At 47.9% G+C, this 114,567-nt stretch overlaps 5 protein-coding genes, 1 long non-coding RNA gene and 2 other non-coding genes across 11 annotated transcripts; 5 read left to right on the forward strand and 3 right to left on the reverse strand.

The window, feature by feature from the left end:
* Window positions 1–997: 997 nt before the first annotated feature.
* CCT6A (chaperonin containing TCP1 subunit 6A) lies at window positions 998–12,850 on the forward strand. Its single transcript, XM_004599405.4, has 14 exons — window positions 998–1,273; window positions 1,596–1,659; window positions 2,585–2,719; window positions 4,752–4,925; window positions 5,362–5,465; window positions 6,278–6,388; window positions 6,645–6,804; window positions 6,885–6,967; window positions 7,453–7,549; window positions 8,594–8,741; window positions 9,100–9,233; window positions 11,054–11,156; window positions 12,167–12,239; window positions 12,481–12,850. Exons 1-14 carry the CDS (start codon window positions 1,137–1,139, stop codon window positions 12,551–12,553), a joined length of 1,596 nt encoding a protein of 531 aa, XP_004599462.1. The 5' UTR covers window positions 998–1,136; the 3' UTR covers window positions 12,554–12,850.
* Window positions 4,510–4,641, forward strand: LOC118757830 (small nucleolar RNA SNORA22). The gene has a single exon (XR_004995391.2). It is a non-coding gene; the product is annotated as a small nucleolar RNA SNORA22 (small nucleolar RNA).
* Window positions 8,786–8,921, forward strand: LOC118757828 (small nucleolar RNA SNORA15). Its single transcript, XR_004995389.1, has one exon. It is a non-coding gene; the product is annotated as a small nucleolar RNA SNORA15 (small nucleolar RNA).
* A 663-nt stretch (window positions 12,851–13,513) lies between the features above and the next one.
* SUMF2 (sulfatase modifying factor 2) lies at window positions 13,514–30,434 on the forward strand. Its single transcript, XM_012931040.2, has 9 exons — window positions 13,514–13,571; window positions 16,007–16,163; window positions 21,881–21,995; window positions 22,351–22,395; window positions 23,321–23,471; window positions 25,677–25,732; window positions 28,746–28,830; window positions 28,975–29,119; window positions 30,273–30,434. The coding sequence occupies exons 1-9, from the start codon at window positions 13,514–13,516 to the stop codon at window positions 30,355–30,357; spliced, it is 897 nt and encodes a 298-aa protein (XP_012786494.1). The 3' UTR covers window positions 30,358–30,434.
* A 792-nt stretch (window positions 30,435–31,226) lies between these two features.
* On the reverse strand, window positions 31,227–38,811 carry PHKG1 (phosphorylase kinase catalytic subunit gamma 1). Of its 3 annotated transcripts, none has more exons than XM_058681013.1 (10): window positions 38,728–38,811; window positions 36,777–36,878; window positions 35,777–35,955; window positions 35,376–35,430; window positions 33,140–33,205; window positions 32,816–32,979; window positions 32,404–32,494; window positions 32,119–32,272; window positions 31,844–31,969; window positions 31,227–31,613 (listed from the first exon to the last, which is right to left on the reverse strand). In XM_058681013.1, exons 2-10 carry the CDS (start codon window positions 36,857–36,859, stop codon window positions 31,368–31,370), a joined length of 1,164 nt encoding a protein of 387 aa, XP_058536996.1. In that variant the 5' UTR covers window positions 36,860–36,878; window positions 38,728–38,811; the 3' UTR covers window positions 31,227–31,367. The 3 variants fall into 3 exon arrangements, with proteins under 3 accessions (XP_058536996.1, XP_058536997.1, XP_036348746.2); XM_058681014.1 differs by lacking the exon at window positions 38,728–38,811 and adding an exon at window positions 37,685–37,746; XM_036492853.2 differs by lacking the exons at window positions 35,376–35,430; window positions 36,777–36,878; window positions 38,728–38,811 and having other exon boundaries at window positions 35,777–35,852.
* An 8,165-nt stretch (window positions 38,812–46,976) lies between these two features.
* CHCHD2 (coiled-coil-helix-coiled-coil-helix domain containing 2) lies at window positions 46,977–50,606 on the reverse strand. The gene is made up of 4 exons (XM_004599414.3): window positions 50,457–50,606; window positions 48,769–49,018; window positions 48,226–48,376; window positions 46,977–47,269 (listed from the first exon to the last, which is right to left on the reverse strand). Exons 1-4 carry the CDS (start codon window positions 50,504–50,506, stop codon window positions 47,259–47,261), a joined length of 462 nt encoding a protein of 153 aa, XP_004599471.2. The 5' UTR covers window positions 50,507–50,606; the 3' UTR covers window positions 46,977–47,258.
* Window positions 50,607–50,747: 141 nt separating this feature from the next.
* LOC131483254 (uncharacterized) lies at window positions 50,748–103,813 on the forward strand. 2 transcript variants are annotated; one of them, XR_009247601.1, is made up of 3 exons: window positions 50,748–50,871; window positions 97,282–97,389; window positions 103,599–103,813. It is a non-coding gene; the product is annotated as an uncharacterized LOC131483254 (long non-coding RNA). The 2 variants fall into 2 exon arrangements; XR_009247600.1 differs by having other exon boundaries at window positions 103,675–103,813.
* Window positions 57,104–57,497, reverse strand: NUPR2 (nuclear protein 2, transcriptional regulator). Its single transcript, XM_004599413.2, has one exon. The coding sequence runs from the start codon at window positions 57,490–57,492 to the stop codon at window positions 57,124–57,126; it is 369 nt and encodes a 122-aa protein (XP_004599470.2). The 5' UTR covers window positions 57,493–57,497; the 3' UTR covers window positions 57,104–57,123.
* Window positions 103,814–114,567: the final 10,754 nt, after the last annotated feature.

Raw genomic sequence — 114,567 nt, forward strand, 5'->3', positions numbered from 1 at the left:
CATAGATGATTTATTTGAAAATGCAATAACTGACACTAGAATTATGTGTTACTGGACATGCTTAACTAAAATATTCTTGTTCATGAATTTTTCCAAATTAATTCTAATTTTTAAAAAAGATCTATTTATTTAAAAGAGTTAGAGACATGTACATAGAGTTCTTTCATCTGATGGTTACAATAGCTGGCGCTGGGCCAGGAGCCACTTTGGGTCTCTCACGTGGACGGCAGGGGTCCAGGAAGCTGGGACATCTTCCATCCATGTCCCAGACCATGAGCAGCAATGCTGGATCAGTACAAAAGGGGTGCCAATGTCACAAGCAGCCCCCTAATTCTGCACTTAAAAGTCACTGCATTAAAATAGTACCGAATTTTTGCGTAGCCCCTCAAAACTTGGCACCTCCCCAAAGGGGAAGCTACCTGTAAAAGCAGTTGCCCGAAGTTTCCTGTAACTTCCCTTTTACCCTTGGTCTCCCGCACACGTTTAACTACAGTTCATCGTCTGGGACAGTGCTTACAGGCACGCGTGAGTTTAATAAATCCAGACAGCATCTGGGGACTTCAGCGCATCTCCAGAAGCCGTGCACGACAGAAGCAAAGTCACATGTCATCGCTGGCTCTCCACGGGCCTGGTCAGACTCAACCCTCGTCCCCAAAGCCCCCAGGACACCGTCACACCGGACACCAGAGGCAAGGCCAGGGAGCCGGCAGCAGACTCTGCGTGCAGGTCGGGGAGGAGGCCTCCAGGCTCACAGGGCCCACAGCGCGGGTCACCTCAGCCCGCACGCGGTCTCCGCGCCCGCCAGGGTCTCCGCCTGCCGGCTTCGCCCTCGAGAGCGCCACAAACGGCCCGGCCTGGCGGAGCACAGACTGCTGGGAGATTGGCTCCTCCCTTGCGTCTGGTCGCGCCGGAAGAGGCTCGAGAGGCGAGCTGGGCAGCCGCCGTAGGGGGAGCGACCCAATCAGCGGCCGCCTTCCGACCCTCCGCCCAATGGCGGCGGCGCGCGGGCACGCTGGGGGCGGGCCCGGCGCGCCCGACGCTTCCAGAAGGCCCGGACATCGCTCTGGCAGCCACGCTGAACCATTCTTGGTCACTGCTTTGGTTAATCTTCTTGGTTTTCCGTTGCGGGCTTAGCCATGGCCGCCGTGAAGACCCTGAACCCCAAGGCCGAGGTGGCCAGAGCCCAGGCGGCGCTGGCGGTCAACATCAGCGCAGCCCGGGGGCTACAGGACGTGCTGAGGACCAACTTGGGGCCTAAAGGCACCATGAAGATGTAAGGCCGGGCGAGCGGGCTAGGGCTTGGCCGGCCGCGGCGGGGCTGCAGGCCCCCTTTCTCGCCCCTCGCGGCCCTCGTCCGCGTCCTCCCGACGCATCCCCATGGTCGTAGCCGCGTTCTCTCGCCGCGGCCATTTCCTCCCGTGTCGGGGAACAAAGCTGCCCGCGTGCGCCGCTTCCCCCCGCCCCCTGGGATCTGGGGAGAGCCCGTTTCATTCCGCTGGTTTTTTTAAATTTATTTATTATTTTTAATGGGGTTCGTAATTACGTTTTGGCTTGAAAAACTCGCGCTCATGCATCGATTTCTATCCCTTCGACAGGCTTGTTTCTGGCGCTGGTGAAATCAAGCTTACCAAAGACGGCAATGTTCTGCTCCATGAAATGGTGAGAGGGTGCTGTGTCCCCGAGGCCTGGGTCTCCGCGGTTGGAGCTGTCTGTAGGAAAATTTTCCCATGTTTTGACACATGTAATACGGAGGCATATTGGCAAGACAGGAGTTCCCAGAGGCTCACAGACCTGTGCCTCACTTGCTGTAATTTAGAGATCTGAAAAGTTAAGGCGATTGGCACAGTCGGATGCGCGAAAAAGATGGAGTAGATTTTAAGGGGAAGCCTTTGTTTCATGGCTAAGTTTCCAAACTCTAGCAACCCGGAGAAAAGGAATGTGTTGTCTCTGAATTAATTCAGAATAAAATGTGAGTTTTGTTAGTGGTATAAGTATCTTGAGCAAGGATTAACCTAGAAAATACAGGCTTTTTAATTTTTTTTTTGTTATTGTTTTGAGGGCTTTAAATGGTGGCCCGTGCCAGAGACAGAGGTTAATTGGAACATCATTTAAGTGATGTCAGAAAAACTAGCTTGTTAGGGACACTGAGAAGGCTGTTGGACCACCTTTTGCAGTGTGGGAGGGTAGGGTGTATTGGTTTTTTTTGTGTGTGTTTGTTTGTTTAAGCTAGACGTGTTTCAGTCACCAAATTTTGGTAATGTGAAGTCAGAGGATGACCGGCTGAAAGTTTTAAAAACTATCAGTGTCCCCAAAGAGCGGAAGGGACCAAGAGTAAAGAGACGAAAAATCACACAAAATGGTGCAGGAGCTTTGATTAAATATTTGCCTGGTCCTCGATTGCACTATTGGTTGTTGGGCTTTATTTCATGGGGCACTTGGGGTATCCTCGGGAGACCATCCCACCTGTCATTGTATTAGCTTTTCTGACATCATGAGTACTGGGTTTGAAGTGTCCTTGTTAGGAAAGCAGTTTTACACTCTTAAATATAAATCACTTACCTGATTTTCTTTTTGCTACTCCAAGCAAATCCAGCACCCGACTGCCTCGTTAATAGCCAAAGTGGCGACGGCGCAGGATGACATAACTGGCGATGGTACGACTTCCAATGTGCTCATCATCGGGGAGCTGCTGAAGCAGGCGGATCTCTACATTTCTGAGGTGTGCTTGGGTCTCTGTTTCTGTGAGGAAATATGTGATATCTGTACAGCCTGCTGGGTACACTGTACTGCCGGAGTCCAGCTCCAGCCGAGGTTCGGAACTCGGGAAGGGTGCGTGGATGAGGCGTGAAGAGAGAAAGAAGGAGACGGACCACCAGATTCCTTGATCGTAGTGGACAAAACGAGAAAGCTGTCCGCTGTATTTATACAGAAGCAGTACAAAGTTTTTTCTTAGGGGCATATTGACACAGCTTCAGGGGGACACAATTTACAACTTCCTGAGAAATGATTGAGGAAGGATTCCACATTCCTTGCTTATCTTGGCTTGCCAGTCTTCATCTGCTCTCCTCAGGTCTGGGCTATAACCTAGGCGCCATCTGCATCAACCAGACCCCTATCTTGTATGAGTTAAAAGGACTGGGGCCTTGTTCTATGGGGATCAGGATTATTGACATTAGTTGGCCATAGGTCTGTAAGCTCACAGTTTGTTAACCAAACAAGTAAAGCAAGGGTAAAAACGGCGGAAAGAATTGCAGTTAGCAATGAGCTAAGTTACTCTATTTAAGTTTCAACTCTACAATGGATGAGCGAGTGTTTCCAAAGACAATTCTACAAATTGTTTCAGTATTAGGCAAGGCATTATCCATTCCAACGTTGCAACCAAGAGTTTTTCAGTAGACAACACATCTTATGCAGTAATACACTCCTAATACAATTCTTGTTCTACAACTTATCTATCACTAAATGGGAGAAATACATCAAAAGAGAAAAAACATGAAGATCTAAGACAAAAAGTTATAAACATTACATTCCTCCACAACTGCAGGCTTTACAACTTCATAAATGATCAAACAATAATCAAAAATATCTCTTTATGATGTTAGTGAAATCACCCTATATTTCCTCTAGCTAAAATTTTATGAAAACAACTAAAACAGCTACATTTTCTATATTCTAAAGAATTGCAAGGACAGGCTAACCTTTAAGACCACAGTAACTATATTTTTTGCCTTAGCAGGATAGGCTTCAGGGTTACAGTAGCTATATTCTTCGTCATAGCAGTATGGCCTTTAGGGTCATAGTAACTATATTCTTTGTCATAGCAGAATGACCTTTAGGGTCACAGTAACAGGATAACTTTTAGGGTTCCTCTTATCAAGCCATTCCCCGGAAAGCATGATAAATATCTGGGCCAGATTTTCTGGCAATGGGTAAACAGCACAGGCTTAATTATACTCCTGTGTGTAGTTAAAGGCCCACTCACCAGGACATCCTCAGTAACATTAACTCTTAAGCTCACATTGGTTGTAAAAGCCATCTCACAGGGGCAGACAATGCCTCAATAGATTACATAGTGGGGTGGTTGAGAGTCCATGCGAGGGGGAGTGAAAACTGCGTCAAGGTGGTCAGAGATGAATCCACTTAGCCCTGCTAAGCAGCTGGTAGCTCCCCGGGCCCTGCCAGTCAGGGAGCTGTTCTCTTCACACCTTCGTGTTATACACACCTACTGCATGGCCTCCATCACTGTACAGCTAGCTGTACACTGTATATGCCTCTGCAATGGAGTTTGACAGCTAGGATATTTGGGACTAGAGACTAAACAACAGCTCCACAACTGTTTCAGTCCTGGTAGCTCCAAGGTCATAACAAACCCCAGTGAAGCATGAATTCGCTCCTGGGAAGAGCAAGGAAGCCGACTTACAGTCTCCATAAATGATGTGGGTTGGGTTCAGGTTAACTGGGAGAGCACGGATGTTGTTCATACCTGCCGATCCCAGCGTCTCCAGTGGTTTGCACAGTGAACACCCAAGTGTGCTTGCTAGTTCCCTTGGCTTTGATTCTGTGCTACAGCAATGTCTGTCCTTTTCCTCTACATTGAAAGGCGCTTTGTCCTTTGAATGTATTCAGAAAGTCAGCACATTATATGATCTTGGCTGCATTTGAAGAATAGCCCGATTGAAAACTGCCTAAACTTTATCTGAGCATCTAATTGGATTTGTGTCGGTGGTGGGTTTGCCCTCTATCTGTTATAGGGTCTTCATCCCAGAATAATCACTGAAGGATTTGAAGCTGCAAAGGAAAAGGCCCTTCAGGTTTTGGAACGAATCAAAGTAAACAGAGAGATGGACAGAGAGACACTTATAGACGTGGCCAGGACATCTCTGCGCACAAAGGTTCATGCTGAGCTTGCAGATGTCTTAACAGAGGTGTGTTAGATTCATTTTGTGTCTGGGTACAGTACAATTGCCAGTAGTAGAAAACTCAGTATACTTAGCAATTCCGATTTTAATTGTATATCTTTGTGGGGTAAAATGTGATTATTTAGTGCATATAATCGGCATGGGATAAAAATCATTGTAATTAGCCTTTCCAGCTCTTTATAAAATGTAAGTTGCAATTTGTAGTGAGTAGTACTTAATAAAACAGGAGGAATGCCAGTGGTTCTCGAGAGAATTAGTAATTAAGACCTCAGCAATATAATTTTAGCACCTTACATAAGAGTATATAATATATTGTGTTTGGTCCTAGAAAAGAATCAGTTCACAGATTCTTGAAGTGCAAGCTATCTACTTTAAAAACAGGTGATTTGGGTGTTTGAACTCTGCAAGTTCAGATTATTTAATGATTATATTGTTGTCATAGGCTGTAGTGGACTCCATTTTGGCTATTAAAAAACAAGACGAACCTATTGACCTCTTCATGGTTGAGATCATGGAGATGAAACATAAATCTGAAACTGATACAAGGTATGTAGTGATAAAGACTCAGAAACGTGTATAGGTTTTTAGCAATTTCCCTGTTGGATTAGTACGTGTTTTTTCTATGGTTAAGTACTGTAATTACTTCTGGTAATATATTCTCCAGAAATTGGGTGAATGGCATGCTGTGTTTAAGGTCAGAGTATTTAAAGTCAGGTCTGAATAAGAACCTGCAGAGTAATGAGGTGTCTGTTTGATCACAAAGCATCGTGGGGGCCAGTGTCTTGGTATACTGTGTTTACATGCTGGCTAGGACAGTGGGCTGCCCCATTTCCTATCCAGCTCCCTGTGAATGTGCCTAGCAGAGCAACAGAAAATGGTCCCAGTGTGAAAACAAGATCTCCCATCTCTGTCTTCACTCTTCCAGTGCTTGCATGTACTGAGGGTGGAACCCAAGTATCTGAGCCATCACCTGCCGCTTTCTTAGGTGTACATGGGCAGGAAGCTGGAACCAGGGTTGGAACTGGGGCTGGGCCTGGGCGCTGTGATGTGGGAGATGGATGTCCCAGGTCATGTCTTTATAACTGCTAAGCCAAAATGCCCAGCCCTGAAAACATTGTTTTAAAAAGACTGCAGGAGTTCACAGTTTGATACAGCCTGCCAGTTGAGACACATACCCTACAGAATTTTCTCTGAGGGCTGTGGTTTTACTTGAATAGACCATTTGAGTTAGGAAGTACTGCTTTTTCATTTGACCTGGATTTCAGTCTTGTTCAGATAATTCAAGGAATAAAATGGCAGTTATCAGAGTTTTGATCCTGTCAGTGCTTGTTTTGACCATATTGTTTCTGTGTTCACAGCTTAATCAAAGGGCTTGTTTTGGACCACGGGGCGCGGCATCCTGATATGAAGAAAAGAGTCGAGGATGCATACATCCTCACATGCAATGTGTCCCTGGAATATGAGAAAACGTGAGTTCATGGCCTCTTCACATTAGCATGCAAAAAAGTATCTCACTTGGTATTTCAAAGTCACTTTTGTGAAATTTTCTGCACTTGGGAGGACAATAGTACGGGACAATAGTTTGGAACCTTTGATAGTGTCTGACGGGCAGAGTTAGTTGAATTAGAAGACTAGTACCATTTTCTATGATGTTCTCTTTTCAAAAACTAAATGTTGCCTGTTTTTGTAATTTTTTTTCCCCTCCTGTTTTTATAACTTTTTCAGAGAAGTGAGTTCTGGGTTTTTTTACAAGAGTGCAGAAGAGAGAGAAAAACTAGTAAAAGCTGAAAGAAAATTCATTGAAGACCGAGTTAAAAAGATAGTAGAACTGAAAAAGAAAGTCTGTGGCGATTCAGATAAAGGATTTGTTGTTATTAATCAAAAGGTGAGAATGAAAGTTGGATTTATAAGTTGTGTGTCTTTTAAGATGAAAGGTGCTAAAACCAATTTTTTTTTGTCTTCTAGGGAATCGACCCCCTTTCCTTAGATGCTCTTGCCAAAGAAGGCATAGTGGCTCTGCGCAGAGCCAAGAGGAGAAACATGGAGAGGTACGGGCAGCACCTCGGACAGTGGGGTTTTGCTTATTTTGCAAACCATTTTGGGTTTTCCCACTTCTCTTTTCCCTCCACTAGTTGTGTTCTTTATTTTGTCACAACATATAAATAACACTAAAGTTACTGTTTCAGTGTCCAGTTTAGTGATGTTGTAGATAATTGTTTTATTCTGAAACCATGGCATACACTGTGGTTTTGCTTGTCAAAGCACAGCCTTTAAGAAGTTTCAGAGAAACAATTTCTCCCAAAGAACTCCTCACTGAACTACTCCAACTTAAGATTTTGTATTGCGGGGTATTTTCTGCTAACCTGCAAAAGCTAGTTTTAAGTGTGGGGGCGGGTAGAGTTTTCAGTGGGTTGATAAGGGATAATTTAGGTTAAAACACATTTTACAGTATTTGTGATTTTAGTGTGTAGCTGTGAAAAGATAGCTGGTAACATTGCCTATGCACCTTTCTTAAAATACTTGACTATTTCAGGCTGACTCTTGCTTGCGGTGGAGTACCTCTGAATTCTTTAGATGACCTAAATCCTGACTGTTTGGGACATGCCGGACTTGTGTATGAGTATACATTGGTAAGTGTGTTTTTTATTGAAAGTGGTAGTACTTTTTAAAAATCTATTTATTGATGAGTTCTTTTGTAGAAAAATGTATTGAAGGAGCTAGCATTGTTGCATAGCAGGCAAAGTCGGCATGGGTGCCGGTTTGAGTCCCTGCTACTCCACGTCTGATCCATTATCCCTGCTAATAACCTGGAAAAGGCAACAGAAGGTGGCCCAAATGTTTAGGTCCCTGCCACCCATGTGGGAGACCTGGAAAAGAAGTTCCTGGCTTTGACGCGACCCAGCCCTGGCCATTATGACCAGTAAATGGAAGAGGTTCTTTCTCTTTCAGATAAATCTTAGAACAATTTTTCCAGAATTAGAATCAATTTTTTTATGCTGATTTTGGTGGTTTGTTTAAATGATACATTTATTACTGTTTTAAGTAAGTGTTTTTTAATATGTTTGATGTACCTGACAGTATTTTTCCAGGAAATGTATTGTTTTTACTTTAATCAGCATTACAGAGAGGTTTATCTCCGAGAGTGGTCTTCCATCCTCTGGCTCACTCCCCAGTGGTCACAGATGGGCTGCTCAGAGATTGAGAGCCAGGAGCTTCCTTCGGGTTTCCCACATGGTTGCAGGGGCCTGGGGAGTTCAGCTAACCTCTGCTGCTTTCCCAGGCCATCAGCAAGGAGCTGAAAAGGAAATAGAACAGCTAGGACTTGAACTGGCATCTGCTATGCCACCATGCTCGTCCCCTGATGACCAGTATATTACATCTTGGATTTAAGATTTATTTATTTGTAATAATTACAGAAAAGGGAGAACTAACAAAAATCTTCATCCATACTGATTCACTCTCCAAATGGCTGCAGTGGCTAAAGCTAGACCAATCTAGAGCCAGGAACTTCTGGTTTCCACATGGGAACCAGGGGCCCACCAACTTGGACCATCTTCCCAGGCACATTAGTAGGGACAGTGAATCAGGTAGAGTAGCTGGGATTCGAGCCAGCCCACATATGCTGGTTTAATATGTGAGTGTGTGTATATATATATATATTTTTTAACACACAGGGAGAAGAGAAGTTCACCTTTATTGAGAAATGTAACAACCCTCGATCTGTCACATTACTGATCAAAGGACCGAACAAGCACACACTAACTCAGATCAAAGATGCAGTAAGAGATGGCTTAAGGGCTGTCAAAAATGCTATTGATGATGGTAAGAGCTTTGCTGTATTGAAGTTCCCTTTGTACCTTTGAAAGGCATGGCTGAATACTGTGTTCCTTCATCAGTAGTCTACACAGCCAGACACCATGCAAAAGTAAAGTCTTCCTTTAGAAATTGTTTTGATATGCCGAGTTTTTCCTTAGCATATCATCATCGAAAGTGAATACACGTGAACTAATTCGAGGTAACTCAGGTGCTCGGTGACGTTTGATATGTTAATCGTTTGCACTGTAGCTTTCAAATGCAGTGCTGCATTGAAATTATCCTGGTGGATTACATTAGTGTCTTGTACATGTGAGTTCTAGTTCACGTTTTGTAATTGTATGGTGTGTGTTTTTCCTCCCACCAGGCTGTGTGGTTCCTGGTGGTGGTGCAGTGGAAGTGGCAATGGCCGAAGCACTGATAAAATACAAGTCTAGCGTAAAGGGCAGGGCCCAACTTGGAGTTCAGGCTTTTGCTGATGCCTTGCTCATTATTCCCAAGGTATGATCACTTTGTCTATGAGAGTTTAAACTTTATTTTTATTTGAAAAGCAGATTTACAGAGGAGAGACAGGTTTTCCTTCATTGGTTCACTCCAAAATGGCTGCAACAGGCAGAGCTGAGCCAATCTCAAGCCAGGAGCCGGGAGCTTTTTCTCAGTCTCCATGAGCAGGGAGTTAAATGGGAAATGGAACAACTGGGACTAGAACTGTTGCCCATATGGGATGTCGACACTCTAAGGTAGAAGATTAGCCTGTTGAGTTAGCCTGAGGTAGTGGTATCTTCATCCTGGGAGTTTTGGATGAGTAAGTTTGATTCGTTGTCTATAGAATAGCGATCTCGTACTTAAATATATTTAGTTCCTCTGAGAGACCTGAAAGGTCCAGGTGGCAAGTGTTAGCTGCTTTCTAAGACTAGGGGTTATGCTTGAGTATGTCTTGTTTTACTGTGAACTGGTGAATATCTGCCGGAGTCCAGCTCCAGCTGAGTTCGGAGCTCGAGAAGGGTGCGTGGAGTCGGCAATAAAGAAAGACACAGGCACTCTCACTTGGTGCCTTCTTGCTTTTTTTTCCCAAGAAGAAGCTGTCCTTTTTATTTACTTAGACACATTACAAGCCTCTGTACAAACGTTTGATTTTTTTTATCTTAACTTTAGAACTAAGACAGCATACACAGATGTTCAATTAATTTTTACTTCCTGGTCAACCAGGTGCTCTTAAAGATAATTCTGCAAGTTACTATAGTCAGTTTCTTTAAAGCAAGCCATTATTCATTCTTCAGAAGTAGCCATTAGGTGACAGCCAGAACTCCAAGGCCGAGGCACAGATGGTTACCTACTAATCAGTAAAACATTCCTACTACGTTATATTTTCACAACTTATCTATCACTTAATGGGAAAAATACATCAAAAGAGAAAAAACATAAGGATCTAATCAAAAAGTTTCAAACATTAAATCCCCCTGCAGCTGCAGGCCCTACAACCTCATAAACAATCAAACAATAATCAAAAGTATATCTCTGTGATGTTAATAGAATCGCCCTATATTTCCTCTAGTTAAAAAATTATGAAAGCGGCTGAAACAGCTACATTTTCTATGCTCTAAAAAGTTGCAAGGACAGGCTAAACTTTAAGGTCACAATAACTATATCTTTGCCATAGCAGTTTCCACTCATACTCCCATCAATTCCGTTAGTTTTTAAAATTCTTATTAAGCCATTTCCCAGAAGGCATGCTCTATGTCTGGGCCAGATTTCAGGACAATGGGTAGGTACACAATAAGGTGTCCAGAAATGGCATGGGTTTGATTGTACTCCTGTGCGCAGTTAAAGGCCCACTCACCAAGACATTATTAATAACATTAACTCTCAAGCTCACATTGCTTGCCAAAGCTATCTCACAGGGGCAAACAATGCCTCAATAGATTACAGAATTCTTAGCGGGGTGCTTGAGTGTCCTTGCAAAAAGGGCGTGAGACTGTGTCAAGGTGGTCAGAGAGAAATCCGCCTGGCCCTGCCAAACAGCTGGAAGCTCCCCTGGGCCCTGCCAAGCAGGGGAGCTGTTCTCTTCACACCTTTGTGCCATCCACACCTACTGCATGGACCCCAGCAAATATCATTTTCTATTGTTTGTTCGTTGAAGAGCATGGTTTGTCTTGTGCATTGTCAGATGTTGGGTGGGTTAGTAACTTATGTGGTTACTGTTTGAAGGGAACATGTATTTCAGTGTTAAGTGATGTTTTTAATCAGAAGTTTGGTTTATTGTAAACTTCAGCATCAATTCTTGGTTCCATCTTCTGAAGAAATGCGTTTGTTTACTCTAGGTTCTTGCTCAGAACTCTGGTTTTGACCTTCAGGAAACATTAGTTAAAGTTCGAGCAGAACATTCAGAATCAGGCCAGCTTGTGGGTGTGGACTTGAACACAGGTAAAGCGGGGAGAGCCAAGCACTGCGGTGAGGTGGGGCTGAGAGCGTGGGAAATGGGCACAAGAGAATCCTGAGTGCCCTTGCAGTTAGATGGCACCGCTGCTGGGGAGCTATGTTGGAATAAAATAGCAATGACCGGCTAGGTGAAATAGAGCAGGTATGCCAGAAGAGGGGACCACATCTGAAGAAACGATGTATCCCAGGTCTTCCTCAAGCACACATGGCAGTGCACACGGAAGGCACGTGCGCCTTATGTGTATAACCTATCGGCAACACTACCCATTTCGTAGGGAGGCTTCTGGAATGAGGAGAAGTGCACTTTTTTTTTTTTTTTTTTTAAGATTTTATTATTATTGGAAAGCTGGATATACAGAGAGGAGGAGAGACAGAGAGGAAGATCTTCCATCCGATGATTCACTCCCCAAGTGAGCCGCAACGGGCCGGTACGCGCCAATCCGATGCTGGGACCAGGAACCTCTTCCGGGTCTCCCACACGGGTGCAGGGTCCCAATGCATTGGGCCATCCTCGACTGCTTTCCCAGGCCACAAGCAGGGAGCTGGATGGGAAGTGGAGCGGCCGGGATTAGAACCGGCGCCCATATGGGATCCCGGTACTTTCAAGGCGAGGACTTTAGCCACTAGGCCACGCCGCCGGGCCTGAGAAGTGCACGTTTTAACCAGACTAATTCAAGTGCTGTTATGCAAAATGGATAAACAAGAATGTGTCTGTAAGAGCAGAGAGATGTTCAAACACTTGCTAATCACAGGGGCAGCCCTTCATAGGAGGTCTTGAAAAGTAATGCCCATCAAAGATAGTGGGGGCAGGAGTCGTTTGAGTGATTAGTTGTAAGTAAAATGTTGTGGACTTTTTCCTCCCCCATTTTTAAAAACTTTTATAAAGCTTTCAGATTTGTTTTAGATTCTGGAGTTAGGCAACACTGCTCATGAAATAGCTTGTTCTTGTTTTAGACATTAATACTTGATTTTGAGAAATGTTGGTTCCGTTACAGGTGAACCCATGATAGCAGCGGAAGTAGGCATATGGGATAACTACTGTGTCAAGAAACAGCTTCTTCACTCTTGGTAAGTTTGGGAAAAACAAAACTAAAACAACCTTTGGGCAGTTATTTTACTCTGTTCACTTAGAATGATCTGGGCGGTTTCTTGTGTTTGCTTTTCTGCTATAATTTGAGAAATTGAGGGCTTGGAAACTTAACTAGCCTTCTGTGTAGAAATAAGGGTAAGAGAAACTGAACTGGCCGTGATACGCAGATTTCCTTGCAGATGGCAAGTTGAATTACGGTGTTTCTGTTTCCTCTCCCAGCACTGTGATCGCCACCAACATTCTCTTGGTTGATGAGATCATGCGAGCTGGGATGTCTTCTCTGAAAGGTTGAATCGACACTTCTGAATCTGAATCTGGAAGACTCTAGAATGATCCTGAAAACCAAGCTTCAAATGCTTTTCAAAAGAATTTTCCTTTTCCCATCTGAAATGAGAGCGCACTGACACCTGTTCAAGTTACGATGTTCTGCAGTTATAATTACAGTATTTTAAAAGCTGCACTGAGCGTGTACACTATAAAGCAGATCCGCTTTGCCCAGTGGACAGGATGATTTGCTTGAGCTGTAGTGATTAAATGACATGTTAGACAAGTGTGTTATCTACTTATTAAATACCCCTTTGAAAAAAAATTTAATGGTTGAATAATTTCTTATGTATTTAAAATTATCCAGCAGTTTCCCTGTTGTAACACTTTTAAGTTAAATGTTTATGCTATTACAGCACATAATTTAAGATTTTGAAAGCATCCACTTCTTTAAATTTTTATGGGTAGAACTGCTGGATCAGCTGGATTTTCACACTTGAACAGATGTCCTAAAATGCCTAGTGTTGAAGCTCAAGTACAAAGTGACAGAGAAAGGTGAACGTGAAAAGAGCACGGAGGCATGGGTGTGACAGGAACCTCTGAACAGGCTGTGCTGACGGCAGGTGTAATCCATCCTAAGCCATCTTTTCCCTCCCTCAAATGTCCTGCTATGCTTCCATGGAATTGTGTTTGTACTTGAAATAATCTGTAGTCCTTGAAGGTGAAGTGTGAGTGTGCAATAAAGGTTACATTGAAAGCCCTTGGAGATTTTGCACTGGTGTGCCCTTAAAAAAAAAAAAAAAAAAAAGACGAGACGCGCACACAAAGCATTGCGGCCTGCGGTGATTGTGGGGGCTTCACGGGCGGGGTCGCCCACCCTGATCCCCAGTGTCGCATTGGCGAGGTGGAGCTGCGCATGCGCGGGCAGCCTCAGCAAGCAGGCGCATGCGCACTGGCACCGCCCTGCGTCCAGGTTGCCGGCGCCGGCATGGGTGTGTGGCCGCTGCTCCTCGTGGTGCTCCTGTCCAGCCCGGGGCTCAGGCTAGGTCAGTGCTCTCCTGGGTGTGCGCGGGAAGCCGCTAAGTGGGTGCAGGGGCCCACGCACGAGGGCCATTAGGGTGGGACATGGAGCCAGCGTCCCCGTGGGATTCTGGCGTCCCAGGTGGCAGCTTTATCCGCTGTGGCCCGTGTTCTTTTTACATTCCCTTTTGTAATCGAGGTGTCATCGAGTATTATCAGGGGAACTGAGAGTACTCGCACAGCCTTCCGTGGAGGCGCTGTGACGTGATGAATCAAGCCTGAAGTGTGGCCTTTATGAGACTGAATGTTAGCCTGTCTCCTGCTAACCAGCCTTTTAAGTTAGCTCTTTGGGGGGCTGCATTCAAACAGTCAGGCATACGTTGGTGAAATTGATGTCATTCTTCCATGTTCTGGAACACTCAGCATAATGGTAAGCAGGGCAGGTGTCACGGTGCAACAGGTGAAGTAGCTGCTTGGGGTGTGGGCATCCCATATCGGTGCTTGGGATCGGGTTCTGCCTCGGTTTCCAGTCCAGCTTGCTGCAGTTGCGTGTCCTGAAAGGCGGCAGACAATGGCCCTGGAGCTAGGGTCCTTGGTGCCCACACAGAGGACTCAGAGGGAGTTGGCATTTGAGGAGCGAACCGGCAGGTGGAGATTTCTCGCATGCTCTCTCGCTCTTTTTTTAAACAAAATAGACTTTTTTTAAAAAAGATTTATTTATTTTATTACAAAGTCAGATATACAGAGAGGAGGAGAGACAGAGAGGAAGATCTTCCATCCAATGATTGACTCCCCAAGTGATCGCATTGGCCTAAGCTGAGCCAGTGCGAAGCCAGGAGCCACGAGCTCTTCTGGGTCTCCCACACGGGTGCAGGGTCCCAAAGCTTTGGGCCGTCCTCAACTGCTTTCCCAGGCCACAAGCAGGGAGCTGGGTGGGAAGTGGAGCTGCCGGGATTAGAACCGGCGCCCATATGGGATCCCGGTGCTTTCAAGGCGAGGACTTTAGCCGCTAGGCCACGTTGCCGGGCCCGAAAATAGACTCTTTTTTTTTTTTTTAAAGGTTGTTTATTTGTTTGAAGAGCAGAGTTACAAAGAGAGACTGGAAGAGACAGAGAGATTGTCCATCCGCTGGTTCATTCCCCAAATGGCCGCCAAGGGCCAGAGCTGGGCTAATCCCAAAGCAAGGGCCAGGAGCTTCTGCTGGGCCTCCCACGGATGCAGGGTCCCAGGGCCGTGGGTACATTGTCAGGGAGCAAGATCAAAAGTAGAGCAGCTGGGACTCAGACCTTGTGGGCTGCTGGAAGCTACCTGCTATGACACCACCAGTCGTAAATACTTTTATTCTTTAAAAACAGTTGCAGAAATGAGAAGGTGCCTTTTAAATTTTTTTTTATTTTGAATTGAAAGTAGTTACAGAGAGAGGGCAAGACAAAAAAAAAAAAAGATAATTTCATCTGTTGATTTAGTCCCCAAAGGGCCGAAATGATCAGAGCTCAGCTGGTCCACAGCTAGGAGCCAGGAGCTTCTTGCTTTAGGGACCTGAGGACTTGGGCCAGTCTCTACTGCCTTTCCAGGCCATGAGCATGGAGCTTGCTTGGAAGTGGAGTAGCCAGGGTAAAAAAAAACCCTTAGGGGATGCTGGTGCTGGTGCTGCAGGCTGGGGAGTAACCTGCCACGCCACTGTGCCTGCCCCCTAACTAAGCTACTAAAAAAAAAAAAAAAAAATTGGTAAATATTTCAACAACTGGACAGGAGAGGTAAAGAAACAGCATAAGCATAATTATTAGATATATTTCAGGATACAGTTTTTGGATTTACCTACTTTGGAAAAAGGTACGTGAAAATCTGTTCAGTATTGTTCAACACATTATTTTAATTCATGAAGTATCACCGTAACATAGGTGTTATCCCCATTTGGTGGATGAACAGATCCCAGATTAACTAATTTGCCTAAAAGCAAATTTAATTAGCAGAACAAGGATTTTCTTTAGAGATTTTTTGTTTTTAATTGGAAAGGCAGATAAACAGACAGGAGGAGAGACAGAGAGGAAGATGTTCCATCTGATGATTCACTCCCCAAGCGACCACAATGGCCGGAGCTGAGCTGATCTGAAGCCAGGAGCCAGGAGCCTCTTCTAGGTCTCCCACGCAGATGCAGGGTCCCAAGGCTTTAGGCCATCCTCAACTGCTTTCCCAAGCCACAGGCAGGGAGGGAGCTGGCTGAGAAGTGGGGCCACTGGGATTAGAACTAACACCTATAAATGGGATTCCGGCACTCGCAAGGCAAGGTCTTTAGCCACTATGCTATTACGCCTGGCCCACAGAATAAGAATTTAAAGCCACATTTTTTAGCCTACTGTGTTATATTTTTTTGTACCGGTACGAGTATTGCATATGAGTGGACTGCTACCACTTATTTTCTCTATGAGCATGTATTCTTGACCAATGTCCTTCTTTTCAGGGAATGGCCAGCCTGCTGGCATGGTTCAGCTGCGAGGTGGGAGATTCCGGATGGGAACAAATGCTCGGGATCGCAGAGCTGGCGAGGGGCCTGTCCGGGAAGTGTCCGTGAGCCCTTTTGCCATCGACATAGTTCCTGTCACTAACAAAGATTTCAGGTAAAAAAATTGAACAATAAAAATAAATAGAAATTTTTTAAAAAAAAAATTCAAGTACTCAGAAATTTTCCCAGGAGGAGTAAAAGCTCTTTCAAAGACTGCTTCCTACTATCTGAAAGGGAACTAGCTTGTTAAGCCTCACATGCCCTCTTTGCAGTGTGTTCTGTGTCTTTCTGCCCAAGAATCTGAAATTCAAAGAACTCTGTCTGATCCTCTCAGTGTCACAGCTGGACTTGAATTCACAGGTGCCTCCTGCTGAGCCAGGGCTTTTCCCCTTACCCTGGACAAAGCAACGACACACAGGAGCAAGAGGAAAACATTCAGTTTGCTTAAAAAGATTTATTTATTCTTATTGGAAAGGCAGATTTACAGAGATAAGGAAAGACAGAAAGATCTTCCATCCACAAGTTCGCTCCCCAGGTGGCCGCAACAGTCAGAGCTGATCCAGTCCGGAGTCAGGAGCCAGGAGCTGCTTTCTGGTCTCCCACATGGGTACAGAATTGGCAAGGCGTTGGGCTTTCCCGGGCCGCAAGCAGGGACCTGGATGGGAAGTAGAGCAGCACATGTTAGCACATGCAAGGCGAGGATTTAGTCGCTAGGCTATCAAGCCAGGCCCAAGAGGGAAGCATTCATAAGAAACCTATAGTGTGGGTGGGCATGTGGCATAGTGAATTAAGCTGCTGCTCGAGACAGCAGCATTCCATGTCAGAGTGATGTTTCAAGTTCCAACCACTCTACTTCTGATCTAACTTCCTGCTGTTATGTCGTAGGAGGTAGCAAATGATGTTCAAGTACTTGAGTTCCTACAGCCCACATGGGAGACCCTAGTGGGGCTCCTGACTCCTGCTTTAGTCTAATCTAACCCTAGCTACTGTGGCTGTCTGTGGAGTGAACCAGTGGATGAAAGAGCTCTCTGTTATTCTGCTTTGCAAAGCTTTTAAAAAATAAATGGAAAGAAAGAGAAAAAAAAAAAAAAGAAGAAGATAGCCAGGCCGGTGTGGTGGCTCAACAGGCTAATCCTCTGCCTGTAGCACCAGCTGGTTCTGTTCTGGCTGCTCCACTTCCCATCCAACTCCCAGCTTATGGTCTGGGAAAACAGCAAAGGATGGCCCAAGTTCTTTGGTTCATAAATCCTTGTGGGAGACCTGGGAAAAGCTTCTGGCTTCCAGTTGCCGACCAGCTCAGTTCTGGCCATATAAGCCATTTGGGGGAGTGAACCAACAGATAGATGGAGGGCTTCCTGCTCTCTCTCCTTTCTCTGCAGAAATCTGCCTTTCCAATAAAAATAAGTATTTTTTAAGTGAAAGGAAGAGAGGAAAGAAGGAAGGAATGAAGGACCAATCCACTCAAGGAAGGAAGGAAGGACAGACCCACCCACTCCAGGGTTCCTAATCACACTGAGAGCGCCTTAAACTTCATTCCTGTTTGTTGAGGGAAACAGTGTTGCAGTGTTTAGGAGTCATGCTCTTGTGATGCACTCTCAGGTCTGAGAAAGCTTGGTGAGCTGCTTTAATCCTTAGTTGCCTAAGCGCAGATGTTGGGAAGGCTAAAGTAAAACTTGCCGGAAGAAACCTAGAACGCACCTTCAAGTGATGCAGGGTTTGAGTTGGAAATGTTTGTCTGTAGATACGTAAGGATACTTTTGAACATGAACATGGAATTTTTATTATTTATTTATTTGAAAGGCAGAGATTCAGTAAGAGGAGGAGACAGACAGAGTTTCCATCTGTTAGTTCACTCCCCAGTTGGCCATCATGGCCATGGTTGGGCCAGACCAAAGCCAGGAGCCAGGATCTTTAGGGTCTCCCATTGGGTGCAGAGGGCTACGTACCTGGGCCATCCTGCACTGATTTCCCAGGCCATTACCAGGGAGCTGGATCTGAAGTGGAGCCGAGATTTGAACTGATGCCCATAAGGGATGCCAGTATTGCAGGCGGACACTTAACTCACTGTACCACCATGCCAGCCCTCACATCATCGAGTAATTTTTAAAATTTTTTAAATTTTCTTTTTAATATTGTCTACATAATTGAGAGAGATGCAAGCCCGTGTGGGCCTCTGGTTAGGGTGGGGAGGGTCAAGTATGGAGGAAGGTGGGTAGGACAAATGCTTCAGTTTTTCTTTCCTCCTGTGTCTGCAGGGGAAGAGTGAGAGGGGTTACTCCTTGCTCTCAGACTACATCAGCACCTCAGGATGGTGAGGGGTGGAAATCCTTTGATGACACCTCAGAGACCCTCATGTGGGGAAGAGTGTTACGAGGCTTTGTTGCACATCATGGTTGAGAAAATATTTCCAAGGTCTATAGGTTGACCGAGTTCACTTTAGTGCATCCACAGACCCAGAAACAGACTACAGAGCTTGGCCAGGACAGTTGTCCAATCTGTTCTGCTTTTCAGCCTCTGATGGGGCAGCTGATGTCTCCTGCTGGCCCAGATGAGCTGACCGTCATGACTCTCATCCTGGCTTGGCATTTGTCAACTAGTGCAGCAGCCTAGGCCAGCTCCACAACCACCAGTGGAAGCAGTACCCAGCTTGGGAATCCCTGAAGTTCTGGCCTACTCTCAACCCTGCATCTTGTGCTGTGGCCCAGTCTGAGATGGCCTGTCCCGGTCTTGGCATTTGCCAGCAGGTGCTACAGCCTGACTCAGTCTGTCTCACCACCAGTTTCAGCCTGGCCCATCCCCAGCCCTCACATGAATTGGCGGGTGTTGCCATCCATTGTGGTGTTCACCGTCACCAGCAGGTGCTGGAGCCCAACCCCGTCTGGCCTCCCCTCAGGTCAGCCCACACACATGTTGATAGGTGTTGCAGCCTTACCCAACCTGGTCTTCCCACAACCCCAGTTCTTTGCACCAGGCTAGCCGGGCAGTCCCCAGAGTTTTCATAAGAAGCCCATTCCCAGCATCGGGCCTTGCACATGCTGTCAAGTGATTAGCCCCAGCCTGGCGTGACCTACCCGCAGTCTCAGCTCTCCTGGTGGGTATTGCAGCCTAGTCCAGCTGGGAGCAGCCCACATCTTGTCCTTAACTATCGTGCATCCCAGTGAGTGCTGAGGCTTGGCCCAGCCTGGCCTGTTCCTAGACCCTATCCAGACAAATGCTGAAGGGATACTTCGGTCTTGCCTTGCCTGGTCTGACCCGCCCCCAGCTCTGGCTCCTGCTCCCCAGTAGGAGCTGGGGTCTAGAAAGGGCGTTCCCCAAGTTGCCCTACCAGGGCTGCTCCCACCCCTGGATCTCGTGCATGCTGGTGGGTACAGTGGCCCTGCTTGGCATGGTCTGCCCTCAGTTCTGGCCTTTGCATGTGCCAGTGGGTGCTACAGCCTGGCCGTGCCCAGCCCCCTTCCAGCCCCAGCTACCATGCATGTTAAGTTGGTTTCTGTCAGGTAAGTTCTGTGGGCCAGCCTGGCTTGACCCATCACTGCCCCCAGCTCTCTGCATAAACCAGCAGTCCTACAGGGGCAAGCCCATCAGTCCATTAGAAACTCTGCCCCCAGATCCGGTTCTGTTACGGTTTGATTAGTGCTGCAACCCAGCCTGATGTGCCTGCCGCCTGCTCCAACACTCAAGTGTCCAGCCAGGCATGCTCTCCAGCTCGATGATTTTGCTTTTGTTGTTTCTTTTTATTTGTAAGATTTATTTACTTTTGTTGGAAAGGCACATTTTACAGAGAGAAGGAGAGACAGAGAGAAAGATCTTCCGTCTACTGGTTCACTCCCCAAGTGGCCACAACGGCCGGAGCTGAGCCAATCTGAAGCCAAGAACCAGGAGCCTCTTCCAGGTCTACTATGCAGGTACAGGATTGCAAGGTGGGGGCCATCCTCGACTGTTTTCCCAGGCCATGGGCAGGGAGCTGAATGAAAGTGGAGCAGCTGGGACATGAACTGTTGCCAAGCCCTGCCCGACAGGGCAGGTGATGCTGTTTAGCACCTCTGTCTTTGCACCCTTGTCTACGTGCGAGTGCAGTGGGTCAGTCCATGGAAGACCCCAGGAGCCTTCCTTCCCTGTCAAACATGCCCTCAGTCACTCCCACTCCAATATGCTTTCCCAGGCATATTAAAAGAGAGTTGCCTCAAAAAATGGGGCTCAAACTGGCACTTTTACGCAATACCTGAGTCCTAGGTGGCAGCTTCATCCGCTGCACCACATGTTGGTCCCTGAAGAGTCATCTTTTTCTTTTAAAGATTTATTTATTTGAAAGTTAGAGTTATAGAGCAAGGAGAGATAGAAATCTATCCACTGATGCATTCCCCAAATGGCTTCAGTGGCCAGAGCTGGGCGAAACCAAGGAACAAGAGACAGGAGCTTCACCCAGAATTCCCACATGCTGGCAGGGTTGCAGGGACTTGGGTCATCCTCTGCAGCTTTTCCGGGCGTATCAGCAGGGAGCTGGATTGGAAATGGAGCCACTGGGATTTAAATTATCACCCAGATAGAATGCTGGGGCTGCAGAAGATCAGCTTTAGTCACTGTATCACAATGCCCACCCCCATTTTAATATTTTAGCCTACTTGTGTTTATGCATTTTCTTTAATGCAGTGTGCATTTTTATATGTATGTACTTTTAAAAGTAGTTGAATCACTTCAAAAAGAAACTTATTAAAAGTGGGGGAGAAATCACTTCTGACCAAGCTGTATCATGCCAACCAACCGCTAAGGTGGTTGCACAGTATGCCTTTTACCCCAAGTTTTGCTCAGAACCCCATGATTTGACTCTGATTCTTTGGTGAAAGTTTTAAACTGCTCAGCTAATGCGAGAATCTCCCAATGCCTCCATCATTCTCAAAGCCCCTTTGATCAGCACGCAGTGTCTTCTCAGGTCAGGAACAGACATGGGGGAACAGTTGGCCCAGTAGGACAGTCATCTTCCCCCAGCAACTGGCCATACCAGAGCCAAGTATGTGGAAATCCATCCCAGCACCCCAGTGTGTCATTTATTTGACCGTCTTCCATCTGTCAGAGGCAGATTAGCAACAATACCTGTGCTGCAGCTTCCTGTGCTCGTAGTGAGACTGTGATGAAGACCTTTTAGAAGAGTCTCACTCCCTGCTCTTACACTTGCTCGGCTGTTTCGTTTTTGTTTTTGTAATCTCCGAAATCCGGAGAGAACTCACCTGATACTCAGCTGTTGAATGCATGAGCTTTATCCGTAAGCGTAAGCTTTATGCATAAGTGTAACCGTACAATGACATACTCATCGAAGAGAAGGCAGAGACCACTGAGAGTGATAACACAAATAAATCTAAAGCAGTTTACTAAGAGAGAGAAGCCGGGCCTAAAAAACCGTGTGCTGATTCCTGTTGTATGACTTTCTGGGGAGGAGCAAAGCTATGAAGACAAAAAAGCAAATCCACAGTTGCCAGGGCACAGGGAACGCTTCTTGGAGTGACAGAGGGAACCATCTTGTGTCTTGGTTGTTCATTACGATCTAGCTAGTGATTATTCACATGGTGATTAGGCATGCACTTTGCCAGAAACTCACAGAATTCTACATACATCAAAAAGTGTGACTTTCCCTATATGTGAATTCTGTACTAACTGGAAAGAGAGCTCCCTCCTGCTCAGGGTTGCAAGAGGATTCCTTGTAGATCATAGTGTCTCTGTGGTGTGTGACTTAGGGAACAGGGTATGTGAGGTTTCTGGAGCAGGGTGGTGGGGGGGAGGGGACAAAGAGGAGGCATGGAATCCTGGCCGCTGAACTAGTGAACTGTCTGATTGCAGGGAGTTTGTAAGGGGCACGAAGTACCGGACAGAAGCGGAGACATTTGGGTGGAGCTTTGTCTTTGAGGACTTGGTCTCCCAGGAGCTCAAAAACAAGACAACCAGGCGGTTAAAGGTGAGAGAGCCTAGTGGTCCAGCTGAAGGGGCGGGGGATGTGGGCCCTGGATGGAGGAATCGAGCATCCTAGAGGGGGCAGGGGGAGAGGGCAGGATCTCCTGGGCCACAATGCAGAGTCAGGCCTGAGAGCTGGGTCAGGGAGGCAGCCAGAGAAACCCACCCTGGCAGAGACAGACACACGTCGCTGGAGGTGGACCCTGAGCTGATTCTTGCCTAAGAGAGACATGGACAAATTACAGGATACTTCTGAAGCGGCAAGCAAGCTGCAGGAGGGGGAGGGCCCCACCTCAGCACCCAAGGCCTGCCTGCGTCTCTGTCCTGCCCTTGGGTCACTTGCGCCTTCTTTCTTGCAGAATCTTCTCTGGTGGCTTCCTGTGGAAAGGGCATTTTGGAGGCAGGTAAGAGCTGACTCCTCCCCTCATCTTCTGCTGCTGCCTGACACCTGAGCCTATGCCTCCTTGCATGGGTACCCACCAGGAATACGGTCGTTAATAATAAAACAGCAAGAACTTCTGGGAAGCTAAGCAAGCTTTTGTCCTCCTCTCTGATCTCCCTTTAATCTGATGTGTAGTTTTTTTCCCAAGATTTCTTTTTTCATTTGAAAGTCAGGTTTTTGCAGAGAATGGAGAGACAGAGCAGGAAGCCCTCCATCTATCTGTTGGTTTCACTCCCCCAAATGGCTTATATGGCCAGAACTGAGCTGGTCGGCAACTGGAAGCCAGAAGCTTCTCCCAGGTCTCCCACAAGGATTTATGAACCAAAGAACTTGGGCCATCCTTTGCTGTTTTCCCAGACCATAAGCTGGGAGTTGGATGGGAAGTGGAGCAGCCAGAACAGAACCAGCTGGTGCTACAGGCAGAGAATTAGCCAGTTGAGCTATCACTTAGCCACATAGTCTTTTTTTTTTTTTTTAAGATTGATTTTATTTTCTATTGGAAAGGCAGGTTTACAGAAAGAAGGAGAGACAGAAATATCTTCCGTCTGCTGGTTCACTCCCCAAAAAGCCACAAGGGCCAGTGCTGAGCTGATCCAAAGCCAGAAGCTTCTTCCAGGTCTCCCACATGGGTGCAGGGTCCCAAGGCTTTGGGCTGTCCTCCACTACCTTCCCAGGTAAGGTGCTGGATAGGAAGTGGAGCAGCTTGGATGTGAACCGGCACTTGTGTGGCATGCCTGTGGTTGCAAGTCTAGGATTTGATTCTGACTCTGGAAGATGCGCCCTCCCCCTCCTCACTAGGCCATCTCATCTCTGCCAATGTCCTTGCTCCATCTAGTGGTAGAAGCTGAACACTGGCAGCAGAAGCGTGTCTCCCTTCATCCTGTCAGCCTGCAGGTCCCGGCTCTGGCATCAGAGAGAAATTGGAGCTCCCTGTGCTTCACGTGAGCTGGAACGATGCTCGTGCCTACTGCGCTTGGCGAGGGAAGCGGCTGCCGACGGAGGAAGAGTGGGAGTTTGCTGCTCGAGGGGGCCTGAAGGGTATACAGCCACCAAGGCTTATGGCGCTTTGTCCTGCTCCCCGTCCTGCCCTGGTCCGGGACTTGAATGCAGGGTGGTGGGATGCGCATCTCCCTAGAGCAGTGCTTCTTAAATGTGCTCTGCTGAAAGACCAATTCTTCTTTACTATTGCTTATCCATATCAGAAGAGTACATTTGTAAACATTAATAACATTAATAACTGGGAAACCGAAATGGAAGGCAGACATAAAGTTTCCTATTTTCAGTGATTCCACAAGTATTACTTACAATTTTTAAAAGATTTCTTTATTTGAAAGGTAGAGTTACAGAGAGAAGCATCTTCCCACAACAAGTGGGACCAGGCCATGCTAAAACCAGGAGCCCAGAACCCAGATGGGCTCCCCACAGAGGAGGCAGGGACCCCAGTTCTTAAGTCATCCCTCGCTGCTCTCCTACATGGATGAGCAGGGAGCTGCCTTGGAGGTGGAGCAGCTGGGACTCAACAGGAGCTCATACATGCTACCAGTGTCACAGGCAACACTTTAACCAGTGGCACTCAGCCCCTCTAAGTTACACTTCAATAAAAATAACTAGGTAAACATAGTAAGGGAGAATTAATTGCCAGAACTATACATCTTTTCCATAGGGGCACTGTGATTGATGCAATGAATAACTAGTTACTCAAAGTTTGTCACTTTGTAATCTTTTAAAAATATTTCATTTTATTTATTTATTTGAAAAGGAGAGTTGCAGAGAGATGGAGATCTTCCATCCAAGGTTCACTCCCCAAATGGCTGCAGCAGTCAGAGATGGACTTAGGTGAAGCCAGGATCCTAAAGCTGCTTCCAGGTCTCCCACACGGGTGCAGAGAGCCCCCAAGCACTTCTTCACCTTCCACTATTTTCTCAGAAGCTTTAGCAAGGAGCTCGGTTGGAAGTGGAGCTGCCGGGACTTGAACTGGTGCCCATGTGGAATGCTGGTGCCACAGATGGCTGCTTTACCCACTCTGTCATAGAGCCAGCCCTCATTTAGCAGTCTTAACCTCAAGTAAGATGCCATGTGAGTGGAAAGCACTTGTCCGTGTTAAACCCCTCTGTACACTCTTGAATGAGCTCTTGACGTATCAAGTCAAAAAATGTAAAAGACATTTTGTTTAGTTTTATTTGAAAGGCAGATTTTTTCAGAGAGAGGACAGACAGAAAGACCTTCAGTCCCATGGTTCACTCCCCAAGTGGCCACGACAGCTGGAGCTGGGTCCGTCTGAAGTCAGAGCCTCTTCTAGGCCTCCCACATGATTACAGTGGCCCAAGCACTTGGACCATCCTCTGCTGCTTTCTCAGGCACGTTAGCAAGGACCTGGGTCAGAAAGGGAGCAGCCAGCACTCAACCTGGTGCCCCACATGGGCTGCTGCCACTGCAGGCAGCAGCTTAGTCTCCACACCAGGGTGCCAGCCCTTGTACGCAAAGCTTTTGATATGATTAATGAGGTTGTTTCTTGCTTGTTCACTAATGAAGTATGCAAGTTTTTTCTTTTAATTTTGCTTAGTGGACATGAGTTTCTTTTTAAAAAAAAATGTTGATTTCTTTTTTTAATCCACCTAAGTGGCAGAATGACAGAGTGATAGGTACACACACACACACACACACACACACACACACACACACGGGAGAGAAAGAGAGAGAGAGAGAGGTTCTGTTCACTCTTCAATGTGTGCCGTGGCCAGAACTGGGCCAGCTGGAAGCCAGGAACTAAGAAGTCCATTCGGGTTTCCCTTGCGGGGTAGCACCAAGCGCTTGGTCCAAGAGCTGCCACCATGCCAAAATGTATTAACAGGGAACTGGATAAGAAATAGAATTGCCAGAACTCCAACAGGCACTCTGAAATGAGATGCGGGTAATTTAACTGCTGTGCCTCCACACTCTGATGCCAAGGTTCTTCATTTTGAAGTCTCGATTTCTGAGCTTTTCTTGACATGAACTGGTCACAGCTAGTTCACAGAGTGGCACTGGTCTGAGAACCACACTTGGAGTTAACTGCACTGTCCTGGGCAGATAGAAGCCGAGGGCCCTAAGGCAGTACAGTCAGTGCAGGTGATGGGCATGCGAGCTAAGAGCACCCTGCCTCTGCTCTGCTGCGCACCTCCTAACTCCCTGAGGGTTCCCTCTTTTTTGCTTCTCCATCTTCTCACCTCTCACTCTTCCCCTGTCTCCTTGGTCTTCTGACAGGCCGGGTTTACCCATGGGGGAACAAATTCCAGCCCAACCGCACCAATCTGTGGCAGGTAAGAAACACCTGTGTCCCTCCTTGGCTCTGGCCCTGACGGAGACCTGCTCTAGGCCAGGCGCCGTGGGACTCCGAGCACCCTGTGTTCTTTTTTGTTATTTTTTTAAGGTTTAATTATTTTAATTGAACAGTCAGGTTAACAGAGAGAAGGAGAGACAGAGAGAAAGATCCTCCATCCGCTGGTTCACTCCCCAAGTGGCTGCAATGGCCAGAGCTGACCTGATCCAAAGCCAGGAGCTTCTTCCTTGTCTCCCACATGGGTGCAGGATCCCAAGGCTTTGAGCTGTCCTCGACTGCTTTCCCAGGCCACAAGCAGGGAGCTGGATGGGAAGTGGAGCAGCTTGGATATGAGCCAGCACCATATTGGATACTGAAACATGCAAAGGGCGAGGATTTAGCCACTAGGCTATGGTGCTGGGCCCAACCCTGTGTTTTTATTTATTTATTTATTTTTAAACTATTTTTTTTTATTACAAAATCAGATATACAGAGAGGGGGAGAAACAGAGAGGAAGATCCTCCATCCAACGATTCACTCCCCAAGTGAGCACAATGGCTGGTGCTGTGCCGATTCAAAGCCGGGAACCAGGAACCTCTTCCAGGTCTCCCACACAGGTGCAGGGTCCCAAGGCTTTGGGCCATGCTCGACTGCCTTCCCAGGCCACAAGCAGGGAGCTGGATGGGAACTGGAGCCGCCAGGATTAGAACCGGCACCTATATGGGATCCTGGCGCATTCAAGGCGAGGACTTTAGCCACTAGGCTTCCACGCCAGGCCCTAAACGCTGTGTTCTAATGGAACAGATAACTGATGACGTGATGAGGCCAAAGGAGTGATTCACTGCCTGGGGGTGCCAGGGGAGACTTCCTAGACGGGGTGTCTCTGAGCTGATTACATTGGAGGTTGCCAGTAGAGGGTGGAAAGACAGGCCATCCCAAGCACAGGTACCAGCACGCAAGCCTGGCGCTGTTTTAGGAAAGGGTGCTGGGTGTTCAGAGATGTGGTAGACTCAGTGGAGCCCCTGGAGAGGGCTGGCAATAGTGTAGAGAGTTAGGGAATTGGATGGAGGCAGACTAGGAAGGGTGCCCAACCAAGGTGGTGTAGAACCATCAGAGCTTTCCAAATGGGGACAGGAGCACCATTTTGTTGGAGGCGGGGATGCTGCTTTGCTCAGGACTGAATGTAGTAGAGCTGGATTGGGGTGAGGATCTTTACATTTGAGGCTATGGCAGTGGAAGCCAGAGAGGAAGCTGAACCCTGGGAGAGGGCTGGGTTGTCTGTGCAGATGGATAGTTGGTAATTAATCTAACTTAGAGCGAGCGGTAGAGCAGAGCGGTGGAGTCCAGGGTGAATCCAAGCTTTGGTAACAATGGTCATCATGCTGCCACTGTCCAGAAGACAGAGGACACTGGCTGGGGGTCAGTGAGCTAAGATTTCAACGGCATTCGGGTCAGAATAAAAAACAAAGGTCTGGGTCAGAACTAGTGCTTGGGGACAAGCAGTGAAAACACCCGAGGACTGGATGACCTCAGCTTGAAACCAGAGTGTCACAGAAAAGATCTTACTTGTTAACAATTTAGCCAGCTGCTTGAAACACAGTTGCCAGCTTTTTATCTATTTTATAAATATTTGTTTGAAAGGAGTGGGAGAAGAGAGAGGGAGAGAGAGAGAGAGAGAGAGAGAGAGAGAGAGAGAGAGAGAGAGAGATCCATCTTCCATTTGCTGGTTCACTTCCCAGACAGCCAGGTCTCGGTTAGGCTGTAGCCAGGAGCCTAGAACTCCATCTGTATTCTTGACATGAGTGATTGGGGCCAGGTACCTGGACCATCCTCTGCTGCCTCTCCAGGCACATTAGCAGGGAATAGATGAGAAGAGCAGCCAGGACATAAATGAGCACTCTGATATGGGAAGTGATAAGATGTGGTGATTTAACCATTGTGCCACAAGTTGCCAGTTTTTAAACAGAGGCAAAACCTATTTCAAACTATTGTCAAGATGAACTTAAAAGACAGATAATAGAAGCCCTAGCATGTGGTAGGGCTAAATAAATCAAAACCCTCACCTTATTTATCCTGTGTGTGTGTGAGAGAGAGAGAGAGAGCAACTTATCTATAGAGTAATGACAACTGAGCCCCAATTTTAAATAAATAAATTGAACAAACTGTATCAACAAGTATGGGTTGCTTCTTTAAGAATTTTGGTGGTAGGGCCCAGCGGCGTGGCCTAGCAGCTAAAGTCCTCACCTTGAACGCACCGGGATCCCATATGGGCACCAGTTCTAATCCCGGCAGCTCCACTTCCCATCCAGCTCCCTGCTTGTGGCCTGGGAAAGCAGTAGAGGACGGCCCAAAGCTTTGGGACCTTGCACCCGCGTGGGAGACCTGGAAGAGGTTCCTGGCTTTGGATCGGCGCGCACCGGCCGTTGCACTCACTTGGGGAGTGAATCATCGGATGGAAAATCTTCCTCTCTGTCTCTCCTCCTCTGTGTATATCTGGCTGTAATAAAATAAATAAATAAATAAATCTTAAAAAAAGAATTTTGGTGGTAAAATATGGAGGTTTTGGAAAGGTAAAGTCAGGGAAGTTGAAGAGGAGTTGAGGCTGTGGGAGACAGAGAGGAAGGGCATTATGAAAGGGCACAAGGGGCGTTGGTGGTGCCAGGGAGGGCAGTGGTGGTCTGGTCTCCGCTGCCCATGCAGAGGGCATGTGACCTGCAGGAAAGGAAGGGTGGCCCCTCTTCCCAAGGAAGCATGGTGAATGGGGTTCTAGACCAAGGGGGGGATGTTGCATAGAGTGGAAAGAGCAGGACTGGGGTGGGCATGCCAAGGACCACCCAAGCACGTGCCCTCCCTAAGCCAGGTTGGAGGTCGTGGTGGAGGACCAGAGGGAACTTGTTTGGGAGCTCAGGATAGGAACCTGAGGTCACTGCCCCAGGTAACACAGAAAGGTCACCTGGATTTTTCTCTGCCATGGGACAGACAGCAAATCCTTCAACCTTAACTTCTCCCACCAGGGAAAGTTCCCTACAGGTGACACAGCTGAGGACGGCTTCCACGGAGTCTCCCCTGTGAAGGCTTTCCCCCCACAGAATGACTACGGTATGGTCTCCCATGCCCACAAGTCGGTCAGAGCGTTCTCCTTGATGGATGGAGCAGAGAGAGAGGGACCCTGATGGGCAGGGGTTGGCGGGGGATCACTGTGGTGCCTCCCAACGTGGGACTGACCTGCCAACTGTGCTACAGGGCTCTACGACCTCGTGGGTAATGTGTGGGAGTGGACAGCATCCACATACCCGGCCGCTCACGAGGACATGCGTGTGCTCCGGGGGGCGTCCTGGATTGACACGGCCGATGGCTCCGCCAATCACCGGGCCCGGATCACCACCAGGTGAGAGGCTTGGTCCAAGGGAACACCTGTCTTGGGCGCTGAGCAGCTGGATCCTGGGATCCTAGAGCATACCCCTGCCTGCACTGGGAGTTGTGGGTATGGAACAGGCAGTGAGCCACTCATCATGAAAGCAGAAGGGCCTGGAACAGCTGGGCCCTTTTCCTGCCAGCTCTTGGCACCAAGGGAGGCCGTGTGCTCAGCATGCTCATCATGTGAGTTTCTCCTCTTGTCCTCATCACCCGGTGAGCAGAGGGAGGGAGAGGGAGTGGCCTCATCCCTGGGTCATCGTTCACGGTCATGGAATTACAGGCGCTTCAAACTGGTTCATCGTGATAGATCATTCTTCACATTCACTTGGTTTTATAATCAAGGACAGAAAACTCAGCTACATCCCAGGGCCTGCTTGTTTGACAAAGCAGGTGGCAACTGCAAGGTTGAGTTCTGGGCTGCCTAGTGGTCCTCCAGGACTTTCTGCCTCATTCATCTGCAGGTTCAGTTAGTTGATCTCTGCCTTTCACCGAGAGGGAGTCCACTCTGACCAGAGTCTAGGGACATGAGGGTTGCTTGGGTGACGCTTGGAAAGCCTTTTGTTTTCCTGCTCTCCCCTCTGAGGACAAAGTAATAAGAAAGTACCGGCCTGGGCACAGGGAGCAGGCTCAGCCATCCACCCTACTCCAGCCCCGAAGCAGTGTCTGATCTTGGGTTTCTGGATCTGTAAGGTAGCAAGCAGATCCTGCCTCCCAGAGAAGTTGGGAAACAACAAATGCAGAAATATTCACGAAAACTTCTAGAAAAATGTTACGAGCTGGCTAGTGCTAGGATGTTACCACTTCTTGCCACAGGGTTTTTTTCAGTCCAGTTATTCTCAATTATTAATAATAGGAGTTATTGCTTAGCCGTCTTTCCTGCCTTCTCAGGGCTACCATCACTTTCTCCCCTGTGTCCTAAGATGCCTTCTATCCTGTCCCTTAGGCACTGCACAAGTTCAGGAACTGTCTTTCCACTAGGTTTTATTTCCCCGACAAGGCACCCTGCATGTCTCTCTCACACACACATACACACAGACACACGTTGAGCAGGGCAGCTGGGTGAGGCCCATGGCCTGTTTCTCAGCCCCTGTCTACACTCTCTCCTCTTCTCTGACGAAATCTAGGATGGGCAACACTCCAGATTCATCCTCGGACAACCTCGGCTTCCGCTGTGCTGCCAATGCCGGCCGGCCCCCGGGAGAGCTGTGAGCAGCCATGCCAAGAACCGGAAGGAGGTCCCCCAGGATACCTGTGTCATTCATTCATTACACAGCCACACGCCAGGCCTTCTGACCTCCTCCCCTGTCCTGTGGCAGGCACCTCTCGCCAGGCCAGAGAGGAACTAACCCTCAGAGGAGGGCTGCTGCCTGCTATGGTCAATGAGAGAATGGACTCCACTTGGTGACTGTGGCTGGAAGCTGGGAGCTTCTCCCTAAAGCTTGGACTAAAAGATTGTGGTGGCCAAAGATTGGAACAGAGTGCCCTGAAAGACAGCTTGTTAGAGATTTCTAAATCCGCACCCCTTTCTTCCTGTCTGACATGGAGGTCTGCCATTTCTCTGCTTTCCCAGAAAATTACTGTGAGAGGAAAACGCTCATTCCTGGGCCTCATCCATAGTGTTTCATGCCCCTGACTTCCTCCACCTGTAAAACGCACCCCAGGGACTCTTTCATGGACAGTGATGGTCAGAGCCTGGAAGACCCAGACGACTGAGCGGGAGTCACAAAGTAAAATGACACTCCAGAGCGAGGCAGTGTTAGCAGCTTCCCCTTCTATTGTTAGTTAGGGAAGGGCTCCCCTGTGCGTCTCCAGTCCTGTCCCCAGAGAGTCCCGTGCAGCCCCTGGTGCCACCAGACATACACAAGGCAGTAAAGTCCCATTGTGCAACTGTGCCACTCTGTGTGTGTCATCCTCGCCCTGGGAACCTGAGGGAAGAGGTCTCTCATAAAGAGAAACCGACAGAGCGGGGTTGGCACAGCAGGGAAGCCTGGCACTGGAAGGACCCCAAGCCCCGTCTGGTCTCCACGCTCAGGGCGGCCTCCTGGATCTATTCATCGCTCGGTGAGGAGAAGCCCCTGCTCTTCCGTACAGTCCCCGGGAAGGAACGTCGTGGCTTCCCCAGCAAGCGCTCTTGCCCATGACCTCGCTCTTCCGACTCAGGAGTTCTGATGCTTCCTCTCCTCGCCCCGCCTTCCCACACAGGCCAGGCAACCAACCCCTCAGTAGTCATCCTCAGCCAGTGAGAAGAGCACGGCCTTGGGGGTGTTCTCGAAGAGGGCTGCCCGATTCTGCTGCTGCCCCTTCTTCACCCAGTGACCATAGATACGGAAAGCGTAGGCATCGATGAGTCGGCGCAGAGGTCGGAGGGCGTAGGGGTCCCGGATGACGATCTCCCTGGTCACAGGCTTCGCCCTGCGGTACTGATAGTAGATCCGCACCGCAGCCAGCACTGTTAGAGCAATCACCTGCCGAGGGAGGGCCAAAACGAAGCGGACCCTGAGTGGCCAGCGCAGCCCGGGGAGACCCTGGAGGCCGTGAAGCCCTTTGCTGGGCTTCCTGGTGTTCCCTCACCTCGGCTCTGTCATACGCAACCATCACCTGTGAGGACCTAGGCTGATGGAGGTGGTATGCTGGCATCTGCCTTAGGGCGGGAGGAGCTGTCAGGGGAGGGACAGGGACGTGGGCACCTTAGTACCTTGAGCTTCCCCCGAGGGCTGAAGTGGCGCACTTCCTCCACCACGTACTGCTGGAAGAAGGGGTGTGCCAAGGCCTCTTCCGCTGTGTAGCGCTTCTGCGGCTGGACCACCAAGAAGCGAGAAACCTGGGATGGCGGTGGGGCCGGAAATGGGGATTGGGAGGGAACGTTGAAGACGTCAAGGTGGGGTTCCCTTCCAGCATTTCAGAGGCCGCCGAGGTCTCTCCTGGTAGCCTCCTCTTCCCCTTGCCCTCCCCGCTGGCCTGGCCCCTCACCAAGTCCTTCACGGTGTCCGAGTAATCATCCCATTCAGGCGAGCCAAACTGGTAGTTGCCACTCATGATCATCCGAAGCATCAGCATCTGCTTCCGGTGCCAGAAGGGCGGCGAGCCAGCCAGCAGGGTGTACATGATGACCCCTGTGCTCCACCTGAGGATGGCCAGGGGCCACTTAGCACAGCCAGCCCTGACAGCTGGCAGAGGAGCAGGAGGGACCTGGTCGTAGCTCCCTTTGCTTGCCAGCCACGGGGGCCACCTCCTTGCCGTGTTCCCGCTACTCACATGTCCACCTCCTTCCCATAGCCCGGGTGGTCTTCATTCATGGAACATTCTATGATCTCAGGGGCCAGGTAACTGGGAGTCCCACAGACCTCTGCAGAAATAGTTGCCATCAGGATAGGGTGCAGGGGACAAACAATAAGATGGAACAGAAACGGATGCTTGCACTGGGACCCCACTGACACTGGTCATGGGCAGGGGCTCACAGGGCACCGAGCATGGGCCCGGTGGTTTCCTGGGTACTTGGAGCCATCCTTGCATAGAATGGAGGCTGGTTGAGCTCAGTCCTGGGACATATGAGCCTGGGATGGTGGGATGAGGGTGGGTAGGGAGTGGCCAAGGGATGCTAAGGGGAGAGACTCAGGCCATTTCTGTTCCTGGGAGAACTGGGGAGAGCCTTGGCTCCTGGCTGGACCTCGCAGCTTCTTTCCTGGGTCCAGCTGGCAGGAGAAGCCAAAGTCGGTGAGCTTGATGTTCATGTTGTCATCCAAGAGGATGTTCTCGGGTTTCAGGTCCCGGTGCACAATGTTGAGTTTGTGCAAAGCACAGATCACCTCCAGGAGGGCCCTCATGATCTTTCTATGGTAGAGAAGACTCGTGTGAATGAGGGAGGATGCTGGGCAGGCTCCACCTAGAGCCGAGGAGGGAGGGAGGCCTCCTGAGCCAGAGAGGCACACACTCCCACCCTGGGCCTTGGACCTGGGGAAGGGAGTAGAGGGAGGGACAGCTGGATGCTCACCGGGTTTCCTTCTCACTCAGGGTGACCTTCTCAGTGAGGTAGTCAAAGAGTTCCCCTTTCTTCATCCTGTAGGAATAGAGCGCTTGTAGCTGAGTTGGTCCAAGGACTACCCCCATCCTGCCCCTGTTCTGATATATCAGTTGGATGATGAGGGGCCAGGGGTACTCTGTTGGGGTATAAAGCAAGACTGCAGTTGAGAAAACAGGCCCTAAGGAAGTGTAAGAGGAGCCATTTGCCCACTGGAGGACCAAGAGTCACAGCTCTACCACACACTTCCGCTTCGTGGCGTGATCTAGAGAAAGGTCTGTGTTAGTCACACCCTCAGGGCTCCTCCGGGTAGCATTTTAAAAAAGAGCTTCCCCAAGCAGCTTCAAAGGTTAAAGACATTTGAGCTGCCTCAAGGGCTGCATGAGACAGTGCCACAGACCAGGGTTGGGACAGCTGCAGCTGGTGGGGTCAGAAGGGGTCCCTGGAAAGTCTCCCTTGGTTGCGTAGGAAGAGGTTCACCCTGTGTCCCCACTACCCACCCTCCCAGCCCTCCAGGGAAAACAGTGGGATTCCTTGGGCAAAGGTGGAGGAAGATGAAAGCAGGAACAAGACGTACGCAGCCAGCATTGCAGAGGAGGCAGGAAAACCCTTGGCTTTGGCAGACAGGGTGAGGGGGAACAGGGGCTGTAGGAGACAACCTTGCAGAGTTGAACCTTATTTCATCCAACATCTGTGTCCTGCTGCTACAGAGCAACGTGTGACCCCAGTTTCCATCACTTTCCCTCACTTGCAAGGTGCTAGAACTCCCAGCAGCAGCAGCAGCAACCAAGAAGTAGCAGGGAATTTTGAGCACCAGTCCTCAGACCCCTGCCTTCCCATAGCCACCAGGTCAGTTGTGTGTCAAAGTCAAGTGGCACTGCGCTTGTTCTGTATGGCTGCAGTGTGAAATGGGCCACCCCCGCAACAGTCACGTGGGTGACTGTCTTAGGTCAGTGCAATTCCCTGGACCGGCTTAGGTGTGATCAATCAAGACATCCCTACAACAGGACTTCGTGTCACACGGAAGAGACTGCCATCCCTGGGAACTTGTTCCTGTTAGGATGATGACAATTGGTCTCAGACACCCAGCTCACGAAGCGTTTTGTTCTGTTGGCATTTGACAAGGGCCTTGTCTGCCCTCCCCTGCTGGTGCAGAAGCCAGGAAATGATGATGGTGGCGGTGGTGGTGAGAATTCTGAACCTCACCCCATTGTCCCACTGCTGCCTCTCCCTGTGGTGCTGTGTGCTATCGCAGTCTCCCTGCCCTACTCTTGCCTTCCTACAAACAACACAGTTCTTCTCCAGTACCAGGTAGATCACATGAGCCAAACTCCTTGCCACAGATAACTTGCCTGTAGAATGTGTTCTCGGGACGGACCAGCCATGTTCTGCTCCACCCCCCCATACACATACACACAAGTTTACCCTACTAGGCACCCCGGCTCCCAGATAAGGCCTTTGCTCTGACACTTCCTTCAAATCATCCATGCCTCTCCATTCAGGTGAGGCCCTGGATGCCTTGGTTTAAGGAAACTCCCATCTCTATCCTTTTGTTCTGGTATTATTATTATTATTGAAATTCACCCTCATACATACTAGTGAAAGTCCAGGCAACATTTCAGTCCGTGCGTACAGTACAGTGTGTCCTGGTGCAATCAGGGCAAGCAACATTTCAGTCCGTGCGTACAGTACAGTGTGTCCTGGTGCAATCAGGGCAAGCAACATTTCCCCCTTGTCAGGCATTCCTTTGTCATTGGAGCCTTGGAGCGTGCCTCTCCTGGCTCATAAGTGCATACTAGGTTACTGTGGGCTGTGTGACTGCACGCAGCGCCAAGGGCGCCTCACATATGTGTGTCGGTGCATAGCTACAAGTCAGGGACTCTAGTCTTCTCTTCCTTTCCTATACCTAGATGCCTAGAATGATAACCGAGTGACCTGCCAACATGGTTGTCCATAATTGTTCACAATGACATCGTCGCAATCACCATGCTGTTTTTCTGTAATACCAGGGATGAATGTTGTGCAACCTGTAAGTGGAGAACTCTGGGTTCGAAACATGGCAGCCTGACCCCAGGGGCTGAACTGTCTAGAAATCCCATTTGTCCTCCAAGGGTAGCGAGCACTGCTGGTCTGCAGAGAGCTCTGGATGGGAGGACAACGGTAAGCAGATTGTCCCCAAATGTCACCGGCTGCAGGGCTAGGTACTTACAGGTCAAACACCAAGAAGAAGAAAGTGTTGGTCTCATAAGTGTCCTTCAGCTGTACTGAAATGGAAATGGCAGGCTCGTCTCAAGTAGCAGAGCAGCCTGGGCAGGGCAGCAGGGGTGACGGGCTTAAGGCTCCTGTGAGCTGATTTCAAATGCTAAGGATGGAGGGGTGTCAAGGACGGTGCACTCAGGAAGTCAGCCTGGGGTGTGTTGGGTCCCAAGGCTTTGAGCGCCCACTCCCCCCCACCTGTCCCAATCCCAGCCTGGAGCTGATGGGGTCTCAGGTAGCAGATGACACGATGGATAGTTCCAGCTGGCCACACCATGGGACCGTACTCCCTGACTGGGGCACCAGGGTGGAATCATGGCCAATGTCCAGCTGTGGCTTGGGGCCGTCACTCACTGATGTTGGGGTGTCCCGACACCTTGCGCAGGATGTCCACCTCCTTCAGCGTGGCTTCTCGCAACTCCTGCACCTCCTCGGCACTGAAGCTGCCCCCACCGGTCACATCGATGATCTTCACAGCGTACTCCTGGCTCGTGGGCTTGTGGATGCAGCGCCTGACCACACTGCTAACTCCCCTGCGGGTGCAACGGCCAGAGAGCTCAGGAACACCCCCACCACAGGGCAGGTCCCCCAATCCAAGCCACAGCAGGGATGTTCTCCCACATCTGGTGATGGACACTCCCCGCCCCCGACTGCCTATGAACTTTGGGGGGATAATGGGAATGGAGATCTAAGGACCCAGAGGGGTGATTTGTCCAGAGCTGAGGAGTAGCATGCCTCCTCTTGGGCCTGGTGACTCTTACTGAAAGAAGAGGTACACTCAGGGCCACACCCTTCCCTCTGATCTCTGACCCTGACCCAAAGCTACACTTTGATGTGCTTGTTCATGACACTTGTAATTTTCCAGAACAAATATTTATTTATTTAACTTGAAAGGCAGAGAGAGAGAGAGAATATGCACTTGGATGCTCTGGTTGACTCCCCAAATGCCAACATTAAGCTAGGCTGAAACAAGGAGCCCAGAACTCCATTCTGGTCTACCCCATCAGTGGCAGAGGCCCAGATAGCTAAGTTACCACCTGCTGTCTCCCAGGTGCATTAGCAGGAAGCTGGATCGGAAGCAGAGTAGCTGGGCCTGGAACAGGTGCGCTAATATGGGATAGGGTGGTCCCTAGCAGCAACTGAACCTGTTGTAGTGTCTGCTGCCCGAGCACTTGAAGCTTCTTGCAGGGAGAGGTCTCTGACCTCCTAGCCTTTCACCTGCCATGACATCATGAGGGGTGGGACATACTCTAAACTGGGGGCTTCAATGAAACTACAGAATGCTTAGGGGCAGCAGAGGCGGCTCCACCCTGCGGAGCCTGTAGGTACCTCCTGGGGAAAGCCCAGACCTTACCTGCCCAGGATCTCCTTGGGCTCATAGTTCTCATAGAAGCCCTGTGCAGAATGGGAATCCGGCAGAGCTTCATCCCGGGTCATACTGAATCCCTCAGGGGTCCTGAGAGGCAAGCAGAAAGAAGCTGTTCACCCCGCCTTACCCAGGGATGTGCATGGGTCAGAGATGTTTCTCACGCACCTTTGTATCTCCTGGCACAGCCCTGGTCCACAGCAAATGGAAAAGCTTCAACCAACCTTAGCTTCCTAGTCCTGCCTGAGCCCTGGAGCTGCCAGTCTTTCTTCTTCCTGACTTCTCCCCTTTTTCACTGCCTGGAGCTTCACGGAGACCTGGCTGGCTCCTTCCCACCAGCTGCATATGCTTGTGACCTCCCAGGGAAACCACATTAGCTTTCGATACTCCCAGGACAGGCAGTAGAATCAAGCAGGCACTGAGTTAGGCAGGGCTTCGTTCTGCTGTGTGCCCTTGGGAGAAGGCAAGAAGCATCACGGTTTCTTCTTCTCAATGTGCCACTCTGATGGGCACTACCTGCCCTGGCTCAGCCCAGCCTCCCCTCCCTGGGCTAGCCTCCTGTATGCTAACCTTCCACTCAGTCCTCACTCATTCTGTCCATAATCAGCTGTTTCCAAAGCCCTCACTCATTTATTTGCTCCATCTGACATTCTGCAGAGCTGGGTGGTGAATCCTGATCACAGCCTCCAAGATGCCCTGTCATCTGCCCCAGCAGAAAGTGGCCTTCCCTGGATGTCCCAACCCTCTCTACCCTCTCTGCTCTCCATGTCCATGCACACACGGAGCAGGTGCCGCTCCCTGGACATGAACCAGCCAAGGTCAGGCAGGTGTCCTGCTGGCCCCAGGGTCCTAGCCCAAGCGTCCAATGTCCCACGGGCAGGATTGGCCCATCCTACCTAATGAAGGCCGCTGAGCCGTGTGTGATGCTGCTGCTGCTGCTGCTGCAGGGAGGGCCTCCCAGGGCCGGGATGCTCAGGTCTGGACACAGATGAGCTGAGCTGGCCCGTTGTGTACCAGGATCACAAAGGCTCCTCCCAAGGAGCCTAGCTCGCTCTCTCAGACACAGACTTTGGAAAAGACAGTCAACTCCCAGCAGAAAGACAGGCAAATGGAAAAGAGACACAGGCTGCCTGTCTGCAGGGCCGAGGCTGCCCCTCACCCCACCTTCCGGCCCCGAAAAGTCCTGCCATCTCTCCTGGAGCCAATTTGCTGACACTGGCTGCCTCAGCCTCAGGCCGGCTGTTCCAGGAAGCCTGGTGTCCCCACGACTGGGTGCCTGGTTACCAGAGGAAGGCTGAGAATAACAACACTGTCCCCTGCCAGCTGCAGGCGCCTGGGCTGCATAGAGGCCTTCTTTGCTCTGTCAGCAACCAAGGGGTTTGTGTGTGGGCCTTGGCAAATGTTCTTAGGCTCTCAAGTTGGGAGCACCCCTTACCTCCCAAAGTTGAGCAGCATCAGCCCTTCATGGCTAGAGGGTCCACCTGAACCCGTGAATGCCAAGAAGCCAGTCTGGGTCCCGGGCAACACTTCCTGGTACAGCTGGGTTGGCCAAGCTATGGTGACATCCACCTTTCCCGTTGATGTGGGTGTGGGGTATACTGCCCCCTCCTCTTTATATGGGACCATCATTGTGTTTCTGTCTGCTGCCCCATCTGCCTTTCTCAAGACCCTCTCTGGAGAACCTCAGGACTCCAGTCCTGGTCCTTCTAGAACTCAGCATCACTCCCTCCACAAACCCAGAGTCCAAAACTCATTTGCCGAAGAACATTCTTCCCCGAGGGAGGCATGGGGGTTCAAAGGTCAATGCTGCCACACTCCCAGGTTTATCCACCTTTTTTTTTTTTTCTTTCCAGAAAGGCAGAAAAATTCATCTAATGGATTTGGGGGCTTCCCTCTTCTGTCACCCTGGCATTTGTCCACCCCTGGCCTGGCTACTCACCACTAGGTTCTTGCAGGCTCTGGAATGAGCTTGTTGAGAATCCCAAACGTCCCAGAGCCCCCTGGGTGAGGAGCCAGAGCCCCCAGAGTGAGAAGAGGACAGGAGAGAACGAAGCTGTGTCCCCAACAAGGGCTTGTGGCTCTTCTTCTTTTGGTTTTGCTACTTGATGACGGAAAACGGATCCGAAAATAAATCACACCTGCAAACCTGGGACACAGGCCAAAACCCAGCAGGGACGGGACACAGGGCCAAGTTTCAGCAAGAGGTGACCTCTGGTGGAGTGTGAGAGAAGCTCAGGCAACCAGGGACCAGGCGGGCAGCAGGAGGTGACTGGTCCTCCCCACTGAGGCTCACCTGCTGTCATGTGCAAAGGACACAAAGCCAGCATTGCAGGAAACGTAGTTGCTTCCAGCAATTTCCACGGATGTTGACAGCAGGGCCCTAGAGAACATGTCAGCACAGGATCTCTGCGGCTTTGGTTGTCACAGAGACCCCCACCATTGGGACTAACGTAATGCACACATGCTTCGAGCATAGGAGAGTATCCCCTTTAAGAATCTATTTCTGGGATCCCAGAGCCTATGAAACTGTCACATAATGCAAAATATTAATAATAAAAAAAGAATCTATTTCTGATCTGCTCTCCATCAGTTTGTCTAAGATGCAGTTTCTCTTGGAAGCTCATGTGACAGGAATAGCTACGGGCTGTGACCAGGTACAGCCTGAGGCCAACATCACACATTGGGATCCTGTAACCGTGTGGGACACCCAGAAGAATCTCTTGGCTCCTGGTTTCAGATTGGCTCAGCTCTGACTATGGCAGCCATATAGGGGAGTAAGCCAGTGGGTGGGACAGCTTTCTCTCTGTCTCTCCTCCCTTTACATATGATTTGCCTTGGGCCCGGCGGCGTGGCCTAGTGACTAAAGTCCTCGCCTTGAACGCGCTGGGATCCCATATGGGCACCAGTTCTAATCCTGGCAGCTCCACTTCCCATCCAGCTCCCAGCTTGTGGCCTGGGAAAGCAGTAGAGGACGGCCCAAAGCATTGGGACCCTGCACCCGCGTGAGAGACCTGGAAGAGGTTCCAGGTTCCCGGCTTCGGATCAGCATAGCACCAGCCGTTCCGCTCACTTGGGGAGTGAATCATTGAAAGGAAGATCTTCTCTGTTTCTTCTCCTCTCTGTATATCCGACTTTCCAATAAAAATAAATTAAATTTTTAAAGAAAAAGACCAATACACAGTATAAGCTCATTCTTATGTTCCCCCTCAATCTAATTTAAAATGTTACTTTCTTTCCATCAAGCCCCTAATTCTAGTGATACAAAGTTGGGAGAGACACTGAACGGGATTTGGCTCCAGATGCATGCACTTGAACTCCGAAGTCTGAAAGGTTACAGATTAACGGTTGGTGGATTGCAAGTTTACCTTGCAGGTCCCTGGGGAGGAGAGCAACTGAAAAGAAATTGGGGGCCAGTGCTCTCTTGGGCAACTGCCAAAGTTTATTTCCAGGGTTCTAGTTTATATACATTCAGCAAAGCAATATTTCAAACACAGTTCAGCTCAGTTCAAACGTGGGTTACAAGGATCAGGTTTGATATACAATTCGTATCTCTTGTGTGAGCAGCTAGTCCTAGGAGAGCTAGCAAGGCACCATTGGTGTGAGACATTGATAAGGAACACTACTTTGATCTAGGATAATTGGCTAGGTAAACACAAATGTTCACTGTGTACCAAGAGAGCACGAAAGCAGATCCAAGGACTCACTGGGGGCAAGAGTGCACTCTGGCTGACAGGCCCTCTGCTCCCTCTTTCCCAGAGCCTCTTCTCAACCAGATCCCAGAGATCTCTGCCACCCAGCTACCCTGTTGGATGTATTCTGACAGTAGATAAAGGGTGGCGCCTGAAGGTAGGGGCTTTGAGAAGTGACTGAATTGGATTGGGCTGCTAGAGTGAAACCCACAGTTGAATGAAGATGATTTAAGCCCACAAAGAACACAGAGGAAGCACTTGCTACCTTTGCTTCCTGGCCAATGTGACCATCCATCCTTGGACTGTGAACTTCCTGAACTGCTAAGCCAAAATAAACCTCTTCCCTTCTGAGGAACTCAGCTATTTTGGCTAGAAAAAAAGCTTTTTAGGTGCCGGCACAAGTGCCTTGCTTAGGCAGGTGTGGGCCTGGTGAGCTTGCAGAGGCCTGGGAGTGCGGGCTTCCAGGGGGCCCAGGGGCTGTGGATTGCCCAGCGAGGTGCACATGGACTGTGAAGGAGGGGAGATCACTGAGGGGAGATCACTGAGGGAGTTCTTTGCAGGTAAAGAATGAATTTGGGAACTTCCACCGACCAAGCCACTGTACTTGCAGGTAAGCAAAGGGGCTGAGACTGAGAGATTTTGAGGAGGGAAGTTGGAGGATCTTTCTGGGTCAGACCAGTGCACTCGTCCACACAGGAGACCTGAGCTGGGCTAATTAGCATCAACCACCATTGACCACCACCTACCAGTGCACAGGAAAGCTACAGCTGCGGCAGGAGGGGGGCTACCTGGCAGGGCTTGACCATAGTACCTGCTAATGAGTCTCAGAACAGGAGATGGGTCACATTAGGCTGGGCCATGACATTAACCGATACACAAGGGAACCACATCTGAGGGGCAGATCCTGTAGGGGACTGCTCCAATACCCATTGGTTTGCTGAAGACCTGGGGGTGGTAACGGGTGACACTAGGCATGATCATGGAAACTAGGGTTGAGAACAGGCTGAGCTGGTGCAGACTACAGAATCGGGTGTGGGGCAGGCTGGGCTGTGACATCCACCAGCATACACAAGGACTGACATTGAGGGGCTGAGTAAGGGCTTAACACCTGCTGGCATGTGTGAGATCTGGGTCTGGGAATGGGCCTGGTGGGGGACCTTGGAGACTCCCCTGGTTAGCTGTAACTCCCACTGGTGAGCACATTACTCAGGGCTGGGTATTGGTCAGGCTGGGCAAGGCTGTTCCACATGTCAGCAGGGTGTGGGTTGGCTCAGGGAAGAGAAGGTGTTAGGCATACCCAGGTCAAACTTTAGCACACTGGCATGAGCAGGAGCCAGGATGGGGTGCAGCCCATGCCCCGCTAGGCTATCACACCTACTGGTTTGCATGACCACTAGGAATTGGGGCAGACTGTACAGGGCTAGGTTGCAGCACCCACCCACGAGAGTCGGGACTGAGGGAAGGCTGGGTTAGGCCAGGCTGTAGCATCTGATGGCAAAGGCCAAGCCGAGGGATGGGTTATGCTGCACTGGGTAGGAGCATCCACCAACACGTGCAAGATCTGTGGCTGGGAGCAAGCTTACTCAGGGAGCTAAGGAGACACTCCTGAGGTGCTGTGGTTCCCACTAGTAAGTGTGAAAGCTGGAATAGGGACAGCAGCAAACTGGGCTGGCATCCTTCCACATGGGTGTGGACTGGGTCTGGGGTGTGCCAGACTGGGCTAGGCCCCAGCACCTGCTGGTGCTCATGAGAGCCGGAGTGTGTGTAGGATGGGCAGAACTAGGTCCTGGCACCCACTGAGCCATGTGAAAGCTGAGCTTAGTGGGGCCAGAAGGGGCTGGGCTGTAGCACCCACCAGTCAGAGCCAGAATGGATGTAGGCTGGTCAGGCAAGGTCATTGTACCTGCCAGGACAGGAAGTGGCCAAGTCAGACTGGGGAAAGAACCCACCCATGTGTGTGTGTGAGATCTGCAACTCGGGGTGGGGGGTGATATGACAGAAGAGTTTTGGGAACTCCTCTGTCAGTACACAGTTAAGTGCAAGTGCTGAGGCTGGGAACAGCCCAGGCCAGATTATAGTACCCAGCAGCATGTATATGGCTCATGTCTAGTGGCAGACCAGGCTGGGCCAGTTCATAGCACCTCTGGCAGATCTGAGAACCAGGTTGGGGTGCAGCACAGACTGACTTGGGCCACAACGCCAACCAGTCCACACTGGGGACTGGACTGGGGGCTCGTTGGGCTGGGCTAGCCTACAGCACCCACCAGCATGAGCTGGAACTTGGGGCAGGCTGGACTGAGCAAGGCTGTACCACCTTCCGGTGAATACCTAGCTGAGGCAGGCTATGCGAGATTGGGCAGTAGCATCCACCTGCACATGTAACACTTGCGGCTAAGCAATGCAAGCCTGTGGGGACAGCGGGGGCTCCCCTGCTGTGCCAGTACTGCTGCTGGTTAGTGTGAGAATGGGACTTGGTGCAGATCAGGCTGGGCAAGGTTACAAAGCTCGCTAACCTGTATGCCAGCTGGGTTGGGGGAGAGCAAAGCGACTGTATCCACCGCTGCGTGCATTGCCAGGCTGGGGGACTGGGGGCAAGTACTGGGACTGGAGGCAAGCCCTGTGTGGCTAGACTGCAGTACCACCTGGAAAGTGCAAGATCCAGGACTGGGAGTGGGCCTAGTAGAGAAATTCTGGGCACCCCTTTGATGGGCTGCAGCTCCCACTGGTGAGCATGAGAACCCGGGCTGGAGACAGGCTTGGCGAGACAGCTGATTGCTCCCACTGGCTTAAGCTCCCACTGGGGTTGGTTGGCTGAGCTGGGCTCCAATGTCCATTGATGTATATGAGAGCCAAATGGGATGCGGGACCTGTTGCTGCACATATTGGCATGTGCAGGAGCCAGGGTGGGGGGCAGGCCTGGTGGGGGTTATTGGGGTCCTCCAATTTGGCTGCAGTTCCCAGTAGTGTGCGTGAGGGCAGGATGTGTGGTGGGCAGGGTTGGACTGAGCTGCAGCATCTGTTGGTTTACATATAAGATGGGGCTGGGGACAGAACTGACCTAGCAACTGCAACTACCTGTGTGTGTAGTCTAATAAGGGTGACGGACTGAGCTGAACCCTGCACTGGCTCACACACACAGGCATCAGGTCTGTGATCACCTCTAATGGAGTTTTTATGGGGGAAAATCCCCCAACTGGATCACTGGACTCAAAACTCCAACCACAGGGAAAATCCCAGGATCTGTGTTCTGACTGTGCAGTGCATGTGTCAGAACTGGGCCTCACTGTTGCCCAGGAGGTGTTGGACAGGAGGTGAACTGAGTAGGGCTGGCTCATGTGCATACCCCTTGGTATGCACAAAATCTGGCACTGGGAGAGGTTCTGATGGAGGAGCCTGGGCAACCCCTCTGACAGGACACAGTCCCTTCAGGTAAGCGCAAGAAGCATGATAGGAAACAGCCAAGAACAAGCCATGGAAAGTTTCCCACTGGCATACATTTGACATGGGTCAGGGGCAGACCAGGCTGAACCAGTTCACGTCACCCACTGGCAAATCCGAGCACCGGAACAGAGTGTGGGTCAAGCCTGGTTCGGTTGAGACAAAAACCAGTGCACATTACGAAATGCCAAGGTGAGGTGACCCGTACCAGATGTGGCCACAGCACCCAACAGTGCACGTGAGAACCAGGGAGCGAGGGGGTGAAGCCAGCAGGGGGAATGTGGAGGGCTTCCCTGCTGGACAACCACTCCGACTGGAGAGCATGGGTTGGGATGGGGACACACCAAGCCTCTTGTGAACTAGATCAGGGAAAAGCCAGCTTGGGCTGACTACTCTGACTGGTACAAGCAAAAATTAGAGTAGGTAAGGGTTGGTTGGGCTTAGCCGCAGCATCAGCTGGCAGAGGCTAGCACTGGGGGCTAAATCTGTCAAGTTAAATTGCAGAACCACCTGGAGAGTGCATAATCTGGGAGTGGGAGTGGCCCAGTAGGGAAATAGTGGGCTCCTCCCTCTTGGGTTACCACTCCCACTGAAGAGCCCGAAAACCAGGACTGGGGCTGGGGTAGCTAGACAGCAAGGCACCCAGCAGCATGTGTGTGGGTTGGATGGTGGAGCTGGTTGGGCTGAGCTAGGTTTCGATGTCCATTGACATGTATGAGAACCTAATGGGATGTGGGACAGATTGGACTAGACTGCTGCACATACTGCCAAGCCTGGGAACACTAGGGCAGAGGGCAGGTCTGGTGGGGGTTATTGTGGGTCTCTCTGACTAGGCTGCAGCTCCCACTTCTTTATGTGAGGGCAGAGTATGTGCTGGGCAGAACCAGGCTGGACTGCAACAACCATTTGTTCCAGTGGAAGACAAGGCTGGAAACAGAACCAACCTAGCAGTTGCAACCACCAGCTGATTGGAGCAATGGACCGTGCTGAGCCCTATGCTTGCCAAGTACACACAACAATCTGGTCTGGAATCACTTCAGACAAAGTTTCTTTTCGGATCTCCCCATTCAGACTGCCAAACTCAAAACGCTAACCATGAAAAGACAGAGGACCGAACAAATCAATCAACTACCCCAGCTATACGCTGGCAGTGAAGAACTGGGCAAACGGAGACTCAAAGATGGACTATCTCAATCAGTGGATTCTTCAGCGACCTCATCATGCTTGGAATGGTGAGATAGGCAGCAATTCATAACTGTTGAACATCAAAACCACTTGCGCAAGACACTCAGAGCATGCCCCACATCAGGGACCTAGGATGGGTGGGAGACTGGGTGGGGCTTCTCCCTTTACCTCCCCCTTTTCCCCAGATACAGAAAAAAAAAATGTGGAAATAATACTCTTATCCACTTTCCTGCAGCCCTTGAACCTTTGTGCCCTAATTAACTATGTAAAGATTGTCAAAAATAAAGGGAAAAAAAAAGGAAAAAGAACTGGACCTCTCCAGTTGCTGAGCTGGTGCGGTGGATGGCATGCCCAGATGCACATGGGGACATGATACATCATTATGACCTGAAGATGACATCAAGTATCTTGGCTGGCAGACAACCAACTCTCCTGGTCAAACTTTGACAGCCAAGTGTCTAGGGAAGTCCTTGGAAGCATTCCTGAACCTTGGAGCAATGAAATCAACACCTTATCAGAACTACCAGGACCACGTAAGCAGTACCCTCGGAACATGCTCCACATCAGAGATGCTATGATGACAACAAGTGGCCAGCCCACATCCACAGGTACTGATGCACTTGGGCTGCTGGGAGCAGTCCTCTCCTCTTCCCTCCCCACTGCTCCCAGACACAGGAAAACAGAAAAAAGGAAGCGGGTCCGGCCCGGTGGCCTAGCGGCTAAAGTCCTCACCTTGAACACCCCGGGATCCCATATGGGCGCCGGTTCTAATCCCGGCTGTGGCCTGGGAAAGCAGTTGAGGATGGCCCAAAGCCTTGGGACCCCGCACCCACGTGGGAGACCTGGAGGAAGCGCCTGGCTTCGGATGGGTACCGCACCAGCCGTTGTGGTTGCTTGGGGGAGTGAATCATTGGATGGAAGATCTTCCTCTGTCTCTCCTCCTCTCTCTATATATCTGGACTTTGCAATAAAAATAAATAAATCTTAAGGAAAAAAGGAAGCAGATGTCTCATTACTCTCTCATGCCTCTACCCTCCCCACCCTGATCAATAATCCACATAGGTTTATAGCCTTCTCAATTATGTAAACAACATCAAGAACAAACTAAAAGCTTTGTAATACACAAAGCGTCATGCACGAGCCAAACCCATATTTCCATCTCATTTGTTTAGCATTTTACGAAGTACCTCATTTTCTTTGGAAATGAGGACTCTGCAAAACTTGAGAGACTGTGACTTCCTCAACTTGAAGTCTGTAAGGCGTGAAGATCCGTTCCAGATGTTGTAAATACCAGGGCTACTCCCATTCTTTACTGGCCATCTCTCTCACCCTGGAAAGAGTTCGAATCAATACACAGAAAAGAGCTGTGACTTGAGTTTGAACACTAAGCTCAAGTCTTTAATTGAAATGAAAATGTTCCCAAACATCTGTATCTCTTCCTTCCACTTCTTAAAAGCCTCAGATCATAAGGTTGTTGTTTAATAAAATCCAGTTTGACCCTAGACAAGAGGCTAGGATGCTTAGTGGACTGTTGCGTGTGCTTATGTTGTGGCAGGCCATAGTTGTTCGTTCATTCATTGTTAGGTGGCCCATGGTGCATCCTAGACACAAGGGGGAGCTGGCCTACTACTATTACTTCAGGAACTCTATGGGAACCTTTTAAACAGCACGGTTTCTAGTGAGCTCGTTCTTAAAAACCAAACGAAAAAAACATCCCCAGGAAGCTGTAGGACCTCCACGCGTACGTTAATACCCAGGCTACAGACTTCACGCACTTAAAAGACTTGCTGGGACAACAATGTTTTCCTGAAAAATGCACATGTTCGGCACGAGGTGCATACCACACTGAATTCATGACCTTACGCTTAACACCACACATGTTGGAAGGAAATCACTTTATTCTATTCATAAACAATAACATTACAACAGCTTGTTCAAGGAGCCTGAACATCTGCCTAGCCCCAAATTCAATTCAGTGAGTTTCCACACAGCAAAGATGCCCTCTTCCACCACAATGCTGCACCAAGGGAGCTCTTCAAAGCAGACAACAGGCTGACCTTGTGGCTTTACGGTTAAACGGTCACTATCAATTACACTGCTATGCTAAAGTAACTTGGTCAAGAAACTTGATTTTCTACCTTCATCCTGAACTTCTTGATTAGAGCAGCCCTGCAAAAAAGAAAAGGCAAGTTAGAAGAGCATTAGCACACGTCTACTCAGCCCAGTAAGCTCCCGAGGGCGCTGGTTTCATTCTTTGGCTTCTGAAGGCGTCCTGTGACCAACACAACTCCTGCCCTGTGCCTCATTGTGCGGGAAGACAGTGAGCTGCTTGTGTGTCTCTGGGGAACAAGCGCCAAGGCAGAAACTTTCATGACTAGCCTTGGTCGCAAGTTAGACTTCTGATAAACCTGAACGTGCAATCTCCTAATCCCACAGTTCAGACATCTGAAAGCGAGAAGTTAATTCTCCCTAATTTCCCAACCTGAATACAGGTGGAAGATGAACGTCACATTTGAATGGATGTGATTTCTTAACTTGGCAAGAAATCACAGAAAAACCAAACTGACTGCCAGCATCCCAAAGAGCTTAGTTTAGCAGCACCCTGCCAAGGGACCTACTGGACTGTCCTTCAATAAAACCTGAAGAAGATCAACAAATTCTCAGCTTGTATGTTCACTGCTGGCAAAAATGTCCTCACTTATATTCATGGTCCATATATTAGATCATAAGATTTGACACACTGATTTATATCTGCATGGCAGAGAATAAAACATAGTCAATTTCTGGACTAGTTTCTTCTCCAAGAATGAAAAGATGCAGGAATTTGGCACCATGATGAAGACGCCAAGTCTACATTCTATATCAACATGCCTGGGTTCAAGCCCCGGCTTTGCTGGACCCTTGCCACCCAAGTGGGAGGAAAGACTGGACCTCAGCTTGCTCCGGCACTGGCTACTGCAGGCATCTGAGGAGTGAAGTCTTGGAAGATCGCTCCCTGTCTCTTTCAAATAAAGGCAAATAAATTCTCTAAAAAGAAATTATTTCCCTCAAATTTATTAACAGACACAGCGTGAAAAAGAATATGACTGCAAACTGAGCAGACACAAGCTTGGGAAACCACCTACCATTTGCAATTCTGCACTGCCTCAGGACTTCGTTGAACCCCTCGCAGAGCTTGACATCACTCTGGCTCTGGGCACACTCCAGAAACTGCTTTATCTCATAGGAGCACGGGCCAAACTCCTGCTGCTGTGCCGCGTGGGCTCCCTGGGGCTCCTGCCAAGGCACAACAGAAACACGAAAATCACCCACCTGGGCAAGGAACAGTATCCACCATCTCTGAGGTTAACTGTGGAAGTATGACTAGACAAATGCAAATTAACACGAAAACCAGAAAAAAAACGTCAAGGTAGCAAAAAAGGAAGCTTAAGCAAAATTCCAGGGGAAATCAAGTCAACAGAAGATGCAAGGTGGAAAGGTTATCTGGGCATCTCCAGGTTAAACATTTCAGTGAAGTTCTATGGAGCAAAAACAGGACAACAGAAACATGGGTGATTTCCATGCCCCGCACAGGGCAGACTCCAGCTCATACAGACGGTTCCTACAACATAATGAAATTACAAACACTCCAACATAGCCCTGAAAAGAAAACAGCCCCCCGATCTTACCTGGTAAGTGATGTCGGGCCTGGCGGGCTCAACGTTACTCCCTCCACTGAAACCTCCAGTGATAGCATGACCCAGTGTGTGCCCCACGGCGGAGCCCACGGCCACACCGGCCGCGGTGGTGGCCATCTGGGCCATGAGGCCTGGCTGTCGGGGTGCGGCTGCGGGCGTGCCAACTGCAGATGGTGGAGCTGTTGCTGGCGGCTGCGCTGCTGCGGCTGGCCTCGGAGCAGCTCTCATCGGAGGAGCCCGGCTTGAAAGAAAACATAAAACATTAACTTGCCATTTTCCCCTGTGGAAAGTACCGACTTCAACACTTGATCACGAAATACGTTTCAAGGTATTCAATATAATTGACTAAACAGAAATGCTTACTACAACACACATACAAGAATCTCAAGGAAAACAAGTTGCAGAAACTACTCGCACGATTTTTTTTAGCTTTTTATTACAGCTGTAAGTACCAAGTATATGTTTTATAATGTTTTTTTTCCTGCTGTTCCAAGCTTTTCTGTATATTCTTCTAGAAGCTATCAGCTATTCTATTTAACATTTACATGCATATTTATTGTTACAAGTCTATATGTTACAAATATGTAACTTCGTAACATATAGATTTATAACATTATATACACACACATATATATGTAACATTAAGAGTCAAAAGGCCTGGCGCAATAGTGTAGAGGTTCAAGTCCTCGCCTTGAACGCACCGGGATCCTATATGGGTGCCAGTTCTAATCCCAGCAGCCCTGCTTCCATCCAGCTTGTGGCCTGGGAAAGCAGTCGAGGATGGCCCAAAGCCTTGGGACCCTGCACCCGTGTGGGAGACCTGGGAGAGGCTCCTGGCTTTGGATTGGCTCAGCCTTTGCAGCTGCTTGGGGAGTGAATCATCGGATGGAAATTCTTCCTCTCTGTCTTTCTTCCCTGTATATCTCCCTTTCCAATAAAAAAATACATAAATCTTACCAAAAAAAGTCACAAAGATTCTTAGTTAAATTATCACAATACCACATAGCTACAACCCACAATGGACTACTGTCAGTGCTGGGAGTGTAACTGAACAAAACCCTGCTTCCACAGACCTCCACAGATCATGAAAACGTCACACCCTTACATGTCAAAGAAATTAAAGCCAGGGAGTAAATTGTGGGATGTTGCGATTCTAGAATTACCAAAGGTCTCATTCAGCTGTCTGAACTAAAAGTGAAAGACGGTCACCTGGGAAAACAATCTACTCCGTTCCTTCGCCGTACAGAACAGAAAACTAGGCCATCTGAACGACTGTACTCGCTGATTTCACCAGTGCGTCCAACACTGTTTTTCAAAAAAAAATAACGGGAAAGGCAACGCCTCGCGTGGGGAGCTCGTCACTGCCTCCCGGCGGCTAGACTGAGTCAGGAGCCGGAGGCGAGCACTGAACCCGGGCCCTCGGGCACCGGAAGCGGGTGTCGGACGCGCTAAGCCACAGCCCGCGCTCCCTGCCCATCTCGAATACTGCCTCGGGTGCCCTTCTCCCCAGCAAGATTACGTCAATAGGCTGCGACTTGGCTTCCAGCCACAAGCTTATACAACGTCTTCCCGTTCAGGAGACGGCTTCCTTCGCTGCGGCCGCGCCGTCCGGCCACGACCCACCCCGGCCTAGCCGCCGACTCGCTCCCCGCGCCGGGAGCACCCAGGGACAGGCTCACCTGGCCGGAGGCGGCATGCGGGAGGTGCGGCTTCGGCTTCCGCGCGGCATCGTCACGGCTGCACGGCTCGGCGTCCGCGACACTGAGCAGCCCGGCCGCTTCTGCCAAGGAGAACGGAAGGCGGGGGGCGGCGCCGGCCGCCGCGCCCACCAATCAGCGCCCAGAAAGACTCTGATTCGCTAGCGCATCTGCGGCCCCTGAAGATCATTGGAAGAACAGGCCCTCACGACAGAGCCTCGTCATGCGCAATGACGTCATGAACCCCGCGTCTGGGCTCTTTCTCTAACCGGAAGTTCCTCTATTTGCTCTGCAAACTTTGTCCTCCGGTGCTACAGTGAGTCAGGCAGTTTGCTTCCTAGGCCAAGGAGACCCTGCGTCCTTCAGCCATTTGTGTTATTGTAACTCAACCTTGAACGTGAGTCACATTTTTGGCTTGACTGCCAGGGGACTTTGAACATGGTACTTGAGCAGTTAGTTTTCTTAGTCGTAGTGTGGCCATAGAATATGAATTGGAGGAAAGTTTTAGGCAAGGCTTGATTGACAGGACGGAGGACTTTGATTTATGCTTCTCTCCGTGGCTGTAGTCCCCAGTAATAACGACCTAGGCTTAGGGTTTTCAGTCCCTTTTCTTGTATGTCGTAGAGTTTGTGTCCAGAATTGAGAAGGCATCTGTGCAAGGGTAATTCAACCAGATTGTACAGAATGGCTAATGTAGGCAGTCAGCTCCATGTGTTAGCAGCCCTCTTGGGAGGTAACCACCGTATTGCCTCGTAGGTAATTCTGGAGGTAATCCCAGTCAAAATGAAACTATGCTTCTTACTTCCAATTGTGTGCCAGAATCCTATCATAATGTCTGGAACAGATCATGAATATGAGTATTTCTTGAAAAAGTCTTATGTGCATTCCAGTTAGCTCTGCACCGGCTTTCTCTATAGTCCTTTCCGTGACTTATGGCATAGGGATCCATTGTCTTAGCTGCCCCAGACCACCTTCCCAATAATTTATCTTACGTTTGTGCTCTCTCATGGATCCTATGGTAGTGCTGCCTTTGAGGGTTTCTCACTGTACACGGGCTTCTTCAGAAACAGCATCAGATAAAACAAGAAACTGATGTTCCATTGAAATAAACTTGGCCTAAACTAGCCTCTGTATATAACTGATGAAGCTTGGCCCAGAGTGACTTTCCATGTATGTTAGATCTGCTGACCACCCAAAACAGAAAATACCAGCCAAGTACAAACAGGCCTTTATTATGCAAAGAAAAGTCCGTTCCTGAGCAGGAGAGGAAAGGACCGGAAGTGGGAAAGGCAAGCTGGATAGTGGAGAAAGGTTTTATACTGCCTCTGGCAGGGGTGCTGACATCAGCCCTGCTTGGGTCCTGATAGGACAAGAATGTAGGCCTTTGTCCATCATTGGCCCATATGTGGTCTTGGCTGCCTTTGGGGCATTCCAGATCTCTGGCTGAGGTCACTGTGGTGTCCACCCACTTTCTGTAACTGCGGTAACTATCAGTGTCTAGTGACCTATACCCTAACTTAGGTGGTAGGTGGCTAGGTAGGTATTAGCCTTGTGCCTGTGGAAAGGCCCAAAGAAAATGAGACTAATGGTCTGATAGCAGCTGTTAAAGTCCTTGGAGGATGTGGGGGAATTCCACATCCACATAGCACTCCACCCAGCAGTTTCCCAGAAAAGGGAGGAGAGAAGGAGAAATCGAATTGTGGGGGCGGCACACCTTATTCATAAATCTCTAGTCTGAATTTAGTCTGCGCTCTGAATCCTTCACTGATATATACCTTCAGGTATATTCTCTTCATTTTCAATTTTTGCCACCCCACTTACCACTACTGGCTTCTTACAGTGATAGGGCTGGGGCACATCCTTCCAGCTAGTCTGCAGAACCACCTGGAGAGGGCAAGATATGGGAATGAGAGTGGGCCTAATCGGGAAACTGTGGGCATCTCTCCAATGGGCTGCAGCTCCCACTGGCAAGCATGAGAATCAAGCCTGGGGCGGGGGGAGATTTTTTAAACAGGCGGTGGCACCCACCGGCATGTGGGATGGGTAGTGGGGTTGGTTGGGTTGAACTAGGCTCCAGTGCCCATTGATGTATACAAGAACCAAATGAAATGCAGGGCAGACTGGACCAGTCTGCTGCACATACTGGCATGTGCAGGAGCCAGGGTGGGGGGCAGGCCTGGTAAAGGTTATTGGGAGTTTCTCCGACTAGGCTGCAAGCTCCTGCTGGTGTATGTGAGGGCCAAGTGTGTGGTGGGCTGGGTTGCTCTGGGCCACATAGTGTCCATTGGTTTACATAAGAGACAGCTGGAGACAGAAGTGACCCAGCAATTACAATCACCAGTATGTGTAGATTGATGTGTGTGATGTACAGAGCCAGACCCTGTACTGGCAAGCACACACAAGTTAGCTGGGATCACTTCAGATGAGGTTTCTTTGGTGGACTCAGAACTCCAACCATGAGAATTGCAGGATTTGTGGTCTGACCATGGAGTGTACGTGTCAGGACTGGGCCTCCTCAGTGGCTTAGACACAGCAGTGGATGGCATACCTATGGAGGATATGACAGTCCACTGGAGCCCACAGAGGACATCTGGTACCACAGCAGAGGAAGGAGGGCACAACAAATTGGTCAACTACCTGAGCCAAGTGTTGACAGCAAATATCAGGGCAAGGGGAGACTCTTAAGGTGGACTGTGTCAGCCTATGGACCTTGGCAAGATTTGCTCATCCTTGGATCAGCAAGACTGAAATTTCAGAACTGTCAAAACCACTTGGGCAGAACCCTCAGAGCATACACCACATTGGGGGGAGACCGTGGGTTGATGCTGGGTCACCATTCCCCATCCCTGGGTGCTGTTTGAGAGGCTGGGTGTGGCTTCTCCCCTTATCTCACCGCTCCCCCCAGAAACAGGAGGAAGAAAAAGAAAATTTAGAAGCAATGGTCTCACCCACTTTCCCCTAATCCTCGACCCTTCCCACCCTAGTCAACTATGTAAACATCATCAAAAATAAAAGTTGGGAAAAAAAAAAAAAAAAACCAGTAGAGTGAGCCAAGGCAGTGCAGCTGGACCAGAGCGGAATCATCTGAGACTGAGCTGAAGTGGGCCACGGTCCGACCAGGAAGGTTTTGGATTTCTTTTTCGAACATTTATTTATTTTTATTGCAAAGTCAGATATAGAGAGAGGAGGAGAGACAGAGAGGAAGATCTCCCATCCGATGGTTCACTCTCCAAGCAACCGCAAAGGCCGGTGCTGTGCCAATACGAAGCCAGGAGCCAGCAACTTCCTCTAGGATCTCCCACATGGATGCAAGGTCCCAAGGCTTTGGGCCGTCCTCGACTCCTTTTCCCAGGTCACAAGCAGGGAGCTGGTTGGGAAGTGGAGCTTCCGGGATTAGAACCAGTGCCCATATGGGATCCCAGTTTTTTCAAGGCGAGAACTTCAGCTGCTAGGCTACCGCGTTGGGCTCTGGATTTTTTAAGGGTTTATTTATTTATTTGAAAGGGAGAGAAGAGAAAGAAAGAGGGCATCCATGTCCGTCTGCTGGCTCACTTCCCAGATGGCCACACAGCTAGAGCTGGGACTGTCCGAAGCCAGGGGCCAGGGTCACGTGTGGGTTCAGGGACCCAAGCACTTGCACCATTCTCCACCAGGCACATCATCAGGAAGCTAGATGGGAAGTGGAACAGCCAAGACTTGAACCAGTTCCCGGATACGATACCACCATTGCAGGCAGTTGCTTTACCCAAGTCACAGTACCAATACTCGGATTTCATAATAAAAGCAGCTATCAGCATATTTGAAGGACACAAAAGGAGTGACATCCAGGGTTTTGCTATTTTTTAAAAATGTATTTTATTTGAATGTCAAAATTATAGGGAGGGGAAGAGACGGAGAGATCTTCCATCGGCTGATTTAATCCCCAAATACGCACAATGGCTGGGGCTAGGAGAGAAGGTTGGAAACAAAAGTCTGGGTTAACAAGTATAGAATCTGAGGTAAGAGGCACGTGCAGCCACAACAGCCAAACTTGAGCCAATCCGAAGCCAGAAGCCAGGAGCTTCTTCCGGGTCTCCCACACGGGTGCAGGGTCTCAAGGCTTTGGGCCGTCCTCGACTGCCTTCCCAGGCTACAAGCAGGGAGCTGGATGGGAAGTGAAGCAGCCGGGATACAAACTGGTGCCCATTTGGGATTTCAGAGGTTGGAGGACAGAGCCATTGTACCAGGCCCCTCTCCATTGCTGATCCAGTTCCCTGTTAGCTTGATGGAAGATGAGTCTCCTGGGGCTGGCACTGTGGTATCCTGGGTTAAGCAGCTGCCTGCATCCCACACGGACAGCAGTTCAGGTCCCCACTGCTCTATTTAATGCACCTGGGCAAGCAGGGCAGACAGTCCAAGTGTGTGGGCCCCTGCCACCCATGTGGGAGACCTGGCTAGGGTTCCTCGTTTCAAGTTGGCCCTGCCTGGTTGTTAGGCCATTTGGGCAATGAACCAGCAGATGGAAGTCTTCTCTGTATAACTCTGCCTTTCAAATAATAAATAAATCTTTTTCTTTTTTTTTTTTTTTCCTTAGTTGAGATTTATTTATTTATTTATTTTTTATAATCTATTTTATTGTGTTGTTGTTGACAATCTTTTCATAGTTAATTACAGTTAAAGAAAGAAAAAAGAAAAAAAAAAGGTTCAGGGGGATAGGGAAGTGGGCAACACTATTATGTCCATATTATTTCCATCCTGTATCTGAGGTAAAGGAGGATATTGAGGGAGAAAAATAAATCTTTTTCAAAAAGTAAGTTTCCTGTAAAATTCTCCATTTTCCAAAAAATTGCTAAGATGCAGCATGGTTTGCACGTAACACGTTTACCATAAACCGCAGGAAAATTATGGATTAAAAAAGTTAAAATTTAAAAAGATGTATTCGTTCAAAAGGCAAAGACAGAGGGTGCAACAGGTGTGAATGGGTGGGGAGACACCTCTCATCCCTAGATGGATTTCCCAAATGCGTACGGCCAGGGCTATTTCAGGTCAAAGCCAGGGGCCATGAACTTCATCCTGTCCTCCCTGTGGATGGCTGGAGCCCAGGTGCTGACGCCATGCCTTAACAGTCAGCTGGGTTAGAACATAAACAACAGGGACTCCACCTTGCTTTCCATTCTGGAGTGTGTCCCATGCAGCAGCTACGGAAACAGCTACTTCTTTTTTTTTATTATTAATTATTTTGCATTATGTGACAGTTTCATAGGCTCTGGGAATCCCCCCACCCCTCCTCCTCCCCTCCCCCCTGGTGGATTCCTCCACCTTGATGCAGTATTACAGTTCAAATTCAATCAAGATTCTTTCCTTGCAAACATATACCAAGCATAGAGTCCAGCTACTTATTGTCCAGATGGGTTGAACAGTTTCTTGGGGAGACCATTTCTGGTCTGAAGTTAGAGCTGGTAGAATATCATCCCAGTCAATTAAGAGTCCCAATATAACATCAACAGCAATTTGCAATATTATGGAATTGACATGGTTTTGGGTAACCAGTATGTTGAAAAAAAAAAAAAAAAAGCAAGTTCTTAACCACAACCTATTATTAGCTCATTGATATTTCAATTTTAGTTTATATTCAGGACCGGCTGCTATATACCTTAAAATGGCTATAAGGTACCATTCAGCTGTCTCGTGTCTATTTCATTTTAGTATTTAGCCATTTGTTGTGTTGAAGTATAATTTTGCTGATCTTGGCAGATTTTAGGATAATCTAGACTGGCTTGTAACTCTAACAAGACATTTGTCGACAATTAAGGTGCAGAACATTTTTTTTTTGGGGGGGGGTGTGCAGGAAAATCCTCAACACCATGGTGAGGAGTGACTAATCTTCGTGTCCCACCCAACGAGGCATGAGCCAATCCACGCCAGCTCGGAAACAGCTACTTCTGTGTTACAGGCAAGAGTCGGAGTGCCTGGTCTACTGCGAAGTTGATGCAATCGTGGTCTCTGTGCCTGGCGAATGCCTTCTCTACACTGGGCACGCACGGCACCAGACTGCGGCATCAGAACCTAGCAACTGTGCCACACACACACTTTTATAACAAGCAAACAGTAAACCTTCAGTGGAACCTGTGACACTGAGGCAGAAATGCGGAATAAATTCCCAGCACTCATCTCATTCATCTTGGTGATCTCTATGCTTAAGAACCCAAGCATTTGTGGGCCTTAAACGAATTCATACAGTAACTGGGGAAGCGGAGGACGGACGAGTTAAAACTCCATGCTTGCTGTCCTTTTAATGAAAAAAATCCTAAAAAGGCATATCCACCTGGATGTTACTTAACAATCAACTAGTAGGAGAAAGACAGTGAAACAGCAAAGTTAAGCGACGTTGAAAAGCTGCCGACCAACATGGATTTTTTTTTTTTCTCCCTTCAGGACCACAGCTGACAGTTGGAATCCAATAAAATACTCTCATGAAGTCCTTCGGGTATTCTGTAAATAATAATAAAAAAATACAGACAAAAAAAAAATCAGTTATTTCTCAAACCTAGTACCAGCGCCCCCCAGACCCGTCTCCCACCCAAGTAGCAAAAACTAAAAAGCAAGGCAGCTTTAGCCTTCCACCTGCACTCAGCCTCCCAGCTCTGGGGCGCAGGGGATGCGGGGCGGCTCAGGCCAGGCGGGTGCGCGGCCGCGGCTTCAGCTGGCGCTGCCGGCGCTTGCGCTGCCCATTGAAAAGCCGCTGCGCGATCTTGCGCTCGTGGCCGGCCGGCAGCGGCCGCTGGCTGCGCAGCTGCTGCTCCCGCCGCGTGCGGCCCTTGCTGCGTCCCGCCCCACGGGCCGGGAAATCGCGCAGATAGTAGTAGTCGAGGCAGTCGTCAGGTTCCTCTTCGAGGCTCGCCGGCGGCCGGGCCCGAGCCGGGATTCGAACTGGTAGCCCCGTAACCCGCTCCATGGTGCCCGGCCGCCTGGCTGGCTGCCTGCTCGTTCTCACGCGCCCGCGCGGAGGGAGCAGGGCAGGCCCGCCCCGAGCTCCCATTGGCTGTGCTGCAGGGAGGGCGGGGCACGAGGACGTCACAGAGCGGCGACTCCTGCGTTGCAGCAGTGCGCTGCTGTGGCGGAGGCCCGAGAGTGGCCCGGACGGTCCTTCCGTCTGTGGTGACTCTGCGGTTTGTTGTTCGTCCGAAACGGCGAATTCTCCGAATGTCCACCCAGGAGAGACCCATTAATAAACAGGGAAGACCGTGCCTCCCTCCGGGAAACGTCTAGCCGCCCCCAGACGTTTCGTCGGGCTATTTCCTGACGAGAGAAAGTGCTCGAAAATGAAGTGAAAAATGCAGCATCTAAAGGAAAAAGTCCGTTTTCTCTTAAGAATGTGTGTTCATGTCTAGGAAAAGGCTGAAATTCACCCCGTGCCTTGAAGTGCTGTCCCCGAGCCCTGTCGCCCTCCTCCGCAGGCCCCGAGGTGCCGGGCGCCGTCAGTCCGCCTGTAGGTGACAGGATGGCGGGGAAGGTGCGCTCCCGGGCGGCCAGGCCGACTCCCGGGTCTGATTACCCAATTAAAGGGACGGTGAAGAAGGCCTTGTTTGGCCAGCGCAGGTGATTCTCATCCCGCAAAAACTGCAGCTTCTTCTCTCGGGATTTTTAAAAAAATCAAAAATAATTTTTTAAAATCTCAAAAAAAAATTTTTTTTTTCGCTCCGCTCTTCTACTGGGTTTCTTGCAGTTATTTCATGCTCCTTGGAGGAGTGGCCTACATACCTGGCTGCTAGGGCAATCTTGATGATTCCTTAAATGAACAAGGCCCAGGGGAGTGTCTTTAATAAGACGCAGAAGGAATTTTTACTTCCACCTACATAGATGTCTTGTTCTCTGTGTCAGTGACCCCGACGTAATCTCTTAAAAATTTATTTCAGAAAAGTCATGATACTAAATCAACAATAAAAAGAAAAATAGAAATTTACAGAGTCTGAAGTTAAATGACATGTTACTGGATATGACAGTATCCATTACACAGCTACTATACATCCCCTTAAATGAAGAGCCACAAAATAAAATCAACATCTGGGAGAAAAAAGAAATTAACAACATCAAGAAGTTAAATAACATGCTATTAAATGACTAATGTGTAGCTGAAGAAATGAAAATCAAGAACCTTTTTTTTTTTTAAAAAAAGATTTATATATTTTTGTTGGAAAGGCAGATTTATAGAGAGAAGAAGAAACAGAAAGATCTCCCATCTGTTGGTTCACTCCCCAAGTGGCCACAACGGCCCAAGTTGAGCCAATCTGAAGCCAGGAGTCCGCTACTGGATCTACCATGTGGGTGCAGGGTCCCAAGGCCTTGGGCTGCCCTGGACTGCTTTCCCAGGCCACAAGCAGGGAGCTGGAAGGGAAGTGAATCAGCCGGGATATGAGCCGGCACCCCTAAGGGATCCCAGCGCATGCAAGGTGAGAACTTTAGCCATTAGGCTATCGTGACGCCCAATTTTCTAATGCAATCATTCTTTTCCACATCTCATTAGCTAGAATTCTTTCCCCATGTGAATTAAAACTATATGGTTATCCTGAAATTCACTTTCAGAGGAAAGGCAGAAAAAGGGTGTAATTCTTACTTTTTTTTGGAAAGATTTATTTATTTTATTACAAAGTGAGATATACAGAGAGGAGAAGAAACAGAGAAGAAGATCTTCCTTTCAATGATTCACTCCCCAAGTGAGCGGAACGGCTGGTGCTGTGCCGATCCGATGCCGGGAACCAGGAACCTCTTCCGGGTCTCCCACGCGGGTGCAGGGTCCCAAAGCTTTGGGCCGACCTTGACTGCTTTCCCAGGCCACAAGCAGGGAGCTGGATGGGAAGTGGAGCGGCAGGGATTAGAACTGGCGCCCATATGGGATCCCGGTGCGTTCAAGGCGAGGACTTTAGCAGCTAGGCCACAAGTGGTGAGCTGTCTCCGGGCTGCCAGTGCGCCATGTGGCGCCAGGCTCTGCCTGCTGGCCGCCCGGCCGCTCTGGGGTTTTGGTTCTTTGAATCGCTGCTTAGGTAGCTCCAGGTTGATCCCACTGTGCCTCTGGGATCTGAGTCAATCCTAAAGATTCCCAATGCCAGTAACTCTTCCTTTGAAGAACTTGTAATCACTTAATGCTGAGCACCGAATACCAGTTCATGCAAAAGCTAAGGATCAGGGCTTGTCCAGCAGGATATCCTATTACCTGACATGATGATGGAGATCAGCAGATGGTCACATTAGGCAGGCCATAACACTAACTAGTACTTGAGAACCATATCCGGGGGTAGATTCTGTGGGGGATGTGTGGGCCACACCCCTCTTCACGCAAACAGATAGTTGCTGCTGTCCCACCAGAGGTGAGCCCATAATTCCCCTATAGAATCTGTTCCCATATCCTGGTTCTGGCGGGTATTGTGGCTCAGTCTGACATGGCCCATGCCCTGCTCTGACACAACAAGCAGCAAATGTGGTCTAACCCAGCCAACCATACCCCGCCCCCCAGCTCCAACTTTAAAAAAAAAAATTTATGGGAAAGTCGTTATACAGAGAGGAGGAGAGACAGAGAGGATCTTCTGTCCAATGATTCACTCCCCAAATGATCACAACAGCTGGAGCTGCAGGATCTGAGGCCAGGAGCCAGGACCCGTGGGTCCCAAAGCTTTGGGCTGTCCTCCACTGCTTTCCCAGACAGCTCACCACTTGTACATGGTGGCTGGAGTCGGGATCTGAGCAAGACACCCTGTCCTGAGGCCCTCCAGCAGCCAGGAGGCTGGTGGAAGTTTAAACCCCCAGGCCCAAGGTCGTGCCCCTCCCCAATCCCATTCACCACCCAGTCACGGAGACCTCCCCCCGTCCCCGCATACTCACCCCGAAAGGAGCAGCCCCCGAACCCAGGCAGGCCCAGCGACAGCTCACCATGTACACATGGTGGCTGGAGTTGGGATCCGATCAAGATGCCCTGTCCTGAGGCCCACCAGCAGCAATTGCCATTTTCTTTTTCTTTTTCTATATTGCTCTTTCCATAATAGTCATGCTAATTGTGTGAAGCAATATCTCACTGTGATTTTTATTTGTGATTTTGTGTCCCATCATTTATTGAATTAACTGAGTTTTGTACATTGAACCATCCTTGTTTTGTGACTTGGTCATAATGCCTGTACTAGAATTATTTTGATGTGTTGTCTAGTTTGATTTGCTAAAACATTGCTGAGTATAAACTCTTTGTTTTTGACCCTTCATGCTAAGAAACAACAGGGCATCCAGCCCTGAGTGACTTGACCCACATAGAGCCCTAGGATGCAGGCAGGTGGCACTGTTCACTCCCAGGTGGTCTATGAAGCCGTCTGTGCTCCTAGCTGAGCATTCTGCAGCAGTGGTCCAGTCCATGGGAAGCAGCGAGGTGGCATGTTTTTAGAAATTTCTCAGGAGAATCAAGATGGCGGAATAGGGTGAGGACACGTTTAAACAGACGGAGAAACATTAGCCAGGGTGAAGAAGAGAGGGCATATTCCAAGAAACAGGAAAGGACAGACTAATGGCAGAGGGGCACCTGCAGACTAATGGACACAGGAAAGCAGTGGAGACAATGGTGTGGTGTGGCAGTGACCTGATATGTCAGTGGCATTCAGGAAGTGATGACCTGAGCTCCACCAGCTGCCGGAACTCCACCAGCAACCAGGTGGGAAGGGGAGTTGACCGGACACTCAGGAGGTGAACCCAAAGAACTTCCAATCCTCTTGAAGCTGGGAACCAGGAACTCCACCCAGGTCTCCCACAAGGGAGGCAGGGACTCACCCATTTGAATCATCACCTGCTACTTTTCAGATTATGCTTTAGCTAGAAACTGGGATCAGAAGCGGAGCCAGGGCTTGACCCTTGGCACTCTGATGTGGGGAGTCCAGAATTCCAACAGCCATCCTAGCTACTGAGCCAAATGCCCACCTGCCATTGTTTTATGTTGCCCTTAATAAGTAGCTGATACCATTTAAGACTCTAAAGGCATTTTGAACCTTTCCCCTCACAGATACATGCATAATGAGAGTCTTCTGACATTTATAGTAGAGTCTGCATTTGTGGTTTGATGGCAGGACTGACCCCCTACACTGGTAACTTCACTGCTGGGTCTTCAAAAGCCACCAACCCAGCTAGTAACTGGGCCTACCAGGTCACCCACCACCCCATCTCAGTGCTCTCTCTTCTCTCCTCGTCAACATTGGTTATTCTCAGAAAGCAAAGATGACTTGCCGTCCTTCACTTTCTTGCGAAAGCTTTATGGATACAGGATGCATATATCCTGCGACATATTCATTAAAAGGGTGAGAACACCAAATCTACCCTATCATATAGATAATTCAGGATCTTGCCGATAGCTATCACCTGGCTTCAAGACAACTACTGAGCGAGTCATCTGTGTTTTGTCTCACTGCCACAGGAAGTCTAGAAGAAAATAGGGTTGTCTTTTTGTATTCTTTGCTTCATTAACTGAGAGGCCTCTATGTTCTGAGTTTCGATTCCCAGCTTCTGAGGATCACAAAGCACACTTTTTTAATTTATCATTTTCTTTTTTTTAAAGATTTATTTATTTTTATTGGAAAGACAGATATATATAGACAGAGGGGAGGAGAGACAGAAATATCTACTGTTGATTCACTCCCCAGTTGGCCGCAACGGCCAGTGTGGCGCCGATCTGAAGCCAGGAGCTCTTCTGGGTCTCCCATGCAGGTGCAGGGGTCCCAAGGTTTTGGGCCGTCCTCGACTGTTTTCCCAGGCCACAAGCAGGGAGCTGGACAGGAAGCGGGGCTCCCGGGATTAGAACTGGCAACCATATGGGATCCTGGCACATGTAAAGCGAGGACTTTAGCCGCTAGGCCATGGCGCTTGGCCCAGTTTATCATTTTCATCTACTTGTAACACAGAGGTCGGAGAGAATCTTTCACCCACTAATTCACTTCCTAAATACCTCCAGAAGCTACCAGGCAAGGCTGGGCCTAGCTTAAGCCCAGAGTCCAAACTTCAAGTCCTCCACCTTGCACGAGGTTGAATGGGAAGCAGAGGATGTAAGCGTGGAACCAGGTACCCAGATGTGGGATGCAGATGTCTGAACCAGCAGTTTAACCTGATGTACTGGACTACCACGCCCCCCTGCTCACACAACAGATTTTGTGCAAAGGCACGAGAAGAGGAAGTGGGGGTAGGATGGTTGGATAAAATACAGGATGCCTGGTTAAATTCGTATTTCAGGGTTTCAAATAAACACAAAGCATGTTTTAGGATGAGTGTTTTCTCCCTCTCTCCAAATGATTTGTATATTTGAAATACAAATTAAATTGTGAGTCCAGAATCTGTAACTTTTTGGAAAGATTTATTTATTAATTGGAAAGGCAGAATGACAGGGAAGTAGGAAGGGGAGAGGAAAGAGAGATGGAGAGACAGATTCCAAGTGGCTGCAGCAGTTAGAGCTGGGCCACGCTGAAGCCAAGAACCTGGCACTCCAAGTCGGCCACGTGGATGCAGGGGCCCAGGTACTTGGGTCTTCACCTATTGCCTTCCCTGGGCACACTAGCAGGAAGCTGGGGAAGAAGTGGAGCTGGCAGGACTTTAACCTGTGCTCTTACAGTTGCCAGCACCTCAAGCGGAGATTTAAGCTGTTGCACTACAAAGCTGGCTCCCAGGTTTATAACTTCTTCCTTTTTTAAAAAATGTATTTCTTTTTATTGGAAAGGCAGATACACAGAGAGGAAGAGAGACAGAGAGGAAGATCTTTTGTCTGATGATTCACTCTCCTGATGACCGCAATGGCCGGTGTGGCGCCGATCCAAAGCCAGGAGCCAGGAATTTCTTCCAGGTCTCCCATGCAGGTGCAGGGTCCCAAGGCTTTGGGCTGTCCTTGACTGCTTTCCCAGGCCACAGGCAGGGAGCTGGATGGGAAGTGGGGCTGCCAGGATTAGAACCGGCGCCCATATGGGATCGCGACGCATTCAAGGCGAGGACTTCAGCTGCTAGGCCACTGCGCTGGGCCCCTAGATTTGTAATTTCTGAATCTGACAACCCTAAGTGGAGGGTTTAATCCACAGAACCAGGCACCCTTTTCCTGCTTGCCTTGCCTGCTACAAGTACAGATCAGTTCAGAGACTTATCTTTAAGGTGAAAGACACAGAGCTGGTACATCGGGGAGGGAGAGAGTTGGACATGGTCTCTGAGGCTGGATTCAGTGAGGGTTTGGTGCCTGTGCTTTATGCTCTAACGTGCCTAAGAAAGTCCAGTGCAGTTCAAAGGATGTCAGTGGTGTAGGTATTGTGGAAGTGGAATGCAGAGCCTGGCGGCTGGGGAGCCATGCTGATTAACGCCCTTGCCAATGACCCTAGGTTTCTGGGTGACCAGGGGAGAAGGGCAGCAGAGGCAAAAGGATGTGTGTGGTATGTTTGAAGTGCTTATGTAAGTGGTAGCTGCTGTAACAGTGCACTAGCTGTTTGAGAGGGGGAGGGGAGAGAGTAGCATGTCTATGTGCTGATTCACTTCCCAGAGGCCTGCAACAGTTCCAGTCAGGGACCAAAGCTGTAAGCTGGGCACTCAGTCCAGGACTCTCGCGTGAGCTTCAGGAACTCAGGCACTTGGCACCATCAGCCACTGCCTTCCACGCTCCGCAGCAGCAGGAGGCATCGAGAGCAGGATATTGAACACAGCTAGCACTGAGCCCCGTGCTTGCCCCGAGGTGAACAAGATAATACTCACCTGTGCTTCTGCCAAAAAAAAAATCTCTTAAGGTCCATAAATCTGTTTATGTAGAAAATCCACAAACAGATCTGTTTCCTTTTGTGTTCATATAGCCGTCACAAAATCCCTGTAACACCAATTTCCACTGTCCAAATTACAAGGGGCAAAAGGCATACTGTGTGGGCCCCACATTAACATCACAGTAGCATCAAGGATGGTTTTAGCTCAGGTACTGTTTGTTTGCTGGACTTGTTTTCATTTGAATTTAAAGGCAGAGAGACCAAGAAAAGATCTTCCCTCTCCTACTTCATTCCCCAAATGTCCATAGCAGCTTAGCTTGGACCAAGCTGAACCAGGAGCCGGAAATTCCAGATGTCCCATGTGCATGACAGGGACCCAAGTATTTGACTCATTGCCATTGCTTCCTGGGTTGCACATTAGCAGGAAGCTCAAATTGAAAGTGGTGCTGGGACTCAGACCCGGGCATTCCAGCATGAGTTGTGGGCATTCCAAGCAGCATCTTCACACCTGTGCCACCTACCTGTTCTTGTTCAGAGTTTTAGAATACTAATCCTCACAGTATTTTAATACAGCTGGAGAATCCCTTGCAGGTACATGACCTGCAGCATTCAATTTACTCAACTTGATCTCCAAATGATTATCGACTCAAGTAACCCCTGTACCTCTGCAGCTGCCATTTGGAACATGGCAGATTTTTTTTAAGTATTTATTTGTTTATTTGAAAGATAGAGACATATTTCCATCCACTGGTTCGTTTCCCCAAATGGCCTTAAAGGCCAGGCTGGGCCAAGCCATCAGCAGGTGTTTGGAATTGCTGCTTAGTCTCCACTGGGTGGCAGGGATGTTTTCATGTGCATTGGCAGGAATGCTGGGTCAGGAGCAGGGGAGTTAGGGTGTGAACGAGCTTCCGAATGGGATATGGGCATCGCAAGTGGTGTCTGCAGCAGCTGTGCAATACCCACTCAGACGATCTTACTTTAAAATCGATTAGCAATCTTAATTCTGTCTGCATCCTATTTTTTTTTGTTCCCATGTATCATAGTGTAACTATGTGTGGACAAGAACATTCAAGGGTAGCGGCATTATCTACCTACTGTAGTGACTAGTTTATGTCAAATACTGAGCTAAAGCACTCGGGAATTAAGCCTGAGTATCTTTATTCTCCCTAATATTCCTGTTTTGGGAACAGCACATCATGTCTCAGGCTCTTGAGAGTTTGGGGAGCCAAGGAGGGCTTCTAGGAGGAGGTGATGCCAAGGAAGATAGAGGATAGGTGAGCAGAAGCTATCCAGCTAGATAGTAGAGATTTCAGGGACCCCTCTCTATGATGTACTCCAGAACAAGGCCAGCATCATGTCATAGCAGGTAAAGCTGCCTCCTGCAAAACCAGCGTCCCATGTGGTTGCCACTTCACGTCCTAGCTTCTCTACTCCAATTCAGCTCTTTGCTAACATCCTGGAAAAAAAAAAAACTGGGACATGGACCAACTCATATTCCTGCTACCCAGAGCTGGAAGAGGCTCTTGGTTCCTGGCTTTAGCTTGGCCATTGCAACTAACCAGGGAATGAACCAGCAGATGGAAGAGCTCTCTGTCCCTTTCTGTAAATGATTTTCAAATAATTAAATACATGTAAAACATACTTGAGGCTCAGTGAAGGGTGTGGAGGCATTCCAGGTGCAGACAATGAAGCTGATTTGTATCCTAGGCAGGGCAGGGACTATCAGGAAACCTGGATTTGGGGGTCAGCATTGTGGCACAGGGGGTTGAATCACTGCCTATGGTGCTGGCATCCTATGGAGCACAGTTTCAAGTCCCTGCTGCCAGACTTCCAATGCAACTCCCTGCTAAGGTACCTAGAAAGGCAGCGGAATATAGCTCAGGTGTTTGGATCCCTGCTACTCACATGAAAAACAATGATGAAGCTGTTGGCTCCTGGCTTCAGCCTGGACCAGTCCTGGCTGTTGCAGCCAACTGGGTAGTATACCAACAAATGGAAGATTCTCTTTCCTTCCATCCCTGTCCCTTTCAAAGAAATAAAATAATTTTTTTTACAACATTGAAATTAAAAAAGAAGTTTGGATTTTATCTCCATAGCAAGAAGGAGCTGTTCCAATGAGGGGAGCGATATGAGCAGATTCATGGATTGGAGCCAAGCCATGACTCAGGCTGCCGCGTGGGGCAGGCCTGGTAGGAGCAGATGGCTTAGTGGGTGTGTGGGGAACCTGAACAGGGGAACACACTGAATCCAGGGAAGGCCTTCAAAATAGAAGAAACGTGAGCAGGCTCAGTGCTGGTGGGTGTTGCGAGTTGACCAAACCTATCCCAGAAATGAGTCAGGAGCAGACTCTTAGAAGCTCAGGAGGCTTGAGTCACTGGCCTGCGCTGACCGCTGAACTGTCCATTCCGCTACATGTGGAAGGAGGAAGCAGCCCCGATCGGCCATGTTCAGGGGTTCTTAAGCAATGGTCGTCCGGTCAACTAAGAGAACACTGGCATATGATGTGAATCACTCAACCAAGCAAGCTTACATCAGCATACAATGCAAATAAGCCAATCAACTGCAGTTGTATACTGAAAGCAATAAATTCATCATCGTGTGATACATGGAGCACGCTAGAAATTAGTCCTCTGGAATTTCCTGGAAACCGGAAGCTGTTGGGCCTTGAACGCACCGGGATCCCATATGGGCAGCGGTTCTAATCCCGGCAGCACCACTTCCCTTCCAGCTCTCTGCTTGTGGCCTGGGAAAGCAGTTGAGGGTGGTCCAAAGCTTTGGGACCCTGCACGTGCGTGGGAGACCCAGAAGAGCTATTGCGGCCACTTGGGGAATGAATCATCAGATGGAAGATCCTCCTCTTTGTATATCCGCCTTTCCAATAAAAATAAATAAATCTTTAAAAAAAAAAAAAAGTAAGATCTCATCCTGGAATGAGATAAACACTCTCACTTCTCTTTGGGGACTCTCCGAGAACCCAAGGTTATGGAGTGGGTGAGGTTATGGACCTGTCCCAGAAGACCTTAAGCTGACTGCCACCTTTTTCCATTGTGTGGGCTGTCACAGCGCGGAGGAATTGGAAAAGGGGGTTGGGCCAAAGAGTTGGAAAAGGCGTGGTGAGGTTCCATTAAAGGCAGGGACAGAGGAGTCCAGAGTGGGGACTCACCCTTTTCTTAAAACAAGAGCCGAAGAGGAAAGCTAAAACATGGGGTGGTGTGGAGATCCAATACCAACACATCACACGAGTTGGGTCTGATGGCTTCAGAGTTTTTGTGAACTGGAAGGTGGGAAGGAGGCACAGGTGCCTGGAGTTAGGAACAAGAGGAACAAGAGAAGCACCTGGCTAGAGATGGTCACTCTCACCTCTGGACCTATGAGGGTGACTATCATATTAGTGACCCTGATTGTGTGGGTAACAGAAATCTTTCTCTAGCCCTTCTCCGACCGTGTCTGCAAATCTGGAGGGACAAGCGTCCTCTGGCATTTACCTTCCTCTCTTCTCTCTGGCCTCCTTTTCAGGGCAGGTGGCTCTGTGCCATGAACCAGCAGTTTTCATCGGCCTGTTTGTCCATCCATCCAGATGGGTGTTTGAAGTGTTGCCTCAGCCCCGAGTCACGTTATGAGGCGTGGTCAGTAGGGGGCGCTGGAGCGACGATGCGAGAGAAGGGTTTTTCCTGCTGCTTGCAGCGTGCTGGCCTCCACTGGCAGGGACCTGCTCTAGCCCCAGGTTCCTGCCGTGCAGCTGTTGAGCATCCCCGGATGGCCAGCGACTTTCCCCAGCACCTGCCCAGGGGGCTCCGTAGTGGAGCACAGCAGTGAGACAACCCTGCCCCAACAGCTCCAGGTTTCCAGGAAATTCCAGAGGACTAATTTCTAACATGCTGCATATATCATGCCATGATGACTTTATTGCTTTCCCTGAAGAGGTGAGGATCTCAACCTAGGGACAGGAGCTGTTGTTTAGTCCTGCTAGTCCTGTTTTTTTTTTTTTTTTTTTTTTTTTTAACATTCTCTTTACTCTGCATGAGGTAGTTCTTTATTATGCCAATTTCCTGTTATGATGAATAACGTTAACTTCACCTGTGTAAACTTCCATGTGGCTTTACGTCTTCTGGTCGGATCCTTGACAGATACAGAATTGATGCTAGGAAACAGATGTGCAACAATGGGATTGGAGGGATAGGTTTGAGCTTCCTGTCCGTGGGCAGTGGCATGCTGGTAATTTATAACACAGAGTGACCTCCTCATTAATCAGGGTTCTCCTTGTGGAGTGTAACGAAATGCCAGCTGAGTCACACGTACTGGAAGTTTGCGTGGCTGCTACACTTCTCAGTTATGACACCAGGAATGACTGTGAAAACTGTGCTGTGTAAGCTGAGCACTTACAGAGAGAAAAAAATGACTAGCTCTGGTCTCTCTCACCTCAGCTCACGGTCTGAGGACCAGACATCATCCATGGCAGTTCCCCAAACGTTCTTATTCAAGATAGAAGACACGGTTCAAGTATAGGGCCAAAGCTGCAATGCAGCAGGTAAAACAGCCACCTGCAATGCCAGCATTCCATCTGGGTAACAATTCATGTCCCGGATGTTCCACTTCTTTTTTCATATATATATATATATATATATATATATATATATATATATATATATATGAAAAATATACACACACGTATTTACTCTGCATGAAGTAGTTCCTTATCATCTATCTATCTATCTATCTGATCTTTACATAGTTGATTAGGGCTCAAGGGCTACAGGAAAGTGGGTAAGACCATCGTGTCCACCAGTCTCTTTTTTCCTTCCTGTATCTGGGGAAGGGGAGAGACAAAGGGAGAAGCCACACCCAGCCTCCCACCCATCCCAGGGTCCCCGATGAGGGGTATGCTCTGAGGGCACTGCTCAAGTGGCTTCGATAGTTCAACTGTTCTGAGTTGCTGCTGACTCACCATCCCAAGCACGATGAAATCTCATCAGAATCCACTGGCTGACACAGTCCACCTTAGCATCTCCGATTGGCCAGATTTGCCAACACTCGGCTGGGGTAGTTGATCAATTTGTTCTGTCCTCTGTTGTGGTGCCAGGTGTCCTACGCAGGCTCCAGTGTACTGCCAATTCTCCTGTGCACCTGGGTACGCTGTCCACTGCTCCGTCTGAGCCACTGAGGAGGCTCAGTTTGACACGTGCACCGCGTGACTGTTCCGCTTCTGATCTAGCTCCCTGCGATGACTTGGTAAGGTAGTGGTACATGGCCCAAATGCTTAGGTCCCTGCTACCCGTGGGCTTTCTCTCTCTCACATGCAGCAACTCTGACTTTCAAATGAATAATTTGGTTTTTTTTCTTTTTTATTATTATTATTAATTATATTTCTTTTTGATGATAGTTGATTAGGGTGATAAGGGCCAAGGGCTACAGGAAGGTGGGTGGGATCACCATTTCCACCTTCTCTTTTTTTTCCTTCCTGTATCTGGGGGAAAGGGGGAGACAATAAATAATCTGAAAAAGAAATTCAAGGACAATGTCAGGGTGAGGGTTCCCGAATTGCAATGACGGTAGCATTTGGGCTCACCGAGTCTCTCAGGTGAACGTCAAATCAGGATAGATTGGGATCCTGCAACTTGGAAAGGGAACATATTTCTGGATCCCAATGGAACTTGCCATTGCTCTTGGAGGTTGAACAGTGAAAGGGTTGAATTCATTTATTGCCTGTCAGTCCCAAGCTGGCTACCGTGGGTCCCAGCTTTTTGCCTCCACGCCATCACAGTTGTGTTGGTATCTCTGTGAGGCCACATTGATGCCCAGTGCTCAGTGGCCTTCCAAGCCAAGCCAGCACTCTGCTTGCACGCTTCTCCCACAGTGTTTCACATGGCAAGCACCCTCTGCCATTCTGGGGCTTCACTCAGCATCACACCACCAGGGATTCCAACCCTGAAATCCACCAGGACCTTACACCTCTTTCATCTTGCAAACCTGCAGAACTCAAACCACTGGCCTAGAAGTTAGACACCTGTGGAGTGTGAAGACACAGGCGCTAGAAGTTAAGAGGGCAGAGGTTGAAGAGGTCAAAGGGCAGGTATGAAACATTCCTGCACAACCAGCTGAGATAATAACAACACACTCGAGAAGGGACAAATGTAGCAAGCAAATTAAAAGAACTGGGAAGGTCAGTTAGGGAATGACAATGGCCACAAGACTGGTTGTAACATGAGGGGTAGGCCTGGAGCAACTGTCCCCTTTTAAGTTAGGGCGATTGTTACCAAATGGACATCAAAATCGAAGAAGTAAACTTGATTTTCTTTTTCAAAACTTTACTTCTTTTCATTGCAAAGGCAGATTTACAGAGAGGAGAGACAGAGAAAAAGGTCTTCCATTCAAGACACATTCCCCAAATGGCCGCAATGGCCGAAGCAGAGATGTTCTAAAGCCAGGAGCTTCTTCCAGATCTCCCATGCGGGTGCAGGGTCCCAAGACTTTGTGCCATTCTCCACTGACTTCCCAGACTACAGGCAGGGAGCTGGATGGGAAGTGGAGCACCCAGACACAAACTGGAGCCCATATGAGATGTCACACTTGCAGGTGGAGAATTAGCCAGTTGAGCCATTGTGCCAGCCCCAAAGAAGTGTACTTGAACCTGCAATATTTCCTCAGTTTTGATTCGCTGTCTATGGTCCATGAGGTTACTCCCAGTAAGGGATATGCCTCTCACCCATGCCTTTTGTGTTGAAGAATTCTGCCAATTTCTCAGGACCACCCTCTGCATTGTTCTTTGTCTCTCTCTCTTTCTTTTCCACTCTGCTACTTATATACATAAATAAAAAAAGCCAGCATGATGGAGATGCCAATGCCATTGTCTGCTGCTGTCAGGAGTCACATGACGGCCAGTGAAATTTGGGGCTGCTGTGGCCTCTGAAGGCCAGGCAGTCTGGAACTGACCGTGGGCAATCCCAGGATTTTTCCTGAAAGGGTTCTGCCCTAGAAGGTATTGGATACCGTATTTGTACTCCCAGGCCTCTGATGAGACTGTGATGTGGTTGGCAGAGAGAGCTGCTTTGAAGATCCCTGCAGCGCCTTGGGTCTTTCTCCCATTGCCTTGCTCATTCCTGCGTCCTGCACTAACTTCTTTAGCAAGTGCTTTCTCTCCTGCGCCCTCTCAAAATGCATGATTTATCCCTTCTTTTGTCAGGCTGCAATTTTTTTTTTTTAGATATTTCTTCCCTGCTCCCAACTCTCACTGTGAAACAGCTGCAGCCCACGGCACCTTGAAATCTCCACACAGACTGGTCCATCATCTTTCACTTCAACCTCCCATGATGTCTCAGGACAGGAACAAGACAAATCCAGCTTCTTTGTGACAGAGGAGCAGGGGCGGCTGGTAGTGCATTTCTTAATATCATCCTCACTTCCCTCTGAAACCTTACCAGCCGCCCACGTCCAGCAGCTTCTGGTTTTTTAAGCCCTTATCACCGTTACCCATAAGGTTCTGCTTACAGCAACCCAGGCTAACTGGTCTGTTCCTCCAGAACCTTCTAGCCTTTTTTTAAAAAAACCAAATCATTTGCAAAAGCTCCTTCACATCTTCAAGTGGAGTTAATGGCAAGAATGGTGCTTCTCTGGTACCAAGCTGTGATTGGGCATTCCCTTTTGTCTGGCATTGGCTGAGGGCAGAGACTGGCAACGGTGAGGTGCACAGTTCTTGGATTCATGCAAGAAAACAATTCAAGGAGGAGCCATATTAGAAGGGGAACGGGAAGCAGGAGTTACTGAAAGAGACGATCAATGCTCAGAAGTCAGTGCAACAACCTCTCTTCACAAAGAAAGAAGGCCTGTTCTCCAAGCAAAGTTGTGTAGGGAGTGATGCCTTGGGCAGGGGCTAGTTGAGTATTCAACCAGAGTGGAGTTCAGGCAGGACTTGACCACTTCCCTCCCTAGTCCCATTTTGGGGGCTCGCGTCATCTCCTGGAAGGTATCAAGGCAACGTGTGCATGATGGGCAGTGAGGTTCAGCAACAAGATGAGAATGATGGGCTGAGGTTGCAGGCAAGTTGGAACATTTCCAGCCAGTGCACTTGGAAGGGGTGGCACTCTGGTGTGCCCAGGTGCCACTGGTACCCTTTAGTTGCTCCTTGCTTCCTCCCTGCCTGCATCAGAACAAACATGGTGAGCCGAGATAGAGCCAGCAGAAAGCTGGGTGCATTTACAGCCAACCTTCCAGGCAGAATGACCTTCTAAGGACACAACCTCAGTGTCCTAAGTACCTCCCACTGGGCCCATCTCATAGACACCATAGTTTGAGCCAGTCGCCACCTTTAATCCATAAGCCATTAGGACAAGATGCTAGGGTTTGATCATCTGCCTAGGTTGGGGAGCCAAATGTTCTCTACACCATGACGGGCCTTTAAGCAGGTGTTCTCTCTGTCTCTGTCTCTGTCTAAGATTTCATTTTTTTAATTGCAAAGTCAGATATACAGAAAGGAAGAGAGACAGAGAGTGTTAAACCGCGGGGGTTTAACAGGTGTGGGCCCCAGGAGTCGCCACCCGAAAGCTCCCAATAACCAGGTCAGAGGCTGCAATAGCAAGAGGAATTTTATTGACGTTCGCGGACGGGCCCCACTCCTCTGACAGAGTGAGAGCCCCGATGTCCAGGGGTACAGACATTTTATACTGCGAGCTCAGCACACCTGCCGGGTTTGGTACAAATTTTATGACCTTAGTCTGGCGCCAGCTCAGGGTCCTCCAGCCTCATTTCCTCGGACTAAGGAATTTACTTATCAGGAGATAGAAACTTAGGCCTTCTTCCCATTGTCAGGCCCAGCATGGCCATTCCCCTACTTTTTATTTGATCTCGCCAAGCAGGATACAGAAGCAGAAAAAGCATTAGCCCTACTTTTCTCTTTCAAGAGGAAGACCTTCCATCTGATGATTCACTCCCCAAGTGACCACAGGAGCCAGAGCTGAGCTGATCTGAAGCCAGGAGCCAGGAACTACTTCCGGATCTGCCATGCGGTTGCAGGGTCCTAAGGCTTTGGGCCACCCTCAACTGCTTTCCCAGGCCACAAGCAGGGAGTTGGATGGGAAGTGGGGCTGCCGGGATTAGAACTGGCATCCACATGGGATCCCAGCGCATTCAAGGTGAGGACTTTTGGCCGCTAGGCCACCACGCCGGGCCCAAAGCAGGTGTTTCTTGATAGCTGGTGCCAAGCTTTGTTACGACTGAGTGCTAAGGAGACATCACAAGAGGAAGAGGTTTCCCGTTGTCTGATTGGCAGCTTCCCATGACATGGATAACTTTTGCTTCATGGGATGACTTCTCAAAGCTGGCTCCATGGAGTATATGATGCTCAGTACCCCCAGCCAGCCAGTCCCTTCCTTTGGCTCCCCAGAAGGACTGTTTCACCAGAGTTCCTCCAAGGGTGCATCCATGGGTTGATTTCCTCAGTACCCTAGAAGATGGGCTTCTAGAACATTCTAGAAAATTCTGCCATCCTCACCATGACAGAGACCCATCGTCATACAGAGAGAAGGTGAGATGGGGCAACGTCCATGCCATTGCTCTTTGTTGTAGTCATTTGAAAGGCAGAGTGACAGAACCAGGGACAGAGAACCCCTCCATCTGCGTGGTCACTCCCCAGATGGCCACAGTAGCCAGGGCTCAGCCTGGAGCTCTGTCTTTGAGCATCAGAGGCACAAGAACTTGGCTGTTTTTGGCTGCCTTTTTAAGAGCAAGCACTAACAGAGAGCTAAATCAGAAATGAAACAGCCGGTGCTCAAGCAGCACTCTGATGTGGAATGCTGGCGCTGTAAGCATGGTTTACCTAGCGAGCCATGACACCGTTCCTGATATTTCCGTCTGCAGGAGAACATTGGCACAACCTGGGAAACTTGGCTACACCTTAGCTGCAGTGTACACTTCACAGATCATTAAGAATTGCTGTTTTCTTTAGTATAGTGGGAAGAAGCACACATTTATATCTATACATACATATACACATACATATGAGTACTTCAAATGTTCATGGAAAATTGAAAGTAAAAGGTAGCTTCCTTGTGTTGCAACACATTTTTGAAATCTGAGGCAGATGTAGAGGTGCAGTGTTTAAGGTTCTGCTCAGAACTCCAGATTGGAGTACCAGTCTGAGTCCCACCTGCTCTGCTTCCGGTCCAGTTCCCTACTACTGTGTCGGGGAAGCAATGGATGATGGTTCAGGCACTGGAGTTCCTGCCATCCATGTGGGAGATCTGATCATGATTCCTGGCCCCTGACTTCCATCTGGCCCGTCTGCAGCTGTTGTGGCCATTTGGGAAACGAGCTAGTGGGTGGAAAGCAAAGACTTTTTTTTTTTTTTTAATCCATGCATAGCCTTTTCTTTTCTTAATATTTATTTTCTTTGAGGGAGAGAGAAGGAGAAACAGAGATCACACCTCTGCTGATTCACTTCCCAAATGGCTGTCACAACCAGGCCTGGGCCGAGTTGAAGTCAGGAATCAGGAATTTCACCTTGGTCTCCCATATGGCTGCGAGGGACAAGCACTTGGGCCACCTTCCAAATCTTTCCATACACATTAGCAGGGAGCTATATCGAAAGTGGAGCAGCTAGGACTTGAACCAGTGCCGGTAGGGGATGCTGCTTTCGCCGGCGGCGGCTTAAGCTGCTATGCCACAGCGCTGGCTGCTTCCATGAGCTTAATAAGTATTTCCACATGGAGAGTTTACCTTCTGTGTTCAGGGTTTTGCATAGATCCAAACCACCACAAATCCAAAATACTCAGGGGGAAAAAAAACCCTGCATCTGAATAGAGCATGTCAAGACTTTTAAAAACTATAATTAGTCCCCAAAAGATACAGAATAGCAACTGCTTACATAGCATTTGCATGGAATTTGGGATTACAAGTAGTCTATAGAGCACTTGAGGTACATAAGAAAATGGACAAAGGTTTTATGCAAATACTTATGTCATTTTATGCAAGGTATTCAAACATCTACAGCTTTTTGTATTCATGGTACCAATAACTGTATGCATGTGTATGAATTTGCTTATAATAGATATGTATGTGATTTTTTTGTGGGAAAGATATTTAAATACCCAGAATTCCCCCTAGCCATTTGAAAACACCTGTAACACAAAAACTGCCGAAGTACAAAGTGTCAGAGACGACCATCAGTCAATAGGACTTTGCCCTTCAGCTGCCTTCCAACAGAGCATCTCAAAGGGCTGGTTATCTTTGAACATCAACCCTTCCACATAGGCAGGAGGCTCTGGAGTGAGCTCTTCTCAAGAGGCCATTGTGTCCCTTGTCAGGGTGAAATCAGCAGTGATTATCCAAATCACAGAGATACTGAATAACAATCAGGAAGTGAATATTGCATTTGGTTTGTCCTAAGTGCTTGGCCTAGGCAGGTGGAATATTGCAGAAATGTGTGTGTGTGTGAACCCTGCTGTGCACACACATGGAGTTGAGGATAAGGCTTAAACCTGATAAACCCAGCAGGCAGGGTGGTGGGAGGAGTTCGGCACCAGGCAAAGTTTGAACTCTTCCCTTTACTAGATATATGATTCTAGAATTAGCATGCTCGTAACCCGTTTTGTCTTCTGGAAAATGATTGCTATAATCTCTACTTTGATGAATTACACTTGGACTCAATGATCCCAAAAATGCAAGATGTCTAGCATATAATACATAATGACTAATCCTTCTTTTTTTTTTTTTTCAAAGATTTATTCATTTTATTACAGCCAGATATACACAGAGGAGGAGAGACAGAGAGGAAGATCTTCCGTCCGATGATTCACTCCCCAAGTGAGCCGCAACGGGCCGATGAGCGCCGATCCGAAGCCGGGAACCTGGAACCTCTTCCGGGTCTCCCACGCGGGTGCAGTGTCCCAATGCATTGGGCCGTCCTCAACTGCTTTCCCAGGCCACAAGCAGGGAGCTGGATGGGAAGTGGAGCTGCCGGGATTAGAACCGGCGCCCATGACTAATCCTTCTTTTGCAGTGTGGGCATCCTATGCGGTTGCCAGTTCAAGTCCCAGCTGCTCCACTTCCTACCTAGCTTCCTGCTTCTGATCCAGCTCCATGTGAATGAGCCTGGGAAGGCAGTAGAAGCTGGGTCAAATACCTGGGCCCCAGTCACCCATATGGGAGAGCCAAATGCAATTCCTGGCTCTTGGCTTCCGTCTGATCTGGACACAGCTGTTGTGACCATGTATGCAGTAAACCACATTCTCATTCTCTCTCTCTCTCTCTCTCTCTCTCTTTCTCCTTCCCTAACATTGTCTTTCAAATACATGAGTGAATCTTTAAACAACAACAACAAAATACATACAACCTTAAGATAAGTGCTTATGTACAAATAGTGTTTATTTCTTCAAGATTTATTAAAGTTATAGAAAGACTTAAGGCACAATGAGTCTTTTGAATCTGCAGGTTTCGTTTCAGCTCATTGCTGCTGTAGTGACAGAACTGACGCATGTGTGAGAGTTTCTGATTATTGCTCTCATGCCTGAATGGCATTTTCTGGGTTCAGCCCTTCCTTAGGCCTGTGACTCTAATACCTTGCAGCTCTTGCTGCAATAACAGAAAAGCCCAGGTCTGGCTGAAGGCCCTTCTCCTGTGCAGGTCATGTTTTCCTGCCTGAAGTCCAATGCAATGCTTTCCACAGCTTAGCCAGGACCAGCTCTGGCCCAGTGACTGACTCTTCACGTGGTCTGTTTTGTTTTGTTTTCCAAGTATATTCTGTGCCCTCTGCTAAGTAGAATCTTCTGTATTACTCCAAACTTGCCCAGTAGTTTCTCACTGTTGGTTTGCTTTTTAAGGTTGTCTTCATCAGGATCACCAACTGACAACCCAGGGGGGTATTTTTGTCTCTGTGTAATTTCCAAAATTGTTAATATTTTTCCGTTGCTTTAATTTATTCCTTCTATTCTAAGACTACACCACTCTGTGTTAATTTTTTTTAAATGAGAGTTTTGGGATTTATTTAATCATTTTTTCTTTTTGTTAAAAAGTGATTTATTTGAAACACACACATAATCTCCCATCAGCTGGTTCACTCTCCAAGTGGTCAACATGGTCAGTGCTGGGCCAGACTGAAGCCAGGAGCCGGGAGATTCATCCGGGTCTCCCCCATGGTTAACAAGGGCTCAAGCACTTGGATCATCTTCCACTGTTTCCTCAGGCACATTAGCAAAGAACTGGATTGCAAGTGGAACAGCCAAGAATTGAACAAGCGCCTGTAGGTGATGGCAGTGTTGCAGGTGCCAACTGAACCAGCTGTGCAATAGCCCTGGCCCCTCTCCCTTTACTTCTTACTCCGTGGTGTCATGCAGGTGCCAACTGAACCAGCTGTGCAATAGCCCTGGCCCCTCTCCCTTTACTTCTTACTCCGTGGTGTCATGCAGGTGCCAACTGAACCAGCTGTGCAATAGCCCTGGCCCCTCTCCCTTTACTTCTTACTCCGTGGTGTCATGTCTGGTCCTTGTACTCCAATTTCCAGATTCATCTAGGATAAAAAGCTCTTGTGGGGACAGTTTCTTACAACTGGGACCGTATTTCTCCTAAACAGGGATCTACTGCTGTAGCACTTCCAGGACTGGTTCTCCGTCTATATTCTCTCTGTGGGTAATCACTTTTATTGTGTAACTTCAGGTGGAATAAATATGCTTATATCTGCCGGTCTTACCCTGAGTCTACACCTACCTGTTGCACTGAACTTGATCATCTAATATGTTCCTCAAAATTAAAATATTCTGCGTGAAAAGCATGGATTTTTATCCCCCGGCTTCTGGTCACCTGTTCTCCCAGTGCTCTTTAGAGTAATGGGCAGCAGCCGGCTATGTACAAGCCAGAGGCCTTACACTCCACCCTTCTCCTTACTCCTTACTGTCCAATTCACTGTCAAGTCTTCGTTTCTATTTTCTTCTTTTTTTAAAGATTTATTTATTTTTATTGGAAAGGCGATATACGTTGAGGAGGAGAGACAGAGAGGAAGATCTTCCATCCGATGGTTCACTCCCCAAGTAGCCACAATGGCTGGAGCTGCGCCAATCTCAAGTCAGGAGCCAGGAGCTTCTTACAGGTCTTCCATGCGGTTGCAGGGTCCCAAAGCTTTGGGCTGTCCTCGACTGCTGTCCCAGGCCACAAGCAGGGAGCTGGATGGGAAAAAGGGCCGCCGGGATTAGAACCGGCGCCCATATGGGATCCCAGCGTGTGCAAGGCGAGGACTTCAACTGCTATGCTATTGCGCTGGGCTCCATTTCTACTTTCTGAGCGTATCTTTGCTTTCGTTCATCTTTGCCCCACTGTCAGTTCCTGCCTGGCGTCTCCAGAGACTCTTGTGACCTCTCTTCTTCCATTGTTGTCCCTGACACCTGCAATGTTTTCTCTGCTTGGAAATAAAGACGTGGTGCATTAAGACACTTCTGTCATCACAGGGTGTGAGTCTAGTTCCCTTTCTTTGGAATGAGGACCTCATCATGTGTGTCCATGGTGAGAGTACTGCCTGCCCATGACCGACTCTCCCTGCTGGGATGCTCCGTTCTTCTGTGAGGTCACATGGGCAGGCTGTGGGTAGTTGTTATTGGCTGAGGTCCAGGAGGCAGCCTGAGTGAGAACATCTTTGAGATGATTCCAGTCACTGCTTGTTGTTGTTTGTCTTTAGGATGTTATGTATCTGTTTGAAAGGCGGGGGTGGGGGGAGAGAGAGAGAGAGAGAGAGAGAGAGAGAGAGAGAGAGAGAGAATATGAGAGTTACTTTCTATCATTGGCTTATTCACTCACCCAATACCCATGATAGCCAGGACAGGACTAAGTCAAAGCCAGGAACTGGGAAGCCAATCCATGGCCCCCAGGAGCTCAGCTACATGAGCTGGGAGCTGCTGTCTAGCAGAGTCAATGATAGTTAAGAAGCAGGAATCAGAAGCGTCTGTCTCAAACCCAAGCACTCTGACAGGGTCCATGGCATTCCCAGCTGTGTCCTAACCGGGAGTCTTCCCTGTTCCTCTGTCCCCAACTGTCCATGGCCTCTGTGCACGCTCTTCTTCGCCTGAAATGAGCTTCCCCTGCTCCTTGCCATTGCTGGATTTTTCTCATATTCAGTCTTCAGCAGCAGCTGCCTCCTTTAATCTGCGGGAGGAGGAGCCTCATTCTCTTTCCCATCAAATTGTCGTGCCTATGTTCCCTTGGAGTGGGTATCAGAGCTCACACATTAGCTTATTATTTGTTTATTTGTTTAATGCTATGTCCTCCTGGTCCTGATGCAATGGCTCAATGGCTAAATCCTCACCTTGCAAGCCCCAGGATCCCATATGGATGCCAGTTCATATCTCAGCTGCTCTACTTCCCAGCCAGCTCTCTGCTTGTGACCTGGGAAAGCAATAGCGGATAGTCCAAAGCCTTGGGGCCTTGCACCCGTGTGGGAGACCCAGAAGAAGCACCTGGCTCCTGGTTCCTAGCTATGCATGAATGGGCTCAGTTCAGTCTGTTGCAGACATTTGGGGAGTGAACAAAATCTTTATCTCTGTCTCCCCTTCTCTCCATAAATATGCCTTTACAATAAAAATAAATACATCTTTATTTTAAAAAAAATGTATATCCTCCCCAACTCAAGTGAGCACACAGGCTCCATTTAGCAGTAATCTTGCTTAATCTCAGAGCCTAGCAATGTGCACATAGAAAGTACACAGGAGGGCACGATGCAATAGCCTAGCAGCTAAAGTCCTCACCTTGATAGTGCTGAGATCCCATATGGATGCCAGTTCTAATCCCTGCTCCTCCACTTCCCATCTAGATCCCTGCTTATGGCCTGGGAAAGCAGTTGAGGATGGCCCAAAGCCTTGGGACCCTGTACCCGCGTGGGAGACTTGAAGGAGGTTCCTGGCTCCTGGTTTCAGATCGGCCCAGCCCTAGTTGTTGTGGTCACTTGGGGAGTGAATGATCAGATGGAAGATCTTCCTCTCTCTCTCTCCTCTCTGTATATCGGACTTTTCAATAAAAATAAATAAATCATAAAAATAAATAAGTAAATAAATAAAATAAAAAAGAAAGTGCACGGGAAATACTGTGGGTTTTTTTTAAGGTTTATTTTTATTGGAAAGGCAGATTCACAGAGAGGAGAGACAGAGAGGAAGATTTTCCATCTGCTGATTCACTCTGCAAGTGAGCACAACGGCCAGAGCTGAGCCAATCTGAAGCTAGGAACCAGGGTCTCCCACATGGGTTTGCAGTCCCAAGGCTTTGGGCCATCCTCCACTACTTTCCCAGGCCACAAGCAGGGAGCAGTAGGGCATGAACCAACACCCATATGAGATTCTGACAAGTGCAAGTTAAGGATTTGGCCATTAAGCTATTGTGCTGGACTCAATATTGTGTTTCTATAAAAGATGGGCTTTTTTGGGCCTGGCACAGTAGCCTAGCAGCTAAATTCCTCCCCTTGAACACGCTGGGATTCCATATGGACGTGGTTCGTGTCTCGGTTGGGGCTGGGGCAGGCTGAAATCAGGAGCCAGGAGCTTCCTCTGGGTGTTCCGCGTGGCAGAGGGATCCACGCACTTAGGCCATCTTTTGCTCCTTTCCCAGGCACCAGCAGGGAGCTGGATCGAAAGTGCAGCATCCAGCGCTTAAACAGGTGCCCATATGGGATGCCAACATTGCAGATAGTGGCCTAGCCTCAGAAAATTTCTCTGGACTGAGTGAGGATCAAGGGAGTGAGGTTTTGTGCTATTCCACCTTTACATGAAATTCCTACCTGGCATTGAAATGTTTCTCAGGTGACGTCAATACAAGAGGAAGTTGAATCTGAAATCATTAAACACAAACAACCCTTTATTGGCAGTCATCACCATTTATTCATTCAACTAGTACGAGTGAACCAGGAGCTAGAAAATCACTTTCGTTTCTTTGTCTCTTTGTCTCTTTGTCTCTCACTCCCTCCCCATCACTCTGCCTTTCAAATATGTAAATAAATAATTTTTAAGATTCCTTCTCGGGTCCTAGCGGCTCAATTCTTCACCTTGAATGCCCCAGAATCTCATATGGGCGCCAGTTCTAAATCAGCAGCCCCGTTTCCCATCCAGCTCCCTGCTTGTGGCCTGGGAAGGTATTGGAGGATGGTCGAAAGCCTTTGGACCCTGCACCTGTTTGGGAGACCTGGAAGAGCTCCTGGGCTCCTGGTTTCAGATTGGCTCAACTCTGGCCATTGCGGCCCCTTGGAGAGTGATCATCGGAAGGAAGATCTTCCTCTCTCTCTATATATATACACATACATTTCACTTTGCAATAAAAAAAAAAAAGATTCCTTCTCTCAGCGGATGGGAGTAAACACACTATAAACAGTAGTCCCTAATGTAGTGTTAGGATAAACCTTTGATGAAAAATAAAGCAAAGTGAAAATAAAGTCACAGAAGACTGTAGCTAGAGCGGTCAGAAAAGACCTTCCTAAGCACAGGACTTGAGCAAACTTCTGGAGGGAGAGTGGAGCCATGTGAAAATTCGAGAATCTTTCAGCAGAGAGAACAACAGGTACAAAATTTGAGAAACCCCTAAGACGGGTGTGACCAGAAGAGGGGCTGGAGATGAAGTCAAAGGGCAAACAGAAACTGGGGACGAAGGGTTTCGGAGATCCTGGTGAGGTCTCTGCTGTGTATTCTAAAGAACTGTGGGCAAATGTGGGAGAGTTTGACTTTGTTGAAAAGAATTCCAGATGTGTGTTGAGAGACTCTACGTGGAGTAGCCAGTGTGGGAGCAGGACAACCGGGGAGGCGTATCCACTTCCACGTCCTTTAGAATCATTCAAGGTGGAGTATTTTTTTTTTAAGATTTATTATTATTGGAAAGCCGTATATACAGAGAGGAGGAGAGACAGAGAGGAAGATCTTCCATCCGATAGTTCACTCCCCAAGTGAGCCGCAACGGGCCGGTGCGCGCCGATCCGAAGCTGGGAACCAGGAACCTCTTCCGGATCTCCCACGCGGGTGCAGGGTCCCAAAGCTTTGGACCGTCCTCGACTGCTGTCCCAGGCCACAAGCAGGGAGCTGGATGGGAAGTGGAGCTGCCGGGATTAGAACCGGCGCCCATATGGGATCCCGGGGCTTTCAAGGCGAGGACTTTAGCCGCTAGGCCACGCCGCCGGGCCCAAGGTGGAGTATTGATCAAGGCTCATGGGAAGATGGGGGGGGGGCGCAGCCCAGATCCCTGGACTCTGCCCCCCTCAGGGGGCTCAGACTTCGGAGGCTGCAGGAAAGGGCTGGATTCTCCAAATCGATACCTCTATTCGTCACTTGAATCGGCAGGTGGACACCTGTCTGCCCTAGTGTGTCTGCTCCTCTGTCCACCAATGAAGCAAAGCATCTGTAGTCCAGCAGGCCATGCTATTAGAGCTCGCATAACCAAAAACCAATGTCACAGGCTCTCAGGTGGCACCTCATCCTGGCTCTGGCCCCCCAAAACAACTGTCTGGACAGCAGTGGACTCCAAATATTGAAAGGTCCCCAAGCACTCCTTCTTCTGCGCTTGAAAATGAAATTCACTCTTGGAGGGGGGAAAAATGGCAAAAAGCAAAGGCCGAGAGAACGAAGCCTTTTGCCACTCTGTGAAGCTCCTTGCATTGGCTTTCACTTCCACTGATGTGTCTAATGAAGAGTTTTGTTTTCCAATGCCTTTGAACCTAGTTGGCATGTGATTTGTTTTCTTTCTCGATTATTGCAAGAATTATCTATTCCATCACTGAATGAAGCAAATGTTTCACATTTGAGAAACCCTGTTGCCGTGACTGCCTTGCCTTGAGTCACAGTGGCTCTGTCCCTGGGCTCCGCATCCACCTCCCCCCACCCCCGTTACCCAGGGCGTTCATCCAGAGGCGGAATGATAAAGCAGGTTGATCAGATGGAATACCGCTGAAGCATTTTTATTGGCTATACTGATTTGCTTTATTTACTCATTCGATTCATGAAGCTTGCACTTTGTGTTTTAGGGCCTCTGACTATACTGCCAGCTGTTAACACAATGATGCTACTGATATTTGAAAGACAGTTAGCTGGGCCTGGCACAATGGCTCAATTGGTACCTCCAAGTGCCAGGATCCCATATGGGCACCGGATCGTATCCCAGATGCTCCAGTTCCCTTCCAGCTCCCTGCTTATTGGTCTGGGAAACCAGTAGAGGAGACCCAGAAACAAGGGAGACCCAGCAGAAACTCCTGGCTCCTGGCTTCAGAGCAACTCAGTTCCAGTCATCGTCATTTGGGGAGGGAATCAACAGATGAAAGAACTTTCTGTCTCTCCTTCTTTCTGTAAATCTGTTTTTCCAATAAAAAAAAATATTGAACAAACAAACAAGAGGTAGGCAGTGAGTATGAATGAGTTATCCGAAACCAGGCAATGGGCTCACTTCAGCAGCACATACACCAAAGCCAGGCAGCAAGCCTGAGCTCACACTGAACTCGGCTGCTGCAGTCACTTTGTGAGTGTGTTGAGTGACTATGTGATGACATGCCGCCTCCTTCATCTGCCAGGTCAGGAACCAGCACTGTCATTTGCCACACTTGGCCATTTAGCCTGGGGGCAGGGGAGTTCTGTTTGGTTCGCCCTTCCCCTTGGCCACTGTGTCTACTTGCTCTCCAAGTTATGTTTGATCCTCTCCAGTCTCCCTTTTGTCTGCCTTTGTCACTGACTCCATCCAGCTGTAATCATTTCTGGCCTAGTTACTGCAAGAGCTCCTTGACGGAGTCTTCGAAGTTATATCTCTGTTTTTGGTTTAATATGTATGTGTTATTTCAAGGGCACAGTTAGAGGCGAGAGAGGGAGGGAGAAGCTGCTTCATTTCCTCTAAATGTTTGCAACAGGCAGGGCTGGAGCAGACCTAAGCCAGGAGCCTGAAACACCACCAGGGGCTCCAGCACTTGGGCCATTTTCCACTGCATTCACGGGCGCATTGGTAGGAAGCAGGGTTAGAAGCGGAGCCTCAGGACTCCAGCCAGCTCTCATACTGAATGCCCACGTTGCAGGTGGCAGCTTAACCCATTTCTTCACATGGCCAGCTCCACATTCCACTTTTTAAACAAAGAGACTTCATGAAAATAGCTCTGTTAGACACTGTCTAGTGTTATCACTCCCTGACTTTTCACCGACTCCCATAGCCTCTTCCACGTTTCTTTTTTTTTTTTAAAGATTTATTTATTTTTATTGCAAAGTCAGATATACAAGAGAAGAGGAGAGACAGTGAGAAAGATCTTCCATCCGATGATTCACTCTGCAAGTGAGCACAACAGCCGATGTTATGTCGATCCGAAGCCAGGAGCCAGGAACTTCTTCCAGGTCTCCCACACGGGTGCAGAGTCCCAAGGCTCTGGGCCGTCCTCGACTGCTTTCCCAGGCCACAAGCAGGGAGCTGGATGGGAAGTGGAGCTGCCGGGATTAGAACCGGCGCCCATATGGGATCCTGGCGCGTTCAAGATGCGGACTTTAGCCACTAGGCCACGCCGCCAGGCCCTCTTCCACATTTCTAAGCCCTTAGTTACTGTACAATAAAAAAATGACACACTTTCAAAGGAGACAAAATACTGAGTTATCTTTTTCATTGTCTTTGACCATTATTAATTTACATAAACTGTGATCTCATTAAGCCACAATGGAAACAAGCCTCTGTAAGTCACTGGATTGAAAGGCTATTAGTAATGTATTTTATTCTGTCTGGAACTGCAAAGTCCTTTGCTTGAGCTGCCCACCAGCATGTGGAGTTAAACTCCATTCCGGTTCAGCAGAAAATGGCATCTCTGGCTGCCCTGTTGTGAATGTTTGTATTGTCCGGCCTGATTGCGTCCTATGTGCATGTGGAAAATTCCAGAGGTGGTGGGGAACAGATTGTGCTAGCTCATGGCTTCCCTCCCTAATTTAATACTGAGGAACAGGCATGGGTTTAGGAATATAAGAGATAAGCCAAAATAGGGCCTGGAATCTTTGCTTGTGCTAAATATGGAGACGAGGGGAGCAAGCGCTTGGATCTGATCCACGGCATTCTTAGGGAGTTCCTGCGATGTAGCTCAGGTCCTTCTCATCTTTCTTCCTCTTTCCTTCCACCTTCCTGCTTTTTTATTTGCATTTGGAAACAATAGAGAAGAAATGCTCACCCCATTTTCCAAGGGCAATTTTTCAGTGGAGGTGAGGCCGATGAACATTTCTCTCTCATAAAAATACCAGCTCCTCTCTTGGGGGGTTGCCTTTTGCACTCTGCGCTTTCTTCTTGTCCTGGCTTCTTAGCATGAAATGTCATCAAATGCCCCGACATAGGACATGTTACCCCCGCTTTCACTCTCAGTGGACTAGTTTACACTTCCTTATCACAACGAGAACTAAAGAATACGTTTCGTTTGAGCTGAGTGAAAATGGACAAAAAGAGAAACAAATTATTTCAATCTGCACTGATATACATTTTTTTGGACTAGCCTCTTTTCCACGTGTCATGGGCCAGATGATCAGTCGTGAGTGTTAACTGGTCAATACACTCCCTCCAACTGGAATATGTTTCTTTTGGCTTAAAAATGTTTGTTTCTTTTCACCTACCTGAAAGGGAGAAGGAGAGAGAGAAGGAGGGAAATATTCAATCTACTAATTCGCTCCCCAAACGCCTGCAACAGCCAGAGCTGGACCAGGCCACAGCCAGGAGTCAGATCTGCCATGCAGGTGGCAGGGGTCCAAACACTTGCACCGTGATCTACTACTTTCCAGGGTGTTCATCAGCAGGGAGCAGCACTGAAGTGGAAGTACCAGGACACGAACCAGCTCTCCTATAGGGAATGCAGTCAGTTTAGTCTGCTACACCACAATGCCTACCCCTGCTTCATGATCCTCTTCTCTTCCCCATCATGCATGTTTCCCTGCCACCTGCGGCTAGAGATGGAGTCTGGAGCTAGGCCAAGCCTTCTAAGCCTTTGCCCTCCATTGCACAGGGTAGAACAACTCTCAACTCCAAGGCTGTGCCACTCAAGGGTTTGCACAAACATAACATTGAGAAACACTGCTTGCCAAAAAAAAAAAAAAAAAGGCAAAAGGGCAAAAGTCCAGGGACAAACTAGTTGTCCTTTGAGGTGGAGACAGTTTCGTGTGGACCTTAGCAGTTCCATGTTGATCTAGAATCTTGGTACGTACAAGTAGGAAGAGGTTCCCTGGTTCTCCTTTGGCAGAAGCCCCTTGCAGACAACTGACCTAGAGGTGTTCTCGGCAGGGTGAGTGGGTGGGTGGCTTAGTCAAGTTTCCTCACCTTGAAAACTAAGAGGTGCAGCCACGTGTTCCCTGAGATCCTTTCATCTCGGCATTTCTAGGAGTTAGGGAATGAGACTTATTTTCCATAAAGCACATATCCAAAATAGTACCCATGGTCTTTGAGGTAGGCCTTCTGTCTGTTCCTGGAATCCTGTCACCAAGTATGACACCAAGAGGCGCTCGCTTTCTTCCTCCTTCCCTCCCCGCATTGATCTTTTAATAATTGTAATTACCTTTTCTTCTAAATGTCCTTGGAGCTCTGTTTTCCCTGTGGAAGCTGGAGTCACTTTGAGCCAAGTCTTGTGAATGTGGTGAGAGGTCGAACATGATGTCAGAACGCTGGCTGAAACAGTTTCCCAGAGAGTGTGCTGTGAACTCTGAAATGCTGTCTGCCAGTCACCAGGCCACAGTTGACTCTCCTTGCCAAGCTCAGAATTGGACATGAAAAAAATGCCGCTAATATCAAAGGGATGAAGCACTAGGGTCTTTCCTTTCTTTTGATTCATTGATTTTCTTGGTTCTAGAGATTTTGTAGCTTCTGACTTTGATGTCTGGTCTTTCTTTTTTTTTGTACTAGATATTCTCATCATTTATTATTATTATTATTATTATTGTATTTCAGAGCGGTTATATTTTATTACATTTTTTATATTCTTTTTTTTTTATTAATTATTTTGCATTATGTGACAGTTTCATAGGCTCTGGGAATCCCCCCACCCCTCCCCACGCCCCTCCCCCCTGGTGGGTTCCTCCACCTTGATGCAGTATTACAGTTCAAATTCAATCAAGATTCTTTCCTTGCAAACATATACCAAGCATAGAGTCCAGCTACTTATTGTCCAGATGGGTTGAACAGTTTCTTGGGGAGACCATTTCTGGTCTGAAGTTAGAGCTGGTAGAATATCATCCCAGTCAATTAAGAGTCCCAATATAACATCAACAGCAATTTGCAATATTATGGAATTGACATGGTTTTGAGTAACCAGTATGTTAAAAAAAAAAAAAAAAAGTCCTAACCACAACCTATACTTCAACACAACAAATGGCTAAATACTAAAATGAAATAGACACGAGATAGCTGAATGGTACCTTATAGCCATTTTAAGGTATATAGCAGCCGGTCCTGTATATAAACTAAAATTGAAATGTCAATGAGCTCATCATTTATTTTCAAATCCACTACTTAGAAGTAACTTTGGTATGTTCTACACCCAAATGTATGGACTGATTCTTCATACTCAATATTACTGTTTAAATTAGACCGTGCAACAGGAACACTTGGAAGAGCAAGCCGTACAAAGCAAGGTGAACATTGACAACACAAGTTAAGCCAGGAACTAGAGAGGTATCGCCACCACCCTCATCCGCTGTCGCAAGATTCTTACATTCCTGAAACCCTGGAAGACGATGTACTTGGCTGGAGTTCAATTGGAAAAGGGAGCAGAGAAAACATACCTGAGTAGCCCCATGACTGCCGCTAGCCTGGGTACCACGACACCCTGGGGGGAGCCACAGCTGCTCCAACCAGCCCTGACTACCTCACCACCACCATGAGCAGTGAGATGGAGACCTAGCAGGTGCCCATTGAGCCCAAGCCCTCCACCATGGTCACTGGTCTCACAAGACTGGCACAGCCAGAAGGAACAAGATTATTGCAACTAAGGTTCTAGAAATCATGAAATAGTTCAACATGAAAAACCTGCTCCACTACACCAACCACAATGACAGCAAGCAGGACAGCTTTGTACATCAGACTGCCATGAAGAAGAATAAACCCAGGAAGTTTCTTCACAGCTTGGGAGATGGCAAGACCGTGGAGTTCTATGTGGTGGAGGGTGAGGGGCGTGTGGAGGCTACAAATGTCACAGGCTCCCGCAGAGCTGTGGTGCGGGGCAGTAAACCTTAGCAGAGCCCTTCCCAGTGCTACCCAGGGCAGAAGGCTCCTTGGTGCCATTACCAACTGAGTCACTTGACCAGCGACAGTGATGGCTCAGACAGCACTTCCAAAGGCCAGGCTCAACCTTGCTGTCCCCAAAGTAGTTGTAGGCTCCCACCCTGCTACCTACAGAGACCCTACTGGCTGCACAGTGTTCCTATGTGCCTGTGCAAGAGAAGGGATGAAAGGTGCCCACAGGCTACAGGTGAGTGTGACTGGCCTATGGGACAAAAAGTATATCAGGGTTATAGATCACCATGCCACAGGGCTCCTCACCACAGCCAGCCTAAAGGGGATAATGACAAGGCACACGTGAAAGACCAAGGAGAAGAGACCCCCAGGCCAACAGCAGCCTCTCCAGTGCTCCCCATACAGCTGCCCAGACAGCCCTGAACCCTAAGACCATAAAGACACCAGGGCTGCCCATCCCACTGCTGAACATTCACCTGCTCCTGAAGATAAATAAACCCCATCTTAACATCATCGCCATTGCCTGAGTTAGTCACCCACCAAGAATAAACCAATATGAAATTCAACTAAAAGAGAAGAACACAAGATTGGAGCTGAAAACCCTCATGACTCGCTTATTTATTTATTTTTTTGCCTCTTAACCAGACTAATACAGCTATTTGTATTCTTTCTGCAACTTGTTTTTTTTACATAAAGATGTCCCTTTTCTGTCATGAGTGGTGTATTTTTCCCTTGGTGCACCTTTGAAGGTTTATTAAATTTTGTTATATGTTCAAGTTGAAAGTTTTAAGAAATTAATTTTTAGTTTGCCAACTTCATCTGTCAACTTTAACTTACAAGTAGTTTCAAGTAAATCAACAAGTTAAAAAAAATATGTAGTGGTCCAACCAATGCAGTTCTCATGTTAGAGGAAAAGCTAGTTCCACCTGCTAATGAAAAACACCCAGCAAGAAGTTGCCCCACGTAACCAACCCAGAACAATTGAAGATGCTCTTCAGGCAGAGCGATAAGGGCACTACAGCTCTCTGTTTCAAAAGAATGAGGAAAATGGTGTGCTGTATGCCTGAGTGAGCAGCAAAGTTGACAATTGCACAAGAACTGTCAGCAGCAGATGACCCGAGCACAGCACATGCAGAAAGAAAGAGAAAACCAAAGAACTAACTCAACAACGCAGGGTCCAATGGGACGTTCCATGTGTTTTCGAGAGAATGATGAAGCTTATAAACAGTACACAAGAATATCTTGTGGAGCCGGGCGGCCTAGTGGCTCGCCCTGAACATGACGGGATCCCATATGGGTGCCGGTTCTAATCCCGGCAGCTACACTTCCCATCCAGCTCCCTGCTTGTGGCCTGGAAAAGCAGTCGAGGAAGGCCCAAAGCCTTGGGACCCTGCACCTGCGTGGGAGACCAGGAAGAGGTTCCTGGCTCCTGGCTTTGGATCGGCGTGCACAGGCTGTTGCGCTCATTTGGGGAGTGAATCATCGGACGAAAGATCTTCCTCTCTGTCTCTCTTCCTTTCTGTATATCTGACTTTGCAATAAAAATAGATAAATCTTAAAAAAAAAAAAAAAAGAATGTCTTGTGGACAAGTCCCTAATAAAGTTTTGAAACTTCCCAAAACTGGTTGGCTAACTTTCTGTAGAGCCACCATATAGTCCACTTTCAGGACACACAATAAGCACATTTTTGCATAAGGATAGGGCTGAAATATTACCAAAAAGGGGGGGTTTAAAGACAGTAGACCAGCACTGCAGTGAAAGCGCCGAATCCTCCCACTAGACTACCAGGGACACTGCAGTGTATTAAGCAGCTACCTGTGATGCCAGATCCCACATGAGCACTGAGGTGAGTCCCACTGACCCATTTTTGGTCCAACTCCCTACAAACGCACCTGGGAAAGCAGTAAAGGATGAAACTGGTGCTTAGGTCTGAGCCACCCATATGGGAGACCTGGATGAAGCTCCTGGCTTCTGCTTCAGAGTGGTCCAGATTTGGCCTTTTGTCACTTCCATCAGCAGATGGAAGATTCTGTCTCTCCTTCCCTCCCTGGAACTTTGCCTTTTACATAAACATCTTTTAAAAAGATTTATTTATTTTTAATTAATAAAGTCTATTGATGGAGAACCTGGGACTTGAACTGGCACTCCATGCTAGCATTTAATTTTTTGTTCATTTGAGAGAGAGTGTTCCCGTCAGTGTAACCACCCTGGTCACAATGCCAGCTCCCAATCCCTTCCTCTTTTTTTAAAGATTTATTTATTTTTATTCCAAGTCATATATGTGTATGTGTGTGTGTGTGTGGAGAGAGAGAGAGAGAGAGAGAGAGAGAGAGAGAGAGAGAGAGAGAGAGAGAGGAGGAGGAGGAAAAGGAGAGACAGAGAGGAAGATCTTCCGTCCGATGATTCACTCCCCAAGTGACCGCAGCGGCTGGAGCTGAGCCAATCCAAAGCCAGGAGCCAGGAGCTCTTCTGGATCTCCCATGGGGGTGCAAGATCCCAAAGGTTTGGGATGTCCTCAACTGCTTTTCCAGGCCACAAGCAGGGAGCTGGATGGGAAGCATGGCTGCCGGGATTAGAACCAGCGCCCAGATGGGATCCCAGTGCGTTCAAGGCGAGGACTTTGGCCGCTAGGCCACAGCGCCAGGCCCAGTTCCTTCCTCTTAAACAAAAGCTGGATCTTATGTCTGGTTTCCAATATTAGAATACACAAAGCCACAGCATGTTATTTTCCATGATTAGGTTAAGATCAGTTGGGATTTCCATCTCTCTGGCTCTCTCTTCCCGGCACTATCTTGCTCTCTTGGCGTGCTTGTTCTAATGAAGTAAGCTGCCATGAGAAATGCCTGTGGGGTTATGGTGGGTGTGGCAGGATGGCCTGGGTGGAGGTTGGCATTGTGCAGAGCTGTGTTCAGCACCCGAACCTAAATGGTTCCCTTTCTCATGAAAGAGATAACAGATCTCTTTTGCTGACAGATGGGAGACCTTGGGGGAAATCCAGCTTTGCTTATTTTCTTCTAAGTTTATCTATCTATCTATCTATTTTGTTGATTTGAGAGTGTGTTTCCATCAGCTGGCTCACTCCACAAATATTTGCAACAGTCGGGACTGGGCCAATCCAAAGCCATGATTCAAGAACTCCACCAAATCTCCATGTGGATGACAGGGTCCCAAGTACTTAAGTCACTACCTGCCCCCCCCCCAGGATGTGCTTCGACAAGAAGCTGGGTCAGAGGTGGAGTTGGGGCTCAAACCCAGACACTTTAGTATGGCATGTGCATATCTCAAGCAACAGCTTAACCTACTGCACCACAATGCCTACACTGCCAACTTCACTTCTGTCTACAATCTGGAAACACACGAATTTGTGGAAGGGTTGATACACACCAGAGACAGCAGTCTGGGGGGGCAGATTAAGGGAATCCTAACAGCATCTGGTACAACAGAACAGACATGTAAAAAGGATCAGAGTCCACTAAAGGGATGTATGGTAACTGCAATAGAGATTGTCACGTCTAGTAGCATGTTATTTAACTTCATGGTGGTGTTAATTTCTTTTTTCTCCCTGTTATTGATTTTGTTTTGTGGCTTTTCATTTAAGGGAATGTATAGTGACTGTGTAATGGAGACTATCATATCCAGATGTGAAGATATAATGCAGTATGCATCTCTACTTCCAGTCAAAGATGTTCTCCCAATGAACCTGGTTACCATGTCTTGACAATAGGATGCTGGACTCTTTGCCATTGTCCATGCCCGCAATGATGGACATATGAGTGTTTATGAAGAACTATACTATAGCAATGATATAAGGGAACTTGGTGAGGGGGGAGGAAATTGGGGCGGGGATAAGGGAAATCCCAGGGCCTATGCAACTGTATCGTAAATTGATAATAATAAAAAGAAGTAAAATTTAAGGGAAAAAAGGGGGTCAGAGTGAGGTGGGGAGGCTAGGGGGACAAAAACAGTATGAGGCCTGAAATGAGCACCTATCCTGGTAGTGTCTTTGTTCTATGGAAATTTTGAAAAACCATCACATGTAGCGGTTACACATATAGTTTTGCTCCTATCCATCACATCTGTTTTGGGCTCAGACAAGAGGCCCAAACTCAGCACAACTGAACGCAGTAGCAGGAAGAATAAGGGTACAGACAGGAAAGAGAATGTTTGCCTGTTGCTCTCCTCTTGAGGGGCCAAGCTTCCAGTTTTCAGTAAACAACAGAACACAGAAGAAATGAGAACATGAGACTCATAAAGTCTCAAGTCAGAGTGGAGACACAGTTTTTATCTGGGATCCTGAGCTGCTGGGGGAACACTGCAGGGAAGCCTGAACTCAGCCACACAGAGAGGTTCTGAAACCAAGAGAGGGAGAGATCACACCATCGTAGCAGCCCCAGCCCCTGCTGTTTCAGTTCCAAACACCGAGAGATACCAAGACAGTCAAACCCTCCCTAAACCACCAACCCATGGGAACTGAAAGACAATGTCATTGCTTTCAGACACTAAGTTTACGGATATTTAGCAATGCAGCAGTAGATGAGTAATAAGTGACTTGCCCCGAACACGTCAATGGTGGAGCTGAGCTGAGTCACAAGGCTAACGCTCAATAAGACAATCATAGACACAACTGAAGATTGGTCATTGTTGTTTTAGGTTTATAAAGCACATTGAGCCTCAGGTGATTTAGGACTGCTGTAACAGAACCCTTGAGCCTGGGTAATATTTAAAGAACTCAAGTGTATTCCCACAGTTCTAGAGTGTTCTGGAATGTTTCATGTCCGGTGAAGCTGCTCCCTGTTTCCAAAATGGTGTCTTGAGTGGAGGAGGAGCATTGTTGACCTTCATGGTGGAGGGGGCAAAGTGGGATTGTGGGATAAAAGGCCAAACCCAGCCCCTGAGGTCCCTTTTTTGGTATCATTGTAATGACATCAACTTATTAGTGCGGACAGAGTTTTAATGACTCTGAATGATCCACTTGTCGCATTAGTAATTTGGTTTCCAACATAAAAGCTTGTGGAGACACATTCAGGCCATGGTACCTGCTGAGGGCAACTGATTCCTTTTTTTTTTTTTTTTTTTTTTAATTTTTGCTCTTTTCCTTTATTCCTCGTGTAGGCTGCTTGTTACAGATATCTGAACACACCATTGGATATAAATGATAATTGGGAAGTTTCCGAACAGCATTGAAATGAATTCTATGTAGGCTTGTAAAATATCTCATATTCTGATTTGGAATTGTGATAGATACAATAAAAAAGAAAGAAGAATGAGTCAAAAGCAATAATGTTATCATCAATGTAGCATGGATTATTTGTGAAAATGCAGAGAAGTATATTGGATATTGTAGGAACACTGAAGAATCTACAGTGTTTAGGAAATGTACAGTGAAGTTCAGAGCAAGTTCTGATTAATTTGTTTGTAATCTATGTAGTAGAAAATACGCTTATTGATAAATCAGTAACAGAGTGCTGTCACTTTCTGCCCTAAATGTAATAGTTCATATATATGATTTCGAAATCTAAACTGACAAAAGATTTTTCACATCAATCTAAAGCTGAGGAAAATCAACATCTGTCTATGTGTTCATCAATATGTTATAGCATTTTCTGCGTGCATATTATCAGAGTCTTTACATTTTGCAGTATCAGGCATGTGTAATAGGACAGAAATCAACATTTTCTTTTTTTTTAAATTACATTTATTTCATTTTAGGACACAGTTTCATAGGCTCTGGGATTCCCCCAACTCCTCCCCAAACCCTCCCCCCACATTGAATTCTTCCACATTGTTACAGTAGTACAGCTCATAACCAGTGATTCCTTCATTGCGGGCATGGACCATGCAGAGTCCAGCATCTTATTGTCCAGATAAATTCCACAGTTCCATTGGGAAACCATCCATGATCTGAAAGTGGGGCTGGCAGAATATCATCCCCTCCAACGAAAAGCCACAACATAACATCGACAACAATTTACGACATCATGAAGTTAATTGACATGGTGTTGAGTGACCAGTATGTTAGAAAATGCAAGTTTTTAACCACATCCTGTAACTACTTCATTGACATCTCAATCATAGTTTGTACGCAACCGGCTTCTATACACCTTAAAATAGTTATAAGGTACTGTTCAGCTGTCTCGTGTCTATTTTCATTTATACATTTAGCAACTTAAAGTATTCAAGCATGATTTCTACTGAACTACATGAAATTTAGGGTAGTCTAAACAAGTTTATATTTCAAACAATCCATATGTTAACAACTGAGAGACAGAACAGTTTTAGGAGGGGTTGCAAAGAAATCTTCAATACCCTGGTGAAGAGTAACTAATCTTTGTGTCCTACCTAGTAAGGTATATGGTAGTCCAAGCTGACTGTTTTTTTTTTAATTATTTATTATTTAACTTCATTAATTACATTGTATTATGTGACACAGTTACATAGATACTTGGGTTCTCCCCACCCCTCCCCAACAAGCTGACTGTTTTCTGTCTGTTTTAAGCTTTCTTTATTGGTCTCTGTCTGTCTGATCTAATTTTTTTTGGGGGGGGGCAGTTCCGGAGCGACCCTGATGGTCATTGCAAGAGAGAGTGGGGAGCCAAAGTTGGAACTAAGTTAGGACCAGAGAAAGCTCTTCTCCCTAGTCCCGAAGGAAGTTTACTGTTCTTCTGTTTCTGAGGACCACTCAGGGCTCCTGGCTGTTGTTCAGGTAACATTAGAACCTGTAAGGAAGGATCTGGGCTTCTTCCATCCCATGTGGGAGATCCAAATGGGAATGATTGACCTCAGAGTTCTCGGCCTGCAAGGGCGCTCCAGTCCCCGCGGTCTCCTAAGCAGATGGGATGTAGTCCTTGGCAGAGGGCAACTGCTTCTTATATAGTTGTTATATATATTCTTATATATAGCAAGTGTTCAGAATTCAGAATCCAGGAATAATTTTAATGTCATATGTATCTGTAGATCTAGGATATTTGAATGATATTTAAATATTCAAATATTTAAATGACACAGCAAAACCAAACTTTTTCTTCCAAAAAATATCTGAGGAGCTAGGGCATGGTGTAGTAGGCCAGGCCTCAGCCTGTAGCACCGACATCACATATGGACACGGGTTCATGTCCCTGCTGTTCCACTTTCAATCCAGCTTCCTGCCTGTGGCTTGGGAAAGCAGTGGAGGATGGCTCGGTCCTCTGTCCTTGAACCCTTCACCCATGTGGGAAACCTGGCTCCTGGCTTCAGATTGGCCCAGCGTTGGCTGTTGTGGCCATTTGGAAAGTGGCCTGGTGAATGAATGATTTCTCCTTCTCTCTCCTTCTCTCTGTAACTCTGTCTTTTAAATTAAAAAAATTTTTTTTTTTTCAAAAACATACCTGACAGTGTTGTTCTAGAATAGAAACGACACGTCACTAGCAGCTCTGAGACTGATTTGGCAGAAAGGGGCTAGTTACCCTGCAGATCTCTGAGTGCCACAGAACCTCTGGATCTGCACCCCCGTGAGTAGCACTGGGAATCTGAACTTTTGGCAACTCTTCAAATGATCCCCAAGCTCGTTAACATTGAAGCAAGGCTGCTCTGTGGCCAGCATCATTTGAACCCAGAGAAATATCACACATAGGGTTCATAAGCAACCCTACCCAGGAAAATCAACGCACTCGTTGAAGGGTCCTTAAAGGTTATTACCTGAATTTACCTAATCATAAGAATAATGTGGGGGCTTTGCAAAAACTGCATGTTTCTAGGCTTCTCTTCTGATGGCAGTCAGGTATGAGGCAAAGTCCAGGATTCTGAATTTTAAATTTGTTACTAAATGTGCCATGAAACTGGGACTTGGCACTGTGGCACAGCAAGTTAAGCCTCTGATTATAAGGTCAACATCCCAAAACAGAGGTCTGGTTTGAGTCATGGCTACTGTGTTTCCAACCCAGCTCCATGTTTATACGCACAAGAAAGCAGTGAGCGGGAGCCCAGATATGTGGGCCTCTGACATCTATGTGGGAGACTGGGATCCTGACTTCCGTCTGGCCCATTTCTGGCTGTTGTGGCCATTTAGAGATTGAACCATTAGATGGAGAATCTGTCACTCTGTCTTTCAAATCATGTTGTAAAAATAATGTAAAAGTTCTACGTTATTATATCAAATTATGGATCTCACGGAGTTATTGGAGCATAGATCAGTTAAATTTTGGTTGGCATTTACCCAATATGATAATTTTAGTTTTTGAAAAGCAGCTTATTTCAAGCCATAGTTTCTGGCAAAGTTTAATCTCTTCCAGTGCTATGTTTTCCATTCACCATAGAGACAAGGATTAAGATAACAATAACTAGCATTTATCAAATGTGCCAGGCACCGTGATTTGAATTCTCCTCAGCCCCCCCCGAGGCAAGTACCAGATGAAGACACTTAGGTAAAGACTAGTTAAACGTCTTGTCAGGCATACTCCTCTAGCGAAGTGGCAGAGGTGGGGTTCCAATCCATGCCCTTCACCAATGCACTCCTGCCTCTCTGCATTTATTCCAGACCGTTGTCTCTGATGTACAAAACTCATCTTTGTCCAATATGGTTTTATGAAATACATTTCTTTTTTTCTTAGTTTATTTGTATTGGAAAGGCAGATCTACAGAGAGGAGAGACAGAGAGAAAGATCTTCCATCCCCTGGTTCACTCCATAAGTGGCCACCATGGCTAGAGTTGAGCCAATCCAAAGCCAGGAGCTAGAGTTTCTGGTTCTCCCGCATGGGTGCATGGTCCCAAAGCTTTGGGTCATCCTCAACTGCTTTCTCAGGCCACAAGCAGGGAGCTAGCTGGGTGGGAAGTGGCGCAGTCAGGTTATGAACTGGCACCATTCCTGGTGAACATAAGGCTAGGATTTAGTCACTAGGCTATTGTGCTGGGCCCAAATATATTTCTTACATGAGAATTTTCTTTGTGCTGCTTTAAGTTCATCAAGAGAACTTGTTTTTAACACAGAGAAGCCTGTTCTAGAAAAACAACGTACCAAAAAGACTCATTAACTCTGAAGACATCTCCAAATAAAATATAAAACAAGGTAAACCCTTTCATTATTTATTTATTTTAAGGGCTGAGTTAGAGAGAGAGGAAAAGACAGAAAGAGAGAGATCTTCCATATACTGGCCCATTCCCCAAATGATTGCAATGGCTGGAGTCTGAACCTGCACCCATATGGGTTTCTGGCATCTAACCCACTGTGCCTAACTAACAAGGCTGGGCCTGTTAATTAGTTTTTAAATAATTTATTCTTGGGCTTCCTGTGACTTGCTGAAGAGTTACCTAGAATATCTTGGGAGGTCAGTAATTAGAAAGTTGCAAAAATAAACAGTAAGACAAACATTTGTAGGAGTGATATTTAAAAATTGATATTAATACAGAAGTCCACCAGGAATTTAGCTTTTTGGCTGCAGTTTATTTATTACATGTTTTCCTTTCAACAAAGTGCATGAACACTGATTAGCTCAGCACTGTCCTTGTCCTCATTCAGGGAGGAAAGTGACTGCAAGGGAAAAGATGAGCCTGGGGCACAGCGAGAGGCAGACATGGCTGGGAATCCTTAGAATCTCAGGAATCCTTGAAATAAAGCCAGGGGGTTCTGCAGTCATGCAAGGGATGGACTCTCCAGGGAACTGAAATGTGGAGGTTGCAAAGGCATTCAAGTTAGCTAGAGAAGATGAAAAACTGTCTAGGAAAAGCCACAGACACCAGGGGGATATCCCAATCTGTTTCCTCTGAGGTCCCTGGGAGGTAACGTCGACTAGGACAGAACAAGTCTCCAGGAACTGGTGAGTCAGAGGACCTGAATGAAAGGAAGGTGTGGCAGTTCCTCTTGAAGCACAGTGCAATGCACCCTGACTAGACACTTAAACAATCACCATCTTTTCTCTGTGTGAGTCCAGGAATTGACTGGGTTCAGCAAGATGGTTTTCAGGTGGAGTCTCTTGCAGTGTTTGGGGCTGTGATCACCTCCAACCCATTTTCATTCCATGAGTGGTGGCTGGGATGATTGTGCCTGAGACCTGAGATGATTCTATTGACTGGAGGATCTAAATGCCACCTTTTTATGCCGCAACTTCATCACAGTGCAAAGAGCAAACATTCCAGGAAGACTACAGACAAATGGCTTCACCTTTTATGATCTGGCCTTGGAAGGCTCAGGGAACTACTTCCACCTGCCATTAGACCCACCTGGAGCCCAGGGGAAGGAACATAGATCTACTGTTGACATCACATGAAGGAATAGCACAAGGATTACATATTGCTGCAACAACATTGGAAAACAATCTGCAATACAAGGTAAGTACCAAGAAACACAATCTTGGAATTTGAGCTTGAGTGGCAGGCATTTAGTTCAGTGACTAAGACACTGTTTGGAGGGCTTGTGCCATGGCTCAACAGGCTAATCCTCCACCTGTAAGCACCAGTATCTCGTATGGGTGCCTGTTCATGTCCTATCTGCTCCACTTCCCATCTAGCTCCCTGCTTATGGCCTGAGAGGGCAGCAGAGGATGCCCCAAAGTATTGGGACCCTCACCCCCCACAGGAGACTTGGAGGAAGCTCCTAGCTCTTGGCTTCAAATCAGCTCAGCTCTGGCCATTGCAAGCTTTTGGGGAGTGAACCCACAGATGAAAGACCTTTTGCTCTCTGTCTCTCCTTCTCCCTGTAAATCTGCCTTTAGACAAATAAACAAACAAACAAAACACACACACACACACACACACACACACACACACACACACACTGTTTGGAATGTGCACATCCCACATTGCACTGTCTGGGTTCAAGGTCTGTCTCTGCTTCTGAACTCAACTTCCTGCTAATGTATACCATTGGAGGTAGCAGGTGATGGATCAAATACTTGGGCCCCTGCTTCCCACAGGAGAGATTCAGACTGAACTTTGTCCAGTCCCCAGCTGGAGTAGGCATTTTAGGAGTGAATCAGTAAGATATTTTCTCTCTCTTCTCTGTTACACTGATATTTAGGTAAATAAATGAAAACAAATGTCAGGAGCCAACATTGTGGTATATCAGGTAAAGCCAGTACTTAGGAAGCTGGCATCCCTAATGGGCACTGGTTTTAGGTCCAGCTGCTCCACTTCTGACCCAGCTTCCTCTGAGTGCACTAGGGAAAACAACAGAAGATGGCCCAAGTGTTTGGGCTTTTGTACCCATAGTGGAGGCCCAAATGAAGCCCCTGATTTTGAACATCATCAGTCTGGCACAGCCCTAATGTTGCAGCCATTTGACAATGAACCAGAAGATAGAAGATTCTCTCTCTCTCTCTCTCTCTCTCTCTCTCTCCCTCTCTCTTTTCTCTCTCCCTTTTTTTTTCTCTATAACTCTGTCTTTCTTTTCATATATTTTTTGAAAGTTTCTTTTCTAAAATGTTCAGGAGACTGCTAAGCCACCATATTGCTCCCCCTATAACTCTGCCTTTTCAAATAAATAAATCTTTGAACGCACACACATTTAAAAGAATATTGAAGTTAGAGAATTCAGAATTCTAGTCATTCAAAAGGCAGGCTGTTCCTGTGGGCAGCTCAAGTGGGTGGCCATGGAAGAACACAGTGAACAATGAGGAGACATAGGACAAGGGTCAGAGGGTTTTCAAGGCTATCCACTATTCATCAGTATCCGTATGGATACTGATGTCCCCAGGAAAACAGAGGACATGAGAGGTCAGGTAAAGGTAGGTAGGCCAAAACACCATTTTCAAAGCCCTTATCTTTTTGTCTGCTATGGGGAAATTATTGATCTCTGTGGAGAAGACCTCTTTTAATTTGGACTACTTCCTGTAGATCTATTATTTGTGCAGATACCGGTGGCTGACATTTTGGGCACTCCTCATTTATCAATTCATTTCAAATATATTTACAAGGTGCTTATTGTGTTGTCATGCCATGTTCTGTGTACATTTTTTTCTTTTTGCTTAATTTTACTTCTTCTTATTATTATTGTTATTATTACTACTGTCATTCTATGATACAGTTCCATAGGCCCTGGGATTTCCCTTTCCCCTCTCCAAGGCCTGCCCCCCCTCAATGAGTCCTCCTATATTCTTACTATAGAACAGTTCTTCACAAACACTCATATGTCCATCATTGCGGGCATGGACAATGGCAAAGAGTCCAGCATCCTATTGTCAAGATATAGTAAACAGTTTCATTGGGAGTCCATCTTTGATCTGGAAGTAGAGATGCATACTGCATTGTATCCTCACATCTGGATATGATAGTTTCCATTACACAGTTACTATACATTCCCTTAAATGAAAAAGCCACAAAACAAAATCAACAACAGAAAGAAAAATAGACATCTACAAAGCCATGAAGTTGAATAACATGCTACTAGACATGATAGTCTCCATTACGCAGTTACTATATACACCCTTAAATGAAAAGTCACAAAACAAAATCAACAACAGGAAGAAAAGACATTAAAAACACCATGGAGTTAAATAACATGCTACTAAATGATTGATGTGTCTCTGAAGAAATGAAAAAGAAAATGAAGAACCTTCTTGAAGAAAATGATGCTACTGTATGATTCATGAGTCATTGAAGCGTTTAATGAGAAAGTGTTTTGAAAGAGATGAAACTAAAAAAAAAAAAAAATCAGAATCCATGAGATAGTTTCCCCTGATCTTTGTTGATGAGATATGTCTCCAGTAGGCAACAAATAGATGGGTTTTGTTTTTTATTCCGGTCTACTAATCTGTAACATTTGATTGATAAGTTTAAGCCATTTACATTCATGGTTAATATGAATGAGTGGTAATTTGGACCTGTCATTTTAGCAATGGATCATTCATTGATTTAGTTTTCTGTTGTTATTTTTCTGGGATATTCTTCATATTTGCCTTTGGTTTTGGTAGGCGCTATTCCTCTTTGTCAAGAGAACATCTTGAAGTATCATTTGTAGGGCAGGTTTGGAAGAGGCACGTTCTTTTAACTTTTCTTTATTGTGGAAGAATTTGATTTCATTTCAAAGACAAACGAAAGCTTTGCTGGGTATGTTATCCTTGGCTGGTATTTTTTTCTTTTAGAATCTGGAATATGTCGCTCCATTCTCTTCTTGCCTGTAGAGTTTCCTGTGAGAGATCTCCTGTGAGTTTAATTGGCATTCCTTTATATGTCAATTGACCTTTTTCATGTGCACATTTCAGGATCTTTTCCTTAGGTTCAATTGAAGAGAGCGCGATGATCATGTGTCTTGGTGAGGATTGTTTTTGTTCAACCCTGTTGGGAGTTCTGTGCCCCTCCTGAATACTGTTTCCCAATTCTTCTCTTGATTAGGGAAATTTCCCCTTATTTTGTTGAATACAGCTTTAATCCCAGCTTCTCCTTCTATGCTTTCTGGGACTCCTCTAACTCTTATATTTGGCCTTTTAACAGTGTCTTTCAGTTCTTGAATACTTTTTTTAGCTTGACCCAGCTCAGCTTCCAGCTTTTATTTGTTTCCTGCTGGTGACAGGAAATATTTTCCAATTCTGAGATTCTTTCTTCTCCTTCCTTCATTCTATATTTTAGACTCTCCACTGTACTTTTAATTTGCTGCACTGTATTCTTCATTTCTTATGTATAGCTTTCATTTGATTCATTTCCATTGTGACATATTCTTCAAGTTGCTTGAACTCCTGCTTTACCTGCTTCTCGTTGTTGATAAGAAGCTTTATAACAAGTGTTTTCAAATCTGTATCCCCCATTTTCTCGATGTCTTCCTCAGTTAACTCTGAAGCTGGCAAAGGCTTTTGCTCCTTTGCTGGGAAGTCTTCAGTAATATTCATTTTGTCTTTGTCTCTTCTTTTGCTCTTGTTCATTGTACTTCTGGCTATCAGATTGTTCTGCTTGGGGGCAGGTTTCTAAGCTGTGTCACCCACAGGTGACACAACTCTTTGCTTGCAGCCACTTGTGCCACTCCCTCCAGCGAGTTCCAGGTCTGGGTTCTTACGTTAGATTTCCACAAAGAACTCCGTAGCCCCAGCTCCTAGGTCACTGCTCTCTACCTCCTGTTATATGGTGCTGTGTCTGCACTGTTGTCCTTACGACCTTTCTACCACTTCTGGTTGGAGCAGGTCCCAGGATTAGGGAGACACCAGGTGTTCTATATAGCAAGGCTGTTGGTGGTGCTGATCTTTCCGGAACCTGTTGGCCGTTAGGTTCTAGGGCCACACAGGCCTATTTTGATCTGTACGATGCCATATTCTGTATTATTTGTGAGTTTGCTTCCAGATCATCGCATGCACAACTCACACTTTTCCCTGTAGTCTTCAAGCCTTTGCCACACTGTACACCTGATGTGCAGGTCTGAGGGCTACCCAGACCTGCCTTGGGTGGAACCTGTAGGATGCCACATTGTTGTAGTTCACTGAGCCAGAAATGAGTTCACTCCCAGCTCAGTGCATGTGCAGTACTATCCATTGCCTTTGCCTCCTTAAACAAAATGGTGCCTGATTCAGCTCTAGGGGTCAGACTGGGCTGTGAAATCCATCCTGTCCCCACACTGCCTGTCTGGGACCTGCTTCTCTGTCTCTGTTCCTGGTCAAATCAAACAGACTAGCAGGATGGGCAGTTCTTTGTCTGGGTTCACCTCCTGAGCTTTCGGTGAACATCCCTTCCCACCTTGTCAATGGTGGAGTTCCAGCTGCCAGAGGAGTTCAGATCGCTGTCCCCCTTGAATGCCACTGGGGTATTAGTCACTGCAGCACCACACAGTCGTTTTGTCCACTGCTTTCCTATGTCTGTCAGTCTCCAGGTAGCCCTCTGCTGCTGTTCTGTCCTCTTCTGTTTCCTGCAATGTCTCCTCTCTGCTTCACACTGGCTAATGTTTCTCCATCTGTTTAAATGTAGCCTTTCCCTATTCTGCCATCTTGATTCTCCTCTGTGTACTTTCTAAAAAAAGATTTATTTAAGAGGCTGGCATGCTGGAGAATAGGCTACTCCTCTACCTGTTAGTTCTAGCATCCCATATGGGCTCCTTTGGTGTCCCACTTGCTACACTTTTGATCCAGCTCTCTGCTTATGGCCTGAGAAAATAGCAGGGGATGGCTTAAGTCCTTGTGTCCCTGTACCCATGTAGGGGACCAAGAAGAAGTCCCTTGCTCTCAGCTTCAGATCACTCAGCTTAGCTGTTGTGCCCATTTGGGAGGGGGGGGGCGGAGATGAAGCAACAGATGGAAGACATCTCTGTTATTCCTTCTCTTTGTATAATCTGCCTTTAAAAAATCTTTTTTCAAAAAGGTTTAGGTTCCTGGAATTCCATGCAGATCTCCAACACTGGTGTCAGGATCTCAAAGAGGACCATTGTCTGCTGTTTTTCCAGATTCATCAGCAGGGACCTAGATTGGAGTTGCACTGGCACCAGCTTTCGAGTATGGATGCCTGTGTTCTAAGCAGCTGCTTAACATGCTGCACCACCACCCCCCAGGCTCTGTTCTACGTGCTGAATCAATAGTGAATGAGACAGAGATGTGTCGTTGTGGGACTTATAGCCTCTTGAGAGAGACAGACATAAGCCCAAACAAGGAAAGTGTAACACATATTGTTATGTGATGCTAAAACACTGTTTCTCTTGTTAACATAGTACAGAGGTTAACAGTATGAATCTGGGAACTAGACTGCTGAAATGTGAATCCCAACCCTACAACTTACAGGCTGTGTGATTTGGGCACCTCGCTGAGCTTCAATTTCCTCACCTACAAAACGTAAGAACAATAGTTCCTATAGTAAAAGTTGTTCTTGGGACTAAACAAGGTAATGCAGACAAAGAACCTGGGTCAGAATAAAAGGAAGAGCAGGCCTGATGGAGGAAGGTGTGGGCCTGAGGCTCCTTATGAGCTCTGGCTGCTGGTCAGGTGCTGACACTGGGGTTCATGGGCTTGGAAAGGAAAGGGCCCCTATGGATACAAGTTCAGCAGCGTCAGGATGTCCATGGGCAAAGGGAGTCTCAGAAACCTTCAGGATTCAGCCTTAGGTCCAGCCTATCACAGACCTCAGGAGAGACACATCTGCTTTGACTTTGAGGCAGGAGCAAGGGTTGACATTGGCAGTTGGCTACACTTACAGGACAGAGGGGAAGGTTAGGAGAAACAATCCTTTCATTACTCAATGAACAGAGCATCATCATCCCCTTGAGTGTGGTTTATTACAGAGAAGTCAGAATGGCGAGAAGGGTATTCTGCAGGCCTGGCTGCTGTCTGGAGTGCTGTTTCTTTCAGTAATTGGAATCTGCTGTTCTGACAGGAAAAGTGGGGATCATGACACCTGTCTCATGCAGGTCTTAGAAAGTTTCACTAAAACCTGTCACATGGAGGTATTCCCTCAGTGAGACCTCTTCTTTGCCTAGTAGGTCAGCAGGCCATCAGCATTGCAAAGGATGTTTACTGGGCCAGTCCTAGTCTGGTTTTTAAAATGAGCAGTTTGTTTGTATGGACCATGTTGAAATGATAACAGAATCCCTTATTTGTTGTCTGCGAACATGACAAAAATCTACCAGTAGCATGCTCCCTCCCGGGGGTGACTTCCTGAAGAGTCTGAACTTTCAGATACTCCGCAGGAAGATTCCAGAAAAGCATTTACCACATCTTGAGGAGGTTGTCCTGTCCTTACAAAGATCTGAAATGTTGGCAGAAGGTGCAGAGCACAGAATTCCAACTTAGCAAAGCAAGTCTAGGTCATGAGCAATCTTAGAGAACCCCTTTTGGATTTTTTATTTTGGTATGGTAAATTGAGCCAACACAGATCTCCTTCTTGGTACAAATGTGAAAAACCTAGAGACAAATATTCTAAGGAAAAAGCGAAACTTAAACACATCCCTGAGCTCAGAGGGAAGACTTTCCATCTCCAGTTGTCATGAAAGAGATTTTAAAGTGTTGCAGCTGTTGTGGCTCAGGTTGATGCAGCTGCTGGCTCTACAAACTGGGGACTGGGGTGCTGAGCTGGCCTGGGGATGTCCTGAAGTGAAACAGCCGTTGGGGTGGGGAGAGCTTTAAGGGGTATAGAGGGAAAAGTTTCCCAGATGAGATGGTATGTCAGGCCAGTTTTGTTTGCTCATTCATTATTCAAGTAATTTTTGCATGTCTGTACTGTACCAGGGAGGCATGACATCAGTTGCTGGGATCAAGTTAGATCCACTCACTTGACGTCACAATGTTTGCAGTTGGTGGAGACGGATGTTCAACGAATAATGTGGAAGCTCTTCTCTGTTCACATATTACTACTACTGTCTTTATTGATGTTATTCATTTTTCTGGAAAGGCAGACAGAGAGACAGATGAATACTGGTTGACTCCCCAAATACCCACACCACCTAGGGTTGGAGACTGAAATACAACCCAGGCCTCCCATTCGGCTCGCAGGGACTCACCTGCTGCCTCCCAGTAAGAAACTGAAATAAGAAGCAGCACCAAGACTTGAACCAGACATTCAGATATGGGATGAGGGCATCTCCAAAGTATCTTAAGCACTAAACCAAATGCCCACCCTGAGTATTGGTATTTCATTTTTAAATGGCTGAATAACATATACCAAATTTGTTTACTCATTATCAACTCATGCACAATTTTAGTTACTAGGGAGTGATGCTACTATGATCAGTCATGTGCAAGCTTCTGTGTGGATAAGTGTGTTCAGTTCTCTTGGATGTATACCTAGGAGCTGAATTAATACATCTTATGGTACTTTGTGTGGAACTGCCAAAAAGTATCATCCAACTGGCTGTACCGTTTCTGCTCTTAACAGCAAAGTGTGAGGGTCCTATCTGTGTTCTTGGATTTGGCATAAAGGACTGTGCCCCCGCTGACACTTGGTTCTACACAAAGAGACATGATAAGATTTTTTAGATTGAGCAATAAATTTGTTCAAATTTTGATGTTTACATAGTTGAGAAGGATGATGCCCATGTGGACCACCAAACAGGGTGGGAGGGATCTAAGAATGGGGGAAAGTTGATGAGACAACTGCCTCCAATCTCCTTTTTCTTCCTGTAACTGGGAAAGATGGGGAGAGAAGGGGAGAAGGCTGCATCCAGCATCCTAACCACATCAGTACCTGGGGATGAGGGATGGTTACCTGATGTCATCCTAGGGTTCCTGATGTTCCAAGGATACTGCTTAAGAGATTTTGATAGTTCTGAGATGCTGTTGATTTCATAGCTCCAAGGTTGAGGAAATCCTTCCAAGGTCCATTGGCTGACATAGTCCACTGTAAGAATCTCAATATGCCCAGATGTTTGCTGTCAATGCTTGACAGGGAGAGCTGTCCAATTTGTTCTGCCCTCCATGGTACTAGACATCCTCTGCAGGCCTCAATGAACTGGTTGTCATGTCTCCCATGAGTACCTGGGCATGTCGTCCACTGCACAGGCCTTACAACCATACAGACCCAACTGTAACACATGCACTCCACAGTCACGTGATTTTCACCATGGTTGGAGTTCAGAGTCCAGTGATACAGCTGGGGAGTTCCCCAAAGAAGTCTCACCAGAGGTGACCGTATCCTGATTCCTGTGTGTGCCAGCCAGAGCAGGGTATGGCTCAGTCCATCACTCACATCACACTACACACACTAGTAGTTGCAGTTGTTGGGTCAGTTCTATCCCCAACCCCATCTCTTACTCAAGCCAGTGGATGCTACGGCCCAGCCTAATGCTGTCTGCCACACACTCAACCCTCATGCACACCAGTGGGAACTGCAGCTCAGTCAGAGTGACCCCCAATAATCCCCACCAGGTCCACTCTAGACATGGTTTCTGTGCATGCTGGTATGTGCGGCAGACTTGTCCCTTGCATTGCATTTGGCTCTGGTATGCATCAATGGGCATTGGAGCCTAGCTCAACCCAATGTACCCCATTATCAAGCCCACACTCATGCCAGCAGGTGCTACTGCCTATCCAGCCAAGCCTTCCACCAGCCGTGGTTCTCATGCTCACCAGTGTGAGTTGCAGCCCATCAGAGGGGTGCCCACAGTTTCCCTACTAGGCCCACTCCCAGCCCTGGATCTTTCAGGTTCTGCAGTCTAGCCTGATAGCACTTGATTTAGACTGGTTCTGCAGTCTAGCCTGACAGGACTTGCCCCCAATCCCTGCACCTACTAGTCAATGCTGTAGCAAAGCCCAACCAGCCTGCACTTACTCTGGCTCATGCATGCACCAGTGGGTTTGGTCACTTAGCACAGGCTAGCTTTTCCCCTAACCCAGCTCACAGGAGGCCAACAGGTTTTGTAGCCTTGCCCAACCGGGTCTTCCCCCAATCCTGGCTCTCAGTGGCCCAGTAGGGGAGCCCCAGTAGTTCCCCTACTGGGCTTACGCTCCATCCTGGGTCTTCCATGTGCTGGTGGGGGCTGCAGCCCAGTCTGGCATGTCTTGCCTCATTTTTGCATTCTCCTGCAGGTGTTACAGCCTGACTCAGCCCAGCCTGCCCCCAGATACAGTTCATGCTGGCAGGTGTTAGAACCCAGCCCAGCCCAATCAGCCCCCAGTCACAGCCCTAATGTGAACTGGCTGGTGTTGTAGCCCAACCTGGCTTGTCTTGCACCCTGTCCTGGTTCTCATATCTGCCAGTGAGTGCTATGAACCAGCCCACCCTGGCCAGCACCTGGACCTTTTCCACATGTATGCCAGTGGGTACTGTAACCTGGCTTGGTCTGGGTCGATCCCAGCCCTGGTTCTTGCACTCAACTTCAGGGACTGTGTTTTGACCCCAAACTCTTCTATCAGGTCACGTCCCAATGGCAGATCTCAGGCACACTGGTGGATTCTTGGCCTAGCCTGACTTGGCCCACCTTTGTCCTGGCAGGTACCACAGTCTTGCCATAGCAGCCCACACCCATTCTGGCTCTTATTGTTGGGTGCTACAGCCCAGCCATGCCTAGTCCACCCTCAGACCCAGCTCTCGAATGGTTCAGCAGATGCAGAAACCTAACATAGCCTGTCCTACATTTACTCTTTCTTCTGAGCACCAGTGGGTGCTGGAGCCTAGTTCAGTCTGGCATACCTAAGACCTAGTCCACACCTGTGCCAAGGGAAGCTGCAGGCATTTGTATCCCAGTTCGTCACCCCCATTCTGATTCTCATGCTCAACTGTGGGAACCAAAGCCCATCTGGGGAGTCCCTTTAGCTGCCCTACCAGGCTCGCTCACAGCCATAGATCTTACATGTGTCAGTGGTTGCTCCAACCCAGCCTGCAATAACCTATCACCCAGCATGGCCTTTGCCATCAGATGTTGCAGCCTGGCCTAACCTGGCCTGCCCCCAGTCCCAACTCTCACTGGAGCTGAGCCCTGCATAGTCTGCCCCAATCCCTGACTTTCATGCAAACCAGTAAGTGTGATAGCCTAGCCTAGCCTGGCATGGCCTGTACCACATCCTGGCTCCTGTGCACGCCAGTGTGCTATGGTTTGGCCTGGCCCTGCCTTACACCCCGCCACTATACAGAGCCCTGCCTGACCTGACCGTCACCTAGCCCTCACTCACATACTCACCAACAGGAGTGATGGCCCACAAGGAGAGTTCCCCAAGTTCCCCCACCTGGTCTACTCTCAGACTCACACATGCCAGTGGGTGTTAGGGCCTTACCCAGCATAGTCTGCCCTCCAATCTCAGCCTCTGTGTGTACTTGTGGGTGTTGCAGCCCGATCCACACCATGCCTAATACCTGGGTGCACCTGTGCATGCTATAGCCTGGATCAGCCTGGCCTATTCCCAACCCTAATACCCATGAATGTTGTTGATCTCTATGGTCATGCCTAGCTCAGCCTGTCACCACTCCCAACCCTTGAGTCAACCATCTAGTATGGCAGTCCCACAGGGGTGAGCACATGATCCCCCACAGAATTTGCTCACAGACCCAGTTCTCTTGTGAGTTGGTTAGTTTCATGGCCTAGCCTAACGTGGTCCACACCCTGCCCAACACTCACTGGCAGGCCCCGCCAGCCATGGCTTTCGTATGCCAATATGTGGTGGTTGATGCCAGTAATCCCAGCACTGGTCTCCTAGTGTGGGTGTGTGTATTCACCACCCAGTCTCAGTTTCCTCGTTTCCCTGCAAGTGCAGTAGCCTAGTTGGTGGAAGTTCCCCAGAAGTCACTGTTCACCTCTCACATTATTCCTTAGTAACCCTCCCTCTCACACATTTCCAGACCCCTTCCCCTGAGCAATCCACAGCCTCCCAGGTCCAGGAGCACACAGATCGCCAAACCTGGTCCTCCAGCAGTGTATACTATGCCAGTCTGGGGTCCTGCCTGCCACCCAAGGCTCACATACACTTCTGTGTGGGTTACCAGACCCTGTCGGCTGGTGTTCTGGCATCTGCACCATCACAGATCTTAAACTATATATATATATATCACATATATATATATATATATATCTTAAACTATATATAAAATATATAGAATAGGCAACTCTACTGGTATAGTTAACACACATTTGGAATTAACCAGGCCTAGGCTCATGATGCCAACCAGTTATTACCTGCTTTTCTCCCAGCAGTAGAACACTTGTGTACGTACAATGCAACCTAGGCAGTTGTCTACAACTGGGAGATAATAAGCTTTACATGCCTGGGAACACATTTCCTTCCTATGAAGCCTTCTTGTTGAGAGCACCCTACAAGAATGTGAGTCTTAGGGTCAACGTCATGGCACAGCAGGCCGACGCCCCCTGTACCACCAACATCCCATATGGGAACTGGTTTAGTCTTAGCTGCTCCACTTCCAATCCAGCTCCCTGCTAATGTGCCTGGGAAAAATCACTGGAGGATGACGAAGTGCTTAGGTCCATGCACACACGTGGATGACCTGAATGAAGCTCCTGGCTCCTGGCTTTGGACTGGCTCAGTTCTGGCTGTTACAGCCATTTGGGGAGTGAACCAGTGGATAGAAGATCTCTCTCTCTCTCTCTCTCTCTCTGATTGTCCTTCTCTCTATATCATTCTGCCTTTCAAATAAGAACAAAATAAATCTTTTTAACAAAATGTGAGGTCTGTGGCAAAGAATCTCAGTCATCATCTGCTTTGTGGCACCAACCCCTGCAACTGCCCAGCACAAAATAGACACTCAATAAATATCTATGGAACAAATCAATAGATCCACCTCTCTTTGTCTCCCTGGTTTCCTCTCCTAGTTCTGGAAGCAGCATCTTCTTGCTTTCTATTGTCCATTGTCGAAGCTAATCTGTGGGTCTTCCATCCCCAAGTACTCTTCCTCTTCAGATACAGGGTCCTAGGTTGGTCAGTAAGTCAGAATTTTTCACCAGTATTTTTACAAAGGTTTATTTTTATTGGAAAGGCAGATTTACAGAGAAAAGAAGAGACAGAAAGATCTTCCATCTACTGGTTCACTCCCCAACTGGCCGCAATGGCCAGAACTGAGCTGTTCAGAAGCCAGGAACCAGCAGCTTTTTCTGGGTCTCCCATGCAGGTGCAGGGTCCCAAGGCTTTGGGCCATCCTCCCCTGCTTTCCCTAGGCCACAAGCAGGGAGCTGGAAGGGAATTGGCACCCATATGGGATCCCGGAGCATTCAAGGTAAGGACTTTAGCCACTAGGCTACCACACCAGGCCCATCAGTATTTCTGATAGTGGAATTAAGAGATAAGCCGTAAGACAGAAATGAACTACATTTAGGTTAAGAATCTAACTGGCTTTTTTTTTTTTTTAAAGATTTGTTCATTTTTATTACAGCCAGATATACACAGAGGAGGAGAGACAGAGAGGAAGATCTTCTGTCCAATGATCTACTCCCCAAGTGAGCCGCAACAGGCCGATGTGCGCCCATCCAAAGCCGGGAACCTGGAACCTCCTCCAGGTCTCCCACGTAGGTGCGGGTCCCAAAGCCTTGGGCCGTCCTCGACTGCCCTCCCAGGCCACAAGCAGAGAGCTGGATGGGAAGTGGAGCTGCCGGGATTAGAACCGGTGCCCATATGGCATCCCGGGGCTTTCAAGGCGAGGACTTTAGCCACTAGGCCACACCGCCAGGCCCTCTAATTGGCTTTTATCAACAATTCATCAATCAGGTAAAGGGATAGATAAGACACTTTGTACCTATGGTGCTATGGCAGAACAGTTGATTTGCATATGGTAATTTATACAGGAACAAGGAAACAGCATGATACAAAAGACAAACTGGCTAACACTGTTATTTCAGGTGACTTTCCTTGAAAGACTGAGAGTAGATGGGACTTCTTTGTCATGCCTGCTAAAACTGGCCTGTTTAGAAATTTGAGTAGCACTTTTTACCTGATTTTGCAGCAAGTCAGATCAAGAACAGCTTGATGACATGAGTGACTCCATTTTGGATTGGTCTGCTCGGACTGGTGTCAGAACGTAGTCCAAATCAGTGGCCTCCCATGAACGTTATTCTTGTCTGGGTTTATGTCGCCAGTTCTGGCTACTACAAGAGAGGTGGGAAAGCCTCTCCCTAGGAAGAGCTAGCTGAACTGTGGGCATCCACGTGAACGCACAAAGAGAAGTGTTGGCGTGTGTCTAAGGAATTCAAAGAAGTCAGCTCTACTGTTCAACAAAAACAGCCTGAAGGGAGGGGACAGGCAGGATAAGACACCTGCGAGAGACACACTGAGCAACTTTCTGACCCAGACAACTTTTTTTTTTTTTTTAAGATTTTATTATTATTGGAAAGCCGGATATACAGAGAGGAGGAGAGACAGAGAGGAAGATCTTCCGTCCGATGATTCACTCCCCAAGTGAGCCGCAACGGGCCGTTGTGTGCGCTGATCCGATGCCGGGAACCAGGAACCTCTTCCGGGTCTCCCACGCGGGTGCAGGGTCCCAAAGCTTTGGGCTGTCCTCGACTGCTTTCCCAGGCCACAAGCAGGGAGCTGGATGGGAAGTGGAGCTGCCGGGATTAGAACCGGCGCCCATATGGGATCCCGGGGCTTTCAAGGTGAGGACTGTAGCCGCTAGGCCACGGCGCCGGGCCCGACAACTTATTTTTAAAAGTGAGCAAAATGGACCAATGACTGAGAAATCAAGGCACATCTGGTATCTGACTGCCCGGGAAGGAGTCCTGGCTCCACTTCCATTTTATCTTCCTGATAACGTGCACCCTGGGAGGCAGTAGTTGATGACTCAAGTAGTTGGATCTTTGTCACCTGTGTGGGAGATCTGGCTTGAGTTTCTAACTCCTTAGGAATGCTTTGGTCTCCGGCCCTATAGAAGTTAGCTTTTCTCTCTCTCTCTCTCTCTCTCTCTCTCACACACACACACGACTAAAAATAACCACAAAAAGTAAAACAGTGGACAAAAATGTGAAAGGTATTTTACAAAAGAGAATACCCAAGTGGCTAATAAGCTGTGAAAAGGTGCTCAAATTCATTTATCAGGGAAACGTCATTTTGAAACCACAGCACAATCCATCTATGGAGTCATCAAAATGCAGATGTTGGAAGTACTGACAATGCCAAGGTTCGGTGAAGACGGAAAGTAACAGGGGCTCTCTCTGTTACTAGCAGGGGGTGGGGGTTTAAAGTAGCATAGGCATTTTGCAAAACTGTCAGTGCAGCCATCATGGCGGCACCCTACTCCGATCTCACTTCAAGACAGCCTGTTGCAAGGGGGCTGGTTGGCCAATAGCCTCGACTTGTGATAGCTGGGAGCCCAGCAGAGCGTTCATGCTGAGGCCTGCCAATGCCTGTGAACAGGCAAGGTTACAAGATCCAGGCCATTTGGGCTTTCTAAAGAGCTCCTCTAATCCAACTCAACAGCCTGAGTAGGACCATAGAGCCGTCACAGTGTCAGGCTTGCATACGGACTGGAACTGCTTGAACGACTTGTCTCAGACATTCAGCAAAAGAGTTAGTCCTTGAATATTTGTACTAAAACTTCCAAAAACCAAATCAAAGCATCATGTTAATTAGCAGGAACTCATCCTGATTTTCACAGCAAAAGGGAATTGAAAGCCTCATTTCCCAATCAATCATGCCGCAAATAATGAGTCCGATACATGGCAACACGTTCCTCTTGTGGTCTTGTAATTTCCTTTGTATTTGTTCCAATAGGACTGGATGTTTTGGGTATGTATGCCAAGTGACGTGAAGCAGACGCTGAGATCATGTTGATTAACCTGAGAATGTCAGAAACCAATGGGCGGTTGAAGGTTATTTATACACAGCCCACGAGTTGCAGTGAGTGGCAGAATCAGACTGGATTATGTACTGCAGAACAGGCAGAAAAAAAAAAAAATTGGGCAGAACAGTCATCGACGATTTTCAATCAATGAGTAGCATCTACCATACATAAAAAAACAAACAAACCCATATTCCCCTCTCTGGGAATTTGACCTGCAGGCCAGGGACAAATTGTTCAATTGATCTGTGGTCTGGAGTCTGCCTTGGTCTACTTGCCACCTCCATCTTTTCTCCTCCACGGACATTTTCCCTGGTAGTTCTTGTGCACACCTGATTTCACCCGTGGCACCTGTTTCTCAGAGCGTCTGAACTAACAAGGGCAGTATTTGCACAATATTCATGGCAATGTTCTTTGTTAGTAGCCAAATACCGACCAAATGCCCATCAGCAGTGTGGCTAAAGAGCATTGTGTGGTTATTCATAGAAAGGATGATTTACACAGCGATGAGGAGTAATAATTGCTGTTTAGAATGGATAAACCTCACAGGCCATCAGGGTAAGTGAAAACACAGCTGATCAATAGATCTCATTCACAGCGTGCAAGGATCTAGAAAGGGAATTGCAGGAGAGAGAGTCCAGGTAGACTTCGAGTGGGAATCTTTCTGAGGATGGTGGAAGACAGCCATAAATCCCCTCCTCCTGGTGTCCGTGTCCAATGCAATCAGGTGCCTTGGCTGGACCTAGGAACTATATTCTAGGCAACAGCATCTGTGAAAGTGATAGGATGTCACTTACAAGACTAATTATGTTACCACAAGCCTTGCCCTCAATGGAGAGGTGTAAGTGGCAAGGAAGTCGTGTCCGCACGCAGTAGCCAGAGGCCTAAAGCCTGCCAACAGCCCACATGAGCGCGCTGGAAATACGATCCTCAAGCCTTCAGTGGACACGAAGCCACTCCAGCGACGCTGAGTCCACGAACCCAGAGTGCACCCAGATGCTTACCTAGAGAAAACTGTGAGGGCATTATACTGCCTGTTTTAAGCTACAAAGTCTGAGTTGACTCGTTACCCAGCAGATAACAGCAACGAGGACATTGACCATGGCTCGAAATCACCACATACAACCTCCTGGAACCA

The sequence above is a fragment of the Ochotona princeps genome, chromosome 24 (assembly GCF_030435755.1).
Source record: "Ochotona princeps isolate mOchPri1 chromosome 24, mOchPri1.hap1, whole genome shotgun sequence".
NCBI lineage: Eukaryota > Metazoa > Chordata > Mammalia > Lagomorpha > Ochotonidae > Ochotona > Ochotona princeps.

Excerpts from the sequence above, each read along its gene's own strand:
- CCT6A (XM_004599405.4), top strand. The coding sequence starts at position 1,137 with ATGGCCGCCGTGAAGACCCTGAACCCCAAGGCCGAGGTGGCCAGAGCC. Across the intron at positions 1,274-1,595 it reads CCTAAAGGCACCATGAAGAT|GCTTGTTTCTGGCGCTGGTG; the intron begins GTAAGGCCGGGC and ends TCCCTTCGACAG. Across the intron at positions 1,660-2,584 it reads ATGTTCTGCTCCATGAAATG|CAAATCCAGCACCCGACTGC; the intron begins GTGAGAGGGTGC and ends TGCTACTCCAAG.
- SUMF2 (XM_012931040.2), top strand. The coding sequence starts at position 13,514 with ATGGGTGTGTGGCCGCTGCTCCTCGTGGTGCTCCTGTCCAGCCCGGGG. Across the intron at positions 21,996-22,350 it reads AGACAACCAGGCGGTTAAAG|AATCTTCTCTGGTGGCTTCC; the intron begins GTGAGAGAGCCT and ends TCTTTCTTGCAG. Across the intron at positions 23,472-25,676 it reads TGCTCGAGGGGGCCTGAAGG|GCCGGGTTTACCCATGGGGG; the intron begins GTATACAGCCAC and ends GTCTTCTGACAG.
- CHCHD2 (XM_004599414.3), bottom strand. The coding sequence starts at position 50,506 with ATGCCGCGCGGAAGCCGAAGCCGCACCTCCCGCATGCCGCCTCCGGCC. Across the intron at positions 49,019-50,456 it reads CGCATGCCGCCTCCGGCCAG|CCGGGCTCCTCCGATGAGAG; the intron begins GTGAGCCTGTCC and ends TTTTCTTTCAAG. Across the intron at positions 48,377-48,768 it reads GGCCCGACATCACTTACCAG|GAGCCCCAGGGAGCCCACGC; the intron begins GTAAGATCGGGG and ends GTGCCTTGGCAG.
- NUPR2 (XM_004599413.2), bottom strand. The coding sequence starts at position 57,492 with ATGGGAGCTCGGGGCGGGCCTGCCCTGCTCCCTCCGCGCGGGCGCGTG.
- PHKG1 (XM_058681013.1), bottom strand. The coding sequence starts at position 36,859 with ATGACCCGGGATGAAGCTCTGCCGGATTCCCATTCTGCACAGGGCTTC. Across the intron at positions 32,273-32,403 it reads TATGGGAAGGAGGTGGACAT|GTGGAGCACAGGGGTCATCA; the intron begins GTGAGTAGCGGG and ends GGCCATCCTCAG. Across the intron at positions 31,614-31,843 it reads GCCCTCGGGGGAAGCTCAAG|GTGATTGCTCTAACAGTGCT; the intron begins GTACTAAGGTGC and ends CTCCCTCGGCAG.